The 138,582-nt window shown below is 39.0% G+C and overlaps 1 protein-coding gene across 7 annotated transcripts; it reads left to right on the forward strand.

Annotated features, from left to right (window-relative positions):
- Nucleotides 1-48,510: 48,510 nt before the first annotated feature.
- RAB3IP (RAB3A interacting protein) lies at nucleotides 48,511-105,194 on the forward strand. 7 transcript variants are annotated; one of them, XM_027542535.1, is made up of 11 exons: nucleotides 48,517-48,703; nucleotides 64,671-64,946; nucleotides 65,798-66,056; nucleotides 81,407-81,502; nucleotides 87,748-87,825; nucleotides 88,659-88,862; nucleotides 92,347-92,475; nucleotides 93,938-94,050; nucleotides 98,790-98,889; nucleotides 98,975-99,044; nucleotides 104,839-105,194. In XM_027542535.1, exons 2-11 carry the CDS (start codon nucleotides 64,696-64,698, stop codon nucleotides 104,919-104,921), a joined length of 1,383 nt encoding a protein of 460 aa, XP_027398336.1. In that variant the 5' UTR covers nucleotides 48,517-48,703; nucleotides 64,671-64,695; the 3' UTR covers nucleotides 104,922-105,194. The 7 variants fall into 7 exon arrangements, with proteins under 7 accessions (XP_027398341.1, XP_027398340.1, XP_027398336.1 ...); XM_027542536.1 differs by having other exon boundaries at nucleotides 48,517-48,694; XM_027542538.1 differs by lacking the exon at nucleotides 48,517-48,703 and adding an exon at nucleotides 49,130-49,258.
- The last annotated feature ends 33,388 nt before the right edge of the window (nucleotides 105,195-138,582 follow it).

Here is a 138,582-nt window from a genome sequence, read left to right on the forward strand (position 1 = left end):
GGGCAGACAAGAACGTAAACAGGATTTTCACTCATTTGAGGAATGTTGAGGACACTCTTCTATTAAAAACAAAACGCATGTATGTTTGAGAGTGATGTGTTTGTATATTTTAGAATAGCATAGACAATTATTACACATGATGGCATTCAGTAATGGAAACTGATAACACACTGATTCACTACATGTGTTATCCTTCCGTGAGGGCTTCCCTGGTAGCCCAGATGGTAAAGACTGCCTGCAATGCGGAAGACTCAGGCTCGATCCCTGGGTCGGGAAGATCCCTTGGAATAAGGGAATGGCTATCCACTCTGTATTCTTGCCTGGAGAATCCCATGGACAGAGGAGCCTGGAGGGCTACAGTCCATGGGGTTGCAAAGAATCGGACACAACTGAGTGACCGACACTTCCTTTCACTTCATCTGTCTGTGGTCCGCTAGAAACATGTTTTAATTATTCAAAATGCCTTCTCTCAGGTTGATTATGCTTCTATGCTTCCCTTCTGGAAAGACAGTGTTCATCAGCATTCTTTAAATCATGAAATACATAATTTCAGGGTCAATTCTTGGGAGTTTTCCAACCTTCTAAAGTAACATGTGCACTAAACACCGTGCCTTAAGCTTAAATCAGATGACTGAAAAAAAAAAACAAAACAAAACATGTGTTTTTGTGGAGAAAGATGTAGAAAAAAAGATGCTTATTTAAAAATTTTAAGTAAATACAATTGAAAATTTTCCTACAGTGTTCTAAAGTTTCATTTGCACTCGACTAGTTTCTTTAGCAAACTATAAGTATCTTAGAGCAAAAATAGAGTTGTGAATGTCTGATTTCTTGCCCCCATCCCTGTACATAGCTCCAGCACGGAGTCCAGTGCATACTGGATTTTGAATATGTATCTGTCGTCTGATTATCACCTTGTCACTCTGATACTACTGTTAGTACATTTGGGGGAGTTTGTGAACATTTTACAAGTACAGCTACACTGCCGCATATTTTATATTTGGATTGCTGTGAAAAGTGGTTGGATAGACCCGATGTTGCTTTCAAGGCTGATCATCGTAGAATTTGAGCAAATCTAAATCCAAGTGCTTACGAAATAGAAACATTGGAGCTATTTTTTTTTTTGAATCGCACTTTGGGGTGTCTTACTGGATATGTGGTGGCCCTGAAACGTGGCTTAATTCCTGGCAGTCATGACTGAATAACAGGGGAACTGGCCTCCTCTATGGACCACTGTTGGCTGGTCTCACTTTTAAGCAGGGGAAATAATCTTTCTAATCAGGCTGTTTTCAGGAATGACCAAGTAATGGTTGAGTTAGCATTCTAAATGCAAATTAGTCAGTAATGACTGGATTGAATGAACAAACTGCCATTGTTGAACTCTGAGTCTGGTGGCTGTTTCTAACAGGTACCGAGATGCCATTCAGAAATTAATTCATTAGACAGGACCAACTCCTACAGCAAATTTCAAACATCTGGCAAACCCCAAATTGCAAAGCTAACTATGCATATGACTTAAAAAAATTTTTTTGATGTGGACCATTTTTAAAGTCTTTGTTGAATTTTTTACAACATTGCTTCGGTTTTTTGGCCATGAGGCGTGTGGGATCTTAGCTTCCTAGCAAGGAATTGAACTCTCACCCCCTGCATTGGAAGGTGAAGTCTTAACTACTGGACTGCCAGGGAAGTCCCTGTATGAATTTTTCAAGAAACTTTAAAGTTTCTTGTTTAAACAGGCATACTATTTTTTCCCCTCTGGATTCTAAAGTTAACGTGTGTATTAAAAATAAAACGTAAAACAACATATAAAGAATAGAGTGGTACTCTATCATGCTTCCCTAGGGGGGTGGTAATCATTTAGTTATAAAGTTAATCTTTTTAGACTTCTGCAGAAGACACTTTAAATTCTCTAATAAATAGCAAACAATGTGGTAGACACTTAGGCGATGTCAGGGCTCTATGAAATAACCATACCAGCCATATTTTCTATTGACAGCAAGCATCAAGTTTTGCCATCCTGACCACTCTAATTTTCAGCAGTCCTGATAAATACATTTGTCTTTAATTCCAGTAAACCTCCAGTGACAGGACAATTCATAAAAAAGAATAACTGATCATTTCTAAGTGATGGAAATGCTGATATTCATCCATAGATGTCAAGATAAATCATCCTTTATTCCTTAAGGGAACAAAACCCAGCAAGTTTAGATAGACCATGCCACTTCCTAAAAGGGAACCAGCTACTCATTTTCACTGGTGTGAAAAATCTTTTATCAAATTTCTTTTGAGCACTAGGTTGAACATAGTCGTATGTATGTGAAACTTTGCATTCAGATATTAACCAAAGGCTAGAAACGGTTGTATTTTGTAATTTTTTATTCTGACTCTAAGATTTTTGAACATTATTAAATGGGGAATAAGGAATTGAATTAGTAAACATTTCTGAACAGGAAAAGGGCCTGACAAAAATTCTATGTTGTAAAAAGATGAGTCTATGAGATGAGAATGTGCTGCATTTGAGTGGGCAGGGACTAAGGAAGGGAATCAGTCTGAAAGTTATTATGGTTGTTCTAGCATTACCTGGGGTGGTGAGTGAGTGGAATGCAGAGGAAGGATGGTGAGAGAGAGCCCAGAGCAAACTACCACTGGAGGAGAAAGAAAGGAGGGAGCTGTGGGGAGGGAGAGGAGAAGGAGGAAGGAGAAGTCTGATATGACCCTTGCTTCATCCTTTGAGCCTGTTTGCACATGAAGAGAAGGCGATGGCACCCCACTCCAGTACTCTTGCCTGGAAAATCCCACGGACGGAGGAGCCTGGTAGGCTGCAGTCCATGGGGTTGCTAAGAGTCAGACATGACTGAGCGACTTCACTTTCACTTTTCACTTTCATGCATTGGAGAAGGAAATGGCAACCCACTCCAGTGTTCTTGCCTGAGAATCCCAGGGACGGGGGAGCCTGGTGGGCTGCCGTCTATGGGGTCACGCAGAGTCGGACACGACTGAAGCGACTTAGCAGTAGCAGCAGCACAAGAACAAATTTGTTCAGGTGACACAGTTCTTTGCAGGGTGCCATGTAATTTTGACAGGTTTTATTTGATCTTGCAAATAGAAACATTTTATCAGAAAAAAAATGGTTGCAAAGTAAAATCACAAGTAGGAATTCATGTGTTTGTAAAAATCAAGTTATTGAATTAAATATAATTGGCTGAGCTTCAGTTTCTGTTACTGCTTCTGGCACTTATTCACTTTGTTATGTGCTGGATCTCCCTAGAAAAAGATAGCAGCGCTAAAGTTGCAAGAAAAATTCATAAACTTTGAATTGAGAACAGTCAGACATTACTGTTTTTGTCAGCAGAATACCTGATTCAGTTGGTCTGAGAATCATTCACAGTGATATTTTTTCCCTAAAGGTAAATTTTTATTGGCTTAATGGAACTGTAAGTTTCTTGAGAACTTATGCCTTACTCTTTGTTGTTTTTTTTCTCTCTCCCTATTTATTGACTACCATGATGGATGCAATAGTTGTGTAACCAATAGCTGACTGGGATAAACCGTGTGTCTATCCAGATGTACGGAGCCTTCTGATACACGGTCTTGGAGTGAACTCTGTCAAAAATCAAACTAAAGTGGATTTGATTTGTTTTTCTTTTTCAATTACTTTTTTTCTCTTTATTCCAGGGAAGAAACAGTGAAAGACTATTGAGTTTTATTACAGATGAAGGTCTAAACTTGTAAGACTGGCTATTTGAGGAGTCATCATTACTTTCCTTACACGAGTAATTGCCAACTCAACAGAACAGAAATGCATTAGTTCACATTCTGAAGGTCACCTTTTTCTAATGGAAGGTACGGAAACTTTGTTCTATTTTAGGGATGAAAGCCTAGAGTCTAGAGAATTATTACTATAGTGCTTAAAGTGTATCCTGTACTCTATAATCAATGATATTTCTCAAATCAATGGTACCGCTTAGCTCAGGCACATTCCAGATGGCTAAAGAAAAAAATTGCAACATAGGGCCAATTAAAAATCAGTTTAATTTCATAAGAAAAGATATGCAAAGCCAAGTATAATGTTTATTCCAAACAGCTGTGAAATTCTGTTACTTCAGTACCTTAATGGTATAAGATGGCCATTCTGGAAATTATATTACAGTGTAGATAAGGGGAAGATATAGGGCTTCCTAGGTGGCACAGTGGTAAAGAATCCGCTTGGCAATGATGCTTCTCTTAAAGCAAGAGATGAGAGTTTGATCCCTGAGTTGGGATGATCCCTTGGAATAGGCAATGGCAACTCCAGTATTCTTGTCTGAAAAATCCCATGGACAGAAGAGCCTGATGGGCTGTAGTTCATGGGATTGCAAAGAGTCAGAGGCGACTGAGCACATACGCACAAAGGGAAGATACAGATAAATGGGAAAAAAATATGCCCGTAGATCCTAGAACAAGGATTGTTTCTGGATCTCTGAAATGGCAGATTGCATATTCTGAAGACATTTTTAGTTTCTTAACACTTACATACTAGCTCCCTAATAATGTTACTACTGAAAAGGGTCATGGGTTTGGAGTAATACAGTGAAGGAGAAACTCAAATTTTTGCTTCATAAAATTTTGTATTTTTAGAACCACATTCATATTTTCATATTTAATCATATGCAGTTAACATCTTACATGGTGCTTCTTCCAAGTTTATACATCCAGCCCAGATTTTCACCCAACTCCAGAGCTAGGCTTGATAATTTCCTAAATATCTTAAGCCCAACATGCTCCAAACTGAACTCCTGGTCTTTCCCCTAAAACATGCTCCTCCTGCCACCTTTCATCTCAGTTGGTGAAAATTCCTTTCTTCCAAAAGGTCAAAAGCCTTAGAGTTGTTCTCAGCAGCTTCCCTTTCTCTCATATCACAGTGCAATCTTTGAGCAAATCCTGTTGGCTCCACCTTCAAATCTACTCAGAATCTGTCACCTCACTGTCTCATCTCACATCGCTGTCTCAGCTCCTCCCACCTCATCAGAGCCCCCTCATCTTTCTCCCAGCTTATTCTAACAGGAGGTCTCCCCGCTTCTCTACTGCTCCCTCCAGTCTCCTCTGACAAGAAGGTGGTGTGGAAGGCAAGTCAGGTGTCTCATGCCATTCTGCTAAAGCCCTCCCTGGCTTCTTTCATCTCTTACAGTTAAAGCCCAAGTTCTTTCTTTTTTTTTTTTTTTTTAAATTTTTAATTTATTATTTACTTGTATACAGTAGTTCCTTGTTGGTTGTCTGTTTTAAATATAGCAGTGTATACATGTCAATCCCAAATACCCAATCTATCCTGTTCCCCCAGCACTTCCCCCCATAACCATAAGTTCATTTTCTAAGTCTGTGAGTCTATTTCTACTTTGTAAATGAGGTCATTTGCATCATTATTTTTAGATTCCCACATATAAGTGATATCATATGATATGTGTCTTTCTACATCAGACTTATTTCACTTAGTATGATAACCTCTAGATCCACCCATGTTGTTGCAAGTGGCATTTCATTCTTTTTAATGACTGAGTAATATTCCACCTTCAGATACACCAGCAACAAAACAGCAACAACAAACAACATTCCACTGTATATACGTACCTCATCTTCTTTATCCATTCATCTGTCAGTGGACATTTGTTTATTTATTTATATTTATTTATTTGTAGTTCCAGCTCACAGGATCTTCCATCTTCATTGTAGCATGTCAGATTTTTAGTTGAGGCATGAGAACTCTTAGTGGGGGCATGTGGAATCTAGTTCCCTGACTAGGGGTCGAACTTGGGCCCCCAGCATTGGGAGCACTGAGTCTTAGCCCTTGCACCACCAGGGAAGTCCCGTAATGAACATTTGGGTTGCTTCCATGTCTTGCCTACTATAAACAGTGTTTCAGTGAACATCGGGATGCATGTATCCTCTTGAACCCTGTCCTTAAATAGTCCTAGGTCTGTCACGGTTTGCTCCCATTTCTCCTGATCTCATTTCCTCTTACTGTCACCTCTCCTGTGGACCCTCTCCAGCCACACTAGCCTCCTCTCCTTCCTTGAACACATCAGGTCCCATCTTAAAGCCTTAGGGATGGCTCGTCTTTCTCCAGGTATCTGAGGGACTGTCACCCTCACCTTTCAAGTCTTTGCTCAAATATCTTCTCAGTGAGCTGACTGCCCTACTTCAAGTTGCCTGCTGACTCTGCACACCTCCCTCCCCTTGGCACACCTGATCCCCCTTCTTACCCTGCTCGATTTTTGCCTTTTATCCACCCCACTTATCTCCCTTGACTCTACCAGATAATTCACACATTTATTGTGTTTATTGCTTATCTACCCCTACTAAACTGGAGATTTCACGAGGGCACGAATGTCTCAGTTTTGTTTACTGAAGAAGACAAAGTGCCACCAGTAGTCCTATTTCATTTAATATTTTTTGAATGAATAAATTTTAAAAGAGGCTGGACAGGATTCCACTTTTTCTCACAATTGTAAATATCGTGAGATCAGTTTCCATGACTATTTTTTAAAATGTTTTAATTGAAGTATAATTAATTTACAGTGTTGTGTTAGTTTCTGATGTATAATCAAGTGGCTCAGTTTTATTTCCCACTATGTTTTATTATAGGATATTGAATATAGTTCCATGTGGTATACAGTATGGTTGTCTATTTTATATACAACCTGTTTTTACCTGCTAATCCCAAGCTCCTAATTTATCCTTCTCCCACTCCTTTTCCCCTTTGGTAACTATAAGTTTGTTTTCTATATCTATGAGCCTGTTTCTGTTTTGTAAATAAGTTCATTTGTATCATACTAGAGACTCCATATCTAAGTGATATCATGTGGTATTTGTCCTATTATTTCTGACTGACTTCACTTAATATGATAATCTCTAGGTCCATCCATGTTGTTTCAAATGGTATTATTTCATTCTTTTTAATGGATGAGTAATATTCCATTGAATATATATATACACCACATTTTCTTTATCGATTCATCTATCGATGGACATTTAGGTTGCTTCCATGTCTTGCCTACTCTAAATAACACTGCTTTGAACATTGGGGCGCATGTATTTTTTTAGTTTTTTAAAGAAACTCCATACTGCTTTTCATTAGTGGCTATGCCAATTTACATTCCCACAGAAGTGTAAGAGGGTTCCTTTTTGTTCACACCCTCTCCAGCATTTACTATCTGTTGATTTTTAAATGATGTCCATTCTGCTCAGTGTGCCTTCCCTCATGGCTCAGTGGTAAACAATCTGCCTGCCAAGGCAGGAACCACAAGAGACGCAGGTTCAATCCCTGCATTGGGAAGATCCCTTGGAGGAGAAAATGGCAACCCACTCCAGTATTCTTGCCTGGATAATCCCATGGACAGAGGAGCCTGGCAGGCTACAGTCCATGGGGTCACAGAGTCAGACACGACTGAGTAACCAAGCACACACGCACATTCTGCCTGGTTTGAGGTGATACCTCATTGTAGTTCAATTTCTATTTCTCTAGTAATTAGCAATGTTGAGCATCTTTTCATTTTCCTGTTGGCCATCTGTATGTCTTCTTTGTAGAAATATCTATTCAGTTCTTCTGCCCATTTTTTGATTAGTTAGTTTTTCTTGCTGTTATTCAGTTGTTCCAGCTGTTTGTATATTTTGGAAATTAAGCCCTGTAGGTTGCATCGTTCACAAATATTTTCTCCCAGTCCATAGGTTGCCATGATTCTTTGTTAATTGCTTTAGATCCAGTACCCAGAAAAGTGTCTGGCATCTAGTAGGCACTCAATAAATATTTGTGGAGTAAATAAGTGAACATATATTTTTTATTCAGATATTTAGATCATATTTTTTGTATGCATGGTTTTTATAGAATTTTTTAAAAAGACTGTTTTTCCTGCAGAGGTATACGTTTTACAGTACTCCAGAAAGCTAAAGTCAGATATCATTCAAGACCCCTGAGAACTGACTTTGCATTCTCTCTGTACTGTGGAATGCTACTTCTCTGCATTCCTGTCTCCTGAGTTTCTGTATCCTTAGCTAACTAATCACAGAGTAGGGGTGTCAATGGTGTCTTCCAGGCAACCCATCTGGAACAGTGCCTCTCAGCTTCTTTGTTTTAAACTGACCTCAAGGAGATACCACTGCACATTAAAGAGCTATAAGGGTAGAGGCAGCAATAAATTGATTCCTTTACTTCTTTTGACTACTTCATAGCATCATTTGGTCCAGGCATGGACTGAATGCTCACTTGGCTAGTGACAAATACATTGAACATCCCTTGCTGCTGCTGCTGCTGCTAAGTCGCTTCAGTCGTGTCCGACTCCATGCGACCCCAAAGACAGCAGCCCACCAGGCTCCCCCGTCCCTGGGATTCTCCAGGCAAGAACACTGGAGTGGGTTGCCATTTCCTTCTCCAATGCATGAAAGTGGAAAGTGAAAGTGAAGTCGCTTAGTCGTGTCTGACTCTTAGTGACCCCATGGACTGCAGCCCGCCAGGCTCCTCCGTCCCTGGGATTTTCCAGGCAGGAGTACTGGAGTGGGGTGCCATTGCCTTCTAATAACACTAAAATGAAAGGATGACTACAGTAAATGTTCTCTGATGATAATCTAGGTGGTGGTGATATCATTCTTGTGGCTCTTGAGGTTCTTGATCTTGAAGGCCTTTCTGGACTGGGAGGTATGATTCTTGGTAAAGATTAAACTGTAGAAGTCCCTCAGTAGAATTTTAATGACTAAATCCCAATGGCAGAGTAATAGTATATGAGAGATGTGGCTATTCAGATCCACTGTTAAAGTGGTATCTCAGAACTCATTCTGATATATTTCAATATTTTTGTGACTTGAAAATTGAAGTAAACTGAGAATTGAGTGTATCTTCTCTTTTAACTCCTTACCACTCCCACATACCCTGATAATTTTGGAATGATTCATGATTCTTCTAATCCTGTTTTTCACACAGTGTGAAAATCAAATTAAATTAAAAACACAAAAATGAGTTGCATAAAAGCATACTCAGGACTCAGCTTCTATTAGACCTCATGGAATTCTATAAAAATGTAAATCCTAACCTTAGGAAAATGAGATATGTTTGTGTGCTAACAAGACTATTTTCCCTTAGCATAGAATTATCTTATTATAAGATAAGATTGACTGGAAAATCACATGGACAGAGGAGCCTGGCAGGCTGCAGTCCATAGGGTTGCAAAGAGTTGGACATGACTGAGCAAATGAGCATGCACACAAGATTATCTTTAAAAAGTAACTTTTATACAAGTTTCCTTTCTCTCATGATAAACAGCTAGCTGAGTTTTTTCTTCCTCTTGAGCTTCAATCCTTGTATTTATCATTAAACTATTTAAGAGAAACAGTATTGTTCCTTGCTAACTTCATTCATGTCTAACAAAAATACATTCAAACTTACCTTTTGAGCCAGCAATCCCATTTCCACATGAAGTATGAAGAATTTACCCTAAAGAATGCCTCTAGTAATATGAAAATACATATGTACCAAGTTATTCAATGCAGAATTATTTTTATATGAAAAATGTTGGAAAAAACCTAAATGCCCATGTTTAGGCAACTGGTTGAATAAACTATGGTAATTCACAAAATTCACCTACTATGCAGGTGCAAAAGGAATATGAACAATCTTTGTGAATTGATATGGAGTGATTTCCAGCATTTACTGGGTGAAAAAAAAGCAACATATCTATAGAAAATTAAGCACCTGAAAAGATGCTTAACATCATTCGTCATTCAGATCAGATCAGATCAGATCAGTTGCTCAGTCATGTCCGACTCTTTGCGACCCCATGAATCGCAGCACGCCAGGCCTCCCTGTCCATCACCAACTCCCGGAGTTCACTGAGACTCACGTCCATCAAGTCAGTGATGCCATCCAGCCATTAGGAAAATGCAAATCAAAGCCACAGTGAGATACTACATTACACCCACTAGGGTGGGTGTAATTTAAAAACAAACACACACAATAACAAATGCTGGTGAGCATGTGGAGAACTTAGAACACTCATATGCTCTGGGGGGAGGTAAAGTGATGCAGCTACTGTGGAAAATATTTTAGTATTTCCTCAAAAAGTTAAAAATACCATATGATCCAGAAATTCTACTCCTAGACCTATATTCTGACATACTAAATATATATTAAAATACTTGTACATAAATATTCATAGCACCACTATTCACAATAACCAAAAGATGATAACAGCCCAAATGTCCTCAACTGATGGACAGATAAAGAAAATGTGGTATGTCTAAACAATGGAATATTATTCAGCCATAAAAAGAGATGAAATACTGATATATGCTACAATGTGGACGGGCATCAGAATGTTATGCTGTGTGAAAGAAGCCAGATACCAAAGTTCACACATATTGTGATTCCATGTATAGTAAATATTCAGAATAGGTAAATCTATAGTGATGGAAAACAGATTAGTCATTGCAGGGGCTAGAGGGAGGGGAAAATGAGGAGTAACTTTTCAATGGTATGGGGATTCCTTTCAGGGTGGTGGAAATGTTGTGGAATAAAAGAGAGATGGTGGTTTTATGACATGTGAATACACTAAACACCAGTGAATTTCACACTTTAAAATGATTTATTTCACCATTTCCTTCTCCAGAGGATCTTCCTGACTCAGAGATCAAACCCAGGTCTACCGCACTGTCGGCAGACACTTTACCGTCTGAGCCACCAGGGAAGCCCTTCATATTATGTGAATTGTACCTAAATAACAACAACAAAAAAAGAGTTGCTATAGTGTGCCTCCTTTCATGGAATACACAAGAAGAGGTAACAAAATATACATGTATTTGTTCATTTGTGCAAAAGAAACATAAGAAGAATTAAACCTAATGAGACTGTTTACTGAGGCATGAGGTAGGAGTCCAGTGGAAAGAGTGAGGAAGTGGGACTGGGATAGCAGGGGTGGGGGAGGGACATTTACCTGCTATTCTTTTTATGAATGGCTCTCACGCTTAGAACCAAAATACCCCCCAAATAAATAATTAAAATCAACCAGAATGTGGGGGGGAGCCCAAATTAGAATACAAAGAGTAACAAATAGATGCAATTGTATTATGAACGAATATCATGACCATATGAAAGAAGTTGGGGAAAAATTAACTAAATTTGAAAAACAATATTTTGACCATATGATGTCAGATTAAAGACACAACTGTGCACAAATATTAGACTCTAATTAGTAAAAAATTTTCCCTCAGTGGTATGGGTCAGGGGGCTTCCCCGGAAGCCCAGATAGTAAAGAATCTGCCTGCAATGCAAGAGGCTCAGATTCAATCTGTGGGTTGGGAATATCCCTGGAAGGAGGGCATGGCAACCCACTCCAGTATTCTTGTTGGGAGAATTCTATGGACAGAGGAGCCTGGCAGGCTGCAGTCCATGGGGTCACAAAGAGTCACACAGGACTGAACGACTAACACATACAATGGGTCAGGAATTATGAGACCATGTGTATACTAGGACCGGACAAATAATTAATGGGCTTCTTGCAGAAATGATTGATTCCAAGGAAAATATAAGTTGAGCCTGGAGCATCTTATGGTGTCCAAAGGCCAGGAAGTACTAAAAAATTATGAGGTATGTAAATATGATACAGGAAACAGTTTGAAGGAACTCCTGATAAGATTATGGCCTTCAGGGGCAGGATACGAACAGCCCATGGTATTCAAGCAGGAAATCCAGGTGAACAAATGGTCCATTCTTACTCCCTTTCTGCCTTCCAAGCTCATGCCAGGGCCTCCCATTGGCTGCACCCAACCCAGAAGCTAAAAGTCAAGGGAGCCCAGTGATGAGGTTTGAACATATCCAGCTCTGGGACCAAGAGCAAAGTGGAGAAGTTTGGAGAATGGGAGGAAAAAAGGAAAAGTATCTAACTCAAGATCAGCTAGTCTATCCCTTTCATTTTAGAGATAAGAAAAATAAGCCTCAATGAGGGAAAAGATTTATCCAAGGTCACAATAAAGGCAGTGTCATAGAGCCCAAATCCCTTTAGTCAGCATTCTGGAAGACCTAGGTTCTAGTTTTGACTTGGCCATTGCACTGAACTGCAGTTTCCATACCTATGAATACATGAGGTGGACTAAAGCAATGGCCTTCAAGCTGGGCTACACATACCCCTGAGCACACATGAGAGTTTCCAGGAGGTAAAGGGTCATGGATAGTTTTAAGTGAATCATTCTCCAGACTCAGTTTCCTGATGTATATTCTCTCCTAAAATTATCTGCTTCTCCTTTCATAACTTCTTACTTGACAGAAGAAAACTCTTCACACCCATCTCAAATATTACTATGGTGCATTACTCCAGAATGTGAAAATCTGGGGTCACCAAATGTAGGAAAGTTTTGAAAATACATAGCTTTTGAGGCAGATTCCTATGACAGCAAACCAGAGAGGTTCAATTAAGACACACTGAAGGGGCAGCCCTTACTTTTGGCAAATGTAAGCCCTTACTGCACATGGTCTTTCCAAGAAGGGTTTGAATCTCGTAAATGAATGTTTCACATTTGAAACATAAGGTTGAAAGTAGATCTTTGTCCACTAAAGAGGAAAGAAGATTCTAGTCTGACTCAGATGATGAGAAACTTGAGATCTTCCAGGAACTGGTCTTGCCACATACTGGACTGACTGGCTCAGCCACATGTAATAATAGCAATTGCATAAAAATATGCAATTACCTCTGCCTCTTGCACACGTCATCTTGCACACGTCTTATTCCTGTACGGAGCTCTTGTGTCTTACAGAAAAACCAGTTCACGGTGAGCTAGATGAAGATAGGATCTTCTAAGACCACGTCATTTCCTTTAAACCCTGCCTAAATTTGGACAGATTCCCTGGAGAAGGGCATGGCAATCCACTCCAGTAGTCTTGCTTGGAGAATCCCATGGATAGAGGCACCTGGTGGGTTACAGTCCATGGGGTCACATAGAGTTGGAGCACGCAAATATAGAGCATGCAAACTTGGACATAGTAATTGCCACGCAGCGTCAACCTTACAATTTATCTTACTCTGCTGTCTACTTGGCACGGATCAGTGATCTTTTTGATGCCATCGTTAAGGTTAACAATTTCCGACTTTCTATTAGTTGCTTATTGTGATTCTGTCTCTCTTACATTTCTCCAAATAAACCCTCCAATTCCAGAAAACACTGCTATTGTTAAGTTGATAATGTGCTCAGTATAAAAATTCAAATAATTCAGAGTGTATAAAAAGGAAGGACAAGAACATCCTAAGTTCTACTAATCAACAATATCTATTAATGTTTGGTTTTCCAGAATCATTCTATGTCTCGATACACATGCATTTTTTTATTTTTTGGCTGTACTTTTGGCTTGTGAGATCTTAGTTCCTTAGTTTAATGAAAGCGCCAAGTCCCAAAGTCTGGACCACCAAGGAATTCCCCACGCATGAGTATTATTTTTTATAAGCGAGACCACATGATATGTGCTGTGTGGTAATCAACTGTCTTACTGAACACTGGGCTGTAACATACATGCTGCATATCACACATGCTTTATGTAGGTGCTTGACCCCCTTTGTTGAAGTCTATTTAGATATAGCTTCCAGTTTTCACTTTCAAACAATGCTGTGATGAACACCTTTGGGCATATTTCTTTTCATATCTCTACAAGTTGCTCTTTGCATTAATAGTCTGTGTGTTTTGGATTGTAGACCCCTTTGAGAATCTAGTGAGAGCTATGCATCATCTCCCTTGCAAAATGCACATTCATATACCTAATTTTGACTTTGGTTTTGTGTGTGTGGTGCATAGACATGTCCTCTGAAGTCCATGCCTGGCCTTGTGAAGGCTCCATGGACCCCAAATTAAGAATACCTGCTGCTGCTGCTGTTGCTGCTAAGTTGCTTCAGTCATGTCCAACTCTGTGCGACCCCATAGACGGCAGCCCACCAGGCTCCCCTGTCCCTGGGATTCTCCAGGCAAGAATACTGGAGTGGGTTGCCATTTCCTTCTCCAATGCATGAAAGTGAAAAGTGAAAGTGAAGTCGCTCAGTTGTGTCCAACTCTTAGTGACCCCATGGACTGCAGCCTACCAGGCTCCTCTGCCCATGGGATTTTCCAGGCAAGAGTACTGGAGTGGGGTGCCATTGCCTTCTCCTAAGAATACCTACTTAAGGGTTAATTTTATGTGATCTGATAATTTATAATGTCACCAAACCTCCAGAATTGGACACAGACTGGAGAGTAAACCCAGTTAAAAGAGACAGAGGGACATACAAGCACTTTGCACAGTGTGTGATACATTAATATAAATAAACTTAAAAGCTATTAAAAATACACAATTGTGTAAAGTACTGTGCAAAGTACTTGTATGTCCCTCTGTCTCTTTTAACTGGGTTTACTCTCCAGTCTGTGTCCAATTCTGGAGGTTTGGTGACATTATAAATAATCAGATCACATAAATTTCCATTGACTTCCATATAGACTGAAGGGATTTTGAGCACAAAACAATGCATTCCACCTTATTTTGTAGGCTTTAAAAAGTTTCATAAATAATAATGTTTCGAAGGGGAAAATGATTCCTTTATTTAACAAATAGATATTGAGTAGCAGTCATGCACCAAGCCTGGTGCTAGGAGCTAGGAATACAAACATGAATAAGACTCCATCTCTGCCTTTAAGAAATGCACTGTCTAGATGGGGAGACAGACACATAGATAAGCCATTGTCAGGCAGGGAGCGATTATATTCTGTATATGCGTACATGCTCAGTCATGTCATACTCTTTGCAACTCCATCACTGTAGCCCACTAGGCTCCTCTGTCCATGGGATTTCCCAGGCAAGAATACTGGAGTGGGTAGCCATTTCCTTCTACAGGGGATCTCCCTGATCCAAGGATCAAACCTGCATCTCCTGCATTGCAGGCAGAATCTTTACCACTGAGCCACTGGGGAAGGCCCATTGTATATATACAAAAGTGTGAGATAGCACAGACCCAGGGAATTTTGGGGGTCAGTGTTCAGAGGGTCTTGTTAGAGAAAAGATTCATCCTTTCTGAAGTGTATTAGCAAACCTGATCCCTTTCCATGGCCCATTCTCCATCCCCACCCCTCTGAATCTTTTTCCCTTCTTTCTACCCAATATTTATTTCCCTTTTCAGGGAGGCTCAATACTAATCTGAAACTCAGGGAGTTCCAGGATGGCTGAAATGAATCTAGGAAGCTAAACTATACAAGAAATACTCAGTCACATCCAGGCTTCGATGATAACATCCACTTCTCCAAATCTGCAAACATAGATGTCCGAGTGATTAAACCACACTCCACAGATGAAAAGTGGGAGAAACCCCAGGTCAAGTTTATACCTATAGATAAGTTAATTGCTTGCAGTCCAGTAGAGTGTGTACATTGTAAACACAAAGCAACAGGCTACCTAAGAGGCTTATTTTTGTAATTTTCTCCGTACATTATATCTCTCAGCTCAGACTTAACAGTTCAGTACTCTTAGAAATAAACTATTTCGTTTATCTTCTCCACAGCCCAGGGATCTTTTCAACAGCCTGATTTTCTTTTGAGATAGGTGAAGTTTACCTGTCTGCTGGCTTTCATACCATTTTAGTTCTCTATCTGTGTCCATTCCCCTTGTTTTCCCCCATGTCTGTATTTTCCTTTTTTCCTCGCTGACTACCATCTCCTCTTTCTCTAGGCGTCTCACATGTGGATTGCCGCTCACTGGCAAATCCTTCAAGGTCTCCATATTTGCAGCCATCTCCAGTCCCTGCCTACTTGTCCCCTTGAGTCAGGCTGGAGTTCCTAGGACCCAATGGGAGGCCATCCCTTGGTAAGGTCTTCCCCTACATATGGGAAGTAGGAGAAAGAAGATAAGAGTAACTGTTTTCCTTAATGTTGTATTTCTTAAGGACAGTGCTCATAAAAATATTGACGTTATATTGACTTTCCCTAGGGTTTTGGTGTATGATTGTTCTCAGGATAAAGATTTATTTGTTAAAAAAAAAAGTGTTTAATTCAAAATGAAAGTGTATGATGATGCACAAAATATGCGTCTCATACATTTATTATTTACAAGTATGAGTCATAGGCATCAGAAACGAAGCATTTAAGCCTATTGAGAACAGAGATAAGTGGTATTTAAACAGCACAAAGGAGGAGACTGTCAGCATCTGAAAACATCCCTGTCAATCCTCTAAGGTTGCTGCTGCTGCTGCTAAGTTGCTTCAGTCATGTCCGACTCTGTGCAACCCCATAGACGGCAGCCCACCAGGCTTCCCTGTCCCTGGGATTCTCCAGGCAAGAACACTGGAGTGGGTTGCCATTTCCTTCTCCAATGAATGAAAGTGAAAAGTGAAAGTGAAGTCGCTCAGTCATGTCCAACTCTTAGTGACCCCATGGACTGCGGCCCACCAGGCTCCTCCATCCATGGGATTTTCCAGGCAAGAGTGCTGGAGTGGGGTGCCATTGCCTTCTCCACCTCTAAGGTTAGTGATGGTCTTTTTCTTCCATAATTTCACGGTAAAAAGAGAACTATTTAAAACTCTACAATATTTCTTGCCCACTCAATTCTGACAAAAAAAGCTTTATATGCTAGTGTCTAATGTTACTTAATTTTGTTTCTGATGCAAAATATAACTTACTTCCCTTAACTGTTTGTATTTTGCTGATGTGGAAACACATTGTGTTGTTTGTTTCCAAATCTGGTTCATCCCTACAGTCAGGGATCCTTTTAAGATTTGAATAGCACCTTACGTTTTGCTTTCATAATTTGTAAAAAGTCTGTTTTCTTATCAGTAAAAAGGGGATCACAGTAGAGTTGTCATGGGTCACAGGGTTATAATGAGTTTAAATGGGTTAATACGTATAATGACAGCAACAAGTATCATTATGCAAATATTTGCCATGTGCCAGGCAGACTTAAAGTGCTGTATATGTAATATGTCATTTACTCCTCCTTAAAACTCTGTGTGGCAATTACTGTTATCATCACCTCCCTATTTTTCATTTTTGTTTTTCAACATATGAGGAAATGGAGAGCACTGAGCATCTGAGTGATGTTCCCAGGCTGCAAGGTGGCAAATGGCAAAGCTGGGATTAAAACACAGACACGGATTTCCTAGCCTGCACTCTGACTCACTGTGCTGTACTACCTTTCATGTAAAACAGTGCCTAAGAGAATGAAGCTGAAGCAGGCAGGAATTTTTATAAAAATTGAAAACTTTGATGTAGAGCAAATGAGTACTTTTGTTACTGATGCTCACTGTAGCCTGGCTAAGGAATCTCTAATACATCATAACTGCTATTTTAGTAAATTTTTTGGGTCCTTTGCGTCCTCATTTTCCTGAATGCTTTTAAACATCTGACTTTAGGTTAAAGGCACTTTAATGGAAAGAACATGAGATTTTTCAATCAGAAAGGGTTTGACTCCTTACCAACTGTGTGATCTTGAGCTAGTTACATGTTTGTCTGAACCCCTGTTTTCATATCTGTAAAGATGACAATAACACCTGCTTCAGCTTCTACTACAGGAGACCTAAAGGATTAAACATTCAAGCACAGAGAAGGTCAGGAAACTAATAAGACTATGAATACAGAATACAATACACTGAGCAGGGTTAAGAACAGTGCCTTCATCACCTCCTTGGCTCAGAGATGTGTCAATTCTTGATGAGGATGGAAATTAATATCAACATCTCACTGAATTTCACAATTTTGTTGCTTAAATACTTATGTTTAAATTCTTCTCTGTATAAAATTGTATATTATTCTCATTCCATAATCCATGTAACAATTCTTTTTTTAAAAAAATTTTATTGAAGTATACTTTTGTTACAATGTTAGGTTAGTTTCAGGGATATAGCAAAGCGAATCAGTTATACATATAATAATTCTTAGTGGATCTTTGTTACTTTTATTGTCTGAACATAAAGAACTTTTTAAGGTATGCTATACATATTTCTAGTTTGCGATTTTAGTAAAAATTCTGGTGAGCAAATGACACAACCAAACAATTCATAGGATAGAATATACAATTAGTTAGCCAGGATATGAGAGAGAGCTAAGCCTCTCTAGAAATAAAAAAAAAATACAAAACAAAAAACATAGATCATGTTTTACGTATAAAATTATTCTGTGCTGCTAAGGGTCATAATCATTGTTGAATATGGATAAAAATTTGTAAACTGGATAAAAGCCTGTTGGACAGCTTTTGTAATATGTAACAAAAATCTTAAATATGTTCATATGTTTTAAGATAATTTCAGTTTCTAGAATCTAGCTTCAAGAAATGACATGAAGTACAGAGAAAACTTTTAGTATTAGGTGTTCATTATGGCATTATTTATAAGATGAAGTTCAATCACTCAGTCATGTCCAACTCTTTGTAACCCCAGGGACTGTAGCATGCCAGGCTTCCCTGTCTATCACCAATTCCTGGAGCTTGCTCTAACTCATGTTCATTGAGTCTGTGATGCCATCCAACTATCTGATCATCTGTCTTCCCCTTCCCCTCCTGGCTTCAATCTTTCCCAGCATCAGGGTCTTTTCAAATGAGTCAGTTCTTCGCATCAGGTGGCACTTCAGCTTCAGCATCTATTCTTCCGATGAATATTCAGGGTTGATTTCCTTCAGGATTGACTGGTTTTGATTTCCTTGCAGTCCAAGGGACTCTCAAGAGTCTTCTCCAACACTACAGTTCAAAAACATCAATTCTTCGGTGCTCAGCTTTCTTTATAGTCCCACTCTTACATCCATACATGACTACTGGAAAAACCATAGCTTTGACTAGATGGACCTTTGTTGGCAAAGTAATGTCTTTGCTTTTTAATATGCTGTTGAAGTTGGTCATTGCTTTTCTTCTAAGAAGCAAGCATCTTTTAATTTCATGGCTGCAGTCACCATCTGCAGTGAGTTTGGAGCCCAAGAAAATAAAGTCACTGTTTCCATTGTTTCCCCATCTACTTGCCATGAAGTAATGGGACCGGATGCCATGGTCTTTGTTTTCTGAATGGAGAAGTAGTTGAAAACTAGTTGAAAGAAGAAGTAGTTGTAAACAACCTAAATGCCAGACAATCTGGGAATAGGAGGAAACAAGATGTTCTCCACATAACAGATTACTTACGTAAAGTGATGATTATACGGGCTTCTCTGGTGGCTCAGACTTAAGGAATCTGCCTGCAATGCAGGAGACCTGGGTTTGTTCCCTTGGTCGGGAAGATCTCCTGGAGAAGGGAATGGCTACCCACTCCAGTATTCTAGCCTGGAGAATTCCATGGACAGAGGAATCTGGTGGGCTACAGTCCACAGGGTTGAAAAGAGTCAGATATGACTGAGTGACTCACACACACATGCTTATAAGTAATTTATAATGACATCAGAAATACAAGGAATAATGAGTGAAAGGCAGGGTACATTTTATATGTACTGTGATTATAACTAAGTAAAAAAGTTGTATAGATATAAATATTTGGAATTAAATATTCCAGAATGTAATAATAGTTACTTGAGAGGTGGTGACTGTAGGTGATTTGTTTTCCTGCTTTGAACTTGTCTATATTAAAATTTTTTCACAATGAATGTATGTTGCTTTACAATATTAAAACACAAAACAAATGCTGTATGAGTAAGGATTTTGTTGCTAGGGTGGATCTGATCCAGGACTAGGCTTTGACAAGGCAGACTCCTGGTAGATATGATCCATATGATGCTGCTCCACAGCATCTGTGTGGGATTTAAATATTCTGCTACAATGAACTGGACAGTACTGATTACTACCTAGCAGGAAGCTATTGTAGAAAATTTAAATTTTACAATCTTATGTAAGAAATGAGAAGGTGCATCGTGAAAGGAGTGTTTTTACATTGCCAAAGAATTCACAAGTTTCCTTAACATGGAAATCCCATGGACAGAGGAGTTATAAGCCATGGGGTTGCAAAGAGTCGGACATGACTGAGCATGCTCACACACTTAACTTGCTAGCTTTCTTATGCATCATATAGCATGCAACTTCTCAGGAATATTTTCTTTTTTGTGTGACATAAGATTCATTTGTAGGTACTGGTACCTTTATCAGAAGCAGACCAAGAAAGAAGAACAAACTTTAATTCAGTCTTTTTTTTTTTTTTTAAGTTTTCTCCTTTTATTGGGAGGTGATGAGTAGGGTCCTGTTTTACACAAGTGGTCCTGACATAATTATTAATCTGCTGTGTCCTTTTTTTCTCTCCAAATTGCTCTGGTCCATACCATAAGGTATATGGTCAGTCCAGCAATCTTGGATGTGGGGAGGAGGTAGGGAAGAATGGCAATGTCTGGATGCTGACGCTTGGAGTGGAGGGGTGTGGGGGAAGGGGCAGATGGTTCCTGGAGCCAGAAGCAGTACTCAAAGGGACAGAAAGAAGCCCAGTTGCCAATAAACACGGGCTGTATTACTTAGTCTAACTAGTCATATATCTGTTACTTGATACTGATTCTGACAGCATTACTTCTACCTGAAGGCAGAACGGAAAATCTGTCTAGTTGATTTAAGATAGCAAAGATATGTGCCTTAGAATTTTTTCCCATCACCCCACACTGGTGCCTAGCATTTCCACCATTAGAGCTGTGATGAAATGTTATCAAAATAATTCAAATTTTCATCTGGAGAGAACAGCACGGAGGACTGTGAAAGCAGTAGAGGTAAGGGGTTGGAGATACCCGAGCAACTCTGCTCTTCCCAGCTGAACGACCCTGGGCAAACAGTGCAGTCGCTCTGAGTCTCTCCAGGGTAGAAGGGGGAAATAAAACCTGCCCTGCCTATCTCTGGGGGTAACAGTGTGAACCAAAGGGTGACCATACATGAAAATGCTCTGTTAATACAAAAGCACTCTGCAAATATCAGAGACCCTTAGTATTATGAAGTTATTCAAATAAGGTAACACGTGAGTTTGAGCTAATAGCACAGCTGTGGAATGCAGTGAGCATATTTGTGGGAAAAGACACAATTCGGTAAATTTTGCTGGGTGGTTAGAAGGAGGAGAGAGAGAACTGAAGCAGGCTGGCTGATCGTTGGAACCATCTGGAGAATATTTTAGAAACAAAATGAAACAGCAATAGATTAGCAGGCTCTATCTCAAGACCTCCTGAGGTTCAGTTGACCAGACTCATCACCCTGAGTAGGTAGTTAAGGAGGCTGCAGTGTGGAAGCCGCGAAGCATGGTGCAAAACAGGCCAGACAGTGGGGAAGAAGACAACAGAACCTTGCTGCTTTGACAAGCTTTTTCAGAGCTAGCCTTGCTAGGACATTAAGGACTAAAACGAATTTCTGAAATTTTTGGTTACTGTCCCTCCCAACCCATCCCCTCCAATTCTAGAACATATACTCCATGTGGGTGGGGATTTTTGTCTCTTTGCCTCATTACTGAATCTCAAGCACTTAGAACATTTCCTGGCACATTGTACTAGGATAATAAAAATTGCATAAATGAATATCATTTGTCTGTGTCAACTGTTTTCCCCACCCATGTCTGTAATTTAAAGTTGGCTAAGTTTTGTTATTGCAATTTGGAAGCTACTAGAGGCAAGGGTTGACAGACTGAGTTTAGGTGAGGGCCTTGACCTGGATCATGAAATGATAACTCTCATTGGGGTAACAGCTGCTTCCACCACCCACCTTAACTCTTTGTTGGTGCCTGGTTACATTCTGTTGTCTTATCCTATTTGTACTCTTCAAATACTATGATTATCCTACCCCAAACAGAATTCTTTTACGAGCTGTTTTTAATTGGTTATATCTAGAAATATATGGAAACAGGAGTGTGATCTTTTAATTCTCACTGCGGTTTGCTTCTATCCTTTACTGTTATTTTTAAACTTTTTTCTTATATTGGAATATAACCAATTAGCGATGTTGAGATGGTTTCTGGTGGACAGCAAAAGGACTCAGCCATCCCTACACATGTATCCATTCTCCCCCAAGCTCCCTTCCCACCCGGCTGCCACGTGACACTGAGCGGAGCTCCACTGGACAGAGCACTGCACAGCACTTCTTGTTTACCCGTTTTAAATTTTGCTGCTGTCGTTCAGACAGTGCTATATGATATGATTTAAATCGTGCAGTTTTTGTTATTGTTAACTTTACTGATAGGCTTAAGCTTTTTGGATGAGAAGTGATTCAGATTTTATTTTGTGCACCTTACCTTCTCTTTATTTTATAGCCTCCCACTGGATGTGTAAAATGCCAATTACAGATTAAGATGAATGGGACCTGTTAGTTCAAGAAATGTTTGTTGACCTCCTACACTGTGTAGGTACCATGTTAAGAGCTGAGGACATGAAGGTAAATAAAACAAATATTAACTCTTATGACACCATGTATTTCATGGTGATATATATATATTATAGGTGTAAAGTCAGATACACACACAAATGCATACATACATAAACAATCCCCCAGAATGGTTTTAAGGCAACCAACAGAATACCCAATTTAAAGTTTCTTAAACAGTGAGCACATTTATTATCTCACAAACCAAGAATTTGGGGGGTAGGAGTCTTCACTGTTGCTTAATACACAGCCTTCATGATATCATAGCATTGGTCCTCTTTTCTGGACTTTTTTGGCTTGTCTTTCGTGTTCCCAAGGTGCCAAGTGAACAACCGTCACACAGTTAAAAAATTGTAAGAATATTGTAAACTGATTTTGCCTGAGAAATACAATAATATATTGCCTGCAAAGGAGTAAAGGGGGGAATCGTGTGCTAGGCTTGTTAACAGGGCATGACTTTATGGTATTAACTTATTGTTTAGATAAATATATAAAAGTAATACATGTTAAAAATGTAAGCAGCAACAGCTAACCACTGCTTAATCTGAAGTGTCTCCTTCTCACATGTCTTATGAATTTACAAGCAAAGCATTATTTCTCTGAAAGTCTGATACCTTCACTACAAATTTACATAGAGCCTTAATATCTAGTTTGCTTGTGGTTTTGGCCTGGGCCTTCTAGCCTGGAGAGGCAGAAGCAAGGGTTAACCTGTCTCCACTTTACTTGGAACGCACACTGAAGTTGGTGAAGGTGAGGAAACAACGGAAGTGGGGTAAGAAAGATGCAAAGCAATGTGATGTGATGTGTCACTGCTCTGGCCACATTTCACAACAGGCCTGGCAGAGACACAGCAGGTGAGCAGCAGATATGTCTGGAAGGCTGCAAGAAGCAATCACACTTCAGAGTGGTCCACTACACGGAGCAAGGGGAGAGGGCACTGTTCTGTTCACACGCCTCCTGGCTCTCACTTTCCATTGGCCGAATTTCACCTCACAGTGGGACTGTGCATGTGTGCATGCTAATTTTCTTTAGTTGTGTCTGACTCTGTGCAACCCTATGGACTGTGGCCCACCAGGCTCCTCTGTCCGTGGGATTCTCCAGGCAAGAATAATGGAGTGGGTTGCCATGCCCTCCTCCGGGGGATCTTCCCGAGCCAGGAATCAAACCCGTGTCTCTTATGTTCTCCTGCATTGGTAGGCAGGCTCTTTACCACTAGCGCCACCTGGGAAGCCCCCATACTAGGGGTAACTCTCCGTATTTTCAGCCCTTGGCAGCCACTCAAGAAGAAAATTCCTCTGTGTAACAGTCTGGCATTTCAAGTGATGACTTGATATCAATAGGATTCAGTGTCTGGGAAGCAAGAGCTATGCAGGCCCAAGGTTTCATTGAACCCCAGCCATCTCAGGGAGTTCAGTGAAGGCAATGGTCGTGGTCAAGGTGCAATAGAGGTGTTGAGTTTATCTTCAAAGAAAAGAGACAGTAAAGGAAATCTGAGAAGGTGCACAAAGATTGCATCTAATACACTTGCTTTACAAAATGGAAATGTTCCCAAAACAAAAAATTTGCAAAATTAGAATCATATACACATTGTTCTGATACTCGTTTTATTAAAAAAAAGATAGCCATTTTCCCTTTCAGGATTTTGAGATCAAACGCATTCTTTTAAGTAGATGCCTAAGTTCCAGAGAGTGGATATGTCAAGATTGATTTTGCCATTTCCTTATTTCCTTTGGACGGACATTCAAGCTGTCCCGGTTTTCCACATTACAGTAATTTCCCTTAAGGAACATGTACAGTCTTTCTGGAGGACAAGTCTAAAGTGCTAAAAATAATTTGAAAAGAAAGATCTTATTTGAAATCAGTCTCCACACTTGTCTGGAGCTTTACTGATCTGATCCTTGTGGCTGCATTATTTATGTTCCATTGCATTTTGCACAGGGCTTTGCTGTCCTGGGCTTATGTCCCTGACCGAAATCTGCTGGCTTTTCAAATGGAGGTCTGCAACACTGACAAGGCACAATTCTCTCCAGGAGACTCCTTGCCCTGAGCGGAGATCACTTTCCATTTTTGCATATGCCCGAAGCCTTTCCATTTGAGTTACCTTGTCAGTGAATAAGTGTCTTGAATAAATACAAAAATGAAATTCTATGTATTCTGACTTTGCCCAGCTTGGGTTTCCCTACCTCTGTAATTTAGGCAGATAGAACTAGTCAGGCAGTGGCCTAGGGGTGCAAACTTGAGCAGGATCCTGTGCATTTCCTGACACTGGTCGGGCACGGAGGTGGGGGGGTTGAAGTGTTCATTAATGAGAAAAGCATCACCTCATGGGAAATTTTACATATCCTACATCAAAAATTACCTCTATGTTTTAGAGGAAAACTCTTTTACCTTATGGTTGGTTTTTTTCCCCTTAATCTTGTTGATGCTTTGACATCTTGACAGGTTTGAAGGTAATGACCCCTATAGGAAGCAACAGGGACTCCATCTGCTTTTCCTCTTCTTGGGCAGCCTGTCTCCCTCCCTTTCCAGCTACTGCTACAGCCTCTGATCACTCTGGTACCCTTCCCCCACTTTCCCTAAAATGGTTAACTATGGCATTTCTGAAATCTGTAATTTTCTTGACTTAATAGATCCATTTTAAGAGTCAACTAACCCCATTAAAGCCTATTTATTGTATTACAGAATACAAAATATTCTTCCTTTTTCAGCTCTTTGGATTTCTTTCTCAGAAAATCTTAATAACAGACCTGCTGTAGAATAAAAATCAAAATATGCATGAACCTATGTAAAATACTTATCAGACCAAAAGGAAAGACAAAATTATTATTTTAAAATATTTATTATCTTTTTTATTGATGTATAGTTATTTACAATATGATATTAGTTTCTGGTATACAGCATAATGATTCAGTATTTTTATAGATTATATTCTATCAAAGGTTATTACACAGTAATGGCTATAATTCCTTGTGTTGTACAATATATCTTTGTGGTTTATCTATTTTATTCATGTAGTTTGTTTCTCTTAATCCCATACCCGTAATGTGCTTCTCCTCCCTTCCGTCTCCCCACTGGTAACCACTAGTTTGTTTTCTATATCTGTGAGCCTGTTTCTGTTTTGTCAAATACATTTGTTTGTATTATTTTTATTTTTTAGATTCTACATGTTAAGTGATATCACTTTCTCTGACTTATTTCACTAAAGCATAATGTTCTGTAGGTTCATCCACATTGCTACAAATGGCAGAATTTCATTCTTTTTTATGGCTGAGTACTACTCCATTATATATGTATAACACACCTTCTTTATCCATTCTGATGGACACTTGGGTTGATTCCATACCTTGGCTATTGTCAAATTGTGCTGCAATGAACACTGAAGTGTTCCATCTTTTCAAATTACTGTTTTCATTTTTTTTTTCCCAGATACACACTCAGGAGTAGAGTTGTTGGATCATATGGTAGTTCTACTTTAGTTTTGTCTTTTTTCTCTTAATATTTATTTATTTGGCTGCATCCAGTGTTAGCGGTGGCATGCAGGATCTTTTGTTGTAGCACATGGGCTTCTCTCTACCTGCAGTGTGCAGATTCAGTAGTTGTAAAACGTGGTCTTAATTGCCCTGTGTCATGTGGGATCTTAGTCCCCCACCCAGGGATCAAACCTGCTTTCCCTGTATTGGAAGGTGGGCCACCAAAGAAGTCCCTACTTTTAGTTTTTCAAGGAACATCCATCCTATTTTCCATAGTGGCTGCACTAATTTACATTCCTACCAACAGTGTACAAGGGTCCCTTTTCTCCACATCCTAGCCAACATTTGTTATTTGTAAACTTTTTGATGATAGCCATTCTTACAGGTGTGAACTAATGTCTCATTGTTGTTTTAATTAGTATTTCTCCCAGGGACGGGAAGCCTGGTGGGCTGATGTCTATGGGTCGCACAGAGTCAGACAGGACTGAAGCGACTTAGCAGCAGCAGCAGCAGCAACAGTTGGTGATGTTGAATATCTTTCCACATGTCTGTTAGCCTCTATATGTCTTCTTTGGAATATGTCTGTTCAAATTTTGACCATTTTTTGATGGGCTTTTTTTGAATTGTATAAACAGTTGTATGAACTGTTTTCATATTAATATTTTGGATATTAACCCCTTGTTGGTCATATCATTTGCAAATATTTTCTCCCATTCAGTAGGTTGTCTTTTCATTTTGTTGATGGTTTCCATTGATGTGCAAAAGCTTTTAAGTTTAATTAGGTCCCATTTGTTTATTTTTGCTTTTTTTTTTTTGTCTTAGGAGACAGATCCAAAAGAATATTATCATTTATGTCAAAGAGAGTTCTGCCTGTTTTCTTCTGGGAGTTTTATGGTTTTGGGTCTCACATTAGGTCTTTAATCCAGTTTTAGTTTATTTTTGTATACTGTGTGAGGAAATGTTGTTTTTAAATTTTTATTTATTTCTAGCTGTCCTGGGTCTTCGCTGCTTTGCATGGGCTTAGTCCAGCTGTGGTGAGTAGCTGCTCTTTGCTGCGGTGCCCGGGCTTCTCGCTGTGGCGGCTTCCCTTGCTGTGGAGCACAGGCTCCAGGCACACAGGCTTCAGTCGCTGCAGCAGAGCTGGTGCTCGCAAGCTCTAGAGTGTGGCCTCAGTAGTTGTGGTGCATGGGCTGAGTTGCTCTGCAGCATCTTCGTGGACCAGAGATCGAACCCATGTCTCCTGCATTGGCAAGCAGACTCTTATCAACTGCACTACCAAGGAAGGCCCCAAAATCTTCTAATCTCATTCGGTTACATGTAGGTGTCCAGTTTTCCCAGCAGTGCTTATTGAAGAGACTGTCTTTTTTTCCAGCGTATATTCTTGCTCTCTTTATTATTAATATATTAATTCAACTTAGCAAATGATTTATTTCTGGGCTCTGTTTTGTACCATTGACCTATGTGTCTGTTTTTGTGCCAGTACCATTCTGTTAGGATTACCGTGGCTTTGCAGTACAGTCTGAAGTCAGGAAGGGTGATACTTTCAGCTTTGTTCACTTTTTTCTCAAGATTTCTTTGGCAATTCAGGGTCTTTTGTGGTTCCATATAAACTTTACGATTATTTGTTCCAGTTCTGTGACCAAAGTCATGGGTATTTTGATAGGGATTGCATTAAATCTATAAATTACTTTGGGTAGTATGGCTATTTTAATGATATTAATTCTTTGAATCCAAGAGCATGGAATAGCTTTCCACGTCTTTGTATCCTCTTCAGTTTCCTTCATCAGGCTTTATAGTTTTCAGGATATAGCTCTTACACCTCCTTGGTTAAGTTTATTCCTAAGTATTTTATTCTTTTGAATGTAATTTTAAATGGGTTCTTTTTTGCTTTCTCTTTCTGATAGTTCATTTTTAGTGTATACAAAACAACAGATTTCTGTATACTAATATTGTATCCTGCAACTTTAATGAATTCATTTATTAGTTCTAACGTGAGTTTGAGTGAACTTCGGGAGATGGTGATGAACAGGGAGGCCTGGAGTGCTGCGATTCATGGGGTCTCAAAGAGTCGGACACGACTGAGTGACTGAACTAAACTGAACTGAATAGTTATTTGGTGGAGACTAGAATTTTCTATGTGTAGTATTATGTTACCTACATACAGGGACAGTTTTACTTAATTTGTTAACATACCCCTAGATTATTCCTCAGGACAAGACCAAAGATCATCCCCTGCAGATAATTAAGAACTAGGTGCAGACCTTTATAGGGCCCCAGTGGCTCAGCAGGTAAAGAATTCATTTGCAATGCAGGAGCCACAGGAGACATGGGTTTGAACCCTGGGTCGGGAAGATCCTCTAGAGGGAGAAATGGCAACCCACTCCAGTATTTTTGCCTGAAAAATCCCTTGAACAGAGGAGCCTTGCCGGCTGTAGTCCAAAGGGTTGCAAAGAGTTGCACGTGACTGAGGACACACCCCATGCAACTCTACAGAACAGAGGACAACATTTTAGCTGAAACCTGCCTGCTGACCAGAGAAGGGTGTTCTGAGCGGACTCAGCAAAGGAAAGAAAGTCAGGCCTAGAAGGGAAGGTGTCCATTTGAATCAAACTTCAACTGCCATCAGAGCAAGTCCTGTGATGGTCACAGATTGGAGGCTCTGTTTTTGGAAGGTTCAAGTACAGCACTGGGATTCCATGTGTCATTATGGCTACATCCCAGACATTGACATTAGGTCAAATTCCTGGCCAGCCATACTCTGGCAGCAAAGAGTTCCAAATTGAGGATCAAGTTCCTCTGGAACTCATTCCTATTGGTAGCAAAGCAGGAGATGCCCCAAAGATAATCTCCCACATTGTCTGAATTCCAGGAGATTGATTTGTTGAGCCCTAGTAGTCACGCTGACCCCAATGGAAGCCATAGCAGTGTCTCTACTCTCATGATTTTTTTGTATCTCTGTGGCATTGGCTGCTACTTCTGTTTCATTTCTCATTCTGTTTATTGGTGAGAGTGAAAGGGAAGTCACTCAGTTGTGTCCAACGCTTTGCGACCCCGTGGACTGTAGCCTGCCAGGCTCCTCCGTCCATGAGATTCTCCAGGCAAGAATACTGGAGTGGGTTGCCATTTCCTTCTCCTGGCTAAAGGTTTAATTTTGTTTATCTTTGAAAAAAAAAAAAAAACAGCTCTTAGTTTCATGGGTCTTTTCTATTGTTTTTTAGGTCTCTATTTCATTTATTTCTTCTCTGATGTTTATGATTTCCTTCCTTTTTCAGGCTTTGGGATTTGTTTATTCTTCTTTTTCTAATTCCTTCATGTGGTAGGTTAAGTTGTTTATCTGAAGTTTTTCTTATTTCTTGAGGAAGGTGTGTATTGCTATAAATCTCCCTCTTAGAACTGCTTTTACTGCATTCCATAGGCTTTGGAAAGTTGTGTATATTTTCATTTATTGCAAGGTGTTTTTTTATTCCTCTTTGATTTCTTTCATCAACCAACTGGTAGAATGTTGTTTGGTTTCCATATCTTTGTACTTTCCTTATTTTTCTTTCTGCAGTGGATTTAGTTTTATATTATGAAAAAAATGCTTGATATAATTTCTATCTTTTTAAATTTCCTGTGACTTATTTTGTGGCCTACTATGTGATGTATCCTGAAGAACATTCCAGGAGCACTGCTTAAATAAATGTGTATTCTGCTTGTTTTAGATGTAATGTCCTGTAGATATCTACTAAGTTCAACTGGTCTATTGTGTCATTTTAATACCCCTGTTGCCTTACTGATTTTCTGTCTGGATGATCTATTCCATTGGTATAAGTGGGGAGTTAAATTCCCCTACTAGCATTGTATAATAATCAACTTCTCCTTTTATATCTATTAATATTTACTTTATATATTTAAGGAATTTTCCAGGCCAGAATACTGGAATGGGTAGCCATTCCCTTTTCCAGGGGATCTTCCCAACCCAGGGATTGAACCAAGGTCACATTGCAGGAAGATTCTTCACCAGATGAGCCACCAGGGAAGCTCCTGTATTTGGTGCACATGTGTTAATAAGTGTAACATCCTCTTCTTGTGTGGATGTCTTTATCATTATATAATGGCCTTTTTTGTCCTTTGATATAGCTTTTGTTTTAAAGTCTATTTTGTGTGATATGAGTATTGTTACCCTGCTTTCTTTTCCCATCCTTTCACTTTCAGTCTGTAGGTGTCTTTATCTCTGAAGGGAGTATCCTGTAGGCAGCATATAGATGGGTCCTGGTTTGTTTGTTTTTTTTATTCAATCATCTATTCTGTCTTTTGATGGGACCAATTAGTCCATTGACATTTAAAATAATTATTGATAGTGATGTACTCTTGAGAAACCTATATGCAGGTCAGGAAACAACAGTTAGATCTGGACATGGAACAACAGACTGGTTCCAAATAGGAAAAGGAGTATGTCAAGACTGTATATTGTCACCCTGCTTATTTAACTTACATGCAGAGTACATCATGAGAAATGCTGGGCTGGAAGAAGCACAAGCTGGAAGCAAGATTGCTGGGAGAAATATCAATAACCTCAGATATGCAGATGATACCACCTATATGGCACAAAGTGAAGAGGAACTAAAAAGCCTCTTGATGAAGGTGAAAGAAGAGAGTGAAAAAGTTGGCCTAAAGCTCAACATTCAGAAAACTAAGATCATGGCATCTGGCCCATCACTTCATGGCAAATAGATGGGGAAACAGTGGAAACACTGGCTGACTTTATTTTTTGGGGCTCCAAAATCACTGCAGATGGTGATTGCAGCCATGAAATTAAAAGACGCTTACTTCTTGGAAGAATAGTTATGACCAACCTAGATAGCATACTCAAAAGCAGAGACATTACTTTACCAACAAAGGTCCGTCTAGTCAAGGCTATGGTTTTTCCAGTAGTCATGTATGGATGTGAGTGTTGGACTGTGAAGAAAGCTGAGCACCGAAGAATTGATGCTTTTGACCTGTGGTGTTGGAGAAGACTCTTGAGAGTCCCTTGGACTGCAAGGAGGTCCAACCAGTCCATTCTGAGGGAGATCAGTCCTGGGTGTTCTTTGGAAGGACTGATGCTAAAGCTGAAACTCCAATACTTTGACCACCTCATGTGAAGAGTTGACTCATTGGAAAAGACTCTGATGCTGGGAGGAACTAGGGGCAGGAGGAGAAGGGGACAACAGAGGATGAGATGGCTGGATGGCATCACTGACTCGATGGACATGAGTTTGGGTGAACTCTGGGAATTGGTGATGGACAGAGAGGCCTGGCATGCTGCAATTCATGGGGTCGCAAAGAGTTGGACACGACTGAGTGACTGAACTGAACTGAATTGAACTGATGTACTTATTTGCCACTTTATTACTTGTTTTCTAGTTGCTTTTGTAGTTCTTCTCTGTTTATTTCTTCTCTTTGTTTTTTTCTGTTGTGAATTGATGATTTTCTTTTGCAATATGCTTGAGTAATTTTCTTTTTGGTTTTTGTACATCTGTTGTAGGTTCTCACCACAAGTCTTCTATAATTCTTTAGAATAATGATGTTCATATTTTATGGGTAATGAGGAATTCATATGAGTGTGGCTTGAATTCTCTCCTGATGGTATTCAAAATTATCAATTTTTAAGGATAATATAAAAAGAATATTTCAAAATTAGTCAACTATTAATAAAAATGCACATATAGCCTATTAAAGCTAGGGATGACTCACTTTTGGCTAGGCTTACTCAAAGCCACATAATTATAATATGCTGGGTATTTCAAGACCCCAAGAGATAGACTAATTAAGCATTTGTATTGTTCATTTACTCTTTATAAAATATCATGCTAAGCAGTATTCAGATATTTCCCACACTGCTTCCTCAAGGTCAGATTCTACAATTATCTGAATCATCTGGGCCTTGAGCTAGCATTGCTGGCTCAAGCAATTGGTGACAGATGCCCATTCCCTGCAGCCAAAAGTGTCTGCCTGTCTGGCAAGATATATCTCACATGAGAATGATGTCAGAGTATTTCCAGTCCTGAAAAATATTTACCTAAAGCAAAACTCGTTGATTAATTTTGATTATGTCAGTGACAATGTCATTATGTATGCAACTGAACAATTCTTGAGATGTCAGACAGCATTTAATCAGTGTATCCTGAATTTCTACTCCATATTTGTGTTACTGATAGTTGTTATCAGCCTAGGTTTCAGCAGTTTGATTAAAAGGAGCCAGGGGGACAGAAATTTGGGACAATTTTGTGACACATACGCCACTTCTCAAATTATAATTGTGTCTTTTTTGATAGCACAGTTTCGTTTTGGGTCTGTGAAATTAAATCTCTTTTATAACCAAGCTGCATAGATAGGAGAGATACTTGGTAATTCAAACACATCTTGAGGTTTGCACACCAAAAGCAGTGGGAGAAAGTTAAAGTATGGTTCATATTCATTGAAACTTGTGTCTTCTGAAATTTGGACTTTATTTCTACCAAAATAGTTACAGCAACTCCTCAAATCTATAATTCCATTAAGCTCAGAGAAGTTGCCATGAGCTCAATTTACATGCTGCTTAGAGCCTGAGATCTTCACTTCCTGAAACAAAAGCCCTTCCTTTCCCTTGTGGTTTCAAGCTCAGTATATTCAGATGTTTCATCAGACCAACAAGAAAGCACAATCTCTTGGGCCCCTGAATATTGAGCAAGTTGGGCCTCTGAGAGTCCTTTCATTCCCCAAAGTCCTTGACCTCAAAACGTCTCTTTACCAGGTTCCCATAACCTAGCCTTCTGACTTCATTATAATAAACCCAAACTGCATACACTGCTTTGTCTTTGTCCAATCTGGTGATGGTTAAGAACACAGGCACAAAAAATGTTGACAAGCATGATAACTTCCATTCTTACACCAGGAAAAGAATCTTTGTTATATAGCTCCAGTCACAAATTTGCCTGACGAATGATGCAAGGAGCATCAGACTTCTCCTTTGTCATGAATTAGAATTGGAGCATCCCTACTCCCTCTTTCACTATAGGTACCCTACCTATAAAAAAGATCCATATTTATACCAAACTTCTCAAATGCCTTACTGGCAGAGATAGCCTTTGAAAATGTCTCTATTGTAATCAGGGTCACTTAGGTCATTTACTTTAGAGCATTCCAGTCCATATATTGGGCACATGGACTGTACATTCTAAATTTAAAATAAAATAAATACTTTTACATTCTTAAGTGTGTGTGTCACAGTGGTTTTCAAACTTTTTTTTTTTATTACATCTGGAAGTTCAATATGTAAAGGAAATAAAAGAGAAGCCAGCTGTACTAAAAGGGAGCTGAGACACAAAATTCTCAGGACTGTTGAAAGCCCATTTTGATGCATATCCAATTTTTCTGACTAGTCCATGGATAAATGAAGAGAAGATATATTCTTATTCACATATATTTATCAGTTCAGTTCAGTTCAGTCGCTCAGTCGTGTCCGACTCTTTGCAACCCCATGAATTGCAGCACGCCAGGCCTCCCTGTCCATCACCAACTCCCGGAGTTCACTCAGACTCACGTCCATCGAGTCAGTGATGCCATCCAGCCATCTCATCCTCTGTCGTCCCCTTCTCCTCTTGCCCCCAATCCCTCCCAGCATCAGAGTCTTTTCCAATGAGTCAACTCTTCGCATGACGTGGCCAAAGTATTGGAGTTTTAGCTTTAGCATCATTCCTTCCAAAGAAATCCCAGGGCTGATCTCCTTCAGAATGGACTAGTTGGAACTCCTTGCAGTCCAAGGGACTCTCAAGTCTTCTCCAACACCACAGTTCAAAGCATCAATTCTTTGGTGCTCAGCTTTCTTCACAGTCCAACTCTCGCATCCATACATGACCACTGGAAAAACCATAGTCTTGACTAGACGGACCTTTGTTGATAAAGTAATGTCTCTGCTTTTGAATATGCTATCTAGGTTGGTCATAACTTTCCTTCCAAGGAGTTAGTGTCTTTCAGTTTCATGGCTGCAGTCACCATCTGCAGTGATTTGGAGCCCCCCAAAATAAAGTCAGCCAGTGTTTCCACTGTTTCCCCATCTATTTGCCATGAAGTGATGGGACCAGATGCCATGATCTTTGTTTTCTGAATGTTGAGCTTTAAGCCAACTTTTTCACTCTCCTCTTTCACTTTCACCAGAGGCTTTTTAGTTCCTCTTCACTTTCTGCCATAAGGGTGGTGTCATCTGCATATCTGAGGTTATTGATATTTCTCCCCGCAGTCTTCATTCCAGCTTGCGCTTCTTCCAGTCCAGCATTTCTCATGATGTACTCTGCGTATAAGTTAAATAAGCAGGCTTCAGCAATACCAAGCAAAACCAATCCAGGCTTCAGCAATATGTGAACATATATTTATACCTTTATATAAAAAATATAAATACATATGTGTATATGTATGCATATAACCCACCTCATTAAATATGTTACTTAGGTCTTCTCTATCCTTACTCATTTTGCTGTTTTTCATGACATGATTAGTCATGGTTTCTGTTGATTTCTTCTTGAATTTCGGTAGTTCTTGCTTTATGAATTTGAATCTGGTAATGTTTACCTTATTTCTTTTTTCTTTCATCATCTGCTGGTTATTTTATTGCTGTTTTGTCAGGATTTTAAAAATATACTCTCTTCTGTGACCATAATTCTCACAATTTGCTTTAGACTTAATTCTACAGATAAATGGATTCAAGGATCACTGCCAGCTTTTAAATTCTTTTCTAAATTCATGGTTGGCTAAAGTTCATCCTCTACTAATGTCCTATAAAAGGGCCGATGAAAACCATATTGCTTGCATTTAAAAAAATCTTGTCTATTACATTTGTACTTGAATAAGTTTCTCTGGTATTGAATTCTTGGATATAAAATCCTTTGATTCAGATTTTGATTTTTCCCCCCAATAGATATCTTAATCATTTTTCTCTATCCAAAAGATTTTCATCAGCTTTGAAATCTATTAGCTTTACTAGATTATGTCTTAGACTATTCTATGTCATTTTTTTGTTTGTTTGTTTGGGGTACTATACGACCCTTCTCAGAGAAGGCAATGGCACCCCACTCCAGTACTCTTGCCTGGAAAATCCTATGGCGGAGGAGCCTGGTGGGCTGCAGTCCATGGGGTCGCTACAGTCGGACATGACTGAGCGACTTCACTTTCACTTTTCACTTTCATGCATTGGAGAAGGAAATGGCAACCCACTCCAGTGTTCTTGCCTGGAGAATCCCAGGGACGGGGGAGCCTGATGGGCTGCCGTTTATGGGGTTGCACAGAGTTGGACACGACTGAAGTACTTAGCAGCAGCAGCATGACCCTTCTATCTATGGATTTAGGTCTTCTTATATTTCTGGAAAGTCTTTCAAAATATTTATGTAAGCTTTCTTTTCTGTCTCAATATCTATATTATTTCTCCCCCTTTTTTTCTTATTTATGCATATATTGAATTTCTTTGGTCTCTCTGGCATCTACATAATTTTCTCTCTAATCTTTTTAAACAGTTCATTTATTTCTATTTCATTTTACCTGCTTTTCTCAAACTGGTATTCCATGACACTTTAAAAATATTTTATTTCTGTTGTTTTCTTTAATGAGAATTTATTCTCCTTTGTGCTATTTCCAAGCTTGCCTTCATTTTTGAGATAGTTTAATTTTGTTTCCTCCTACTTCTTTCAATTAATATTTGAATTCTTTTTGTGACTTTGCTTTATTTTCAAAAATCTCAAGTGAAGAGAGGAAAGTTGAGTTAATCATACTTGTTAGTGCTTGCCACATTAACATAGTTGACTCATACAAGGCCAGTCTTATTTATTTTTTCCTTTTTGTTCATATTCCTATCCCCTGTAGGCAATCATTCACACAAACCTATGTTAAATGCATAGCATTTAATGTGTTTTTGTTAAATGTGCATTGTTTATATGCATATACTTTTTAATGAACATACATGGTAATGATCATATATATTTTTCTTTTTTTCACTTAGCATCACGTTTTTAAGATCCATCCATGCTGCTTTGTTCTAACCAGTTAGATCTAATCTGTTGCTTAGATCTAACCAGTTGCTTCCAATGTGGCATATATCTGCATGCTATGCATTTAGTAGTTTTTACTTATTCACTCTCCTGGTGATCATTACCACAGTGCTTCCAACTCCCCCCCACCACAAATAACCCTGGCTGTCTTAACCCATTCGGGTCACTATAACAACATTCCATACACTGGGTAGCTTATAAACAACAGAAATTCCTTTCAAAGATCCTCTTCCAAGTTGCACCCTTAGCTTTTTAAATCTATAGCTATACATTTCTGTCTAGTCAAAGCTATGGTTGTTCCAGTAGTTATGTACGTATGTGAGAGCTGGGCATGAAGAAGGCTGAACACTGAAGAATTGATGTTTTTGAATTGTGGTGTTGGAGAAAACTCTGGAGTCCCTTGGACTGCAAGGAGATCAAACCAGTCAATCCTAAAGGAGATCCGTCCTGAATATTCATTGGAAGGACTGATGGTGAAGCTGAAACTCCAATACTTTGGCCACCTGATGCGAAAAACTGATCCACTGGAAAAGACCCTGATGCTGGGAAAGACTGAAGACAGGAAGAGAAGGGGACAACAGACGATAAGATGGTTGGATGGCATCACCGATTCAGGAGACATGAGTTTGAGCAAGTTCCGGAGTTGGTGATGGATAGGGAAGACTGGTGTGTTGAAATCCGTGGGGTCGCAAAGAGTCAGACACAACTGAGTGACTGAACCAAACTGATACATTTGGTTAAAAATATCTTTTGCTTAATGGCAGCATTTTTTTAATTTTAATTTTTAAAACTTTATTTTATATTGAAGTATAGCCAATTAACAATGTGATAGTTTCAGGTGGACAGCAGACTCGGAGAAATAAATATATATATATATATATATGTATCCATTCTCCGCCAAACTCCCCTCCTATCCAGGATGCCACATAACATTGAGCGGAATTCCATGTGTCTTTGTTGGTTATCCATTTTAAATACAGCCGTGTGTACAGGTCCATCCCAAACTCCCTAAATATCCCTTACCCCCATTTTTCACCACTGGCAACCATAAGTTCATTCTCTGTGAGTTTATTTGTGTTTTGTAAATAAATTCATTTGTATCATTTCTTTTTAGATTCCACATATTAGGGATGTCATACTATATTTCTCCTTCTCTGTCTGACTTATTTCACTCAATATGACAATCTCTAGGTCCATCCATTAATGGCAACATTTCTTTTAATGAGAATTTTAATTTGCCATTATGTCCCATTTCTTTCTCTTTTTTTCTTATAGTATCTTTGCATGCTGGTTCCTTTTTGATTGGCTACTCATCTCTGAAAGAAAAGTTTTCCAACACATGCAACCTACAAAAGATTTGTGCTGAGGGCAGCCCCGCTCAACCATGTTCAGCCCAGCAGGAATTCTCATGACACAAGGGTTATGTGGATGGGTTCCTTCAGCTTCTATGTCTAAGAGGAACTGGTGGTTGCAGGTCAGCTTACATTTCAGAATCCATCTTTTTCCATCTTGCCTCAGAAATAGAGTGCTTCCTGCATATATGGCATGTCTGAATTATTCCTCTTTCAACTGTCCCTTACCTACTTCTCTTTCACAATAAATCAGGCTGAGCGGAGACATTGCTGCCAATACACATCCTTTATTCTCTTGTTTCAAATGAAAGAGTCTTGGTTTTTCCCCTAAGTTAACAGTCCAAGTGTATTTTGTTGATGTTTTCTGAGGTCTGTAGCCATCTGACATTTTTTTAAATCAGTCTTCCTGCCCTTCACTGTACCTCCACATATATTGTAGTTCAGGGTTTCAGGCGTCTCCTGTTTTCAGTGGAAATGGATTTTGCATTCTTGTGTGTCATTATCTTTGCTACGGGATAATCTCTTAGAGTAGAAGAAATAGTAGAAGATGCTATATTTATTCTTCCATTTTAATTCTGGAAATTTCTCCATAGCACATTTTAAAAGTCACTGTTTTGTATACATATTATATTATCTCAACTAGATTGTAGGGCCCTTTTGGTATCCTTTTACTTTCCTCATAGCCTTCATTGTGGATTCTTAAAGTTTAGTATTGCAAGAATTGCTTTCAGTGTTTGTAAAAACTTTGGCAGTTAGTCTCAGTCCTCAAAGATTCTAAGTCATCAAGCCTGCACTAAACAAACACCTCAGGTGATTCTGATGCTGGTGGTTCAATAATCACACCTTGTAGATGGCTGCTCAACACTATTAGCTGACTGGTTTATAAAGGCATGGGCATTTACATGAGAACTCTTGATATGTGTAATAGAAAAGATATTGTTTTTATAAATAAGACTGGCTTAGATAACATATGTAGCAACAGAGAAGAACTGAGGAGGAATAGTTTCCTTGGAGAATGGAGAAACATTTTTATTTCTACCTCAAAAATGCTCTCTGATCCATTCAATTGAGTGGTATTTAGCACACTAATAATATGCAGTAAATATTGATGAATGGCAACATCAAAATAGGGCCTAGTTTAATAGAGAGATAGCCTCAATTCAGTTCAGTCGCTCAGTTGTGTCCGACTCTTTGCAACCCCATGAATTGCAGCACACCAGGCCTCCCTGTCCATCACCAATTCCGGGAGTTCACTCAGACTCACCTCCATCAAGTCGGTGATGCCATCCAGCCATCTCATCCTCTGTCGTCCCCTGTTCCTCCTGCCCCCAATCCCTCCCAGCATCAGAGTCTTTTCCAATGAGTCAACTCTTTGCATGAGATGGCCAAAGTATTGGAGTTTCAGCTTTAGCATCAGTCCCTCAGATCCCCCAAAAGTGACTCAAGGAATACAAGTTATCTACAATTTATGTGACCAACCATGCAAGAACTCCACTAGGGTCAACTTAACCATATGGTAAATTATTTGTTAATTTGTGGACGTGTTAGATACAGTGGACTTCTCTTCCTCCTCCCCCCCCACCTCCCAGTATTCTTTGTGGCAGACTGCTAGTTCTCTGGAGAAGGAAATGGCAACCCACTCCAGTGTTCTTGCCTGGAGAATCCCAGGGACGGGGGAGCCTGGTGGGCTGCCATCTATGGGGTCGCACAGAGTCGGACACGACTGAAGCGACTTAGCAGCAGCAGCAGCAGCAGCAGCAGCAGCAGCAGCAGCTAGTTCTCTATTTTTCCTGGGCAGATGACTTTCAATGTAAAGACTATACTTTCCATCCTTCCTTTACAGCCATATTTGGCCATGTGACCAAGTTCTCATGAAGTAATGAGTCCTTTTCTTTTCTTCATAGCGTGCCTCATTACTTAACATGTGGTTATGCATCTATTCCGGTACTGACTGTCTTCTCCACTAGAATGTAAGCAATAAAGGCCAGGTCACTGTCTTATTCTTAGTCATATTGCCAACATCTAAATCAGAATTTGGCATGTAAGGGACACTCAGTAAATAAGGGAATGAATGCTTAAAGAATTATTGCAAAGACACAGGGGTTATTAGATATTATAGGATACATAGCTTTCCAGAATTCCTATAATGAGGATGACTAATAGGCCTCATGGGAGGAGCTACCCCATGTCCAAGGTAAGAGAAACCCAAGTATGATGGTAGGCACTTAGAGAAGGCATCAGAGGGCAGACAGACTGAAACCACAATCACAGTAAACTAGCCAATCTGATCACACGGACCACAGCCTTGTCTAACTCAATGAAACTAAGCCATGCTGTGTGGGGCCACCCAAGATGGGCGGGTCATGGTGGAGAGGTCTGACAGAATGTGGTCCACTGCAGAAGGGAATGGCAAACCACTTCAGTATTCTTGCCTTGAGAACCCCATGAACAGTATGAAAAGGCAAAATGATAGGACACTGAAAGATGAACTCCCCAAGTTGGTAGGTGCCCAATATGCTACTGGAGATTAGTGAGAAATAACTCCAGAAAGAATGAAGGGATGGAGCCAAAGCAAAAACAATACCCAGCTGTGGATGTGACTGGTGAGAGAAGCAAGGTCTGATGCTGTAAAGAGCAATATTGCATAGGAACCTGGAATGTTAGGTCCATTATCAAGGCAAATTGGAAGTGGTCAAACAGGAGATGGCAAGGGTGAACATCGACATTAGGAATCAGTGAACTAAGATGGACTGGAATGGGTAAATTTAACTCAGATGACCATTATATCTACTACTGTGGGCAGGAATCCCTTAGAAGAAATGGAGTAGCCATCATAGTCAACAAAAGAGTCTGAAATGCAGTACTTGGATGCAATCTCAAAAACGACAGAATGATCTCTGTTCGTTTTCCAAGGCAAACCATTCAATATCATGGTAATCTAAGTCTATGCCCTGACCAGTAATGCAGAAGAAGCTGAAGCTGAACAGTTCTATGAAGACCTGCAAGAGCTTTTAGAACTAACACCCACAAAAGTTGTCCTTTTCATTATAGGAGACTGGTGTGCAAAAGTAGGAAGTCAAGAAACACCTGGAGTAACAGGCAAATTTGGCCTTGGAGTACAGAATGAAGCAGGGCAAAGGCTAATAGAGTTCTCCCAAGAGAATGCACTGGTCATAGCAAACACCCTCTTCCAACAACACAAGAGAAGACTCTACACATGGACATCACCAGATGGTCAACACTGAAATCAGATTGACTATATTCTTTGCAGCCAAAGATCAGACCAGATGAGATCAAATCAGATCAGTCACTCAGTCGTTTCCGACTCTTTGCGACCCCATGAATCACAGCATGCCAGGCCTCCCTGTCCATCACCAACTCCTGGAGTTCACTCAGACTCACATCCATCGAGTCAGTGATGCCATCCAGCCATCTCACCCTCTGTCATCCCCTTCTCCTCCTGCCCCCAATCCCTCCCAGCATCAGAGGCTTTTCCAATGAGTCAACTCTTTGCATGAGGTGGCCAAAGTACTGGAGTTTCAGCTTTAGCATGATTCCTTCCAAAGAAATCCCAGGGCTGATCTCCTTCAGAATGGACTGGTTGGATCTCCTTGCAGTCCAAGGGACTCTCAAGAGTCTTCTCCAACACCACAGTTCAAAAGCATCAATTCTTCGGCAGCCAAAGATAGAGAAGCTCTATACAGTTAGCAAAAACAAGACGGGGAGCTGACTGTGGCTCAGATCATGAACTCATTATTGCCAAATTCAAACTGAAATTGAAGAAAGTGGAGAAAACCACTAGACCATTCAGGTATGACCTAAATCAAATCCCTTATGACTACACAGTGGAAGTGAGAGATAGATTTAAGGGACTAGATCTGATAGACAAAGTGCCTGATGAACTATGGACAGAGGTTCGTGACATTGTACAGGAGACAGGAATCAAGACCATACTCAAGAAAAAGAAATGCAAAAAAGCAAAATGGCTGTCTGGGGAGGCCTTACAAATAGTTGTGAAAAGAAGGGAGGTGAAAAGCAAAGCGGAAAAGGAACGATATACCCATTTTAATGCAGAGTTCCAAAGAATAGCAAGGAGAGAAGAAAGCCTTCCTCAGCGATCAATACAAAGAAACAGAGGAAAACAATAGAATAGGAAAGACTAGAGATCTCTTCAAGAAAATTAGAGATACCAAGGGAACATTTCATGCAAAGATGGGCTCCATAAAGGACAGAAATGGTATGGACCTAACAGAAGCAGAAGATATTAAGAAGAGGTGGCAAGAATAAACAGAAGAACTGTACAAAAAAGAGCTTCATGACCCAGATAATCATGATGGTGTGATCACTCACCTAGAGCCAGACATCCTGGAATGTGAAGTCATGTGGGTTTTAGGAAGCATCACTATGAACAAAGCTAGTGGAGGTAATGGAATTCCAGTTGAGCTATTTCAAATCCTGAAATATGATGCTGTGAAAGTGCTGCACTCAATATGCCAGCAAATTTGGAAAACTTAGCAGTGGTCATAGGACTGGAAAAGGTCAGTTTTCATTCCAATCCCAAACAAAGGCAATGTCAAAGAATGCTCAAACTACCATACAATTGCACTCATTTCATACGCTCAGTTCAGTTCAGTTCAGTTGCTCAGTCGTGTCCAACTCTTTGCGACCCCATTAATCACAGCACGCCAGGCCTCCCTGTCCATCACCAACTCCTGGAGTTCACTCAAACTCACATCATTCGAGTCGATGATGCCATCCAGCCATCTCATCCTCTGTCGTCCCCTTCTCTTCCTGCCCCCAATCCCAATCCCTCCCAGCATCAGGGTCTTTTCCAGTGAGTCAACTATTCGCATGAGGTGGTCAAAGTATTGGAGTTTCAGCTATAGTCCTTCCAATGAACACCCAGGACTGGTCTCCTTTAGGATGGACTGGTTGGATCTCCTTGAAGTCCAAGGGACTCTCAAGAGTCTTCTCCAGCGCCACAGTTCAAAAGCATCAATTCTTTGGCGCTCAGCTTTCTTCAAACTCCAACTCTCACATCCATACATGACTACTGGAAAAACCATAGCCTTGACTAGACGGACCTTTGTTGGCAAAGTAATATCTCTGCTTTTGAATATGCTACCTAAGTTGGTCATAACTTTCCTTCAAGGAGTAAGTGTCTTTTAATTTCATGGCTGCTGTCACCATCTGCAGTGATTTTGGAGCCCCCCAAAATAAAGCCTGACACTGTTTCCACTATTTCCCCATCTATTTGCCATGAAGTGATGGGACCAGATGCCATGATCTTAGTTTTCTGAATGTTGAGCTTTAAGCCAACTTTTTCACTCTCCTCTTTTACCTTCATCAAGAGGCTTTTTAGTTCCTCTTCACTCTGCCATAAGGGTGGTGTCATCTGCATATCTGAGGTTATTGATATTTCTCCCACGCTAGTCATGCTTAAAATTCTCCAAGCCAGACTTCAGCAGTATGTGAACCGTGAGCTTCCAGATGTTCAAGCTGGTTTTAGAAAAGGCAGAGGAACCAGAGATCAAATTGCTAACATCCGCTGGATCATTGAAAAAGCAAGAGAGTTCCAGAGAAACATCTATTTCTGCTTTATTGACTATGCCAAAGCCTTTGACTGTGTGGATCACAATAAACTGTGGAAAATTTTTTAAGAGATGGGAGTACCAGACCACCTGACCTGCCTCCTGAGAAATCTGTATGCAGGTCAGGAAGCAACAGTTAGAACTGGACATGGAACAACAGACTGGTTCCAAATAGGAAAATGAGTATGTCAAGGCTGTGTATTTCACCCTGCTTATTTAACTTATATGCAGAGTACATCATGAGAAATGCTGGGCTGGATGAAGCACAAGCTGGAATCAAGATTGCCGGGAGAAATATCAATAACCTCAGATATGCAGATGACACCACCCTTATGGCAGAAAGTGAAGAGGAACTAAAGAGCCTCTTGATGAAAGTGAAAGAGGAGAGTGAAAAAGTTGGCCTAAAGCTCAATATTCAGAAAACTAAGATCATGGCATCTGGTCCCATTACTTCATGGCAAATAGATGGGGAAATAGTGGAAACAGTGGCTGACTTTATTTTTGGGGGCTCCAAAATCACTGCAGATGGTGACTGCAGCCATTAAATTAAGACGCTTACTCCTCGGAAGGAAAGTTATGAGCAACCTAGATAGCATATTCAAAAGCAGAGATACTACTTTGCCAACAAAGGTCCGTCTAGTTAAGGCTATGGTTTTTCCAGCAGTCATGTATGGATGTGAGAGTTGGACTATAAAGAAAGCTGAGCCCTGAAGAATTGATGCTTTTGAAATTTGGTGCTGAAGAAGACTCTTGAGAGTCCGTCCCTTGGACTGCAAGGAGATCCAATCAGTCTGTCCTAAAGGAGATCAGTCCTGGGTGTTCTTTGGAAGGACTGATGTTGAACCTGAAACTCCAATACTTTGGCCACCTGACGTGAAGAGCTGACTCATTTGAAAAGACCCTGATGCTAGGAAAGATTGAGGGCAGGAGGAGAAGGGGACAACAGAGGATGAGATGGTTTGATGGATTCACCAACTCGATGGACTTGGGTTTGGGTTGACTCCAGGAGTTGGTGATGGACCGGGAGGTCTGGCGTGTTTCAGTTCATGGGGTTGCAAAGTCAGACACGACTGAGCAAGTGAACTGAATAGGCCTCATAAAGGATAGTTTATTCTGCTTGGGGTACAGTTGAGTTTGTATAATCACTCTCCCTATGTATACTTATTTTCAAGTTTATATTGTCAAAGTGAAGGGTATTGACTGGGTTTATATCACTTAACAAAATGCTGTTGAAGGTTGACCTTCCTTGTATCCAATCAAAACACACAGGGCTGATTTTGGCTCAGGCAACTACACAGGTCCAGTATTAATGGTCAACACAGCATGGTTGGTTTCTCTTACTTGTATAATGGCATGAGTCACAGCAACCTTGTGCAGAAAGACTACCTACCCTCACAAGAATATGGTGAGTATCATCAGCACCCCCAGGCTTTCAAACTGAATATTATCCTTTCAAAACTGTTGCTTCATGGGAACTGGGAACATTACTTCATTAGTAATACATGTGTTTCAAATGTATTTGAAAGCTTTTTAGATGTCCTGTTTTGAAGTGTCAGAATGATACAATGAGTAGTAGACTAGTATTCCAAAAATATATAGACTAGTATTCCAAAGACCTGGGTTGAAGACCAGCATATATTAGCTCTGTGACTTTACATAAATCTCATATTTCTAAGTCTCCTTTTCCTCGTTTGTGAAAACAGGTGAGGAGGTGAGATGAATTAATATTCTCCTCCAGCTCCCATATTTTATGACTCAAATTACTTTCAGAGCTTTCATAGTATTGTGAACATTCCCAGCTGTATAGCACATCTTCTCTTTGAATGTAGATTTGGTTTTTTGGAACAGGTAAAACTTATTAGAGCCAGGTCTTTTAATACTATGTATGACAAAGGTAGATGGTACTCTTTTTAAGGCTTGGAATTATTATGCTTGCCTTTATTTCTGTATATTCATTTGCAAATGGCAGAAAACACAATACAAGTTGGCTTAAGCAAAGAGAAAATTACTGGCTCATATGACTGAAAAGTTCAGGGTCTCCAGCTTCAGTCACAGCTTGACCTAGGAAGTGAAATAATGTCATCAGGACCCACTCTCGCTTTTCTCATCTCTCAGTTCTGCCTTTTCCCCATTAGTTCCATTCTCAGGCATGTTCTCCATTGGGTGGCAAGATCACTGCTGGTAGCCCCAGGCTTACATTTAATGGTCTCAGCAATTCTCAGAGAGAGATTCACTTTTCCCCAAAATTTCCCAAAACTCTCAGAATTGACTTTTTATTAGCCCTGCTTGAGTCATTTGCTTATCATGAGCTAATCACAGAGATCAAGAAGATTCTCTGACTGGTAAAGCCTGGGTCACATACTCACCCTGAAAGTAGGGGTGGGGAATTCAGTTTTACATGGGTCACTTGGACTGAACATGGTGGAAGGGTACTTTCCCAAATAAAATCATTGTGCTGATCTCAAATAGGTAGAATGATTCTGAACTTTTGAGAAGGAGGAGGAGAGAGGGAGGGTGAGAGAGAGAGAGAGGACATCTACTCGATTGTTGCATTTGACAAATCATTCTTTGAAATTCATCCTTTCCCATTTTTACTGCAGTATAGGCACTTACTATCTCATAATGCTGCTGCTAAGTCACTTGAGTCGTGTCCGACTCTGTGTGACCCCATAGACAGCAGCCCACCAGGCTCCCCCGTCCCTGGGATTCTCCAGGCAAGAATACTGGAGTGGGTTGCCATTTTATTCTCCATAGTTTCTATCTATTTTCCTTGCCTCTCATCACCTCCCCCACCCCCACCAAGTACATTCCAGGCATTGCCACCACATTACTCTTCCTAAAGCAGTGGTTTGATCATTTCACTCTCCAGCTCAACATCTTTCAGAAATTCTCTTCTGATTACTGAACCAAATTCTATATTCCTCAGTCTGGCATTTAAGATCTTCGACAACTGGATTCTACATATTTCCAGGTTTATCTATCTACCTGCACCTGTCCTAGGTACAGTGTTCATCACATCACGTTTTCCTTACAATGCCTTTGCTCTATTTATATGTTCCCTCAACACCATTTCTCTCATCCTAAGTCTGATACGGAATGATGAACCAGATATTGCTAATTGTCTCCAATATCTGTTCCCTGTTTTTTTTTTTTTTTTTTATTACTAGAACCACTGATTTCTAGCTGGGCACATGCCCATTCAATAGAAACTGTATGTTTCAACATCACTTATAGTTGAGTGCTGACCAGTAAGGTGTAAGTACAGTGATGTACACAACTTCTGCAAGTGTTTTTAAGTAGAGGGGTGTTCTTTTTAGCCTCTGTTGCTTTTCCGCTGCTTGGAATAAGGAGGTGATGGGTGGAGCTTGAGCAGCCTACTTGATGGTAGAAGCTGAAGCTTCAGGATAGTGAAGCCATGTGATAGAAGAAGCCTGTGTCCATGTTGATCAGAGAGCCACCATATCAACTCTGCACTGTGCAAATCTACATGAGAGGAATACATTTTAAGTTTGTTATTTTGAATTTTTTCTCTTTATTTATTCTTTTTTTAATTTACTAGTTTTTAACTGCAACAGAAAGTAGTCTATCATTTCCTTGTCTAGCAAAATATTTACTTGTGGGCCAGTACTTGTATCACATAAAAATTTGCTTTCACAACTCATGTATAAAACAGTTGTCTCAAATGTATCTCTCATGCAATCAGTTATGGACAACTGTGTATCTTACATCCTTTTTCTGATGTTGGAATAGGCAACTGAAAAAATCAGAGAGCTGAGAGAAAGGGCTGATAAAAGTCTAAAAGGACTTAGACTCTAAACTGTATGATCCCCTACAAAAGAGTCATTTTAACATGTTACCTACTTATAAGGAAATGTTTTGAGAATTGGCTTTGGGTCCAGTTTACTTCTCAGTTACATAAATTGCCATCCACTAAACAAATATTTATTTATTGCTTCTCTATACCAGGTACATAAATAATCTGCAGTAAGAGGGAAGAGAAAGAGAGATAAGGCACAATGAGGGGACCTCCTAGCTTCTCCACAACATTTCAGTCCCAGTTTTCAGACTATTCCCAAGCCTTCTTTCATCCCTACCCATGGACTCAGAGAGCAATCTTTATATCCTTAAAGTAATTCCTCCCATTCTGCTTATACTTTGAATGGATTTATGTTATTGGCCACCAGAAAAATTTCTTAAATAACACATTTTCATGGAAAGACTACTTTCTGTTGCAGTTATTTATTTCACTTAGTTATTATTGACATATTTGTTTTCTTCACTATGTTTGAGTCCTTGGATGATGGAGATTGTGTGTAATGGTTTCTCTCTTCCCAAGTCTAGTAGTAGGTACACAGATTGAACACAATAAACATTTGATAAATGAATTACATGGTGTAAGGGAGAGTAGTGGAGTCAGGGAGAACAGACCTCCCTCATGAGGGAGATCATGTCTACTCCTAGTAAATAAGAGATGGGGTAGATTTAAGAATTGTTTCTGAATTAGAATAGGTAAGACTTGATAAATTGGAGATGGAGTACAAAAGAGTAAATAATGACTTTCGAGGTTTGTTTTTATTATAGGTGGATGATAACAGTAATAATGTTATTAATAGATAATATTCATTACACACTTGTCTAGCTCAATTGGTAAAGAATCCGCCTGCAATGCAGGAGACCCTGGTTCAATCCCTGGGTCGGGAAGATCCCCTGGAGAAGAAAATGGCAACCCACTCCAGTATTCTTGCCTGGAAAAATCCCATGGACAGAGGAGCCTGGCAGGCTACATTCCATGGAGTCTCAAGAGTCTGACACGACTTAGCTACTTAGACAAGTACACAATATTAGGCACTGTGTCATGAAGTACACTAAGTATTTTACATATATTAAGACATTTAATTTCTTAACGACTTATTGAGGTGGGTAGTCTGATTATCCCCATTTACTGGGGTTATTAGAGATCAATTAGCTCAAGGTCACTGACAACAGCTAGAAGATGCCAACCTCAAAGCTGATTCCTCAATCCTGATTCCTATAGCTATACCCATAACCTACTCTTCTTTTATGCCGCTAATCAATACACAGAATGGGGGTCCTACTCAATATACATATTGCATAAACTGCCTGTATCTCTTTGACTAAACATAGAGACGTATATTTGATGTGACGGCTTCTTTTTGATCAGATTTTCGGAAACATGGTTTGTAGTTTCATGTTTCCTCTCTGGAGGACCTAAAGTGGGGTGGAAGTTTGATAAAAGTTGACACGAAGGATGAGAGAAGGTAGGTACAGACACGACATTCTCGAATGCTCTAACAGTTGCTGGAATGCTAGGATCTAGGTTCTATCAGACTCCCCTTCCTTCCACCCATGCCCCCAGAGACTCACGCACGCCCACACACAAACACACTGACACACGTTGTAAGGTACATATGCGTGCCGAGTCTCAGGTTGGATACAGTGGTCCCCAACTCACATCGAAGGTTCATCTTCCGACTCCTGGAGAGCCCAACAAATTCGACGTGAACCGGCGACCATCTGTTAAGCCCAGGGCAACAAGGCTCAGCGCCAGTTCGCCCTGGTTCCCAAGGAAACCACCCGCGAAGACACCTGGGGCCCGCGCCCAACACCTGCGAAAGCCCCGCCTGGCGCCAGGGGGCGCGGGAGCGCGTCGGCCCCTCAGGCCCCACGCCCGCCCCGCCCCCTCCCCGCCCCGCCCCCTCCCCGCCCCTAACCCCGCCTTCCCTCCGCGGGGCCGTAGGGCTCCAGGCTCCGGTCCCGGCTCCCGGCGCAGGCGCAGTCCCGCGCTCCCTCGGCGGCTCCTCCAGCCGTGCATTCACCGCGTTAGAGTGTAGCGGCGTCGGCCAGCCGTCCTCCTCCGCCTCAGAGTGCTTCGGCGTTCGCTGTGTGCGGCTCTGCGAGCGCCCCTGAGCACGGGCCGCGGCGGTGGTAGGTTAGTCAGGTGAGCGCGGCGGCGGGAGGGAGAGGCCCAGGACGAGGAACACCGCCCCCCTCCGTGGCCGCGCGCCCGCCTCCCGCGAGCTGGCCTGGAGGGGCGGCCGCGGCAGGTGCAGGTGAGGGCGCGGCGCGCCGGGACCCGGTCCGGCTGTCCTGGCTCCGGCGAGCGCGCTCCTCTGGGCTCGCGGACGCGGGCGGTGGCGGAGGCTTGGCCCCTTGGGGGCATGTAGGCGCCCCTTGGGGCCGCTGGTGGGCGTCGGGCGGCGGCGGCTCCTCCCCCGTCCCTCGGGCGCGTTACTCATTAACTGCGCTGTCCTGAGCGCCCGAGGCGTGGAGCCAGACCCAGGTTACCTGTCGGTGGGGCGCGCGCGGCCGGAGCTGAGGGCCCGGCTTGCGGAGCGGGTTGTAAAGAGACTTCGCCAACAAGTCTGGAGGCCGGCGCCGCGCGGGAGCTGGACCCGGCGAGGCAGTAGGCATGGACCGAGGGTCTTAGGAGACGGCGAGCCGGGCGCGGCCCCAAGGCGTAGAGGTCACCCTTGGGAGGTTTCGGCGAAACCTGGTGGGCAAGAACCGGCGCCTTAGGAGATAGCTCAGTTCAGCCTGACTTTTGTTTCGGGGAGTTGAGGCGAGCTGTTCAGACATAATTGTAATTACACTACCCTTCCAGCGTGGATAGCTCGTTCTGATCGCCCAGGGAAAAGAGAGTTTAATGGACTCGGGAAGTGATGGTGTTAGATGAAATCTGCAGCACGTGAAGAGTTGCCAGTTATGGGATTTAAAAAAGAAAAAAAAGTCTGTAATGGCTAATGGGTAAAGTCTTGAAAATTAAGAGCGCTCAGGTAATGATGATTCCAAAGATGCAGTTTAGTTTCGCGGAAATGTAGCAAATTCCGAGGCTACCTGTTTCCCACTTCTGTTTACCCCTCCAGCTTCATTTCAGGGTCGGGGAAGAGACTTCCTTGTAAGCTTTTGCCGTGAAATGATTACATAATTGCAGCAGAGGCCAGTAAGAGGATTAGAACAAAACTGTTGTATTGTAAATCTGTTGCAAGACCCGGTTTCTGTTCATTATCCTTATTTTGTTGTTCATGCCATTTTAAGGGGAAAAAATGGTGAATGACATATGAAGGAGAAAGGAGGCAGAGTGGAGAAAACATTAAGAATAGATTTGTAACCAGTCAGAGTAAATATTTGATACTGTTAAAAGATTTCACCACTTTGATGCGGCCTTGTGTTGCCGCTTGCTGTTTTATTTACTAGTGTGGTGCGTTTTGATAGGACTTTTCATGTTTAGACAGATACGTACCCCAAGTATGGTTTGTATGATAGAATCCTATCCTTGTGGAATATGTAGAAATAAACTTAGCGGTTATATAATGTTACTACAATAGTATATTTCTTACTATTGCGGGGGGAGCTTTTCTGTCTTTTTGTTTTTGTTTTTCTATATCCACTATTTCGAGAACCAAAGGGCATACATAGACTGCAACTCTTCTGGTATATTTGGCAAAGAACTCATCGGTGGTATTGAATACTGCTAACTTTTCACCAGGATGAATATTTGATGTTCAGCTGCTTTGCGAATTTTCTGATAATTAGATCCAGTTGTAGGTTTTGAATTGGTGTAGTTAATGCTTTTTTAAATATTATTTTCCTCTAATTTTCACTGAACCCTCAACTTCTTCAGCACACATGGACACACTGTGTGTGGGTATGTGTCTGTGTGTGTGTGTGTCTGTGTGTGTGTGTGTTGACTGTCTTCAGTGCAGCCTGTTGAACTTCCCTGACCTGGGATGAACCCGTGCCCCCTGCTGTGGAAGTGTGGAATTGTAACCACTGGACCACCAGAGAAGTCCACTGCAAATAGTTTTTAAGATGGAAAGATTCTTAGAAATCTGCTCATCATCTTGGTTTTTAATATGGCAAAACAAGAACGTGCAGGTTACAGTAGTTTTACACGTATTATTGTAATTAGTATACCCTCCCCCCTCCCTTTCTGAGCAGGACTCATTGAACCAATTTTTATAAAAAATTATCTTTTTTAAGTTTTAGCTCGGTCGGTTAAATCATGTGTATGACCTTGAGGAAATCATTTAACCTCTGAGCTTATTTTCTCCGTTTGTAAATGGGGGTAGTGTTAGATTGAACAGTTTGGGGTTTGCCAGTATTCAGCTGTTTTCAATATGGCTCAGTCTAATATGAGCTTCATAATGGTGGGATGAGAATTAGGTGAGATGCTCCATGTAGGGCGTGGAGGAGGGGAACAGAGCTCAACAGTGTGACATGCACTGTGCTTGTTACTTCAAGTACCTTGACTCTCTAGTCCTTGGGGCATTCCTGGCGTATAGGTGGTGGTATTGCATTTTATAGATCATGAAATCGAGGGTCAGAGAGGTGAATAACTTGCCTCTAGTTACTTAGTTGTCTGTAGTCCTATAGCTGACTAATGGCAGAGCCAGGATTAAACACTGAGTGTGACTGCCCAAATGGAAATCCTACCAGCCTTGCTCTTTCCACTCCTGAACTGCACCTTCTGTAAAAAGAGCTTTGTGACTAAGAAGACTGGTTAAAAAATAAACAGGTTTTCTGATGATGTGATGCGAGCACTGCTGCTACTACTACAGAGTCTAGCCCTTAGGGGGTATCAGGTTCCGGTCTGAGCATTATGCCAACTCATTTACTCTCACATTGACCTAGGAGTTAGGTAATACTTTATCCATTTAATAGTTGAGAAGATTGAGGCACTGAGAGGTTATGGAGCTTGCTCAAGGTCACAAAAGCTAATTAATGAGGGGACTAGATTAGGAGTTGGGCAGTTTTTCTTTGATGTCCATGCTCTTAACCACTCTACTTCTTCCTGTGTGCATTATAATGCTGAAGAATTGGTTTTAATTTAGCTTTCATGAGATACTTAATATTGGTGTAATAAGTAATTCTTAGTGTATCACCAGAGATTTTTAAATTAGACATTTCATTGAGTGTCTACTTCGCAAGTCACAGTGGGGATTAAAGGAAAGACTGTAAGAAGTCTGGAAGGTAGACCATGTAATCATTGCCATATCTTTTTGTAAGTTTATCAAAATTTAGAAGGTACCTTCACATACATATGGTGTTGTAATTTTAATGAGTGTCAGGTAAGACAAAGTGCTTAAGTAGTTGGAGAGTAGGGAAGAAAGAAGGAGTAGTTGGTAGTGATATTTGTGTGTTGAGGGAAAGCTTTGAGGGTAATCTGAGGGAGTACACCCTTTCACACCAAACCTTTGCCCTGTAGAGTGCGAGTCAAGATGTAGTTCAATGAAGGGTGGTAAATTGGTTACTAAATTACTTAAATACATCTGATATCCTAAAAAGAAAATGTCTGAAGAAATTTAAAGACTCCTTTCTAGCTCTCCCTGATAGCTCAGTTGGTAAAGAATCTGCCTGCAATGCAGCAGACTTTGGTTTGATCCCTGGGTTGGGAAGATGCCCTGGCGAAGGGAAAGGCTGCCCATTCCAGGATTCTGGCCTGGAGAATTCCATGGACTGTATGGTCCATGGGGTCGCAAAGAATTGGACATGACTGAGTGACTTTCACTTCACTTGAAAATGAAAGTGAAGTTGCTCAGTTGTGTCCGACTGTCCAACTCTTTGCGACCCCGTGGTCGGCACTGTCCATGGCATTCTCCAGGCAAGAATACTGGAGTGGGTTGCCAGTTCCTTCTCCAGGGGATCTTCCTGACCCAAGGATCGAACCCAGGTCTCCCGCATTGCAGGCAGATGCTTTACCCTCTGAGCCACCAGGGAATCCCTTCACTTAGCTTTCACTTCACTTAGCTATTAATAGTTACTCTTTTTCTGTCCTACTGTCCTTACCTTTGCCACATAGTCCTTATGTATTTTTTTTTTTATATTTCCAGAGCACAGAGCACATGCCTCTATTTTGGTATCATTTAAATATTTACATCGTATTTGTAAATGTTTGTTGACAGTAAGGTCTCTTCTAGTGAACACATGCTTTGAGGGCAGGCCTTTAATGCATCTTACCCCAACATATAGCTTTAGTATTGGGCCTGGAACCTAGTAGGTACTGTGCTGTTTGGTGATGGATGGTTAGCGAAAAGGATGTTAAAATGAGTTGAAACTGTTCTAGCAGTAGAAATGGAAGTGAGTGTTCAGAGTAGGGATTGAAGGGCCTAAGGGAAGGAGAGGTTACTTACAAGAGGTAGCATTAATTTGCCATCTCTGTGTTTCCCTTCTGCTTTCCCTTTCAACTTAGAGCTAAATGAGGTAGTTTCATAAACTTCAGTTGTATATAGAAAAAAGTGAAAAAGTAATCTTGATTTATCTTAGGATATCAGCAACACAAAATTAAATAGTTTTAACCATAAGCGAAGATTACTTAGAGGAAGAAGAATGGAAATTATTGAAATAGTTCAAGTGTGAGAAGTTTGTTGCTTATAATTGACAACTGTTGTAAGTATAAGCATAATGGAATTTGGGTAAACTCTACATAATAAAGTTTATGACTTGACAATCTAGTGGAAGGAAACTCCATGCAAGAATGTGAGAGTAGCTTTGACGCATACAGAAGCATACTGATGATAGCCTGCATGTGTGTGCGCTCAGTCGTGTCCAACTCTTTCAACCCCATGGAATGTAGCCTTCCAGGCTCCTCTGTCTGTGGGATTTTCCAGGCAAGAGTACTGGAGTGGATTGCCATTTCCTCCTCCAAGGGATCTTCCCAACCCAGGGATTGAACCCATGTCTCCTGCATTGGCAGGCAGATTCTTTACCACTGAGCCACCTGGGAAGCCCCTTAGAGCCATTTAAGTAAGTGAATTGTCATTTGATGTGTCCAGATAATAGTTTTGAGTATTTGTTTGTGGGCATCTGATTGACAGATCAAGATGAAGTATAAAAGAACAACTAAAGTAGATTTGAAGAACAGTACGTAAATGTGGATTAATTAATTTCTTGTTGGGAAGAGAGTTAATTTGAACTCTGTACCTCAGAAAGACTTGTTTTTCCCTTCCTTTTTCTTTATCAAGGATAACTAAGGTTCCCTTCTGGTTTGTAAGGCAAACCCCTTTGTAGGCTCTTATTATTTACCCCCTCATTTATTCTTTTTTAAGTCTTTATAGATATCATTCATCTGTGTTGTGCTTTACCGTCTTCAGGACATTTTTACATTGACAGATAAGCCCCTTGATTTTCTTAAATATAGGCAGGGGCGATAATACCACCACCATTATAGCTGTTGAAACTGAAGCTCAGAGAAATTAAGTGACATACCCTAGTTAACACAGCCAGTTAATAACAGAATCTGAATTAGAAATGTTTTCTGAAGCTTGTTTGATCAAATGCTCAGTTTTCCCCAAACTTTAAAAACAGTTTCTCCAATCTTGCTATGGTACTTATTGTTTTATCTCCAATTTTTAAAGGTGGCCTGGAATCACTGTCTCTGCTCTTCACTGCTCTGCTATTTATTACTTCCCTAAATAATCTTATTGCTTATTTATCCAATCAACATATACTTCAGTGCCTATTGAATATTTAATTGACCTGTATTCTTACATATATAAAATAAAGAGGCTTCCACTTTTAAGAGAAGAAAACTTGGAAAACAATTGTTTTTTTATATTTTTGTTCCAAGAATTTGTAATACAGTGTCTGCCAATGCAGGAGACACGGGTTTGATCCTTGGCTCAGGAAGATCCCCTGGCGAAGAAATGGCAACCCACTCCAGTATTCTTGCCTGGAAAATTCCATGGACGGAGGAGCCTCGTAGGCTACAGTCCATGGGGTCGCTAAGAGCCGGACAGGACTGAGCGACTTCACTTTCCCTTTTCACTTTCATGCATTGGAGAAGGAAATAGCAACCCTCTCCAGTATTCTTGCCTGGAGAATTCCAGGGATGGTGGAACCTGGTGGGCTGCCGTCTATGGGGTTGCACAGAGTTGGACACGACTGAAGCAACTTAGCAGTAGCAGCAGCAAGTTCTGAGAATTTCTGAAAACCTTTAAGAATCTGCAATAATGAACATTTTGCAATATGTCAGATTGTACATTTAATCCTGTGGTATTAGTAAATGGAAATTAATTTGTGGTCTATTTTAATGAGTGGGAAGATTGTGTAGCTTGATTGACCATCTGACTAATTTTTCCTTTGAGTTAGTAATTAATTTCACACTTATAAACATAGACTGCTTCCTAAAATGTAAATGTGAATTGTTTTTTGTTACAACCAAATATTAGTTTGGAAAATCAGCTTTATAATTTTAGGGAAAGTTAATGAGAAAATTATTTTTTATACACCTCTTTGTTTTTTCTTCCTTTATATAGTATTTGAATAAATCTTAAAATTTTCTAATTATGGAGAATTTAAAACAAAATACATAGATGCAAATATAGGACGAACTTCAAATTTCCCATCATTTAGCCCATCAACTACTGTCAAGCCTGCCCCATCTACTCCCTGTACTAGTCCCTCTCCTGCATTATTTTGAGCAAATTCCAGGCATTGTATAATTTTATCTGTAAATATATCATTCAGATCAGATCAGATCAGTCGCTCAGTCGTGTCCGACTCTGCGACCCCATGAATCGCAGCACGCCAGGCCTCCCTGTCCATCACCAACTCCCGGAGTTCACTCAGACTCACGTTCATCGAGTCAGTGATGCCATCCAGCCATCTCATCCTCTGTCGTCCCCTTCTCCTCTTGCCCCCAATTCCTCCCAGCATCAGAGTCTTTTCCAATGAGTCAACTCTTCGAATGAGGTGGCCAAAGTACTGGAGTTTCAGCTTCAGCATCATTCCTTCCAAAGAAATCCCAGGGCTGATCTCCTTCAGAATGGACTGGTTGGATCTCCTTGCAGTCCAAGGGACTCTCAAGAGTCTTCTCCAACACCACAGTTAAAAAGCATCAGTTCTTCGGCGCTCAGCCTTCTTCACAGTCCAACTCTCACATCCATACATGACCACAGGAAAAACCATAGCCTTGACTAGACGAACCTTTGTTGGCAAAGTAATGTCTCTGCTTTTCAATATGTTATCTAGGTTGGTCATAACTTTCCTTCCAAGGAGTAAGCATTTTTTAACTTCATGGCTGCAGTCACCATCTGCAGTGATTTTGGAGCCCAGAAAAATAAAGTCTGACACTGTTTCCACTGTTTCCCCATCTATTTTCCATGAAGTGATGGGACCGGATGCCATGATCTTCGTTTTCTGAATATTGAGCTTTAAGCCAACTTTTTCACTCTCCACTTTCACCTTTATCAAGAGGCTTTTTAGTTCCTCTTCAGTTTCTGCCATAAGGGTGGTGTCATCTGCATATCTGAGGTTATTGATATTTCTCCCGGCAATCTTGATTCCAGCTTGTGCTTCTTCCAGCCCAGCGTTTCTCATAATGTACTCTGCATATAAGTTAAATAAACAGGGTGACAATATACAGCCTTGACGAACTCCTTTTCCTATTTGGAACCAGTCTGTTGTTCCATGTCCAGTTCTAACTGTTGCCTCCTGACCTGCATACAAATTTCTCAAGAGGCAGGTCAGGTGGTCTGGTATTCCGATCTCTTTTCAGAATTTTCCACAGTTTATTGTTATCCACACAGTTTCTAAAAGGTAAAGGCAGTTAGCTATAATACTGTTTCACACTTAAAAAAATTAACATTAAAATTTTTTTTAGGTAAGGATTACTAATTACAAACATCCACACTTTTTGATTATATCATAAGGCCATTATATTAAAATCAGGTTTCTGTTGATTTTATTTATATGCTATCCCTACCCTCCCACAACAAACTATAAGGGGCTGAATAAGTACTTATTTTAAATCCAAGCATAGCAGCAAAATAAGTAAGGAAATGATGAGAGCAAAGAGAATGTAGGGGAAAATAGAAAGGATGGCAGAGTAACAGCAAATGCTCATTTCAATAGCAGTGCATTAGAGAAACTTTAGTTTTTTCTTTCTGAAAGTAAAACAGTCATTCATAGATTAAGTAGGATTCTTCTGTTTGCATTGTTCTCTTCTTAAAATTGGCTGGGTAGATTGCCTTAGAGATCCTCTGTCTTCATCTAACCTTTGTCTTGAGTCTTACCCCTAACCTTTTAAGATGTAGTGGAGTCAGACGCAGGTGCTGAAGTCAGACACACCAGGCTTTGAATCTTCCCTCTGTTACTGACTGTTTCACCTTAACAAAATTAATTAACCTCTGTGATCCTCAGTTTCTGAATCCATAAAATAGAGGTAAGAACCATTTCAAAGGGATGCCAAGAGCAATAACTAGAATAATGTATATATGTATATGTCACAATAAACAATGTAATAATGTAATGCATATGTGTGTATACGTAGAAATATAATTGAAGCTATTCTGAATGTTTTCATATATAGATATTAAATATATATGCCTTCATCCCCTCATTTGCAATGTGTGACCTTCATACTCTCTTGCCTAGTCTGTTGTAGTAGCCTCTTAACTAATTGCCTTTAGTCTCTTGTCTCTAGTTAAAGTCCTTGGGAGTCATTTTTCTAATGACATCACAATTCATCTGTACTTTCTAAAATGTAGATCTGAGCACCTCTTCAGGATGAAACTCCAAGTAACATTTTCCATGTTAAGTGAAGCTTTTAATTATCTGTCTCATATCTGCTTCTCCAGCTTGATATTCTGTTCTTTTTTTTTTTTTTCTGGTTTCATTAGTGCCAAACCCTTATTCCTTGACTATGCTATATTATTTCCTTGCTTAGCTCATCTACAGACTCTTATTCAGCATTTAAAAATCTAACTTATATTTTTACTTCTCCTTGAAACATTGTCTTCCTCCTCCTCTCTCTTTAGGATTATCATTTAGTGGCCCATAATAGGCTATGCATCTTCTTTTTAGCCCATTTTCATATCTGTATTCTTAGAACTTAGTACCAGGATTTTCCCTGAGGAGTCGAAGCTGACAATCATCCTTCCATTCAACTGGAATAAAAATAATTGATAAAATGATCAATTATACTTAAACTAAAATAATATAGGTATAAAATACATTTAATAACTATAAACCATTAAGATTTTTCTAGGCATTCATTGAGTTGATACATGGGAAATTCTTAGTTAACTGACACATAGTTAACTTTCAGTAAGTATTGGCTGCTGTTTTTGCTGTGATAATGCTGACTTCTGGAAAGAAGAAATAAGATATAATAAATACTGTGAATCAGAAGCAAATTGTTTTGATCAACTTTTTAAATTGGAGATCAGCTTTATTACTTAAAACTGAGTGATAATAAGGCCACTCAAGCTGTTAGTAATTCACCCATAAAAATTGAATGCTATCATCCTTTTTACTCATTTGTAGTGATCTCTGACAAGTTTAGTTTATGAATTGGGATAACTGCACTTGAAATTGAGTTATTGAGTTAACTTACTACTCACTTTCATGCATTGGAGAAGGAAATGGCAACCCACTCCAGTGTTCTTGCCTGGAGAATCCCAGGGATGGGGGAGCCTGGTGGGCTGCCGTCTATGGGGTCACACAGAGTCGGACATGACTGAAGCGACTTAGCAGTAATGCTGAGAGTAGGGCTTCCTAGGTGGCACTGGTGGTCAAGAATCCAACCCGCCAATGTGGGGAGTCATGGGTTTGATCCCTGGGTTGAGAAGATCCCCTGGAGAAAGAAATGGAGCCTGGTGGGCTACCGTCACTCGGGGTTGCAGAGTCAGACTCGACTGAACAACTGAACACACACACACAATACAGAGAGTACTACTGCTTAAAAATAGCAGTTTATTTTATTCGTATGAGAACTTTGAATGCAAAACAAATCTTAATGCTTCCATTTGAAAGAGCAAAAGATTTTTAGATCATTGTGATTGGCAGCTCATTACCAGCTAAGTTACACATTTTATGGAAATTTCACATGCTTGAAAAAGGGACTACATTTAATCTTCAAATAATTTCCTTTTCAGGAGTGGCTGGAATTTAAACAGTGTTTTAATGTATCCCCCAGAATGAAAACATTGTACATAAAGGCAGTGCTCTGAGGTACTTTACTAAATGCTACTTGCATTTCTCTCTTAATTCTCAACCTGTGAGGAAGCAAACCAAGCTAGGTTTCCAGATGAGAGAAGATAGGCACACATTGGCCCAGTAATTTGATAGAAAAGGAAAAGTGTTAGTCGCTCAGTCGTGCCTGACTCTTTGGGAACCCATGAACTGTAGCCCATCAGGCTCCTCTGTCTATGGGATTTTATAGGCAAGGATACTGTAGTGGTTTGGCATTTCTTTCTCCAGGGGATCTTCCTGATCTAGGGATCGGACCTGGGTTTCCTGCACAGGATACAGGTTCTTTACTGACTGAACTACCAGGGTTCAAACCTGCCTCTCTTTGAGGTTTGGATCTTATGTTCCTAGTCTGTGCTCCAGTTTATGGAACATTTTCCACAAATGCTTTACTTTTACACCTTAGACATGCCTGAAAAGTCCTTCCAAGGGCTCTTTATCTTTCTCATTATTTCCTATTTCTTTGGGTTTACTTTTTTCTGGGAGTCTTTTCCTTCTGATTTATTTGGCCTTCTTGTGTGGTCTCTTAGTAGCCTTTGCTTATTCTTTGGCGTTTATCACACTGTGTCATTGCCTCTAATTGTCATTGTCTCCTACTATATTGATACTATTTGGGAGCAGAGATGATTTACCATCTTCTTTCTCCAGAGCCTGGCACATAGTAGACTCTCTGTGAAAACTCATTGAAAGAACAGTTGAATGTTTATAGGAAAAATAGAGTGGGTGTTGCAGGGATGTGAAGTGAACTGGCTCAGTTGTGTATGACTCTTTGCGACCCCATGGACTGTAGCCTACCAGGCTCCTCCGTCCATGGAATTTTCCAGGCAAGAATACTGGAGTGGGCTGCATTTCCTTCTCCAGGGGATCATCCCAACCCAGGGACTGAACCCGGGTCTCCGGCATTGCAGGCAGACACTTTACCGTCTGAGCCACCTAATGGATTTTAATTCAACTTAAGGAGAAACATTTTTACATGAACCGTCTAACAGTGGAAAAGGAAAGCAATTCTAGTGGTGATAAGTGTGGTGTGGTTAAGAGCTAGGACTCTGAAGTCCCAAAAGCCAGAGATTTTAATCCTGGTTGCCCTGAGCTGCAGCTTCCTCAGCTATACATGTACTGGCACTATACCTGCTATTAAGTAAATGCTCAGTAAATAGATGGCATCACCGACTTGATGAACATGAGTTTGAGCACCCTCTGGGAGTTGGTGAAGGACAGGGAAGCCTGGGGTGCTGCAGCCCATGGGGTCGCAAAAAGTCGGACGTGACTGAGCAACTGAACTGAACTGAAGGGAGAAACAGCTCTGAAATCCTGTGAAATTGGTACTGGTAGTTGGATGACTTAGCTCCCCATACCATCCTTCTCCCCTGGATTATTTTGAAGCAAATCTAAGGAATTTTATTTCTTCTGTTTTTCTGTAGTATCCCTAAAGGATAAGTTTTTTTCACATAACCATCATACCATTATTATCTCTAAAAACTGACAATAATTCATAATAATATCAGTAATATCCAGTGTTCAGGTTCCATTGATTTTTTTTTCATAATGTTTTTATAGTTGGTTAATTCAGATAATTCAAACAAGGTCCCCATATTATATCTCTTTATGTCTTAAGTCTCTTTATAAATTCCCACCCCCCCATTTTTATTTATGGAAAAAACCAGGTGATTTATCCAGTAGAGTTTCCCAAAGTCTGGGTTTTGCTGTTTTTGTCCTTATGGTGCTATTATTAATATGTTGTTTTACCCTCTGTTGGGCTTCCCAGGTGGCGCAGTGGTAAAGGTGTGCCAATGCAGGAGACACGGGAGACTCAGGTTTGATCCCTGTCTTGGGAAGATCCCTGGCGTAGGAAATGGCAGCCCACTCCAGTACTCTTGTCTGGAAAATTCCATGGACAGAAGAGCCTGGTGGACTGCAGTCCCTGGCATTGCAGAGAGTCGGACATGACTGAGCCCGCACACACTGTGCTCTGTATTTCCTACAAACTGATAATCACCTAGAGAGTTAATTGAATTGAGGTCATTTTCTTTTTATTAGGGGAGGGGGTCAAGAATACTTCATGAATGGTGGTAGTGTTCTTCTCTTTTTTACCACATAATTCTCATAACTTATGATTTTCTCCCTTTTTGTGATATTAAGTCATCAGTGAGTTCAAGTACTGTCATTTTGATCCATTAATTATAAAGTCCCCCAGATTTTACCTTAGGGCTTTAATAGTTGTTGATAATTGTTGTCTAGACTCATTGTTTCATTAAGAATACAAAGTTATTAAGTGGGACTTTTTGAAAAGAAGAACTTTTCCTCATAAACTCTTAGTTCTCTGATATATTGGAAAGTCAGGATAAATACTGGATTCTTTATTTTACCAGTTTTCAAAATAGTGTTTTGGTTACATGGTACTGATCAAAAGGAGTCAGTGAGATTTATTTTTGTTTGCTTTATTTTTAGTATAATCATGAAACCTTGAGCTTAAAACTGGGTTTTTTTGTTTGTTTGTTTTTAACAGAGATTGTCCTTTTTGATGTTCAGGTTGTCCCATCTTTGGTTAGTGGGAGTCCTTTGATACCTCTCCAGTAGTCTTTGATAGCTTTCTTGCTTCCTGGTAAAACAAGATGTTCCAAGATCCTTTTGTATATTACTGCCCCGGGCCTGGGATCAGCCATTCCTCAGAGTTGCCACTGTTCTTTTTTTTGGTAGGATATAATACTGCTTTGGGCATAAGAGGTGCGCATTGCTCCTGAGTTGGTTACTGCTCTTATACCTTTTCAGCAGATAAAGGTAGGCATTTTTATAAATAGAAGAGATTTTCCTGGTATTTCTGATTCAAATTTAGGACTTCAGAGTTTTAAATTCCTTGATTTTGTATTTGTGTCTCTTTTCTCATATGCTGAAAATTTTAGTTATGAATGATATTGTTTAATCTTATACAATAGTTTCAGAATAGCAGTATCAACATTACTAATACGATTACTGAAAATAGTGTATTATTTTTTAAATTTCCTTTTGTTCTTAGAATATATGCCACTGGGGATATACAGTTTTATTACTGTGTTTTAAAGTCATTTGAAATAGTTCTTCTCAATGTTGTAAAGTACCAAATGGAGCTAGATTCATCTTCTATTTTAAAGATTTAAAAAAAAATCTAATTTTGCCTTATGTACATGGTTCCAAGTTCAAATTCATATCTATAAAGTAGGGTACATTTGGAAAAGTCTAGGTTTTATGCCTGTCTCCTCTTCCTGTTCTTGCCCTTTTCCTAAACATAACTTTTTTTAAAATTAATTTTTGGTGTATCCTTCTATTTCTAAAATATAAGTACATAGAAATATATATAATTATATACATATAAATTTGTACGTTCCCCTTTCTTATATAAAAGGTAGCTTATTATATACTGCTTGTTTTTCAGTGTCAGTGTATTCTCAGGTTTCCCTCATAGCAGTATGTGGGTATTGCTCATTTATTTTTATAGCTATATAGTGCTTCCTGATGAGGATGTGCCTCTGTTGGTTCAGTCAGTCAGTCTTTTGCTAGTGCTGTTGGCCTTATGAATATATCTTTTCTTTTTTATTTTGCCCATTTATATTTGGGATAAAGCCCTGTCAAGTGGGCATGCTGGGTCATAGATTCAATGACTGTCATTTTGTGGATATTGTCAAATTTTCCTCCATAGGGTTTGTGCCATTTTACATTTCCAGAAATGCAAATACTTTCCCACGATGATTCAGTGAACCTCTCAGGTATATAGAGGTGAATTAGGAGTATATGAGATCAAAGAAAAAGTATCATGGTTCCTGATAAAATGTCAGTGTTTAATGAAAACCTTATTTCTCATGTTGAGTGAATTGATTGATAAACTATATTCACTTGAATATGAAATATTCAGGTTTAGATGTTTGCTTTTGTGTTTGTGTGTGTATTATGAACAATGAATGAAAAATATTATTTTAGGGAAAGGTAATAAATTAAAATTGAATGTTAAATACTTTAAATTCCTTGTTGATATGATCTTCCTTTTGGCATAGTGAATATTTTGGGTAAAAAAAGCAAAGTTTAGTTTCATTTTAAGGACTGAAATTACTGTTTACTACAATAAAGAAAACATTCATTGGATTTGAAATTTGGTATATGCAGATTTAATAGTTAGGGTTTTGATTGTCCATATACAGTTGTCCCTGAGTACCTACCCACAGGGCATTGGTTTCAAGACTCACTCCCACCCCATATCAGAATTCCCGGATGCTCAAGTCCCTTATATAAAATGACACAGTATCAGCATGTATCCTATGCACATCCTCCCGTATACTTAAAATCATCATTTATAATCCTATAGTAACTGCTGCTGCTATTGCTGCTGCTGGTAAGTTACTTCAGTCGTGTCTGACTCTGTGCGACCCCATAGATGGCAGCCCACCAGGCTCCCCCGTCCCTGGGATTCTCCAGGCAAGAACACTGGAGTGGGTTGCCATTTCCTTCTCCAGTGCATGAAAGTGAAAAGTGAAAGTGAAGTCACTTCAGTCGTGTCTTACTCTGTGCGACCCCATAGATGGCAGCCCACCAGGCTCCTCCGTCCATGGGATTTTCTAGGCAAGAGTACTGGAGTGGGGTGCCATTGCCTTCTCCTTACTTGTCTTATTTTTTTAACACTTTTTAATTAAGAATATGAGAGAGTAAAATTTTTCAGTTTAATATATTTTTTTGTATTTTATAATGAAATAATGTGCTGTAGTAATGCTGTGTTTGGGATTTTTTCGAAGTTTGGGGAAAGTGTTAGTCATGATTATCAAAGTACTGTTGTAAAAAAGAAACAATTGAGAAGAGAGATTGAGTTGACATAGAAGACCTTGATTTTCAGAATAACAAGTTCAGAGTTTATTCTTTAGACAGTGGGAAATCAATAACAGTTTATAAGATTTCTTTATATTTTTTAAGTGAAAAACTTGAGTGGTATACTTTTTAGTTTTCATATAAATTTTGTTTTATAGTTGTATAGTTTATGAAATATTTTTTACTTATGGAGAAACTGAAGCATGCATATTACTGTTAATGGCTGACTGATAACATATTTATTGAGTTGTACTCTGTGCCAGATGCATAGTACATTACTAAATACTTTATGTGGGTTTTCTCCCTCAATCCTCACTGCAGCCTGATGAAGGGAGTATTATTATCCCCATTCTCATCCCGTTAGAGGGAAAATTTAAGGCTTAGAGAAATGTAATGCATTATTCTTGGTTGGATCCTGGGCCTATTGAAAACATTATTAGGATAATCAGTGAACTTTGATTGGGGCCTGTTGTTTAGATGGTAATAGTGATCAGTGTTAATAACATCCTGATTTTGGTGATGTGTTACGTAGGATATACATACTGAGATGTTAAGGGGTAATGGGTATCATGCATAAAATCTATTCTCAAATGGTTCTAAAATGTTAACAGTTTCATAATGTGGGTGAAATATATATATATCTCTGCAACTTTTTGTAAGTCTGAAATTATTTCAAAATAAAAGAAGAGAAAACATTGAGTCATCCAGTCACATGTGACTTTCTTTGAAGCAGAACAGAATAGTTCATTGAACCTAGTCTCTCTGAGTGTGTGTATCTGTCTGTCTTTACTGCCTCTTCTTTTTTTAACCAAAGACACATATGATAGCAAAGTTAATATCAAGCAAATTTTTATTCATTCCTCATTGTTACTTATTAATTACTTACTGTAACAGTGTTATCCATCACTTTCAAGTTTATTTTGAATCAGATCATTTGCCTTTTATAGTATTTATCCTCTGAGGTCACTTATTAAATTTTAAATGAATGTAGTTTTTTTCTGTTTAAGTTTATATTTTATAATGGACTGTTAAACACATTCTATAAATGTACATCTTACTTTAATTTTAAATGTCACTATCTCAAAATAATTTTCTGTTTTTAAATGTAGGTTGTTCTATGATGAGGCTTTTGCTATGGCTAATGACCCCTTGGAAGGCTTCCATGAAGTGAACCTCGCTTCACCTACTTCTCCAGACCTTCTTGCTGTGTATGAACCGGGAACTCAAGAGCAGACTACCTCACCTAGTGTCATCTACCGGCCACATCCTTCAGCTTTGTGCTCCACCCCGATCCAGGCTAATGCCTTAGATGTTTCTGACCTTCCTACACAACCTGTGTATTCCTCCCCCAGACGTTTAAATTGTGCGGAAATATCCAGTGGCAGGTAGGAGAGAATCAAGATGCTTGTTTTAGAGCATTGTATTAAACAAATGAATTTTGCTTGGTTAACTTATTTTAAGTTTTATTATTTTAGAAAATTTGAATAATATAATGTTGTTTATGAAGAGCAATACATATTAATGATCAAGAGCAGGAGTCGCAGACTTTTTATGTAAAGGGCCAAATAGCAAATATTTCAGGCTTTGTGGGCTACACAGTCTCTGTTTGTACTGCTGGACGTGACTATTAAAGTGTGAAAGTAGTCATAAAAGTGAAGTCACTCAGTCGTGTCTGACTCTTTGCAACCCTGTGGACTATAGCCTGCCAGGCTCCTCCATCCATGGGATTCTCCAGGCAAGAATACTGGAGTGGGTTGCCATTTCCTTCTCCAAAAATAGTCATAAGCAGTATGTAAATGGATAAGCGCCAGTAAAACTTTGTATATGAACCTTGAATTTTGGTTCAAGAAATTATATAATTTTCTCGAGCCACAAAATATTATTATTTTGATTATTTTCAACCATTTGAAAATGTAAAAATCATTTTTGGCTTGTGGGCCTTCAGGGAACAGGTGGCAGGCTGGATTTATTCTACATTTAGTTTGCAGACCCCTGTTCTAGAGTATCACTATCCAATAGAACTTTCTGGCATGATGTAAATATTCTCTGTGCTATTTAAGATGATAGCCATTAGCCATATATGGCTATGAAGGACTTGAGATGTTGCTTTGGCTCTGGACATACTATTAATTAGTTTTGGTGGTGAACAAATTGGATAATGCAGTTATAGGCATGTGTGTGTATGCCAGTTAATACTTGAGCACATGCTGATGTTTGTTTGAACTCTCCTTTACAGCATCCATGGTACAGATCCAGCACCTTGTTCTACCTCTGGAGTCACAGCTGGGATACTTAAATTAACTACAAGAAAGGACAACTGTAGTGCAGAGAGGGAGTTTTTACAGGGTGCTACTATAACAGAAGCTTGTGATGGCAGTGATGATATTTTTGGGTTGAGTACTGATAGTCTGTCCCGCTTACGAAGCCCATCTGTTTTGGAAGTTAGAGAAAAGGGCTATGAAAGATTAAAAGAAGAACTTGCAAAAGCTCAGAGGGTAAGCAAAAATATATTTTATTCTTCTATATGTTACATTCAAAATGAATATCTGTCCATGGGGGCAACTCAAGTGAAATCATTATAGTTCTACACTTTTCTTTTGCATATGCGCAGTCTCAGTTGCTGTTGGGCAGCATTTAGGAATCTTTGAATTGGTCTCAATAGTAAAGAAGCTCATCCAAGAATACGAATGGAAGAAAAGAGACTCTAATTCTTTTTTTTCCCTTTCCTTCTCTTGCATTTTCTGTAGTGCAGATTTGGGGAGTTACGTTCTGTGTGTGGTTTTTTTTCCTCTCTACACGTGGTTGATTTTGTGATTATTTACTTGAAGCCATTAGGTCCAAGTCACTACATTTTGAGGAATAGTTTTAGTTATAATGCTGTGCTATTCAGCTGAATTTGAATGTTTTCTGTATCTTAACTTGGAGATTTGTCTATTTTCATAATTTGTTCTATTTCTCACATGCTCATCTTTTAAATTTCTGATATTCCCGAATTTGTGACTAAATTTCTTTCTTTTTCTGAGGCTGTAATTAAACTTTAAAGAGACATTTGTAGCACTAAGTATTTATACATTAGAGAAAAGGAAAAGTTTCAAATCAACAATCTAGTCTCCCACTTCAAAAAACTAGAAAAAGATGAGCAAAATAAAACCAGAAGCAGGCAGAAGGAAGAAAATAATAAAAAGCAGAAACAATGAAATTGGTAACATAAAAAGTAGAGAAAATGAACAAAACAAAGTGCTGGTTCTTTAAAAAGATCAGTAAAGTTGACAAGCCTCTAACAAGACCGAAAAAAACAAGAATAGAAGACACAATAGCAGGAATGAAATAGGGGATATCACTACAGACCCTGCAGACATTAAAAGTATAGTAAAGGAATAATACAAACAGCTCTATGTATATAAATTTCACACTAAGGTGAAATGGACCAGTTCACATTCAGAAAGTTGAGAAGATAGGGAAATCATTCTCTAACATAATTTCCACATATTATGACATTTTACAAATATATATTCCCATTTTCTCCCCCAACAGACTTGTTTCTCAGGAGTATAACACTGATTTGGTATCCCTGGTGCCTAGATAATAAGGTACAATGCCTGGTGTGTATATGTTTCTATAAATGCTTCAATGGATGGCTGATGGTTAAACAGCCATAAAGAGATGTTAAAACATTTTTGGTTGAATATATCAGAAAGAAAAATCAATATTCTTTTAAACTTTTCCCCAAAGGTAGGGGGTGTGGTGAGATGTAGTCATATTTGGCCTATGTCCTCTGGCTCAGACTCTCTTGTCTTAGCACAGAATATTAAGTGAAGTCACAATTTATATAGAAGTGAACTACTGGACATACATATCCATGTTTGAGAATACATTGTGGTTACTTATTCATCAGGATATATTGCTAATTTCTTAGCTCAGGTTGAAAATTTGTTTTGAAATTTTTAGTTTGTTTTATTTAGAAGTACTGTTGACATAATTGAAATGATAATGATGTGTGAACACATGCAAATGGTGAATTCTGTTATGAAGAATACAAGATAGTATTGATACTTACTTAGAGCTTAAGACTTGTAAAGGACTGTTGAATATGAAAATATTTCCTGGATTATAGCAACATGTGAATCAAATTATGTCAGTAGTCATTCTTTTTATTTTGATGATTATTTTAAGAGTGGCTAGACAGTTCCCATTTTTCCATTCTTTTACTTTTAACCAATTTTTGTCTCCCTGTTTAAAGTGGGTTTTCTTGTAGGCAGCACATCATTAGATCTTTTTTTTAATCCTTTCTAATAATCTCTGCCTTTTAATTGGTGTGCTTATGTTAGACTATTTACATTTAATTTGATATAGTTTGGTTTAAATCTGCCAACTTACTGTTTGTTTTCTGTTTGTCTCTTATGTTTATTTCCCCCCTTTCCCTTTTATGCCTTTTGGATTAATTCTATATAGTTTTGTGATTTCATCTTTGCTCTGTTGGTTTATCAGTTATATGTCGTCTTTCTGCTAATTTCATGATTGCTTTAGGGTTTATTATATGCATCTTTCATCAGTCTCTACTTTCTAGTGATATTATACTACTTCATATATAAGAACTTACAAAAATATATTTGACCCTTGGACAATGTGGACTTAGGGGTACTAACCCCTGTGGTTGAAAATCTGCATATGAATTTCCAGTCAGCCCTTTGTATATATAGTTCCACACCCTTGGAGTCAGTCAGTCATGGATTGTGTGGTACTGTAGGATGTATTTATTGAAAAAAAAATCCACATGTAAATGGACATGTGCAGTTCAAACCCATGTTGCTCAGAGGTCAAGTGTACTTTTATTTCCCCCTTTCAGTTTTTATGCTGTGATTACCATGTATTTTACTTCTTCGTATATTTTAAATTTCAGGATACATTTAGCTTATTTTTTCATTAAACAACTGGTTATTTTAAAGGGATTTAAAAATCCGTATGCATGCTATGCATGCTAAGTCACTTTAGTTGTGTCTGACTCTCTGTGACCCTATGGACTGAAGCCCTCCAGGCTCGTCTGTCCATGAGATTCTCCAGGCAAGAATACTGGAGTGGGTTGCCGTGCCTTTCTCCAGGGCATCTTCCCAACTCAGGGATCGAACCTGTGTCTCTCTTGTCTACCTGCATTTGCAGGTGGACTAGTGCCACCTGGGAAGCCTGTTTAAATTGTCAGAATCCTTATATTTCCCATGTAGTTACCATTTCTAGTGCTTTTCATTCCTTTATGTGGATCCAGATTTCCATCTCGTAACATTTTCCTTCTACTTGAAAGGGATCCTAAGATTTTTTGTTGTATGCTGCTGATAAATTTTTTTTAAGCTATTGTGTATCTTGAAAGATCTTTTTTTCATCTTTGTTTTTGAATGTATTTTCACCAGCTAAAGCATTTCAGGTTGATAATTTTTTTCTATCAGTATCATTATTTTGAAGGTGTTGCTCCATTGTGGTCTAGCTTGCACTGTTTCTCATGAAAAGTCAACTGTTATCCTTACTTTTGTTTCTCTCTCCTGTGATGTGATAGTTCTCTCAATCATTGGCTGCAAATGATTTGATTATGGTGTGCCCTGTTGTAGTCCTTTTCAGGTTTCTTGAGCTTGGAATTTGTTGATCTTCTTAAGTGGGTAGGTTGCTTTTTTTTTCATAGAAATTGGGAAATTTGGCCATTACTTCTTCAAAAGCATTTGCATACCTCCTCTATCTCTCCTCTCCTTTGGGACTCCTGTTACATGCACATTAAGTTCAGTTCAGTAGCTCAGTCGTGTCTGACTCTTTGCGACCCCATGAATCGCAGAACGCCAGGCCTTCCTGTCCATCACCAACTCCTGGAGTTCACCCAAACTCATGTCCATCAAGTCGATGATGCCATCCAGCCATCTAATCCTCTGTTGTCCCCTTTTCCTCCTGCCCCCAATCCCTCCCAGCATCAGAGTCTTTTCCAATGAGTCAACTCTTGGCATGAGGTAGCCAAAGTATTGGCGTTTCAGCTTCAGCATCAGTCCTTCCAATGAACACCCAGGACTGGTCTCCTTTAGGATGGACTGGTTGGATCTCCTTGCAGTCCAAGGGACTCTCAAGAGTCTTCTCCAACACCACAGTTCAAAAGCATCAATTCTTCGGCACTCAGCTTTCTTCACAGTCCAACTCTCACATCCATACATGACCACAGGAAAAACCATATCCTTGACTAGACAGACCTTTGTTGGCAAAGTAATGTCTCTGCTTTTGAATATGCTATCTAGGTTGGTCATAACTTTCCTTCCAAGAAGTAAGCGTCTTTTAATTTCATGGCTGCAGTCACCATTTGCAGTGATTTTGGAGCCCAAAAGAATAAAGTCTGATACTGTTTCCATTGTTTCCCCATCTATTTCCCATGAAGTGATGGAACCAGATGCCATGATCTTCATTTTCTGAATATTGAGCTTTAAGCCAACTTTTTCACTCTCCACTTTCACTTTCATCAAGAGGCTTTTTAGTTCCTCTTCACTTTCTGCCATAAGGGTGGTGTCATCGGCATATCTGAGGTTATTGATATTTCTCCTGGCAGTCTTGATTCCAGCTTGTGCTTCTTCCAGCCCAGTGTTTCTCATGATGTACTCTGCATATAAGTTAAATAAGCAGGGTGACAATATACAGCCTTGACGTACTCCTGTTTGTATTTGGAACTAGTCTGTTGTTCCACATCCAGTTTTAACTGTTGCTTCCTGACCTGCATATAGGTTTCTCAAGAGGCAGGTCAGGTGGTCTGGTATTCCCATCTCTTTCAGAATTTTCCACAGTTTATTGTGATCCACACAGTCAAAGGCTTTGGCATAGTCCATAAAGCAGACGTAGATGTTTTTCTGGAACTCTCTTGCTTTTTCGATGATCCAGCGGATGTTGGCAATTTGATCTCTGGTTCCTCTACCTTTTCTAAAACTAGCTTGAACATCTGGAAGTTCACGGTTCATATATTACTGAAGCCTGGCTTGGAGAATTTTGAGCATTACTTTACTAGCGTGTTAGATTAATGCAATTGTGCAGTAGTTTGAGCATTCTTTGGGATTGGAATACAAACTGACCTTTTCCAGTCCTGTGGCCACTGCTGAGTTTTCCAAATTTGCTGGCATATTGAATGCAGCATTTTCCCAGCATCATCTTTCAGGATTTGGAATAGCTCAACTGGAATTCCATCACCTCCACTAGCTTTGTTCATGGTGATGCTTTCTAAGGCCTACTTGACTTCACATTCCAGGATGTCTGGCTCTAGGTGAGTGATGACACCAATGTGATTGTCTTGGTCGTGAAGATCTTTTTTGTACAGTTCTTCTGTGTATTCTTGCCACCTCTTCTTAATATCTTCTGCCTCTGTTAGGTCCATACCATTTCTGTCCTTTATCAAGCCCATCTTTGCATGAAATGTTCCCTTGGTATCTCTCATTTTCTTGAAGAGATCTCTAGTCTTTCCCATTCTGTTTTCCTCTATTTCTTTACATTGATCGCTGAAGAAGGCTTTCTTATCCCTTCTTGCTATTCTTTGGAACTCTGCATTCAGATTCTTTCCTTTCTCCTTTGCTTTTTGTTTCTCTTCTTTTCACAGCTATCTGTAAGGCCTCCCCAGACAGCCATTTTGCTTTTTTGCATTTCTTTTCCATGGAGATGGTCTTGATCCCTGTCTCCTGTACAATGTCATGAACCTCCGTCGATAGTTCATCAGGCACTCTGTCTATCAGATCTAGTCCCTTAAATCTATTTCTCACTTCCACTGTATAATCATAAGGGATTTGATTTAGGTCATATCTGAATGGTCTAGTGGTTTTCCCCTCTTTCTTCAATTTAAGTCTGAATTTGTCAATAACGAGTTCATGATCTGAGCCACAGTCAGCTCCTGGTCTTGTTTTTGCTGACTGTATAGAGCTTCTCCATCTTTGGCTGCAAAGAATATAATCAGTCTGATTTCGGTGTTGACCATCTGGTGATGTCCATGTGTAGAGTCTTCTCTTGTGTTGTTGGAAGAGGGTGTTTGCTATGACCAGTGTGTTCTCTTGGCAAAACTCTTTTAGCCTTTGCCCTGCTTCATTCCATATTCCAAGGCCAGATTTGCCTGTTACTCCAGGTGTTTCTTGACTTCCTACTTTTGCATTCCAGTGTCCTATGATGAAAAGGACATCTTTTTTGGGTGTTAGTTCTAAAAGGTCTTGTAGATCTTCGTAGAACCGTTCAACTTCAGCTTCTTCAGCATTACTGGTTGGGGCATAGGCTTGGATCATTGTGATATTGAACAATTTGCCTTGGAAACAAACAGAAAACATTCTGTCCTTTTTTGAGATTGCATCCAAGTACTGCATTTCAGACTGCTTTGTTGACCATGATGGCTACTCCATTTCTTCTGAGGGATTCCTGCCTGCAGTAGTAGATATAATGGTCATCTGAGTTAAATTCAGCCATCCAGTCCATTTTAGTTCACTGATTCCTAGAATATTGACGTTCACTCTTGCCATCTCCTGTTTGACCACTTCCAATTTGCCTTAATTTATGGATCTAACATTCCAGGTTCCTATGCTATATTGCTCTTTATAGCATCGGATCTTGCTTCTATCACCAGTCACATCCTCCGCTAGGTATTGTCTTTGCTTTGGCTCCATCCCTTCATTCTTTCTGCAGTTATTTCTCCACTGATCTCCAGTAGCATATTGGGCACCTACCGACCTGGGGAGTTCCTCTTTCAGTGTCCTATCAGTTTGCCTTTTCATACATGCACATTAGACTGCTTCTGGTGCTCTATTCATTCATTTTTTTAATCTTTTTTTTTTTCTCTATATATAATTGTGGATGATTTCTATTGCTGTCTTCAGTATCACTATTTTTTTTTTCTCACCTGTAGTATCTAATATGTTAATTCTATATAGTATATTATTATTATTTTTATCACAGACGTGGTAGTCTTCATCACTGAAAGTTTGATTGGGTCTTTTAAGTATTTTACTTAATGTGCTTTGTCTTAGCTTCTTAAACATATGAAATAGAGTTTAATAACATGTAATCCATATCTACTAATGCTTTTATCTCTTCAGGTGATAAGCTGGAACGACTGATAGGCTTTGCTTTATTATTTCACATTTCTGGAGGATCACTTTTTTTTGCCTACATCAAGTATCTTAAATATCATTTCATATGTTTTTTCCAGTTTTTTAGTTGTATCATTCAGGGTGGTAATATGATCCCAGTTATTCTATCTTGATTGAGAGTGAAAGTTCTATTTGTTTGTTTGTATTGATTGCTCTGCCCCATCCCAGTTAACCCCAACATGGATGTATACACTTACACTTCAGTAATTTTGAGCTTCACAAGGATTGGGATTACATGTGTTTTTGCTTATATCTTGAGCACATAAAATGTTCTCAACACATTCTGTTGATTAAATGAATATATGCATGCATTACACTGTTGTGTAAGTAGACACATACAGAATATATTAGTTAGGGATGGAGAAGGAAATGGCAACCCACTCCAGTGTTCTTGCCTGGAGAATCCCAGGTATTGGGGAGCGTGGTGGGCTGCCGTCTATGGGGTCGCACAGAGTCGGACACGACTAAAGTGACTTAGTAGTAGCAGCAGCAGCTCTTTGTGAGGTACCTCTAAATTTTAGTGACTTACCGTGGTAGAAGTTCATTTTTATTCACTTAACACTTTTAAGCAGATGTTCATAGTTCATAGGAAGTTCTTTGTGAAATAATTCAGGAATCTGTGTTTCTTCTATCTTGGATCTTTGTGATCTTTTAGGGTTTTATTATATGTATCTAACCAGTGAGATGAAAGGTAAAGAAGAGTTGCACACCTGCTTCTAAAAAACTTCAACTTAGAATTGATAAACGTAACTTTTACTCTTATTTCTTTGGTGTGAGCCAGTTTCATGCCGACACTTAAATGTGTGATGGACTGGGAAATGTAGTCATTGGTGGGGCAACAGCTTACCAGCACAAACCCGTACTGTACACAGGGAGGCCAAACGTGTGGTGGTTGAGTTTCAAGTGCAGAGATGCACTGGAGATAGTGATGTAGTCCTTCACTTCTTGTGATGTAGGCCAGTCTTTTCTTCTGGCCTTCTACAGATCATTGCTGAAGAACAGCTCTTGGTGGAATCCTGAGGCAGAAGTTGGGTTTTAGTACATGTTTTTTAAAACTTAGATTCCTGGAGTGGACCCCAGATTCTGTTGAAAAAGAATTATTGTATTGAGGCTGGAGTATATGCATGTTCAATAAACTATCCTATTGATTCTGTTTTTTTTTTTTTTTTCCATTTTCAGTTGAAGTATAGTTGATTCACAGTGTTGTATTAATTTCTGGTATACATAGTCTTTCTTTGATTCTTATATTCACTAAGGTGTGAGACCTACTGGTATAAGGTCTTGCTTTCAACTTTTAATTAGTCTTCCTTAAAAGAAAATGAAAATGACTTAGAAAATAAAATCCAGTGGAATATTATAGCTTGCAGTCAGAGAAAGTCATTCGAAACACATACTTCTACAAATCCATGTTTGGCATGGCCCTACTAACTGTGACCAGGGTTGTTTATAAACATTTGCTGTGTTCTTTAATGAACAAACATTTCTTGAGTAACCAGTGTACTTAAAAGTTTATTAGGCCCTGTAGAGGAAAAAATAAATTAGACTTTACTAGTAAAGATGTTTACTAGTTGGGGAAAAAAGACATGTATATGTGGTAATGTTTCATTGATTCTGAATTGTATGTTTTCCTCATTTTAACATCTGTGAAATCAATATGAGTTTTAAAATTGCTCCCAGCTAGGCAACAGTCATGACAGTTGTCATTGTTTGCTTGTGCTTATAGCTGTTCATGTTGTTATTAAATCAGTGGAGTTTATGCGAGTTGAGGGCTGTATTTGTTACTGTGAATTACTGGGTTAAAAATCTTAAAAGGATCTCACTATGATATGACATCAAAACAAAGAGAAAGGTACAAAAGAGAATGACATATGATAAAAATTTGTGTCTCCATCAGTTTAAAAGACTTCTTCCTGTAAAGTACAAAATGAAAATTCTAACTGAAAAAAAAAAATGCCTCATCAGATTATAGTTTCATTGCCAGCATTTTTTCTCTCTTGATGTATAAAATGTTTATCTTAAGAACAGCATTAAATTTGATGGCGTATACTTACAGAGTCCTGATTTTCTGTTTTAAATGTCTCTCAAGTTTATTTTCTGTAATACTGCTACTCTAAGTTTGTGTCTGTTGCCTAAAATATTGCAGTAATTAACTGTTTTCCCTGTTTTAATTTTTTTTTTTAAGCTAGCACACTGTTCAAGTTACTGTTTGGAATTGCAATCTGATTGTCACTATCCTGTTTAAAATCCTTCAATTCCCATCGCCCTTGAGATGATATTCTCTTTTCTTTAAAGTTCCACTTTCTTAGCCAAGGTTTTTCAGGACTCACCATAAACCTAATTTTCTGACATTATCTAACTATGGCATCCACCTTTCCCTGTCTTTAGCTACTATAGCTTACGCTGTTTTAGTCTTTACATTTGGCAAGCTCCTACTTTTTCTAGTATGTGCGTATCACTATAATAGTCCTTATCAGGACTTTTCCTTGTGAATCTGTTCCTTGTGAATCCGTTTAAATATTTGTTTCCTGTTTCCTTTTCCTTGTGAATCTATTTAAATATTTGCCACTGTTAGTAGGTTATGGCTTTGTGAAAAGCATGAAGCAGGCCTCCTTCCTTTTCTCTTTCCAGATCCTTGATGAATACCTAGTGAATTGTTAACACAAAATTAGTGTTTGTTGAAGGAGTTAATTTCATATAGCTGTATTACAGTATAAGGTACTGATAATGAAAAGTACAAGTGACATTTTAAAAAGTATTCACATGAAATACAAACTTGAGTTCATACAGGTAGATTGAGTTGGATCTAGAAGCGTAAAGAGTCAAACGTTTATGGCAGTCCAGGTGGATGAGATCAAATAGGGAAATGAAACAGGAACAAATCAGAACAGTTTAACTCGAGTTTTAGAGTGTGGATCAAGGGTAATAACTCTGAGAAGGGACAGTGAGCACATGTTGTAGAGGGTCTTTAGTATCAGGGTGAGGTTTACTGTGGTAGATGGTAGGGAACGATTCAAGAATTTGCCTTTGTGAATGATATATGTATTGCTCTAAGGATTGGAAACTTCTCAAAGAACAGTGTCTGTCTTGGTGTTGGTATCCTGAAGGGTTACCATAATACCTATATAGTAGGAAATGTTGAATGGATTGACTCAGTTTCACATATAGTTATAAAATTGTGAAATTTTAGAGTTCAGAAGGACCTGGTATTAAATTTATGCATTTACAGATTTATAAACTCAGGGAGAATTGGCATCTTTATGATGACTTCCTGCTTTCTATTCAATAACATAATATGTCTTTCTTCCTATTTATTTAGATCTACTTTTGTATTTGAGAGTATTGTAAAGTTTTCATTTTGTGTTGTAGTCTTTAGCATTATGAAGTTTCTTTTATCTTCTTTAATGACTTCTGCCCTGTGTCTGATATCAGTATTGAGGTCTCTGTTTTGTTTTTATTTGTATTATATTTTTTAGTACACTTCTACTCAGCCTTCTATTTTTAATCTGAATTACTTATTTTAGGTGTATCTCTTGTATAGAGACTAGAGATGGATTTTTCTCTTTTAGCCAGTCTGAAAATCATTTTCTTTTAATAAGTGAGTTATACATATATATGTTTATTGGAAAAAAAATGCTGTGTTTGGGCTTGTTTCTGTCACATAGCTTTCACATGTCTACTGTGTGTGTATACAAGGCTTTCCACTATGTGTACTGTTTTCTTTGTGTTCTCTTCCTTTTTTTATTTTTTCCATTTTTGTATTTTGGAAGGTTTGATTTCTGTTCTAGTTGTTATCTTTAATCAAAGAATTTCTCTTAGCCTTTCTTTAGATACTGACTTTATTCCCTACTATAAGCAACACTAAAATTATCTAGTAACTGTTTCTTTCCTTTGCCTCTATCATTTAATTCTAGTTTAATTTCTATGGGGTTAAATATGTTCAGATTTATACTAATTGATTTATGAGCTTCAAGTTGTATCCCTTTATTCCCAATTAATATTTAAGAAGTTAGTGAATTTGATTTCTTCTTTCTCCTATTTTGCCGGGGTTTTTTGTGTGTGTGTTTTTACATTTCTAAGGCTTATAACATTTATGTAACTTTTCTCAACTTTATCTCCATTTAAAAAAAACAGACTTTTTAAAGATCAATTTTAGGTTCATAGGAGAATTGAGAGGAAAGTACAGAGCTGCTCTAAGTTCCCTTTCCTCACATATGCATAGCCTCTCCCATTATGAACATCTTGCCCCAGAATGGTACATTCATTAAAATTGGTGAACCTAAATTGACATGTGATTATCCCCCATTTACATTAGTGTTTACATTAGGATTCACTTTTGGTGTTGTACTTTCTATAGGTTTTGACTAAAATATAATGATGTATATCTGTCATTATAGTATATGAATAGTTTCACTGTCCTAAAAATCAAATTCACTAAGTCATGTCTGACTCTTGCAACCCCATGGACTATAGCCTGTCAGGTTACTCTGTGGGATTCTCTAGGCAAGAATACTGGAGTGGGTTGCCATTTCCTTCTCCAGGGAATCTTCCCAACGCAGAAATCAAACCCGGGTCTTCTGCATTGCAAAAATCCTCTGCTGCTGCTGCTAAGTCGCTTCAGTCGTGTCCAACTCTGTGTGACCCCATAGATGGCAGCCCACGAGGCTCCCCCATTCCTGGGATTCTCCAGGCAAGAACACTGGAGTGGGTTGCTATTTCCTTCTCCAATGCAGGAAAGTGAAAAGTGAAAGGGAAGCCGTTCAGTTGCGTCTGACTCTTAGCGAACCCATGGACGGCAGCCCACCAGGCTCCTCCATCCATGGGATTTTCTAGGGAAGAGTACTGGAGTGGGGTGCCTTTGCCTTCTCCGAAAATCCTCTAGGTTCTACCTATTCATCCCTCCCTACTTCTTAGTCCTTGGCAGCCCGCTGATCTTTTTACCATCTCCACAGTTTTCCCTTTTCAGAATGTCATATAGTTGGAATCATACAGCATGCAGCCTTTTAAGATTAGATTATTTTATTTAGTCATGTACTTCTTTTCCTCCATATCTGTTCATGGCTTGATAGCTCATTTCCATTTAATGCTGAGTAATGGTTTGTTGTTTGGATATTGGTTCAGTACAGTTCAGTTCAGTCACTCAGTCGTGTCTGACTCTTTGCGACCTCATGAATCGCAGCACGCCAGGCCTCCCTGTCCATCACCAACTCCTGGAGTTCACTCAGACTCACATCCATTGAGTCAGTGATGCCATCCAGCCATCTCATCCTCTGTCGTCCCCTTCTCCTCCTGCCCCTAATCCCTCCCAGCATCAAAGTCTTTTCCAGTGAGTCAGCTCTTCGCATGAGGTGGCCAAAGTACTGGAGTTTCAGTTTTAGCATCATTCCTTCCAAAGAAATCCCAGGGCTGATCTCCTTTAGAATGGACTGGTTGGAACTCCTTGCAGTCCAAGGGACTCTCAAGAGTCTTCTCCAACACCACAGTTCAAAAGCATCTATTCTTCGGTGCTCAGCCTTCTTCACAGTCCAACTCTCACATCCATACATGACCACAGGAAAAACCATAGCCTTGACTAGACGGACTTTTGTTGGCAAAGTCATGTCTCTGCTTTTGAATATGCTATCTAGGTTGGTCATAACTTTCCTTCCAAGGAGTAAGCGTCTTTCAGTTTCATGGCTGCTGTCACCATCTGCAGTGATTTTGGAGCCCCAAAAAATAAAGTCTGCCACTGTTTCCCCATCTATTTAACATGAAGTGATGGGACCGGATGCCATGATCTTAGTTTTTTGAATGCTGAGCTTTAAGCCAACTTTTTCACTCTCCACTTTCACTTTCATCAAGAGGCTTTTTAGTTCCTCTTCACTTTCTGCCATAAGGGTGGTGTCATCTGCATATCTGAGGTTATTGATATACCACAGTTTAATTATTCATCCACCTAACTGAAGCATATTTGGTTGCTTCCAAGTTTGGCAGTTATGAATGTATAAACATCTGTGTGCAGGCTTTTGTGTGGCTATGTTTTCAGTTCCTTTGGGTAAATACCAAGGAGTATGATTACTGGATCATGTGGTAAGAATATGTTTGGTTTTGCAAAAAAATTGCTGAAAGTCTTCCAGAGTGGCTGTACCATTTTGTATTCCCACAAGCAATGCATGAGAATTCCCGTTCTCTCCCATCCTTGTCAGTATATATTGTTGTAGTTCTGCTTTTTGGTCCTTCTACTAGGTGTATGGTGGAATCATGTTGTTGCTGTAGTCTGCATTTCCCTGATGACATACAATATGGAACATCTTTTCCTGTGTTCATTTGACATCTCTATAACTTTGGCAAGGTGTCTTTGCAGATCTTTTGCACGCTTTTCAATCAAATTGTTTTCTTACTGTTGAGTTTTAAGAATTCTTTGTATATTTTGGTTAACAGTCCTTTATCAGATGTCTTCTGCAAATATTTTCTCCCAGTCTGTGGCTTGTCTTTTCATTTTTATGTATCCTCATCTTTTATTTGTAGTTCTACAGTTAAATACATTTGTTTCTCATCCCCTGTCTTTAATGTTAAAGCTTCTCCTTTTTTTTCTTGATTATATGAAACTCATTCACTGCTTGATTACTCTGGAAAGCTCATGGGAGATATAGTTTCTAAAGTGTGACAGGTTTATAACTTTTAGTCTTTGGTCTTACATTTGAAGGATACTTTGACTGGATATGAAATTCTCAACTCACATTTTTTTTCCCTTGAGAATGTTAAAAATGTGACTCCATTGTTTTTAGCATAAAATGCTGTTGAAATTTGATACCTATCTGATTTTCTTTACCTGTAGCTGACTTGGCTTTATGTTTAACTTTTTTATAATGGTAACTTCACATATCTTTTTTTTGTCTTTCATGTTTAAATGAATTGGATTTCCCAAGGGGTTTGTGCCCCCACATTAGGTACTTCAATCCCTGGTATCTGCAGTGGACAGATAAGCCCCAAAACATTTGGCTTTGAAAATCAATGGGGCATATGTCCAAGAGACCCAAAAGCTCTAGGGAATTGAGATTCCAATCTGAAAGACTCACACGCAGACTCACCCTAAGACCCAGCACAAAAGCAGCAGTTTGAAAATTACTTAGAGCATAGGTGAGGGAGATTCACTTGTAATCTTAAAACCTCCACCAGAAGGGTAGGCGGATATTGGGACTCTGTGGGAATGGAAGCACTTCTGGTGCTCCCTTCCACATAACTGCTGATTCTGTGGTCTGGGCAGTGTAACCACATTTTCTCAGGGTCTAAGATTTGTGAGGATTCACTTTTACTTAGTTTTGTTGAAGACGTAGTCATTGGTTTCTTCTGATATCCCAGTTGGTGTATTTGGTTTTTAGGAGTTGTTGTTCAGTCACCAAGTCATGTCCAACTCTTCGTGACCCCATGGACTGCAGCACACCAGGCTTCTCTGTCCCTCACCATCTCTTGGAGTTTGCCCAAGTTCATGTGTATTGAATCGGTGATGCCATCCCACCGTCTCATCCTCTCTTGCCCTCTTCTTCTGCCTTCAGTCTTTCCCAGCATCAGGGTCTTTGCCAGTGAGTCAGCTGTTTGCATCAGGTGGCCAAAGTATTGGAATTCCAGCTTCAGCACCAGTCCTTCCAAAGAGTATTCAGGGTTTATTTCCCTTAAGATTAACTGATTTGATCTCCTTGCTGTGCAAGGGACTTTCAAGAGTCTTCTCCAGCACCGCAGTTCGAAAGCATTCATTCTTTGGTGCTCTGCCTTTTTTATGGTGCAGCTGTCACATCTGTACATGACTACTGGAAAGACCATAGCCTTAACTCTATGAACCTTTGTTGGTGACGTGATGTCTTTGCTTTTTAACACACTGTGTAGGTTTGTTATAGCTGTCATGCCAAGAAGCAGTCATCTTCTAATTTCATGACTGCAGTCACCATTGCAGTGATTTTAGGAGTTGGTGGAGAATTTAGAAACTATGCTGCCACCACAATTACAGCACAACTAACTCATTATTTTATTAGTGTATCTGTGGCCAATATATAGGGAGCTTGGATTTTTTTTTAATCTCATAAGTTTGAAAGATAAATTTACATACAAAATTTTTTTTAAATGGCATATTTTAACATCTTAATAAAGGAATTTTTTAGCATCTATTTATTACCTGTTGAGGAGTTATGTATAAATACAGGATTTTTGTCATTAATATTCTTCTTGATTTTAAATGTAATATATATTGCTTGCCTCTGGTTGCAGTGATGAATGGGTATAGTCTCCTAATGGACATTTTTAGACTAACTGCAGTATGGTACATGAAATTATCTATAGGTAAACAATTGTTAAGGTAAACATGAAACAACTTCACTAAACATTAATTGAAATGAACCTGAGTTAATTGAAGAAATTCCTTGCTTGATGGAAACAAATATGTTCAGAGCAAAGTTAAGGGAAAAAAATGAAGTTCTTTAATTGTTTATTTTCACAGGTAATGAATAATTATACTTAATCTTTGGATATTTTATGAAAATTTAATATGTGAGTTAGAATGATTTGTAATTTTAGATTTGCCTGGTTGTTTCCACATAGCAAGTGCTAAATAAAAACTTCCAGTGTGAATGTTGTAGGAGGGGGCAGTATTAATATTTTATAATTTTATTAGTAAAGATTATATAGTCTTCTGAGTCTAACATCAAACTTTGGAAATTAAAAAAAATAAAATGATCAATTTCTCATAGGAACTGAAGTTAAAAGATGAAGAGTGTGAGAGGCTTTCTAAAGTACGAGATCAACTTGGACAGGAGTTGGAGGAACTCACAGCTAGTCTATTTGAGGTTGGTCTATTTATGTCTTGGTCAAGAGCAATGTCTTAATTTTTATATATTGATAGAATTATTATTTGAGGGAATCTTGAAAAAGATATGCTGAGCTTCCATGCGTATTTGTAAGTCCTCTAAAAAAATATTTAAGAAATGTAGAGGCTACAACTTAAAATGATGTAAAAAACTATGGGCTACTAGAATCGCGTGGTTTAAAAATGTGAATGAAAAGAGAGGAGGTAAATTTTAATTTTGATTTTACAAACTATTTAGGGGCTGCTTTCAAGTAACTTTATATGATTCCATAACACAGGTGGAAAACCTTTGAGGTAGTTTTCTGAAAGGGGATGATTTGAGGAACATTATCTCCAGCCTGCCACAGGATCAGAATGTCTCCCTGATTCAAGCAGTGTCTCTCAGTAGGAGTGCCACTGACATTGTAGGACATTAGCATCCTTGCTGTATTAATCAGGGTTTTCCAGGAAACAGAACCAATAGGATGCATGTCTATACATACATATGTCTATATATGTGTAGAAAGAGGCTTATGTAAGGAGGTTGGCAAGTCCAAAACCTGGAGGATGAGTTGGTAGACTAGAGACCCTGGTGTAGTTCCAGTCTCAGTCCAGAGGCCAGAGAACCAGGAGAGCTGATGATGTAGTTCTAGTTTCTAGTTCAAAGGCTGTTAGGCTTGAGACCCAGGAAGAGCTGGTGTTTAAACTTGAGTCTGAAAGCAGAAAGAATTCTCTCTTACTTTTGGGGGATGAGCCTTTTTGTTCTAACAGGCCTTCAGCTGATTGGATGAGCAGCACCCACATTGTGGAGGGCAATCTGCTTTACTCACTTTACCAATTCACATATTAGCTCATCCAGAAGCATCTTCACAGAAACATCCAGAACATCTACCTTAAATGCCTGGGCACCTGGGGCCCAGTCAGGTTGACACACAGAATTAACTGTAACACTTGATGGTGTTTCCAGTATTCTAGTAATACTCCCTCATCATTTTGACAACTTTTAAGTATCCTTGTGGAGGGTGGGGAGAGGATATTATTTTCTAGGTTAAGAACCACTACCTAGCGCACTTCCTTTAGGTTATAAGATCTTTAGCCTTCAGAGGCTCCTTATCAAAAACATTGATGTGTTACTAGAATGGCTAGTGTCATTATCACTTTACCAATATTTTCTTTTTTCCCCTGAAAATTTGTTCTTAAAATTTTTAATGTAAAAATGGATTTTAGGGGAAACGTTTCTTCACCCTTGTTATGTTTGTATATGCAGAATCTTTTTTAGTTTTAGGTATGCATATTTGCTTGCATAGTTGTAATCCTAATATATTTTGTACTTTAAATAACATCTTTTCATGTTACTGCATAGTCAGTGTAATGAAAATCATAATCTATCCAGTGTATATTCCACAGTTGTTATTGTTATAAGTAATATTGCAGAGGATGTTTTCAGAAGTGTGGGCTTTCCATGCCCCCCTCTGCTCACACCCCTTTGCTCTCTCACCTGTCTTTCTTTCATGAATGTTTAAAAACTTTTTTTTTTTGTTTAGTTAGCTAGTTATCAGAGATAATAGGAAGATAAATTTAAGCTTAGAAATAGTGGGAAATTAAAGATCTGGAGAGCTTTCTTGGTGACTTAGATGGCAAGGAATCCGCCTGCATTTCCAGAGACCCAAATTTGATCCCTTGGTCAGAAAGATTCTCTGGAGAAGGGAATGGCAACCCACTCCAGTGTTCTTGCCTGGGAAATCCCTTGGACAGAGAAGCCTAGTGGGCTACAGTCCATGGGGTCTCAGTCAGACATGACTGAGCTACTAACATACAAAGATCTGGAACAGGAGTTATGTAATGTTACATTTTTATATGTAGAAGGAGTGTACAGAAACATAAGGCGTTTCTTTCAGTACTGTCTGGTTAGAAGAAAATTTTATAATATAGTGTTAGTAGATAAGAAAGCAAATACATTATGCTGCTTATGTTAATATTGGTTTCCTACCAGCCTGCCCTTAATTTTAGCCCCCACTTAGTTCCCCCCAGCTGCATGTACATGTCATTTTGTTAGATGAAGTAGGAGAACAAATAGAAACTTTTCCCTGTCTCTAGCAGGATGTGAAGTACCAGAAGTGCAGTTTGTGCAATGAATGAAAAAGTTATCTAAAAAGCATAATTTTGGGGTCCCTAATTTATCTCTGACCTAACAGTGACTAATAACCTTAACTGTGTGTACTTTCTGGGAAAGAAACTACGCTGATTAAAGATGATTTCAGTAATGAAGAAAATTGTATTCAAACCAACTGCTTACTGAGTTTAGAAAAAAAGTAGAGTAAGTTTTTCTGTGGTCTCAGTTTTGCCTTCATGATCTCAGTTTACCATTGTTTTATGAAAAAATGTTTTTGCTTACATTTTATGTATATGTGTAAATAGTTTTTTTTTTTAAGAATTGAAGATTATTCTGAATAAACTCAATTTATATAATTTTGGTAAGCTTGTAAACTCAGATTAGGAATTTATATATGATGAATGATCTTGAATATAATTATACTTTTGTATTTAGCAAAAAATACAAGATTATAAAGTTGTATATATATGTGTGTGTGTATATATTTTTTCTTATAGTATTATGGATTGTCAGGTAATGCAAAATATAAAGTGAAGTCAGTTGAAAGAATGCTTTACAAAGTAGTCTACATTTAACATGGAAAAAAAAGATATATAGTCTTAAGGTGGTTTTATGTTTTTTCAGCCAATTTTAGTAAATGTCTATGATATGCTTAGTTTCTCTCAACAATGCTGTAAGCACATATAGTACAAATTATTTTGTCTGTGAAGAAAATCATAAGTAGAGTTAAGAAGAATGCTGGGACTCAAATTCATGACCTTGATCTTACTTTTAAGTATGGTGAAAGTCATAAATGGCACTTCCTTTTCTTTCAAGCCACAGAGACAAATTTGAGCATGAACCTTTGTTATGATGAAGATATTGAGAATTCCCTATGCACTAGGCACTGTTCTAAGACATATGTACTTAAATTATGCACATATACTAACACACATCATAATGTTACATACATATAAAACACAAAAGTGTTTATAAAAAGTGAAATAATAAAAATACTTAAATTTTTTATAATACAGAAGTATTCTCATTAAAAAACATTGTATATGTGTATATTTATTTTGTGAGAGCGTTGTGATTGACTCTGTTATCTTGTTTTTGAAAACTTGTTTTAAATTTATGATCCAGATGATAGTGATAGTGAAGTCGCTCAGTTGTGTCTGACTCTCTACAACCCTTTGGACTATAGCCTGCCAGGCTCCTCTGTCCATGGGATTTTCCAGGCAAGAAGAGTACTGGAGTGGGTTGCCATTTCCTTTTCCAATGATGATGTGGTCTAAATTCCATTTTTAAAATTTAGATTTAATGTTACTCATAACTCACAGATATATATACTCATCTGAAAGGAACAAGTACATCTTTTCCTGTAATAAGTCATGATAATGAATTTTCAGTCCCATTGCTAGTTATGTGAAAGTTTTCCTGTAACATTCTCTAGTGAGTTTTTGTCTTTAATGCCAACAAATTGTTTTTGAAAACTAATCAGAAGATGGTGAATAAACACTATTTTTAAAAAAGAAAAAAAAAGATCAACTTAATTTGAACCACTGCTAACCAGAGAGGAAAAAAATTCTGTCTTCCGTGTTTGTAAATATACGGACATGAATGTTTGTATAGATCACAGGTGTGCAAACTATAGCCTGCAGGCCAAAACTGGCCTATATCTACTTTTGTGCAACCTAACAAGCCAAGGTTGGTTTTTACATTTTCAAATGGTAAGAGGAGGAAAAAGAATCGAAAGAGGAATATTTTGTGACGTATGAAAACTCTATGAAACTCATATTTCAGTGCCCATGAATTTTTATTGGAATGGCTATATTCATTGATTGTTTTATTGTCTGTGGCTGCCTTCACACTATAGCAGCAGAGTTGAGTAGTTACAACACAGACCATACAACTTAGAAGCCTGAACTACTTACTATCTGGCCTTTCTAGAAAGTTTACGGACTTTCCTGTGTAGATGATACTTAAATAATTTTTCAGTTTCAGAATGACAGTGATAGAAAAGTTTTCAAGCTCATGTATCTTTTTATGTCTTTCGTCAATTTTTAAAGTCCTATGAATTATCATTTTAGATACTCCTCTTGCCTCATTCTAGCTCTTTTCTCTTTCCTTTTTACACTCCAGTTACATTTATTTTATACCTTTCCAGTATATCCCTTATATCTCTAAGGGGACAAATCACTCCAAGTTTCAGCTCACTTTCCTCAGTTTACTTCTTCTGGATCTTGGTCCTCTGGTTCTTCATTATTTTGTTGCACTCTAATGCCTTCAAGAACATTTTTAAAAAATTTGTCCAGCTTTTAAAAACTGTTCTCTGTAGGAAGTTTGTTCTAAGAAGTTGCATGGTCCGCCATTAATGAAAGCAGAATCCAATTCTAAACATTAAACAAATATTCTCTCCATAGCACATGTTACTTCTGGATTCATAGTTAAAATGTCACTTATCTTGAAGGATCAGATTAGATATACTTATTATTTGAGAACTACCTGTCAAGTAGTATTTTAATGACAGTTACTTGTTAAAATTCAACACTTACTCAGCACATCTGAAATACTTGTTATTTTTAAAAGAAAAATGCTTGTCTCATTATTAAATTTGATAGCTCCTACAGGCTTTGACACAAGATAGCCAGCATAATGGTGCATGGGATATTCTCACAGTTAATCTCGTTATAAGCATTGATAGTAAAGCTTTTCTTATTTAAAACAATATCTGTACATTTATTATAATACAAGGGCACATACAAGGTGCAATGTCATTACATACTCTAAAAGCAAATGAACAAATGGGAGTGCCACCGTGGAATTCTGATGTGGAGAACTTCCACTCTCCCCTGAGCAGTCCTAGTGAGGGTTCTCTTGTCAAACTGTTAAGCAGCTTTGAAGCTGATTTCTTTCCTTCTGCCTTCCATCGCTCTCTTCCGGGTGAACAGTAAATTGAAGTTCTAAGATCTATGCTCTTACATCCTGGGCGATTATTGCAAGCACCCTGTGTACTGTTCCAGTCCACCCTTATATTTTATAGGGATTATTCCATACAGCAGAGTAAGCTTTTTAAAATACAAATAACATAATGTCATTCTCTTTCTTAAAAGGCCATAAGGCTTCATAATGGATTTAGAATAAAATCCAGAATTTGTACTCATATTTTATTTGATTATTAGAATGTCTTCAGAGTGTAAGCTCCTTAAGAGTTATCAGCACCTGGAACGGTAGCTGAGGAAGAGATGTTATGAATAAGTGTTTGATGAATAAATGTTATATGAATAAAGGGGAATTAAATATCTAGAGTTTCATATGCTGCTGCTGCTAAATCGCTTTAGTCGTGTCCGACTCTGTGCGACTCCATGGACGGCAGCCCATCAGGTTCCCCCGTCCCTGGGATTCTCCAGGCAAGAACACTGGAGTGGGTTGCCATTTCCTCCAAAGCATGAAAGTGAAAAGTGAAAGTGAAGTCCCTCAGTCATGTCCGACTCTTAGCGACCCCATGGACTGCAGCCTACCAGGCTCCTCCGTCCGTGGGATTTTCCGGGTGACAGTACTCGAGTGGGGTGCCATTGCCTTCTCCGAGAGTTTCATATATTTGGTACTAAAAAATTAAGATCTTATGAAAGGATAAACTCAACCTTTTTCAATTGCTCTGCACAAAATCAAGATTTAATATCGATTTGTGAGTATTTTTATTGGAAGCTCTAAGGCTTCTCAGCTGTTACTCCTATAAACTACAGCATTACCGATGTGTTAATATTTTTGCTTGTTTCTCCTGTATGTCTTTGCTGTGCATAGTAATATGAATACAAATTATAAAAACCTAATTGCAAAGAAGTTGGGTTTGACATGTGGATCATGACTTTTCCTTCTTTAACATTTGCAGTCTTTACACAAGTATTAATTAAAATGATCAAACTAACCTTGCCTGCCTCTATGGTAATAAAAGAAGGTACCTATTCTTTATTCCTAATAATTGATTTGCCTGATGACAGTTGCTGCTTCAGCTGTTGACATTGAATACTTAATTTTAGGCAAAATTTTGTTAGTGTATCTTTGTTTCAATCATAGACACCCGTTGAAGGATTTTTGAAAACAAATGCTAAATACTTTATTTCCAAAATATGAGATGTTAACTTTTTCAGGAAGCTCATAAGATGGTGAGAGAAGCAAATGTCAAGCAGGCAACAGCAGAAAAACAGCTAAAAGAAGCACAAGGAAAAGTAAGTTTTTGCTGCTTTTAATAGGATACAGAAACTAGTAATTACAGTTTGAAAAATACCTTGACATGTATTGGGTTTGCTCTGATTATAAAAGTACTGCTTACTTTAGAAGATTTTTAAAACTACAAGACACTATAAAGAAGAAAATAGCTACTACATAGATATAATTAATAGTGAACATTTAGTGTACATTTATATTAGAAGCAAATGATTTAAAGCTTTGTGAATCACACATGTTATCAAAAGGATTATATAATTACATTTTAAAGTCAATTATTTTTTAATTCACTAAAAAAGCCACTGAAATGTTACTAGATTTTACTATTTTAGAAATGAACTGCACCTAATCATAAGCTATTTTTAAATATGAAGATTCTGAAAATTTGCATCCGTTCAGTAGCTCAGTCGTGTCCGACTCTTTGTGACCCCATGGACGGCAGCACGCCAGGCTTCCCTGTCTATCACCAGCTCATGGAGCGTGCTCAAACTCATGTCCATTGAGTTGGTGATGTCTACAGCCATACCACCCTGAACGCACCCGATCTCATCGGAAAATCCACATAGTGAAATGTTAAACATTTTGATAATTTAAAAATTTTCATCTGACATTGTGAATAGCAGCTGAATCCAGACTGTATGGGAACATCAAAAGACTGATTAAAGATAAAAAGCCCTCCCAAAAAACCCATTTAGTTTACTTTCCTTTTATTACTCCACAGGAAATACACATTAAACTTATGTTTCATCTCTGAAAGTTACCAAATTGTTAACATTTAGCTGCATCTGTCATAAAACATATTCAGTATATGTGACTGTGTTGATTTCTTTTCAAGATTGATGTACTCCAAGCTGAAGTAGCTGCATTGAAGACACTTGTATTGTCCAGTTCTCCAACATCACCTACACAAGAGCCTCTGCCAGGTGGAAAGGCACATTTTAAAAAGGGGCATACCAGAAATAAAAGTACAAGCAGTGCTATGAGTGGCAGTCACCAGGACCTCAGTGTGATACAGCCAATTGTAAAAGACTGCAAAGAGGTAACTCGTCCAGGACTGTCCCCTCTGACTCTGTTGATACTTAGTAATTCTCATCACTGAGGTGTTGGTTATGATTTTTGCCAGCAAAACTTTTAATACAAAATATTCAGTATTAAGATGGGGGAGGCTTTGTCTAGAGCTGGCTGCTTTCAGGGATTCTTCAGTTCCCCTCTCTACCTGGCTGACCTTGGAGTACCTGCTGGAAACTTGGTAAGTTTCTTAATCTCGATATTTCATTTAGGGAGCAAACTGTTGTGTGTTGTATAAAGGAGAGTGGGTGACTTTAATGATCTGGCTAGTCAAAATGTATTGCTTGCATGCTCCAGCAAAATATGAACATAAGAAATATATGAAAATATTAGGTGATTTTCTTGAAGAACAGTGCGTTATTTTTACTTAAATTCTGGGAGAAACAATTTTATATCAGTAAGGTAGTCCTGGAGTTAATTCATATAATTAAGCAACAAAAAATAGAACTGATGGTAAGCTTATAATTTTATAAGGTATGTTATGAGGATAGCTGGGATAATGTGCTAATATTTTGAGCTGTTTTGAGTAAAAATTGTGTAATTGTAAAATAGTTTTTACTTACATGTGATAAGAAAGCATGTCCAAAGGGATTGATCACTAATTAACAAGCAGCCTTCTCCCATTTTTTTTCTTGAAAGTTGTATTTTACATTGTTGAATTCAAGTCTCTCATTAATCTTGAAGAAGCTTTGCTTATTTAGATTTTTACATAGAAGCCAGGAGTTTATTGAATTTGAATAACCAGGGTTGTTGCTCATTTTAATTGAATTGTATATTATTTAGTTATTCATAAGAAAAAAAGATGCTGGTGGGAGAGAAGTTCAATACTTGGTTAAATCTGAATGTGATGAAATTAAAATTCACACTGGTTTCTGTTAAATATTTAAGAAACGTTTTTAGTCATAACTTTAATTCTGATTTCTTTCAGTATTGATAGCATTTTTAATTGCTTGGTACAACTTGTATTTTTGCTGTGGTGTCTCAGTGTGTGTAATTATGTACCCTTTTCTCCCTGTTTTTTACACTAAGAACATTTAGATGTTTCTCATGGAACGTTTTAAAGTTTGTATTTATGAAATTCCTTAAAATATGCATATAGGCGGCATATAACATTTTGCTTTCTGGCTATATCTTGTATTGTAATATTTTCTGTAAAACTTGTCAAAATGTTCTATTAGACAAAGGAAACACATAAATTTGAACTGTGTAAATCTTAGATATAACAGTTGGACAGAAAATGGAATATGTCCATGTTTCTATAGAAAATGTGATGGGGCATTCAGTCATGACTTTACAGTGTATCTTCTGAAAGCACTGAGAACACGTGCATGCATGCACACAGTTAGGTGAGACTTTGAGATCAAGTCACTCTAATGTGAACTTTTACTGGCTTCTTGCTTGGTAACCTTGGTCAAGTTATTTTCTCTCTCTAAACTCTAGTTTTCTTATCTATAAATGGAGATTATAATATTTATCTTGCCCAGCTTTGAGGATTAAATGTTTGTGAAGTGCTTATTACTATAGTTCCTGACAGAGTCAGCTCTTAATAAGTAGTTTAAATTATTGCCTTTCAACTAGAATCTTTTCTCAGAACACTACTTACCCACTTTGGGTTTTATATCCATCAAAGGGTAGACTTTACAAAGAAAATTAATTTGAAAATGTATTACTTATCTGCTAATAATTTTATCCTTTTGCCTTTAGCTTTGATTCAAGGAATTTATGGATTGGATGAAAAAAATTCACATTGAGATTGCTATTATACACCTTAGAGGGAAGTCTCTAGGAAAGCTGGGGTACAGCCAGTCTTTGGTTACTTTCACATTAGACTACACACAATCTGAGCTGTCCTGGAGGCTGTAGGTTTGGTTGCTTTCACACAGACTACACGCACATCTGAGCTGTCCTGGAGGCCGCAGGTTTGGTTACTTTCACATAGACGACACGCACATCTGAGCTGTCCTGGAGGCCGCAGGTGCAGTCAGTGTTTCATTCACAGGGCGGCTAGTGCCTCTGGACAGGAGTGGCTTAGAGTTGCGGGCGGCTGAGGGACACTGCTCTGTGTTTGGGTGGCTGGGGGCTGGGTGGACCTTTATATGCTGATGTGCAGTATTGAGCTGGGCTGGGGGAATCCAAAGAGAAGAATACTTGGGAAAAATTATTAAATTGGAAGGAAAGAGAAGAGACAACTGGAAGAGTGAATAGGAAGACCGGTGCCAGCTAGATTATTGGTAATTCAGATGGGAGATACTAGATGTTGAAATGGCAAAAAAAATCTAAATGAATGTTGTGTATTTGAGATAGTCAATTTAGGAGGCTGTGTGTGTGTGCTGCTTTTAGTTTTGCAGCTTATAGAGTAAAAATTTTGAAAATTCTGGAAATGCCTTAAATAGCTGAACAGGTGGTGTCACTTTTGACCCCAAAATAGATTTCACAATTTGGTCAGCCTCTGTTTAAACACTTGTTTTAATTAACTTGGCTCCAAATTGTTTGTTTTCAGAAAACTTTTGTATTCAGAACAGTGTGCACCTGTGTCTTAAGAAGAACTCCAACATTAGTGTTACACTCTTTTTGGTGGATAGGTAATGGTAGTGATCTTTGACACCGTAGTGATTACATTGAAAAGCACCCCCTAGTTATTTGGGAGTTTGGATTGTTTTTTAAAAAGAATGAAATATTGCCATTTGTAGCAACGTAAATGGACCTAGAGAGTATCATACTCACTGAAGATGTCAGAAAGAAAAACACAGATATGATCACTTATATGTGAAATCCTAAAAAAGGTACAAATGAATTTATTTACAAAACAGAAACAGACTCACAGACATAGAAGGGATCTTATGGTTGCCAAAGGGGAAAGGCTGAGAGAGGGATAAGTTAGAAGGATGAGATTAACAGATATACACCACTGTATATAAAATAAGCCAAGAATTTACTGTATAGTACAGGGAACCATGGGCTTCTCTGGTGGCTCAGTGGGGAAGATCTTGCCTGCCAGTGCAGGAGAGGCAGGTTCAATCCCTGGGTGGGGAAGATCGCCTGGAGAAGGAAATGGCAATCCACTCCAGTATTCTTGCCTGGGAAAATCTCATGGACAGAGGAACCTGGCGAGCTACACTCCAGGGGGTTACTAAAGGGTTGGACATGACTTAGCAGCTAAAACAACAACAGGGAACTATATTCAATACCTTATAATAATCTATAATGGAAAGAATTTGAAAAAAAATGTTTAATTGAATCACTTTGCTATACACCCGAAACAAACAATATTGTAAATCAGCTATACTTCAATTAAAAAATTGCTATCCTGTATTATAACTAATCAAGAATGGTTCAATTGTTATTTTAAATAAAGAGTATTTGTTTTTTGGTAATATATTAATTAGGTTTTGGTTTTATAAAGTGATTTTTTGTTTGTACTTTTTAAAAAGTTATTTTATGTTTTCTTTTGTCAGGCTGACTTATCCCTGTATAATGAATTCAGATCTTGGAAGGATGAACCCACAATGGATAGAACCTGTCCTTTCTTAGACAAAATCTATCAGGAAGATATCTTTCCTTGTTTAACCTTCTCAAAAAGTGAGGTAATTTAAAAAAAAACTTTAATAGAAATGCATTAGAGTTGTTCCTATACCTTTTACTTAGACATGTTACATATTTTACTATCTCTTACACAGATAATTTATAAAATGTCATGTTTTACCATTTTCTCCATTCCATATTAGGATCATAATAATTTCTTGGCATTCACTTACTGAGCCTCCTTCCTTATTTGAGCAGAGGATCACTCACACTGCAGTGTGTTTTGCACTGGAGTGAAGTATTAAGTATGTTAAGGGGGTAGGGCTTATTTCTTAACTTTTAGTCCAAGAGTCAGTGTAAAGGAATTTCTGTATACTTCAGGCTGTTTGTTTGGTTTATCCATATGTGATTTTAAAACTCCTGTTTAGTTCCTTCATCATTAAAATGGGGGAAAAAATGCCTTCCTTGCCCGTGTCTCAGGTTTGTTAAGACAAAACGAAGTCAATTAAGTAGATAGAAAAACTTCCCTGGTGGCTCAGACGGTAAAGCATTTGCCTGCAATGTAGGAGACCCAGGTTCTACCCCTGGGTTGGGAAGATCCCTTAGAAAAGGGAAGGCTACGCACTCCAGTATTCTTGCCTGGAGAACTCCATGGACAGAGGAGCCTGGTGGGCTACAGTCCATGGAGCTTCAAAGAGTCAGGCATGACTGTGTGACTAACACTTTGACACTTTCAAGTAGACAGAAAACCTTAAAACACTATGCAAATGTAAGGTCATAACTTCAATTTGTTCTTACATGTGGAAGGTTTGTCTACAAATATCCAGTCAATAAATGTTTTAAGAAAGTTAATCCTACGAGTCTTCAGAGAATTTAATTACAACACTACTTGTAAGGAGAAGAGGAAGAATAAAATGCTTTTGATATATAGCTGTTAGTCATTATGGCTCTGGCCCTAATTTTAGGTGGATTGCTACGTATAAGTAATCTTGCCAGAATAAAGTAGTTTGCCCATTTCATCAATTGTTTATCAGTTACTACCGTCTCCATCTGGGCATTTAATATTTGATAATTCATTTAATTCTTTTGTGTACTCTTGTGCACATAAATACAATTGGTGTATTTATGTGATCATTAAATATATAGTTCTGTTTAATATATATTGCTCTAATATGATGACCAGTATTAAAAAATAATGCATAAATTTAGTAAAATCAAGCATTAAGATATTCATTTTGAAGTGACTTTAATAGTGGATGTGATAAGGGGTGATCTGGAATTAATGTCTTTAATTTCCTTCCAGAAAATGAGAAAAGTTATTTAGCTGTAACTGAATCACTTTTCATAACAATATCAGAGTTATAAAAGAATTCAAACCAAGCTTGTGTGGTTTCTTTCTTTTTCATTAGCTAAGGCAAATCTAGGGGAACTTGGGGAAAAATAATTTTTAAACATCAGTTTACTGTGAACTAGAATTTTTACATTTTCCTGTCAGCATCTAATATTTTTCTGTGTTCTTTGAAGTTGGCTTCAGCTGTTCTGGAGGCTGTGGAGAACAACACTTTAAGCATTGAACCAGTGGGATTACAACCTGTTCGATTCGTGAAAGCATCTGCAGTTGAATGCGGAGGACCAAAGTATGTTTTCACAATCATGTCTTGTGGAAGAATACTGAGTTTTAAAAATTTTATGTGTTGTAGTTATTCTAATTTTTTCTGGTTTTAAATATGGTTAAATCTCTCGTCAGTTTTCTGTTTAGAGTCTGTGCAGTCCAGAGACCAACCCGCAGGCAGTGTGGGGATTTCAGATGTATCGTCAGTGGAGAGCTCTTTAATTACAGACCTGTACGTGGGATCCAGGTAGATCAGGTGTCAGAAACTTTTTTTGTAAACCACATATTGTAATCTATTACCTGATTATGAAATCTCTTTAATGGGTCATAAGCGGATTTTTTTTGTTGTTGTACTTTTCATGTTCTGGGCTTTTTGTATAAAATATTTCTTCTTGAAATTTGCTTCAAAAATAATTTGAAAAGACAGTGAATTAGACCAGGTATTACCAAGCATGAAAACAGGGTACCAAAAGACTTGGCTAGTACTTTTCTTCAGTAGTCTCATTGTAAAGCTTTCTCACTTTGGTAAAGAAACATTTCTGTCTTCATGTGTAAGAAATATTTGACAGTTGTGTACCTTCACGGGTGACCACATTTCATAGCAGAACAAGCCTTTTTCCAACCAGTTCTGGGAGAAAAAGATTGAAACCAGCAGTACCCAAAACCTTTGGGACAGCTGTTTAAAAGGTGACTTTGAAAGATTTAGGGGAAGCTGCTTAGTTGGTTAAAAACTAGATCAGTATAAGGGGACTGAAGAGCCTAGGAGAGCTCATGTGCGTGCATGCTAAGTCACTCAGTTGTGTCCCAGTCTCTGCCACCCCATGGACCATATAGCCTGCCAAGCTCCTCTGTCCATGAGATTCTCCAGGCAAGAATACTGGAGTGTGTTGTCATAGCCTCATCCAGGGGATCTTCCCCACCCAGGGATCGAACCCACATCTCTTATGTCTCCTGCAGGTTCTTTACCACTAGGAGGCCCAAGAGAGCTCCTAGCTAGCAACAGTTGAATCCTGTCAGGCAGGCTATTTGAAGGCAGAAGAGGAAACAGCTGGTTGAGATTAACTGCTAGGTCTGTTAAAACCAGTTGTGGGAGTTGTGTCGTTCTTCCTGTTTCCTGTTATGCACATTGCACTCTCAGCAGGATCAGTCAGTGCTGGTATTTGGGTAACTTATTTTTTTAGTCCTGTGTTTGTTCGTGAGCCGCAAGTCTGTCTACCTAGAGTTGTGTCCTGTTTTACACTCCCATGCAACCCACTCTTGCCTGGAAAATCCCATGGATGGAGGAGCCTGGTGGGCTGCAGTCCATGAGGTCGCTAATAGTTGGACACGACTGAAGCGACTTAGCAGCAGCAGCCACACTTGTAGTATGGTGGCCTCTGAATTTTGGGGAAGAGATTTACATTCCTAAATTCTACTCATCAACAAACTCCTATCGTTAATGATAGCAGTTTTTGTAGTTCTAAGTTTTGTGTTATACCTTATTTTACAAATAGCAGTTTTTATTGTAGGATTTTAAATTTATGGTTGCATTGTATCTATCCCACATATTAAATGTGCAGTATCATCAAATGAAGTCTCAGTTACAGTATATTTTTACAATATTTTAGTAAAATAATTATACTGAATGAAAGTGAAAGTCACTCAATCATGTCCACCTGTTTGTGACCCCATGGACTATACAGTCCATGGAATTCTCCAGGCCAGGATACTCTAGTGGGTAGCCTTTCCCTTCTCCAGGGGATCTTTCCAACCCAGGGATCAAATCCAGGTCTGCATTGCAGGTGGATTCTTTACCAGATGAGCCACAAGGGAAGCCCAAGAATTCTGGAGTGGGTAGCCTGTCCCTTCTCCCGCGGATCTTCCCAACCCAGGAATCAAAGGGGGTCTCCTGCATTGCAGGTGGATTCTTTACCAACTGAGCTATTTAGGGAACAATTAAGGGTATTGTTGTGCTTGTGGAAATGGGGCCAGAAGCCAAGATGTTTGCAGTGCATATTGTGTGGAGAAAACCAAAGGAAAATGTTGTCTTTTTTTTTTTTTTTTTGAATGAAACGTGAAGTATGGCCCCGGCTAAGGCTCTTGTGGATGAGATTGTCAAGACAGTCACTAAGTGAATGGCATAGTGCTCTGGGAATTTTGTGGAAGGCAAAGTCATTCCACTGGTGGTGATCAGAACTGTTATTAGAGGGGCTTTGGTTTGATCTGGGTTTTAGAAGTATGGATGGAATTTGGATAACAAAGACTGAAGAAGGAAACAAGGTAACTGCGTTCAGTGGATGATGAGTGTACGGGGAGGAAAGATGTGTAAAGAAAGGAGTTAGAGGTGACTGGATGGGTGATGTGAACTTTTGGAAGTTAATAGGGCTCTGGTTTACAAGCTGATAGATGCAGACTTAGACACGTTGACATTCTTGAGTGAAAATGGCAAGCAAGGATTTGAAATCTTGGGACTAGAGCTATTGAGATACTGAGATATGTTTTTTTTTTTTTTTAAATCGGAATTAGAGGTCAGAAGACTTAGCGTTGAATTCTAGCTCAAATAAAAATATATTAGCTTCAGAAATGAAATAAACACTTTATTATTTTAAAAGTTGATACTTAAAACCATTTTACCTGAGTCATTTGAAAGTTAGAAAAATAGTGGACAAACAGATATATGTCTGCTTCCAGAAGAGCGGTGTAAAGGTGATTTTTATCAGTTTGATGGTTACTTTTTTCTCTTGTGTAAATTATGCTTAAAATAGTATAGTTCTAAGGACTTTTAACACTTGTGCCTTAAATTTCTTGATCGTCCATCCTCAAGCTAGTAGTAGTGCTTTTAAATATTATTATAGATCATTAAAGACATTTTCTAATAAAGGAACAGTGAGGTGAAATCTCTTTGAAAAGGTAAGAATTCTTCTGTGATTCGAATGGCCAGAATTATTCTTTTTTAAGTAACCATTTGTTGTGTGTTTGCTTAATATGGAGCCACATTCATTTCATATTTCTCGTAAGTATAGCTGAAAATTCAACGTCTAGTTAATACATTTTTCTTTATGACTTATAATGTCCTATAAAATGCTATTGGCCACTTTATTTTACTTTAGAGCTACACTAAGTTTGCATTGACAAGAAGTGGTAGCTGTCTTTAGTCAAGCTTCTAATTTAGCAGGGTGATAGCTGGGCTTCTGTGAGTCCAACCTGATCTTGTTGAGCAAGTAGAGTGACAGGTGGCCTTCACTTAACCAGCAACCACTGAATGTCTGCTCTCTGCCAGGTGGATACTTATTGTCAGGCATTTAAAGATGAATACAGTACATTCCCTGCTCTCAAGAGGCTTTCACCCTATTGTAGCCTGAAAACCCTCATACATGTTGTAGTATGCAAAGAAGAAGGTCTGTATGTCTAAATGTAGTATGTACTCTTTGTGTAATTATAATTGTTAAGATGCAGTGTATTTGTAAGATATCTTATTCCTTTGTATTTCTCAGGCCTAGGTGCCATGTTAAATGCATATACACCAACCCAACACACCAAAAAGTATCCCATCTGGAAACTGTTGTCCTGCAGGGTATCAGTAGCATGTTTTGAGACTTGAACAGTTACTTTTAAGTTTTTTTCAACTAAGACAGAAGTTGAGATCAGATCAGTCGCTCAGTCGTGTCCGACTCTTTGCGACCCCATGAATCGCAGCACGCCAGGCCTCCCTGTCCATCACCAACTCCCGGAGTTCACTCAGACTCACATCCATTGAGTCAGTGATGCCATCCAGCCATCTCATCCTCTGTTGTCCCCTTCTCCTCCTGCCCCCAATCCCTCCCAGCATCAGAGTCTTTTCCAATGAGTCAACTCTTCACATGAGGTGGCCAAAGTACTGGAGTTTCAGCTTTAGCATCATTCCTTCCAAAGAAATCCCAGGGCTGATCTCCTTCAGAATGGACTGGTTGGATCTCCTTGCAGTCCAAGGGACTCTCAAGAGTCTTCTCCAACACCACAGTTCAAAAGCATCAATTCTTCGGCACTCAGCCTTCTTCACAGTCCAACTCTCACATCCATACATGACCACAGGAAAAACCATAGCCTTGACTAGACAAACCTTTGTTGGCAAAATAATGTCTCTGCTTTTGAATATGCTATCTAGGTTGGTCATAACTTTCCTTCCAAGGAGTAAGCGTCTTTTCATTTCATGGCTGCAGTTGAAGTCCCAGTGGAAAGCTGTGACCTGCCCTGCAGCTGATTACTTATTTGTAACTTTGTTCCTGGTTAGGACATATATTAGAGAAGGAAAAGGCAACCCACTCCAATACTCTTGCCTGGAAAATCCCATGGATGGAGGAGCTGGTAGGCTACAGTCCAAGGGATCTCAAAGAGTCGGATATGACTGAGCGACTTCATTTCACTTACTTCATACTTTATCACCGAAGAAGGAAATGGCAACCCACTCCAGTATTCTTGCCTGGAGAATCCCATGGACAGGGGATCCTGGCGGGCCATGGTCCATGGGGTCGCAGAGAGTTGGACATGACTGAAGTGACTGAGCAAGGACATATATTAAAACATCTGGCTTTTATTTCTAGAACCATACTGAATGCTATGCCTGTAAATTTCTACTAGAATGTAAGCCCTAGAGGGTAGGGCTTTTGTCTTGGTCATCTTCACAGAGTGCCTGATAAAGGGTAGGTTGTCAAATATTTGTTGTCTGAATGAGTGTGTAACTTGTTCAGAAGGTAGGGGCAAAATGCTTTTAATTTTTTAAAACTAAAATTTATCCTTATTTTACAGAAAATGTGCTCTCACAGGTCAGAGCAAGTCCTGTAAACACAGAATTAAACTAGGGGACTCAAGTAACTACTACTACATTTCTCCTTTTTGCAGATACAGGGTAAGTAATGTAACCGTGAATTTTAATAAAGCTCTCTTTGACATGAAACATTTGACTGTTTAACATTCTTTTCTTTTTGGCCCAGATCACTTCTGTCTGTAACTTTTTCACATACATTCGGTACATTCAGCAGGGACTTGTGAAACAGCAAGATGGTGAGTGTCAATTCATTATAAAATATTTGCATGAAAGTTAAGTAAAAAGTATAGGACATAATAGTAATGCTCAAATAAACATTATTGGTACATGTATATTGAATCTCTTTTATAGGTCTAATGTGTGAAGAATTTGGGAATAAAAGCATCTTTTAAAACATGTTGTATTTAATCCTTAGATTTGCCGCATTTTACTCTAATCTTGAGTTTGAAGCAGGATCAGTTTTAACGTTTAAGGAATATATGATAAACCAGATGGTAAATGTGAGAGGAGCATAAAGCCCATTGAAAATACTCCTTAAGAAAACTGAGTGAAGTAAGCCAGAAAGAAAAACACCAATACAGTATACTAACACATATATATGGAATTTAGAAAGATGGTAACAATAACCCTGTATACGAGACAGCAAAAGAGACACTGATGTATAGAACAGTCTTATGGACTCTGTGGGAGAGGGAGAGGGTGGGAAGATTTGGGAGAATGGCATTGAAACGTGTGTACTATCATGTATGAAACGAGATGCCAGTCCAGGTTCGATGCACGATACTGGATGCTTGGGGCTGGTGCACTGGGACGACCCAGAGGGATGGTATGGGGAGGGAGGAGGGTTCAGGATGGGGAACACATGTATACCTGTGGCGGATTCATTTCGATATTTGGCAAAACTAATACAATATTGTAAAGTTTAAAAAAAAAAGAAAACTGAACAAGCTCTAAATGTGATCAGGCTTATTTTAATTAGTGGAGCCCACAAGGCACTAAGCTTTTTCTGTATTTTCTCCTTTCACGTATGAGTTAATAAAGTAGTTGTGAGGGTAATTCCAAATGGAGTAAAGATCACTGTCTTCTAAATCAACAGAAACGTGTAGATGATATATCCAGAGAGCTAACCTAGTGCCAGGGTGGCAGCATTTTTAATTGTAGTCTTTCATGATCAGTTATGGTTTTATAGTCGGATGTCTTAAATACCAGCCATAGAAACTAACATGACCTGACAGCTCCAAAATATATATATTTTTAATACATATGGTTGTTTTAAAACAGAAATAGCAGATACTGAGCTAGGGACAAGTCCATGCCAATTTTGTATTTGAAGTTGTGGAGAATTTTCTTGTTTATCTTTTTCTAGACCCTGAAAATTTTCTTATACTGAAAAACTGGTAAAAGCCTACTGTGTTTTAGTGATGTAAACCAGTGAATGTTAACCCTTTGGAAGAATTAGTTGTGTTGGTAAAAACTTAAGTTTAGCATTTTCAAACTCTGGTATATAAAACAGTCATTTGTTTATAATCCCATGTAATTAGGGTTTTTTTGGGTTTTTTTTGGTAATTAGGTTTTAATGCCTAAAAGAATAGGGGTGAAATCTGTCTCTAATCAATATTGAATTTAAAAAGGCTGCAGAGCATACAAGCAGTCTTTAAACTGTACAGTACTTTTTATGACTGATAAAAATGCGAAGTCAAGTGGGCCTTAGGGAAGCATCACTATGAACAAAGCTAGTGGAAGTGATGGAATTCTAAGGAATTTCAGATCCTTAAAAATGATGCTATTAAAGCGCTGCACTCAATATGCCAGCAAATTTGGAAAACTCAGCAGTGGCCACAGGACTGGAAAAGGTCAGTCTTCATTCCAATCCCAAAGAAAGGCAATGCCAAAGAATGCTCAAACTACCACACAATTGCACTCATCTCACATGCTAACAAAATTCTCCAAGCTAGGCTTCAACAGTGCATGAACCATGAACTTCCAGATGTTCCAGCTGTATTTAGAAAAGGCAGAGGAACCAGAGATCAAATTGCCAGCATCCGCTGGATCATCGAGAAAGCAAGAGAGTTCGAGAAAAACAGCTACTTCTGCTTTATTGACTATGCCAAAATCTTTGACTGTGTGAATCACAACAAACTGTGGAAAATTCTTCATGAGATGGGAATACCAGACCATCTTAACTGCCTCCTGAGAAATCTGTATGCAGGTCAAGAAGCAACAGTTAGAACTGGATGTGGAACAATAGACTTGCTTCCAAATTGGAAAAGGCGTACATCAAGGCTGTGTATGGTCACCCTGCTTATTTAACTTACATGCAGAGTACATCATGAGAAACGCTGGGCTGGAAGAAGCACAAGCTGGAATCAGGCTGGAGTCAAGACTGCCAGGAGAAATATCAATAAACCTCAGACATGCAGATGATACCACCCTTATGGCAGAAAGCAAAGAACTAAAGAGCCTCTTGTTGAAGGTGAAAGAGGAGAGTGAAAAATTTGGCTTAAAATTCAACATTCAAAAAACTAATATCATGGCATCCAGTCCCATCACTTCATGGCATATAGATGGGGAAACAATGGAAACAGTGACAGACTTTATTTTTGGGGGCTCCAAAATCACTCCGGATGGTGACTGCAGCCATAAATTTAAAAGGCGCTTGCTCCTTGGAAGAAAAGCTATGACCAAGCTTGCTGCTAAGACGCTTCAGTCGTGTCCGACTCTGTGTGACCCCATAGACGGCAGCCCACCAGGCTCCGCTGTTCCTGGGATTTTCCAGGCAAGAACACTGGAGTGGGTTGTCATTTCCTTTTCCAATGCATGAAAGTGAAAAATGGAAGTGAAGTCGCTCAGTCGTGTCCGACTCTTAGTGACCCCATGGACTGCAGCCTACCAGGCTCCTCCGTCCATGGGATTTTCCAGGCAAGAGTACTGGAGTGGGGTGCCATTGCCTTCTCCGACCAAGCTATGACAGCATATTAAAAAGCAGAGACATTACTTTGCTGACAAAGGTCCATCTAGTCAAAGCTATGGTTTTTCCAGTAGTTAATGTATGGATGTGAGGGTTGGAGTATAAAGAAAGCTGAGTTTGGGTCATTTATTTTTCTGGAATTGAGCTGTAGAAGTTGCTTAAAAATTTTTGAGATTAGTTGTTTGTCAGTTGTTTCATTTGCTATTATTTTCTCCCATTCTGAAGGCTGTCTTTTCACCTTGCTTATAGTTTCCTTTGTTGTGCAGAAGCTTTTAAGATTAATTAGGTCCCATTTGTTTATTTTTGCTTTTATTTCCAGTATTCTGGGAGATGGGTCATAGAGGATCCTGCTGTGATGTATGTCAGAGAGTGTTTTGCCTATGTTCTCCTCTAGGAGTTTTATAGTTTCTGGTATTCCGTTTAGATCTTTAATCCATTTTATTTTTGTGCATGGTGTTAGAAAGTGGTCTAGTTTCATTCTTTTACAAGTAGTTGACCAGTTTTCCCAGTACCACTTGTTAAAGAGATTGTCTTTAATCAAAGAACCTAATAGACATTTCTCCAAAGAAGACATACAGATGGCTAACAAACAGATGAAAAGATGCTCAACATCACTCATTATCAGAGAAATGCAAATCAAAACCACTATGAGGTACCATTTCATGCCAGTCAGAATGGCTGCCATCCAAAAGTCTACAAGCAATAAATGCTGGAGATGGTGTGGAGAAAAGGGAACCCTCTTACACTGTTGGTGGGAATGCAAACTAGTACAGCCACTATGGAGAACAGTGTGGAGATTCCTTAAAAAACTGGAAATAGAACTGCCTTATGATCCAGCAGTCCCACTGCTGGGCATACATACTGAGGAAACCAGAATTGAAAGAGACACGTGTACCCCAATGTTCATCGCAGCACTGTTTATAATAGCCAGGACATGATGTCCATCAACAGATGAATGGATAAGAAAGCTGTGGTACATATACACAATGGAGTATTACTCAGCCATTAAATAGAATACATTTGAATCAGTTCTAATGAGGTGGATGAAACTGGAGCCTATTTTACAGAGTGAAGTAAGCCAGAAAGAAAAACACCAATACAGTATACTAATGCATATATATGGAATTTAGAAAGATGGTAACAATAACCCTGTGTACGAGACAGCAAAAGAGACACAGATGTATAGAACAGTCTTATGGACTCTGTGGGAGAGGGAGAGGGTGGGATGATTTGGGAGAATGGCGTTGAAATACGTATAATATCATGTATGAAATGAGTTGCCAGTCCAGGTTCAATGCACGATACTGGATGCTTGGGGCTGGTGCACTGGGACGACCCAGAGGGATGGTATGGGGAGGGAGGAGGGTTCAGGATGGAGAACACATGTATACCTGTGGCGGATTCATTTCGATATTTGGCAAAACCAATACAGTATTGTAAAGTTTAAAAATAAAGTAAAATTAAAAAAAAAAAAGAAAGCTGAGCGCTGAAGAATTGATGCTTTTGAACTGTGGTGTTGGAGAAGACTCTTGAGAGTCCCTTGGACTGCAAGGAGATCCAAGCAGTCAATCCTAAAGGAAATCAGTCCTGAATATTCATTGGAAGGACTGATGTTGAAGCTGAAACTCCAATACTTTGGCCACCTGATGTAAGAACTGACTCATTAGAAGACCCTGATGCTGGGCAAGATTGAAGGCAGGAGGAGAAGGGGACGACAGAGGATGAGCTGGTTGGATGGCATCACTGATTCAATGGACATGAGTCTGAGCAAGCTCCAGGAGTTGGTGATGGACAGGGAATCCTGGCGTGCTCCAGTCCATGGGCTCGCAGAGAGTTGGACACAACTGAGTGACTGAACTGACTTTTTCTGACTTTAATAAAATGGAAATCTTTTTTAATATCTGGTGGTAGGTAATACTATTTAAGCTTAAGAACAGGTGATTTGTGCCAAATTGTCAAGCATATTTTTTCTCCTGGTTAAAAAAGAGTTTTTGTAGGGACAAATGAAAAGTACTCTACTCTATGGGAAGAAAGGGTCATAAGTGGTAGGGATTGATAGTGATGAAAGTGATGTCTTCTCTGGCTTCTCTTACTCTTATTTCACAGTATTTGGTACACATTATATACTGAGTGGGTTTGTAGTAAATTATTATTGATTTTACATTCTGTTTATTATCTGTGCCTTGTGCTGAAAAGGATTTAAGGCAGCTAAATGTAAAGCAGGGTTTCTCAGTCTTGGTACTATTACTCTTTTAAGCTGGATAATTCTTTATTGAGAGAGGCTGTCCTGTGAATTGTAGGATGTTTTAGTAGCATCCCTGGGCTTTACTCACTAGACACGAATAATGAAAAACATTTCCAGACATTGCCATATGCACACTGGGGGGCAGAATCTCCCTGGTTAAGAACCACTGATCTGAATCAGTCTAATCTGATAATATGTCAGAGGGAGACCTTTTATAATCTAAAACAGAGCCAACTTTTCCCCACTTAATAGAGGGGACTTACAGAAGCAGAGATAATAGAAATTTACAGCTTATCCTCTGGATTTATTTTTATTTCTAAGTGAGCTGTACACAGAACCTTTCCTTGTCATTACAAAGAATGTTACTAAAGTTCTTTGGACTGTCTCGTGTTTTCCTTTTTTCCTATTTACTGTGTTAGTTGTAATGAAAAGTGAAAAATGGCCAAGATATAGCAAACTAAGCAAGAAGATCCATAAGTGAGATGATAACTCTTGCACAATTGAGCATTGAGAATAGTTACTCAAGAAGGCAGCAACATTGCCAGTTACACAGGACACTGAAATGTCTACCATGGTAGTCATTGATAATATCTAACAAATTGTGATGGAAAAAGCAGTAAATATATTCATTAATAAAACTGGAATGCTCAGAAGTACATGGAAAAGTTAGTGTGAAACAGTGATAGGATGTTAAGCACTAGGTACATCATTAGAAGTGTCCAGTTGGCATTTCAACTAATCCTAAATTTTCATTGAAACAAAAAATAATTAAGATGATATTTTATGATTTATGTGTCCCTCTTTTCTGTTTGTGTAGTTGACCAAATGTTTTGGGAAGTTATGCAGTTGAGAAAAGAGATGTCATTGGCAAAGCTGGGCTATTTCAAAGAGGAACTCTAATGTTCTGCCTGGGACCATCCATGAACCTCCCTGAAGACCTGGAAAATGGCTGAATATTTTTACGGTTACTTGATATTTATTTCCAAGCAGCGGGTCCAAGACTTTTTCCCTCTTTTGCAGATTATACTAAGAAGTACTGTGATTTCTTTTTAAACTGACCTATGCTGTGTTTGCTTATTCTTTAGTTGAACACACTATAAAGAATTACAGGTGTACTAGTGATTGTAATTTATAGTTGCAAAAAATAGCTAAATAAATAAACGTTAAATTGAGTGTGTTTTTGCTTTCTCTTCTAGCTCTGACATGGTGCGTAGGGTCATTTGAATTTGAACTGTAATTTTCAAACTGTGCAGCAGCCTATGAAGGACAAGGAAGAAGGCTAAGTGGACAGGATCACCTTCCTCCCCCCACACCCAGTAGAATGACTATTTTTGTCTGTTTTTATATGTTAGGATTAAAAGAAAAGACTTTACTTAAAGAAAGACTTCTTCTGAAAAGAAAGTTATCTGTTTTAATCATTTGGTTCTAATTTAAAGAATCCCATTGTTGTGGTGATTAATTTAAATATATCAGATAGAAGACAGTCACATTTTATCCTAGAGATGCATTCTTTTGGCATCTTGATGTGATGCATCTGTACTTTATATTCGTTGAGCGCTGAGTAATCACTGAAAGGACATAAAGATAATATGATGTGTCCTCCAGGGAGTTGTAAGGGATGTGGATTGAAAGAGTGATACCTGCAAAGGATCGACTGATCATAGAACCTCTTGATTTATAAATTTCAAATTATAAAACAAATTGCATGGAGAAACTAAGAGTAAATAGTTTCATGATGCATGCATGCATGCTAAGTCACGTTAGTCGTGTCTGACTCCTTGTGACTCCATGGACCATAGTCTACCAGGCTCCTCTGTCCATGGAGTTCTCCAGGCAAGGATACTGGAGTTTCCTTGCCCTCCTCCAGGGGGTGCTCCTGACCCAAGGATCAAACGTGCGTCTCTTACATCTCCTGCATACAGTAAGTACAGAAAAGCAAAAAGAAATAAGAAACTACTTTAGTGTCTCCGTCTAGTGAAAGCCACTCCATATTTTTGAAGAATAGGTTTTCAGATATTTTCTACCTACATATATACATTTCTGAAACAAAAAGTAGACTTTTTTTTTACTTAAATATTCTACAAAGCTTAATCACTGTAAGGTTTTGATTTTAGGATGTTCAGTTCAGTTCAGTCACTCAGTTGTGTCCGACTCTTTGCAACCCCATGAATCGCAGCACGCCAGGCTTCCCTGTCCATCACCAACTCCTGGAGTCCACTCAGACTCATGTCCATCGAGTCAGTGATGCCATCCAGCCATCTCATCCTCTGTCGTCCCCTTCTCCTGCCCCCAATCCCTCCCAGCATCAGAGTCTTTTCCATTGAGTCAACTCTTCGCATGAGGTGGCCAAAGTACTGGAGTTAGCATAGTTTAATTAATTGTGTTTGGAGATTACTGTTCCCAGCTCAAGAATATGAAATTGAAAATGAAATTTGAAACTAGAATTTGATAACTTGAGTTATAACTAGAGTAACTTGATAGTTACTCTAATGTGAGGACATAATAAACATGCTCTCAGACTTTCAAAGCTTCAGAAGATTTTTCCACCCAAAGATGCAAATTAAAAACACTTTTGAAGAAAATACTAAAAAGAGAAACAAATCCAGGAGATGCTTGAGATTTGAGAGGAAACGTGATAGCTTATTGATAACTTAAAAAGAATTAAAAAACAAAGGTAAAGAAAAACATTACATTTCAAGTATATTCATAACAATTTAGAACTGAAATTCTTTACAGTATCAACACAGTTGGAATGGGAGGAGACTAGAGAATATGGGGATATATTAAAATTCTCATCTTATTAGATGAAAGATGGAGATATCAGTTAAAAGTGAAAGGCCAAAAAAAGACCAAGTAGAGAACCAAACAGTATGATATGGAGATAAAAGGTAAGATGAGATAAACTCACTAGTAAAAAGATAATCAAATTGGATTAAAATACATGATACTAAACAAAACATAAGGACATGGAAAAGTTAGAATAAAAGGAGAAAACGTAATCAGGAAAATACTAAAAGAAAGCTAGTGTGATTATACAGCAAAACAGATGTCATTAAAACAAAAGCATTATTATAAATAGAGGTTCTAGATAAAGCTAAAAATTTAGTGCACTGAGAAGACTTAATGAGAAAATAGAAATGATAGAAATTTAAAAATACTAAGAGCTAACTAATAATATCAGAACCTACAATGATGCAGAGAAAGGCTTCAAGGAAAAGTTTATAATGAGTTAGGCGTCCTGTTAAAGAAACTATACAAGAACAGGATTAAAGAGATAAGAGCAGAAATAGAATGCAGTAGAGGGTCATCAAAGCCATTGAGTCTTTGAAAAGATGAACAAAACAGACAAATTTCTAGCAAGTTATCCTGAAGAAAAAATAGAAAATGCCAAATAACCCATATTGGGAATGAAAAGGTATATGTCACTACAGACATTAAAAGTGGAAATATTAAGTAGGTATTGGAAGCTGTTGTTATTTTAGTCGCTGACTCATGTCTGACTCTTCGAAACCCCAAGAACTGTAGCTCACCAGGCTCCTCTGTCCATGGGATTTCCCAGGCAAGAACACTGGAGTGGGTTGCCATTTCCTTCTCCAATACATGAAAGTGAAAAGTGAAAGTGAAGTCACTCAGTCGTGCCTGACTCTTAGTGACCCCATGGACAACAGCCTACCAGGCTCCATCCATGGGATTTTCCAGGCAAGAGTACTGGAGTGGGGTGCCATTGCCTTCTCTGCTCCTGTGTTGCAGACAGGTTCTTTACTACTGAGCCACCGGGGAAGCCTATACTGGATATACAAGTCTAAATTCAGTGGTAAGGTTAGATCTGGAGATAAGTTTGGGTGTAGTTAGCCATGAGAGCTTTGGGGATACTTGGGAGTCAGAGAAATATGGCGCTGAGCCCTGAATTACTTTGACAGGGAGAGGAAAAACCTGGAAGACGACTGACTACAGAGGAGCTAATTGGAATAAAAGGCTAAGGAGAGGGAAGATTAGGGTGCTGATCAATGACTTATATTCATGAGAGTGTTTCTACCCAAAATTTAATTGCCCTGATTACCAATTCTGAAAAAAGATTTTTTTGATAAGTAAGGTCAGAGCTGGGGAGAGAGCTTAGCCCAGTGAAGAGAACTCTGGGTTGGGAGTTGCTCAGAAGACCTACATTCTGGTCCAGGCTCGAGTCCGCAAAAACTGGAAAGTTAGGCAGGTGGCCACTCCTCCCCGGCCTCCTCTGTAAAGCTGGATCAGGTGTTCTCCATGGTTTCTCCCAGCTCTAACAGCCCACAGCCTTTAACTAAACATCTACACTGAAAGAATAAAGATTTTGTTCAGTCCTGAAAGGAACTTGCAACCACCTACTTACCCATTTCCACCAGCACCACCTTGTGACTCCTGTGTGTTTTTGTTTCATGCACCCAGAGTCTAAAATGGGTCTGATCTTGTTCAGCTTTTATTTTCAAAGATTTTCTTCATTGGATTTTTCCCTACATAGATTCCACCCCCCCCCATATGATACAACGTTTAAAACAAAGAGAGCTGATTCATTTTTCTGTACAGTAGAAACTAACACAACATTGTAAAGCAACTATACTCCAATAAAAATTAATTTAAAAAACAAGAATCCAAAGCAGTATGAATTTGTTTGTGCTAGAAAATGATTTTTTATTTTCCTCATGGGATGCCATACATCTTAATAGCTGGTTTTCTTGTCTTTGTTGTGTGGACAAAGACCCAGTGTAGTGTCTATAATTGTGTGTAGAACTTCTAGAAAGAGAATTGCTCCACACGTTTGTTCATTCACACATCTCTGAGAGTCTTGTATGTATCAGAAGCTGCTGTAGGTGTTGCAGGTACAGCAATGAGCAAGACAGACAAGGTCTCATTTCTCATGGAGCTCTCAGTAGTGAGAAATGGACAAAAAGACAAATGTTCAAAGATTGGACACGTCCTCTATAATTAAAATGGCATAATGGCTAGAGGGAATGGATGACCACTTCATATTGGGTGGTGTGGAAAGGCCACATTTAGGACTTGGCATTTTTAGGCCAGGCTCTGAGGAGATCCAGTCTTGAGACGGGAAGAGAATAGGGAGAGTATTTTAAAGCTGGTGTTAACCCCTGAGGAAGAAATGAAAAAACAGCAAGGAGAGCTAGTGTAAGAGAAAAGTGGAGAAGTGGGCACTCAGACCATGCAGATCTTTGTAAGTCGTGGTTGGAAAGTCAGAGTTTTCTGTGACAGCTGGTCAGGCTCTAGCTGGCCCTTTTTCAACTCAGCTTTTAAATACTGGAATCCTCAGATTTTTGTGCTGGGTCCCTTTCTCCTTATCTGAGTGTTCTTTAGATCATCTCATTTAGGCTCATGGTTTTAAAAACTTTATATAACCATTGCTCATAACTGCATCTCCAGCTCTGGCATTATCCCTTTCCTTGCTCCAGACTCTTGTATCCATTTGCCTACTCAGCCACTCCACTTGGATTTCAAATGGGCGTCTCAAATCTAACATGGCTGAACACTCCCAGCTGCTTAAGCAACAATCTAGGTCTTCTTGATTTCTCCTTTTCTGTCACCACTACCTCAATCCAATCCATTAGCAAGTCCCATCAAGTCTCAGAAACATATCTTGGCACCATCCATTCTTCAATGTTCACTTTTCCACTCTGTCCAAGCCATCATCATCTTTAACCTGAATTTCTGCAATAATCTCTTGGTATCCTGGCTTCCACTCCTGGCCCTCTATAATTCCTGACAGCAGCTTACATGATCACTTTAAAAACAAAAATCAAAATGTCCTTTCATGGCTTCTTAGAAAAATAAAACCAAACTCAATAGGAAATCATCAAGTTTCCACAGTGGTTATTGTTAACAGAGAAAAAACAATAAAAATCAGGTTGGAAAACAATTCACGAATCTTTTTAAAATGAAAAAAAAAAAATAGAGAAGAGGACCAAGCTTGTCAAAGAATAAAAACACTTGCCAAAGGCATCGGTCCCAGAAGTACAAGCCCACAAACACTCTGACTTCAAGAGGAGGACTGGTATGAATACAAGAACTCTGGAGCTATGGGCCTCAGGGACAGCCTTTTAAAAAGTACTTATTTGGGGTTTCTCTGGTGGCTCAGTAATAAAGGACCCACCTGCCAGTGCAGGAGATGTGAGAGACGAGGGTTCGATCCGTAAGTCAGGAAGATCCCCTGGAGAAGGAATGGCAACCCATTCCAGATCCTTGCCTGGGAAATCCCATGGACAGAGGAACCTGATGGGCTTCAGTCCATGAGGCCTCAAAGAGTCAGCTGAGCACAGCACAACAACACGTGCTGCCACTCAAGAAAGTGGACTTAGGGTTCCCTCCTTAGGCTCCCTCCTTCCCCATCTCATCCCTCTAGGTTGTCACAGAGCACCAGGGTGAGCTTCCCGTGTTACACAGCACCTTCCCACCAGCTAGCTGTTTTACATATGGTAATGCATATATTTCAATACTCTCTCTCAATTAGTCCCACCTCCGCTGTGTACATGTCTGTTCTCTATGTCTGTCTCTATTTCTGCCCCTGCAAAGAGGTTCATCAGTACCATTTTTCTAGATTCCATGTATACGTTAATATACGATATTTGTTTTTCTCTTTCTGACTTACTTCGCTCTGTATAACAGGCTCTGGGTTCATCCACCAAGGACAGTCTTAAGAGAGACAGTTTCCCATCACTACATGCCCAGATTTAACCACAGCAGCTCAGGTCTGATCATTTATCTACTAGTGTTCTTACAAAATGTTAATACCAAACAAATCCAAGGGACAGCTCCATTAGATTGGTACTCGAGATAATCCATCAAATGTGTGCAAGATGGGATGCCTAGTAGAATTGGAAAATCTTAGACCATTGGAAAAGTAAAGCTCAGAATTGAGGCAAAATATAGGTAATATTTATTATTCACTGTGAGGGAGAAACTTCCACTTGAATTCCAGTTGCCAGCAGTTGTATTGTGGTCAGCTGTCTGCTCATTAATCAATACAGATATATTTTCTAGCCCTTCCAGCATCTTTCTTCTTAATTCTTTTGAGGCTTTCCTCAAACCCTGTTGATTATAATTTAGCCTCCAACCCAGACGTTGCCACCTGAGGCTGCATTGTGCTTTCACACATGTGCTGTTTGTCTTTGACAGTGTTTTGGTTTATTGTTTTGTTTCTAAACAGATTATTTGCAACATTTACAAATGTGATTTACAACTGCGTTTCCAGCTCCTCTTTTCAAGTTGACTGTTTCAAGAACCCTAAGAGCACATTCTTGAGTGGCAGCACATGAAGGAGGTTGAGTGACTCCACCTGCTGGCAGCTCCACCCTGAGGGTGTGTCTTCTCTGGTTTGCTCTCTGCCCCACCACCCATAACTGTCTTCTGGACACCACGGCTAAGGGTCAGTTGTCGGTTATCAATATGCTTGCATGGTTGTTTTTGCTTATTTTGACCCATTTTACTCACTTATCTGCCTGGTCCTATAATTGAGCTTGGGACTCCAAGTCTAACCTTTGTCTCTCAGCTTGTTAAATGAAACCTGATTTGTTTCCTATCACTCATTACTCTTTGCTGACTATGTCAAGTCTCTGGGTGAACTGTTGCATAGAATCCTGAATCATCATTTGGTAGAGGATGCAGTGTGCTGACTTAATTTCCAATGGCGTTCAGAAAACCTGGCTGGGAGCTTGCTTTGGAGTCTAGATTTAGCCATAGGCTACATGTTTTAGGTGGTTCCCTGGTGGCTGAGATGGTAAAGAATCCACCTGCAATGTGGGAGACCTGGGTTCATTCCCAGGGTTGGGAAGATCCCCTGGAGGAGGGCATGCAACCCCCTCCAGTATACTTGCCTGGAGAATCCCCACGGACAGAGGAGCCTGGCCTATTACAGTCCATGGAGTTGCAAAGAGTCAGACACGACTGAGTGAACTAATTACAGCACACAGCACAGTGGTAAAGAACCCGCCCGCCAATGCAGGAGATGTAAGAAACAAGGGCTTGTTCCCTGGGTTGGGAAGATCCTCTGGAGAAGGGAATGGCAACCCACTCCAGTACTCTTGCCTGGAGAATTCCACGGACCGAGGAGCCTGGCAGGCTATAGTCCATGGGATTACAACTTAGCATGCACGCACACGTTTTAGACATTTTAATTCTTACTGCACCTAAAGGTAAAGAAATCCTTTTGAGAAATCACATCTGATTTCTCCCTTACTCCCCACATCCAATCAACAGCCATCTCTTCTTGGTTCTCTAGCATCTTGAGGCTTTGTTACTGCCTATCTGGATTCTGCAGTAGCATCTCAGCTGCTATAAATTTAGTTACTGCCCCAATCAGCACACTCTAACACAGCTTCTTTCTAAATTAGATTTAACTATATCATGTACCACACACTATCCAAATATAAAACATCAATAGATATACTTAGAATGAATATGCATAGAATCAAATTCAGATTTAGCCAAACATTCAAAATCTACCCAAACCCTTCTTCAGCCTACTTTCCATTTTTTTTCTTTTCTCACTCTACCACGCATCCACTGTGACTCCAGCCTCAGTTCATGGGCTTTCTCCCCTCCAAGTCACTGCTCAAGTGTTTAAAGACATATCCATTGTTTAAGTCTCTTCAAATCCTAGCTCTTTATGACACTTTTACAAGTCCCTTCAGATGAAATTAATCTGTCCTGCCTCTGTTCTCTTGGGATGTTTTCCCCTGCTCTTATCAGACTCTGCCTTGAATTACAGTTCCTTGTATTTTTCTCATGCCCTGCATTTGAGCCTAGGGAGGCAGGGACCATAATTTACGCATCTTTTTATTTTTTGCCCCTAACAGAGAGTTTAGCACAAGTTTTCTATTTGTTTCAAATAGAAAATCTATTTCTTGAAGAAGTTGATGACTTGTCCTTAAAGATATGTCCTTAAGATATCCTTAAAGATACAAGATTCTAGGCCTCACTTTCTTTCTCCAGGATAAAATTAATTCTTTTCTTTTAACAGTTTATATGTGTGAAGTTTGAAAATACTTATTAAGAATCATACTCATCACCCATACCAATTCTTACAAAAATGAAATAATATGACAAATTCAAAATGTGGGACATTCTATCAGACAATACACCAGGACTGTTAAACAAGTGTCAGTCTTATAAAAACCAACCAATAAAAATGACAAAGAGAGTGTTCTATATTTTAAGAAATGCATAACCAAAGGTAATGTATAACCTTCCTTGGATTCTCGATAAGACAAAAAATCATAAAAGATAGTTTTGGCACAATCATGGGAATTATATACAAAGCATTAGTATTAAAATAATATGGCACTTCTTGGGTACAATAATAATAGTAACAATAATATCATGATTTATGTGGGAAAATATCCTTATTTGTTAGGAGACATATACAGAGTTATTTCTGAATGAAATAATGATGTCAGCAACTTATTTTCAAATGGCTCAGCCAGAAAAAGGATATGTGTGTATATGTATATATATGTATGTGTGTGTGTGTATATATATATACACACAAGAGAGATATATAGCAAGATATATATATATATATAGAGAGAGAGAGAGAGAGAGAGAGAGAAAGAGAGAGAGAGAGAGCAAGAGAGAGAGAGAAAACAAAAGTGGGAAAAATGTTGTTGTTGTTTGGCTGCTCAGTCATGTCTGACTCTTTGCGACCCCATGGACTGCAGCACGCCAGCTTCCCTGTCCTTCACTATTTCCTTGAGTTTGCTCAAACTCATGTCCATTGAAACGGTGATAACATCCAATCAGTTCATCCTCTGTCATCCCCTTCTCCTCCTGCCTTCAATCTTTCCCAGCATCAGGGTCTTTTCCAATGAGTTGGCTCTTTGCATCAGGTGGCCGAAGTATTGGAGCTTCAGCTTTAGCATCACTCCTTCCAATGTGTCTTCAGGACAGATTTCCTTTCGGATTGACTGGTTTGAACTCCATGCTGTTCAAAGGACTCTCAAGAGTCTTCTCCAACACCACAGTTCAAAAGCATAAATTCTTTGGTGCTCAGCTTTCTTTGTGGTCCAACTCTCACATTGATACATGACTACTGGAAAAATCATAGCTTTCACTAGACAAACCTTTGTTGGCAAAGTGATGTCTCTATTTTTTAATATGTGTCTAAGTTTGTCATAGCTTTTCTTCCAAGGAGCAAACATCTTTTAATTTCATGGCTGCAATCACAATCTGCAGTGATTTTGGAGCCCAAGAAAATAAAGTCTGTCACTGTTTCCATTGTTTTCCCATCTATTTGCCATGAAGTGATGGGACTGGATGCCATGATCTTTGTTTTTTGAATGTTCAGTTTTAAGCCAGCTTTTTCAGTCTCCTCTTTCACCTTCATCAAGAGGCTCTTTAGTTCCTCTTTGCTTTTTGCCATAAGGGAGATGTCATCTGCATAACTGAGGTTATTGATATTTCTCCCTGCAGTCTTGATTCCAGCTTATACTTCATCCAGCCTGGCATTTCACATGATGTATCCTGCATATAAGTTAAATAACCAGGATGACAATATACAGCCTTCAGTTCAGTCGCTTAGTCATGTCTGACTCTTTGCGACCCCACGGATTGCAGCATGTGAGGCCTCCCTGTCCATCATCAACTCCTGGCATTTACTCAAACACATGTCCATTGAGTTGGTGATGCCATCCAACCATCTCATCCTCTGGCATCTCCTTCTCCTACCGCCTTCAATCTTTCCCAACTTCAGGGTCTTTTCTAAAGAGTCAGTTCTTTGCATCAGGTGGCCAAAATATTGGAGTTTCAGCTTCAATATCAGTCATTCCTGTGAATATTTGAGATTGATCTCCTTTAGGATGAACTGGTTGCATCTCCTTGCAGGCTAAGGGACTCTCAAGAGTCTTCTCCAACACTACAGTTCAAGAGTGTCAATTCTTCGGCACTCAGCTTTCTTTATAGTCCAACTCTCACATCCATACATGACTACTGGAAAAACCATAGCTTTGACTGAACGGACCTTTGTTGGCAAAGTAATGTCTGTGCTTTTATTTTGCTGTCTAGGTTGGTCATAACTTTTCTTCCAAGGAGTAAACGTCTTTTAACTTCATAACTGCAGTCTCCATCTGCAGTGATTTTGGAGCCCCCCAAAATACAGTCTGTCACTGTTTCCACTATTTCCCAGTCTATTTGCCATGAAGTTATGGGATACAATGCCATGATCTTAGTTTTCTGAATGTTGAACTTTAAGCCAACTTTTTCATTCTCCTCTTTCACTTTCATCAAGAGGCTCTTTGTTCTTCGCTTTCTGCCATAAGTGTGGTGTCATCTGCATATCTGTGGTTATTGATATTTCTCCTGGAAATCTTGATTCCAGCTTGTGCTTCATCCAGCCTAGCATTTTGCATGCTGTACTCTGCATATAAATTAAATAAGCAGGGTGACAATATATAGCCTTGACGTATTCCTTTCCCTGTTTGGAAGCAGTCTATGGTCCAAAGTCCAGTTCTAACTGTTGCTTCCTGACCTGCAATAAATTTCTCAATAGGCAGGTCAGGTGGTCTGGTTTTCCTATCTCTTTCAGGGTTTTCCTATCTCTTTCAGAATTTTCCACGGTTTGTGGTGATCCACACAGTCAGAGGCTTTGGCATAGTCAATAAAGCAGAAATAGATGGTTTTCTGGAACTCTCTTGCTTTTTTGATAATCCAGTGGATATTGGCAATTTGATCTCTGGTTCCTCTGCCTTTTCTAAAACCAGCTTGAACATCTGGAAATTCACGGTTCATGTATTGCTGAAGCCTGGCTTGAAGAATTTTGAGCATTACTTTACTAGTGTGTGAGAAGAGTGCAACTGTGCAGTAGTTTGAGCATTCTTTGGCATTGCCTTTCTTGGGGATTGGAATGAAAACTGACCTTTTCCAGTCCTGTGGCCACTGCTGAGTTTTCCAAATTTGCTGGCATATTGAGTGCAACACTTTCACAGCATCATCTTTCAGGATTTGAAATAGCTCAACTGGAATTCCATCACCTCCACTGGTTTTGTTTGTAGTGATGTTTCCAAAGGCCCGCTTGACTTCACATTCCAGGATGTCTGGCTCTAAGTTAGTGATCATACCATCGTGATTATCTGGGTCATGAAGATCTTTTTTGTATAGTTCTTCTGTGTATTCTTGCTACCTCTTCTTAATATCTTCTGCTTCTGTTAAATTCATACTATTTCTGTCCTTTATTGTGCCCATCTTTGCATGAAATGTTCCCTTGGTATCTCTCATTTTCTTGAAGAGATCTCTAATCTTTCCCATTCTGTTGTTTTCCTCTATTTCTTTGCACTGATCACTGAGGATGGCTTTCTTATTTCTCCTTGTTATTCTCTGGAACTTTGCATTCAAATGGGTATATCTTTCCTTTTCTCCTTTGGTTTTCACTTCTCTTCTTTTCGCAGCTATTTGTAAGGCCTCCTCAGACAGCCATTTTGCTTTTTTGCATTTTTGGGGGATGGTCTTGATCCCTGTCTCCTGTGCAATGTCATGAATCTCCGTCCATAGTTCATCAGGCACTCTGTCTATCAGATCTAGTCTCTTAAATCTATTTCTCATTTCCACTGTATAATCATAAGGGATTTGATTTAGGTCATACCTGAATGGTCTAGTGGTTTTCCCTACTTTCTTCAATTTATGTCTGAATTTGGCAATAAGGAGTTCATGATCCAAGCCATAGTCAGCTCACAGTGTTATTTTTGCTGACTGTATAGAGCTTCTCCATCGTTGGCTGCAAAGAATGTAATCAATCTGATTTTGCTATTTACCATCTGGTGATGTCCATGTGTAGAGTCTTCTTTTGTGTTGCTGGAAGAGGGTGTTTGCTATGACCAGTGGGTTCTCTTGGCAAAACTCTATGTGCCTTTGCCCTGCTTCATTCTGTACTCCAAGGCCAAATTTGCCTGTTACTCCAGGTGTTTCTTGACTTCTTACTTTTGCATTCCAGTCCCCTATAATGAAAAGGACATCTTTTTGGGGTGTTAGTTCTAGAAGGTCTTGCAGGTCTTCATAAAAATTTTCAGCTTCAGCTTCTTCAGAATTACTGGTCGAGGCATAAACTTGGATTACCATGATACTGAATGGTTTGCTTTGAAAATGAACAGAGATCATTCTGTCATTTTTGAGATTGCATCCAAGTACTGCATTTCGGACTCTTTGGTTGACTATGATGGCTAGTCCATTTCTTCTAAGGGATTCTTGCCCACAGTAGTAGATATAATGGTCATCTGAGTTAACTTCACCCATTCCAGTCCATTTTAGTTTGCTGATTCCTAGAATGTTGACGTTCACTCTTGCCATCTCCTGTTTGACCACTTCCAATTTGCCTTGATTCATGGACCTGACATTCCAGGTTCCTATGCAATATTGCTCTTTACAGCATCAGCCCTTGCTTCTATCACCAGTCACATCCACAACTGAGTATTGGTTTTGCTTTGGCTCCATCCCTTCATTCTTTCTGGAGTTATTTCTCCACTGATCTCCAGTAGCATATTGGGCACCTACCGACCTGGGGAGTTCCTCTTTCAGTATCCTATCATTTTGCCTTTTCATACAGTTCATGGGGTTCTCTAAGGCAAGAATACTGAAGTGGTTTGCCCTTCCCTTCTCCAGTGGACCACATTTTGTCAGAACTCTCCACCATGACCTATTCATCTTGGGTGGCCCTACATGGCATGGCTCTTAGTTTCATTGAGTTAGACAAGGCTGTGGTCCATGTGATCAGATTGGTTAGTTTTCTATATACAGCCTTAAGGTACTCCTTTTCCAATTTGGAACCAGTCCATTTTTCAATGTCTGGTTCTAACTGTTGCTTCTTGACCTGCATACAGATTTCTCAGGAGGCAGGTAAGGTGGTCTGGTATTCCCATCTCTTTAAGAATTTTCCAGTTTGTTGTGATCCACACAGTCAAAGGCTTTGGCATAGTCAATAAAGCAGAAATAGATGCTTTTCTGAATTCCCTTGATTTTTTTTCTATGATCCAACAGATGTTGGCAGTTTGATCTCTGGTTCCTCTGCCTTTTCTAAATCCAGCTTGTATATCTGGAAGTTCTTGGTTCACATACTGTTGAAGTCTGCTTGAAGGATTTTGAGCATTATCTTGCTAGCATGTGAAATGAGTGCAAATTGTGCAGTAGTTTGAACATTCTTTGCCATTGCCCTTCTTTGGGATTAGAATGAAAACTGACCTTTTCCAGTCCTGTGGCCATTGGTGTGTTTTTCAAATTTTTTGGCATATTGAGTACAACACTTTAACAGAATCATCTTTTAGATTTGAAATAGTAATGCTTCCTAAGGCTCACTTGATTTCACACTTTAGGATGTCTGGCTCTAGGTGAGTGATCACACCATTGTGGTTTCCAGGTCATTAAGAGTTTTTTCTTCTGTAGTTCTGTGTATTCTTATCACTTCTTATTAATATCTTCTGCTTCTGTTAGGTGTATTATTTCTGTCCTTTTACCCATCTTTGCATGAAATGTTCCCTTGGTATCTCTAATTTTCTTGAATCGATCTCTAGTCTTTCCCATTCTATTGTTTTCCTCTGTTTCTTTGCATTGTTCACTTAAGAAGTCTTTCTTAAGTGAACAATAAGGGAAAATATTAGTAATTACTAAATCTAGCTGAAGAATATAGGGTACTTCATTGTACTATTCTTTCAGTTTTTCTATAGGTTAAAAACTTTCACGTGTACCCCAACGTTCATCGCAGCACTGTTTATAATAGCCAGGACATGGAAGCAACCTAGATGCCCATCAGCAGATGAATGGATAAGAAAGCTATGGTACATATACACAATGGAGTATTACTCAGCCATTAAAAAGAATACATTTGAATCAGTTCTAATGAGATGGATGAAACTGGAACCTATTATACAGAGTGAAGTAAGCCAGAAAGAAAAACACCAATACAGTATACTAATGCATATATATGGAATTTAGAAAGATGGTAACAATAACCCTGTATACAAGACAGCAAAAGAGACACCGATGTATAGATCAGTCTTATGGACTCTGTGGGAGAGGGAGAGGGTGGGGAGATTTGGGAGAACAGCATTGAAACATGTATAATATCATGTATGAAACGAGTCGCCAGTTCAGGTTTGATGCACGATACTGGATGCTTGGGGCTGGTGCACTGGGACGACCCAGAGGGAGGGTAGGGGAGGGAGGTGGGAGGAGGGTTCACGATGGGGAACGTGGGTATACCTGTGGTGGATTCATTTTGATATTTGGCAAAACTAATACAATATTGTAAAGTTTAAAAAAAAATTAAAAAAAATAAAAACTTTCAAAATAAACTTAGGGAAAAAGGAAGAAGCCGAAAGACCTGATTTAATTTCCTAACTATATTCTTTTTTTATATAATAATAAGTTAATAGCTAAGAAATGAAAACAAAACAGTTATTTGGGTATAACTTTATATTTAGGAATAAAACCAGCTAACAGTCAGTCATGTACTTAGCTGTAAGAATTACAAAATCAGAAATAAAGTTCTATTGCTCATTAGAGGGACTTCTCATATTTTATGGCTTATACTTTCTAAGGACATACACTGGAGGAAATGGACTAGGTGTGTATTAAGGAGTTTAATTTTGCACTATGGGTAGATATGGAAATATTTAACAAACCCTAACTTTTCTTTTTCACAAGTCTTCATGTCTATGAAAGTGATTATATTGATTTGTCCCCTTTCTCTAGGTAAAAAGAAAAAATCAACTGTATCTTTGCTTAGTTGTAGCTAAATTGCTCTGGTTGATAGAAGCAGAGATATAAATATATTGGTGTAAAAGGACACATAGGAGATAAGACTATGTATTTATTGCCCATTTATGTAATTACATGTGTCACTGAGGACAAAGGTCTTTAAAACAAAGACAAAAGGCAGAGTAGAAGCAGTTCCCGACAGTAAGATAGATGGACTTGCTACCACTTCCCTCTTCATGAATTTTCCTTCTGCGTGCTTGCATATCCTTCTGGCTTTATAATCACATTTGAAAACTTGACCATCTTTTTGGGCACAGTTCAATGGCTGAAGAGATGCTTCACTCCAATAAAAAGAAAATGAAAAAATTTCAAGAGCATTCATAGGCTTCAAGCCAAGAGGAGAGCACTTCATTCCTGAGATCTGGTAGTTGTTCCACGAGGAAGTAACAACCAAGACCACAGTACCATGGATGTGGTAGGCGAAAACGAGGCCCTGCAACAGTTCTTTGAAGGTAAGAGGCCTGTTTTCAACACCTGAGAGATGACATTGCTTACAATCACTGTTTCACCTTTTTGGAATTCACTTAATCTTGGCTTTCAAAGAAATGTAATTGTACTAACGGTTCTAAAGTCAGAAGTTCAGGTTTGTTTGTTGTGTTTGTAGCAAAAAATCAGTGGTGTAGATAGTGATTTTTGAAAATTCAGGATTTCCATCTTATAGCTTGGTTATTAAAAGAATCAAGATGTCAGCATTCCTATGTTACTAGAATGTGTCCCTGTCCTATGCTAGATTTTTTTCCAATCCCTATGTTTCATAAAGCTAGAAAGATACTTACTACTTACTTCTAAATAAGATACTACTTTTCTTCTAAAATTATTGAATATAGCACAACAAAAAATGTAAAAGTTTACTAAGACAATTTTTCCCTTGGTATAATTAAATACAAAACAGCCTAACAGCAAAGAAGCACCTCTTTCCCCATTCCCATCTGTGTTTTTCACAACACTTAAAAAATATGTAACTATTGAATGATGGCTTGTTTTTGAGGGTAAGTATCTTTCTCCCCAAGGGGAGGCTTACTATACGACATGGTTTCACAGATTTTCTGTTTTCTAAAAACCTGAAATGGCGGTAGCACTTCTCATATTTAGTTGGGTTGATATTCTCATGATGGGTCCACTGAAAATGTCAGCAAGGCCTTGCCTTCTTGTGGCATGTTTTAGGGAGCCACTGGCAGGCTGCACACTAGTGCAGCTAGAGTTCCTTTTCAGTTAGCCATGCTCAGACTTCCATGGAACAGGAAATGTGGCCAGAGCGTTTGCACATTTCCAGGTATTTCCCAGGAGAGAGTATGAGAATAATTGAGGGCAGACCTGCTCGCTCACAGAATCCCAAGGGCAGTTAGCAGCATATTGAGAAAGTGCTTTTGTCATTTCTTGTGATTAGTAAAGTGCCTGACAAATACTAGACGTTTAAAGGTTGAATGACCATATTGTGTCAAACACTAAAGAGTGTTTCTACCAAAGAAACAGTGAGATTCTAGGTCACTATCAGAAGGCACAGTTCAGTAGGTCCAATGGCTTGAATTTTGCCAGATTGGGCAAGAAAATGTAGGACCTAGAGAAGTATTGTGTTATTTTAGATCTATAATCTATCTCGTTATATTCTATCTCCGGCAGTGTCCAAGCCAATGTGTCCACTTGGGTCACACAGTAGGTACAATAGTGTGGCTCAATTGTTGTCACCTGATTTTATATCCTATGCAACTTTCATTTGAATAGAGGAGAAAGCTCCGAGCTACAGTTATATCTGCTTTATTTTAGAGAAACCATTCATTTTATAAAAGCACAAAACCTACCTAGTTTTATTCCAGAGCTGGAGAAGACCTGAAAAGTTCATCTGGTCTACCTGTTTTTTGGTAGTGCTGTCATACCTATAGGGTCACTATGTTGTCCTTGTTCATGCTATTTTCTGAAGTCTTTGGGGATATAGTTTCCACAAATCCTCTCTCTAGCTGGTTACAAAAATCTTATTATTATTATTGTATCTTTCTTAGCCCAAACTAAACTTGGGCTGCTTTTGGAGACTTTTTAACTGGGGAGGAGTAATTTCTCCATGGAAAGAGAATAAAATGGTCAGTGTTTTCTTACATTATATTTGAATGAATAGATTGAAAAGATGGTAAACTTTGAAATAAAAAAATAGAAGTAGTAATTTAAGTGATTCCCCTCCCCTTGAAAATCACAAGGCTGGTTGTCAATTTTTTATGACCTATTCAGCAAATATCTATCACTGACTGTGTGCCAAGTCCAACAATCACCTCTTTGAAAGCCTGTAGGGCTTTGAAGAATTTCCCTTAGATTATGATTTCCTTTCTCAAATATTCCTTAGAATGAGGACAGCAAAATTGGATATGCTATTCTCATGAGGAGGGCCAGTTATATGTTGTTCTCCTGTTTATATATCACCTTCCAATTAAGTGCTGCTGCTGCTGCTGCTAAGTTGTTTCAGTCGTGTCCCACTCTGTGTGACCCCAGAGACGGCAGCCCACCAGGCTCCCCTGTCTTTGGGATTCTCCAGGCAAGAACACTGGAGTGGGTTGCCATTTCCTTCTCCAGTGCATGAAAGTGAAAAGTGAAAGTGAAGTTGCTCAGTCGTGTCTTGACTCTTAGCGACCCCATGGACTGCAGCCCACCAGGCTTCTCCATCCATGTGCAGTCTCATATAAAAAACCAAGGTCTGAAAAACAAGAAAAGTTTTCTTAATTTGTTACCCACCTGAAAGCTAATTTTTCGTTTCCTCAAACTCTTCATTCTAATAAACTGAATCCTAAATAATATATTTTTCCTTATGAACACTTTTGTATTAAAGAGTATCTGGACTGACAATATCATTGTGAATTAAATGACCTTGAACGTCAGAGTTCATGCTGATTATGCTAAATCTTTACTGTGTGTCTCAGGGAAATGACAAGAACAAAGAGTGATTCTAGGCAACTGGCAAGCCTCATTTTATTGCCTGCCAATGATGCAATAAGTAGTCTCATCAATTAAAGCAGAAGAGGTGGATCACGTTCTCCAGGGATCCCAACATCCACTGGAAGCTCAGATATTATGTGAAATATTTGTTTTTTTAATAAAGCTGATATCACTGCAAGAGAAAAGTTGTCAGAGGAGAGGCACATTATTTTATGTATAACAACTAAAAATTGATTACAACTTAAATTAGTGGTGAATTAGTTAAATATATTATAGTTCTTTTATATAATGGAATATTTTATAGTTAGTAAAAATGATGATGATAAGGAAAATGTTAATGATGTAAAGAAGAAACATGGGTTAAAAATTGGTATATTATAATTATATATATATATATATATATATATATATATATATATTTCTAGGACAGAGTTTATTTAAATTGACCTGAAAAGAGTTACTGTATATACACATATGCATGCACATATACTATATACACACACACGCATATGTACATGGTAACAACTGGATGATTACACTACAAGCATTAGAGTAGTTATCTCTTAGCAGTAGGACTATTGAGATTTTTAGTTTCTTCTTTATTATCTCAGTGCTTCAAACTTGGAATGTACTATGTCATAGGTTATCTTAAATAAAGGGCATTGGATTTAATTCTGCAAAACTCTTCTGTTAGAGTCTCTTTTTTGCATAAAGAAAAATTGTAAAAGACATTGACATGGATGAAAAAAAGATTACTGGGTATCTTCCACAGAAAACTATGCCTGCGTCATGTCCTCTGGGCTATCAAATTCTATGGGATTTTCACCTTTTACTGTTTTAGAGCTATTCTGAAACTCTGTAAGTTGTAGATGATTGATATCAATGCAATGAATTTTGTCTATAGATATGTAAATCAATTATCTCCTTTTGGGGATCAATAGTTTCAGTAGAGTTTCAGTGGAGTAGGAAATGGCAACTTGCTCCAATACTCTTGCCTGGGAAATCCCATGGATAGAGGAGCCTGGCGGGCTACAGTCCACGGGGTTGTAAAAGTAGTCAGACACGACTGAGCGACTAAACAACAACAGCTTCAGTAAAACCCAAGTTTCCAATTATTATTAAATTCATTCCATAGCATAGCTAGACTTAGATTATCTATTTGCTTATCTATCTATATACCTATATAGATCGATCTACCTATCCATCTATCTATCTTTGTTCATCTTTCTAGATACCTAGATCTAGATCTGCTGTTTGAATATTCCTTGAAACAGTTCTAACATCTTAATTTCCTTAATTAAGTAAACAAAAATCTTTGACATGTGTTCATCTTTTATTTGTATAAGTCATGATTTTATCTTTAAAAATATATATCCTTTAACACTTGCCAAGTTTTAAGTTAGTTAACTTAGATTTTGTTTTATCTTAAATTCAAACCAGATTAATAATGTTTACTGAACATTTACTAGGCATCTTAACCCTTATGGCAGAAAGTGAAGAGGAACTAAAAAGCCTCTTGATGAAAGTGAAAGAGGAGAGTGAAAAAGTTGGCTTAAAGCTCAACATTCAGAAAACTAAGATCATGGCATCTGGTCCCATCACTTCACGGGAAATAGATGGGGAAACAGTGGAAACAGTGGCAGACTTTATTTTTCTGGGCTCCAAAATCACTGCAGATGGTGATTGCAGCCATATTATTAAAAAACTCTTACTCCTTGGAAGGAAATTTATGACCAACCTAGACAGCATATTTAAAAGCAGAGACATTACTTTGCCAACAAAGGTCCATCTAGTCAAGGCTATGGTTTTTCCAGTAGTCATGTATGCATGTTAGAGTTGGACTGTGAAGAAAGCTGAGTGCCGAAGAATTGATGCTTTTGAGCTGTGGTGTTGGAGAAGACTCTTGAGAGTCCTTTGGACTGCAAGGAGATCCAACCAGTCCATCCTAAAGGAAATCAGTCCTGAGATTTCAACTCTAATATTTTGGCCACCTCGTGTGAAGAGTTGACTTACTGGAAAAGACCCTGATGCTGGGAGGGATTGGGGGCAGGAGGAGAAGGGGATGACAGAGGATGAGATGGCTGGATGGCATCACCGACTTGATGGACATGAGTTTGGGTGAACTCCGGGAGTTGGTGATGGACAGGGAGGCCTGGCATGCTGCGATTCATGGGGTCACAAAGAGTCGGACACAACGGAGCGACTGAACTGAACTGAACTGAAGTACTATTCCATTCACTTTACACCATTATCTCATTTAATTCTTACAACCTCCTGGGTAAAAAATGAATATGACATAAAGTATGTTATATCCCATCCCTCAGTTTATTTCACTCATTTTGATAGCTGTGACCTTACATTCTAAATTTGTTTCCCTATGGGTATTTCTTTTGGACTACTATGATATCAAGATTCATCTTTTATTTCCCATGGGAATCATTTTAAACTAGCTTTTAGTTTATAAAAGCTAATTTGAGAATTACTTTTCATGGAAATGAAGAAAAAGAAAATTATTCTAAACTAGCTTTTAGTTTATAAAAGCTAGTTTGAGAATATTTTATAGTTCATTAATTTAATCTTTAAGAAGAAATTTTCTAAGTTGGTGAGAAGCTATTTAGCTCATCCTCTTCATAGGGTCTGGAAGTAGGTTCTCAAATGCTTGTTGGCTTATCATGAAATAAAGAGGAGATTCCTGCCCTGACTGAGCAGAAATGGGAAAACTACATACAGTTGTCCTTCAGTATCCAGTCCCTCTGATACCAAAATCCACAAATGCTCAAGTCTCTTATATAAAATGGCAATAGTATTTGCATATTAACTTACGTACATCATACTTTAAATACTCTATAGATTATTTATAATACCTGGTACAAGGTAAATACTATGTGAATAGTTGCTAGAATGTGGCAAAATCAAGTTTTGCTTTGTGGAACTTTCTGGGATCTTTTTTTCCAAATATTTTCCATCCTTGGTTGGTTGAAATCTGCAAATGTGTGACTCACAGACATGGAGGGCCGAGTCTCCTAAGAGTGAATCACATGGAAAAGCAGAAGATGGAAACTAGCTGAAGAAACTCCTACTCACCTATTGAAGTTTGAGGGTTGAAAGGTATCTCCTAGAACCAGAAGCTGTGCACGTGCAGGAAGCACTGAACAGCTCCTGAGATCTAAGAGGAAGAACAGACCCTGTAGGAAGCTGCTGTCAAACAAGCGTCCATATATTTCCTGCCCTCCTCTCTCTGCTTAAGATTTAAATTTCTAATTACCTATTATTAAAGTAGGGTGGTAGTGATTTAGGCAAAAACATCTACTACCCATGAGTTGTACAGGAATATTATGGAGGTGCTAAGTTTTCTTGGAAGTGAAGAAAATGCTGAAAACTCTGGAGCAGAAAAGCAGTGACTCAAGGGACTGACCCCAGATAGAACATCTAGAAAGGCGTCTAGAAAGGCATCAAAGTCATCAAGTCTCCAAGGCATTGGGAGAATTGTTGAGACAAGAGAAATGTAGCTTGGAAAAGTGCCTATATGGTGTCAGCATACAGTAGACAGAAATACTTATAGAATAAATGGATGAAGATTATTCTACTCAGGAGTTTAAACTCTAGGTTCAGAGCATCTGGTAAGTTCAGATATGAGAAGAAGAAAAACTAGCATATGGTAAAGAATCTGCTTGCAATGCAGGAGATGCAGGTTTGATCCCTGAATTGGGAAGATCCCCTGGAGAAGGGAATGGCAACCCACTGCAGTATTCTTGCCTAGAAAATCCCATCTACAAAGGAGCCTGGTGGGTGACTGTCCATGGGGTCTCAAAGAGTCAGGCCCAACTGAGTGACTAACACACACACAGCATAAAGGTTCAGTGAATAAAACAGAGGCAGATTATACAAAATGCTGCCGGTTGGTGGAAAGCCTCAGATTCCATTATTACCAAAGGTAAAGTCATAAATGTCTCAAATGATTCCTGTATATTACTTCTCCAAAAGTGAAACCAACTCTGATTGGTTGATGTTTCTGAATTCCTGTGGTTGGAATCAGAAGCTCTGAGCAACTGAATTCAGTGTAGAGGGCTGGCCCTGACAGAGAGTCTTGTGGGTAAAGGGTGTCTTTGACCAGTCTCTCAATCTTTGTCTTTCATTCACTTTAGGACCACCACTTTCTCACCTCTCACAAACTAGCATCCTTATTCCCTCTTCCTTCTGTCCCAATAAAACCTGAGCTTTCACAGAAGGTACAAATGGTGAAAGATCTGATGCCACCTGACATCTCTAAAGCGTTTTGTTTCCAATGTACTTTCATAGAACACATTTGTTTTGATCAAATGAATCAAAAAGATTACCTTCTCTAAGGGTAGGTTTGGTTGATCTCTAATGGTGGAATTTTAGACATCATGTTGCATCCTAGTATTTCTGAAATTATCCCACAGAGATAGGAGCTCCTTGTTTATTGATGAGATTGCCTCTGTTTCTGTTCGGAAACAGTATAGACTTTTCAGGAGACTGGGAACAAGAACACATCAAGGACAAGAAGAACCACCCAGATAATGCAAGCAGCTTATAATTATCTGAACACTTCTATCTGATGCTGGAAGGTGGTTAGAAACTATGTTACCTTATCATGAAGCATCCAGAACAAAGAGGTATGGGCTTGCTGCCATTAAGAAAAAAAAATCCTTTATTCTTTCATTCTGGGATCCCCAAGGTGAAGGCGATTTTATTAGAATTTAAAATGTGCTGTAACTAGGTCAGAGCTAACTTCTGTCACCGCACACATCCTACATTTGAGACCTGCCAGCGTTATTAGCAACTCTAGGGAATCCTGGAACAAAATTACTCAGACAAATGCTTCTGAGCAGAGACTCCACCACTTTCTTTGGTGTTATTGATGTCAAACTTCTCAACTTGGGAGTTAGAAGTCACCTTCTGGAAGACTCCACAATTTCTTGGGAGCTAAACATTGAATACATGGACAGTTGTGGGAAAAACAGATAACCTAAAATAAGAAATAGTTATCACTGTTAATCACACCATTTAGTGATAACAGGTCTTCACATTTTGGTGTTGATCTTGTGGTGTGTTTATTAGGATCATACTATTTATACTCTTTATTTTTCATTTTTTTAAAGTCATCTCAACTTAAAAAAAATTTGCTGAGTCAGTTCTTAGCTGAGGCGTTCAATCTTTACTGAGGCATGCGAGGTCTTTAGCTGTGGTATGTGAACGCTTGGTTGTGGCGTGTGGGAACTAGTTTTCTGACCAGGGATTGAACCCAGGCCCCCTGCATTGGGAACTCAGAGTCTTAGCCATTGGATCAGCAGGGAAGTCCCCTAAATTAACATTTTAAAGTTTCAGTTTTCTCCGTCTGTGAAATGGGGATAACAACACCTACCTCTTGGGGTTGTGAGCATTAATGATAAAATATTGAAATGATGAGGTAAATGATAGTTATTGATTTTTAATTATAGCATTTACAAGTGTGAAGGAACAAAATTGTTCTATTTATTTTGAAATGAGAACGAGTAAAAGCTACATACATTTTTTTCAAAGGAATACTTCTGTCCCCATGGAGTTATTACAACTTTTACATGTTCACATTAATTCTAGAGCCTTTATAATCATAAAATCCATTTATAGCCTTTAGTTGCCAAGCAACAAAGGACAAAGTACTGAGTAGTTCCTTTTATTGCAAAAGGTTCAGCTTTTCCATGTTGATCTTGAAATCGACATTTTTTAGAAAAAATAAAAGAACAGAATAATGAAACTTAATACCATATTTGTGTTTTGTGGGCTTTCCTTGATTGGGGATAGAATCAAAGCTAAAAGGAATAAATTGTTATTATTGTCTGTTCTTGAATGGTCTAAAGCATTTATGCTAACTTCATAATAAATTTGTAAGAAATTCTGAAGTTGGGGCACTGCAAATTCACTTTAAGGAGAGAACTTTTTTCATTTTACTTCTGTTCTGTGATGTTCTCCCTGTAAGAAAACTGGTTCTTTGATCTATCAGTTGTCTTTTGGAAAAGGCTGGGGCACTTTAAAATACGTATGAAAAATGTTTTCTGCTGACTTTGGTAACCACTGACCTCAAATAGGTTACTCAGCCATGGATTGGCAGGGTTTGGGAAGCTGGCTTTGAGCTTCCCATAACAAAATTGTATTCTGTACTTCTTTGAAAGGTTTCAAAGTTTTAGTTACTTCTATTGTTTGTACATGTAGATAATCTTGATGAAAGTGAAAGAGGAGAGTGAAAAAGTTGGCCTAAATCTCAACATTCAGAAAACGAAGATCATGGCATCTGGTCCCATCACTTCATGGGAAATAGTTGGGGAAAAAGTGGAAACAGTGGCAGACTTTATTTTTCTGGGCTCCAAAATCACTGTAGATGGTGATTGCAGCCATGAAATTGAAAGATGCTTACTCCTTGGAAGGAAAGTTATGACCAACCTAGATAGCGTATTCAAAAGCAGAGATATTACTTTGCCAACAAAGGTCCGTCTAGTCAAGGCTATGGTTTTTCCAGTGGTCATGTATGGGTGTGAGAGTTGGACTGTGAAGAAAGCTGAGCACCGAAGAATTGATGCTTTTGAACTGTGGTGTTGGAGAAGACTCTTGAGAGTCCCTTGGACTGCAAGGAGATCCAACCAGTCCATTCTAAAGGAGACCAGTCCTGGGTGTTCTTTGGAAGGACTGATGCTGAAGCTGAAACTCCAATACTTTGGCCACCTCATGCGAAGAGTTGACTCATTGGAAAAGACTCTGATGCTGGGAGGGATTGGGGGCAGGAGGAACAGGGGACGACAGAGAATGAGATGGCTGGATGGCATCACCGACTCGATGGACATGAGTTTGAGTGAACTCCAGGAGTTGGTGATGGACAGGGAGGCCTGGCGTGCTGCGATTCATGGGTCTCAAAGAGCTGGACATGACTGAGTGAACTGAACTGAACTGAATTAGTAAGTAAAGGTTAGAAATCCAAAGTGAATTTAAAAAATATAATATCCTGTAAAATACCCTAGTAAAATTCATATTTTTAAAAGCTTATAAAAGCATGTATGGAAATAGCTTTTTAAATCTGCATGGTTATTTGTCTCATTATGCATATTAAAAGAGTGAAAAAGCATTATTGAGAATGTTACTCCTCTTGCTCCATATGCATTCTGTGTGTGAGACTCTATAGAGGCAAAATGTGGACACAAAGATCCTCTTTTTCCTTCCCTGGTGGATTAGAGAATCTTGTTGCTTTGAAACAGATCTGTCCAGTTACAAAAATCCTGTGTTTGGGGGTGGAGATGAGGAACAGAGAAGGGATAGGAAGGGAAAGAATATTCATTATGTGTCAAACACTAGTAGTATTAAAGAAAAAAAATTCAGTGCCTCTTGTTAAAGCATGGTTTTGTTGCTGTTTAGTCTCTAAGTCATGTCTGACTCTTTCGCACTCTCATAGACTGTAGACTGCTGGGCTCCTCTGTCCATGGATTTCCCAGGTAAGAATACTGGAGTGGGTTGCTATTTCTTTCTCCAGGGGATTTTCCCAAACCAGGGATCAAACCCTTGTCTCCTGCATTGGCAGACAGATTCTTTACCAGTGAGCCAGCTGGGAAGCACAAGCATAATAAAGGAGGACTTTATTCAAGAGAAGGGCTGTTATAGCAAGTAATAACCACTGGGGTGGAATTTTGCAGTGAGGGAAGGAGACTGAGCTCAACTCCCAATACCACAAGTGGGAATTTATAGTCAGGGAGCAGGGTAAGGGGGGAGATTGTTCATAAACTGACCTAAGGAGATTCTTCCTGAAAGTAGGCTGGGCGGTCAGATGGTGACCTAGGGGATGGGGGAGGATGAGGGGCTGGGTTGACATCGAGGGTGATCAGATCTGAAGGACAAGGGATTCTGGTTAAACTGATTTATCAGGATTCTTGCTAAAACTGCAAAATGAAGAGAGAAACATGGAAATAGACCTCACTGAAAAAAGTTCAGGGGAGCCTGACTACAGTCTGTTCGTAGTGGGATTATATATGTTATCACTTTTAGTTTGCAAGTGACACTCTAAGGTGGTAAAACCCATCTTCTTTTTTAGACAAGGAAACAGACCCAAAGAGGTTCAAGAACTGGAGTTAAACCCAAGTCTGACTGGCTTGTGATTTTCCAAAGCTCCTGCTTTTCTTACCTCCAGGTTACATGGGGCTCCCTCCTTCTGGAATACCCTCCCCCTTCTCATTCACCTGGCTAACGGCAGTTAGTTCACCCTCGGGGTCCCTGCTTCAATATCCACCTGTCAGGCTCCCGTGTATTCCAGGGCACTTTGCATTTCACCCGTCAAAGCCTGGGTTACCTTTTTCTGTGTCTATCTCCTGTGGACTCCTGGTAGTAAGGAACTATGTCTCCTTCATTCCTAGAGCCTCGGCAGCTGGGGGCTGGCACAGTAGTGGGCATTTGACCATATTTGCCAAATCCATAAATCAACAAATCTGAGCCTGATCTCTCTTCAAGATCCTAAGTCTTCTGGATTTCTCTCTTTTATTTCTTGCATTGAAGAGGACGTGAGTCTGTCCTACACCTGGCTAAAGACTCGGTCCTCAGCCCGTGCTCTGCTGGGCTGTCCCCTTTGTCTGGGTTGGCAGGAAGGAAGGCTTCGCTGACACAGGCAGGAACACTGAAAGCCACGGGACAAGCAGCTTCCTGGTCACATTTTCCTGAATCTGTGCAGTGTAGGCCCAGGGGGCATTGATTTGTAGATGAGTCAACCCTCCTGTTGACTGTGGGTTAGCTCTGCTTCCTTTGGGGTGTCTTCCTCCTCATCCTTCTCCTTCTTCTTCCTTCTGCTTTCCCTTCCTCCTCTATTTTGACCCTCGGTAGAATTAGACTTTCTATTAGAAAAAACCAGGAATTCCAGGTGGCACAGTTGGTTAAGAATCCACCTGCCAATTCAGGAGATGCAAGAGACACAAGTTCTATCCCTGGGCCAGGAAGATTCCCTGGAGGAGGAAATGGCAACCCACTGCAGTATTCTTGCCTGGAAAATTCCATGGACATAGGAGCCTGGCAGGCTACAGGCCACGGGGTTGCAAAGAATTGGACATGACCAACACATGCACGCATAGAATAAACCACAGCAATAATTCTTCAAATCTTGGACATAAAACAGAGTCCTTGTTGTATTCCTATACTACTTAAAAGAAATGTGATTGGTTTCTGTTTCCCAAATTTGTCTTCCACAGTTAAAGTAATATGGTTAACATGCTGATTGTGTTTTATTTCTCTTCTTTTGTTTTATTTTTCCTGTATGTATTAACATTAGTATGTGCTGTTGAAGAGAAAATGGACACAGCATAAAAGTTTAATACTCATGCTGAATGGCTGGAAGGCTTCTGGAAAAACAGATCCCCAGGCTGCCAGAAAGGCCAGAGGATCTTGCTTAATTTATATTTCAAATAATTAATTTTAAAGGAGAAGAAGTATGAGCTTGATAATCAGCTAGTGAAGACACTGAAATACTGTCATGAAAACTGAGTAAACAGACCAGTTCCCTCTCCTACCTTGAATCCTGTGAATTGTTAGATGATTCTACCAGAGGCTGTGCCACAAGGACAGATCTCCAAAGGTACTGAGCCAATCAGCCATCATTTATTATTTACACTGAACAACGCTGAGTTTGTGAAAAAAGCAATTCAGGACACAGTCACGTGGCATTGTAACACTGTTAATGCTGAAAGAACTATATTTCTAAGGTGTAAACAGCAGACACTCTACCTTTTTTCCTCCTAACAGAAGCTTAATGTGTTCAGACAAAGGAGAGTCCTTGAGCCCAGGAAGGGTAGGCATTAATGCAGGTGATGGAAACCAGCTATCCTAATTTCATTTGCCTCCTCCCTCTTCTCTTCCCTCAACATTCAGTGGCCACAACTCTTCCTTCTAACAACCTTTTTATAAAGGGTGAATCCCTGTGTTTTCTGAAGTACTTAACTGTATGAATTATAACTTGATGTGTCCTTTAAATTTTTACTAGGAGTGTTCTTGTTTTTATTAGCTTTTGAGTGGTTTATCCCATACTCATTCATTATTTCACATGATTTTGCAGAAACCAAGTTTATTCAGGAACATGTATGTTATATTATAGTAGAAAACACTGCAATAAGAACCCCTGCCATAAAAAAAAAGAACCCCTGCAATGACAACTGTGTTATTGCAACTTGAGCAAGTTACTTAAGTTTCCTGAGACTATTTGCTCTTCTGAAAAACAGGAATAATACTTGTACCTATCTGGCAGAATAAAATTATTGTTTGGAATGAGTGAGAAAGTAAATGTAAAATTCTTTGCATGGTATGGGTACATAAAACGTGCTCAGCAAATTTACCAAGTTTATTATTATTTTATTATTTATATATGTTATTATTCATATTTTTCTCCATTGAGCATCTCATATGTGGCTTGACTTATGATTCTTTCTCACTTTATTGGCTCTCATTCAGACATCCTAATTTGTGGGCATTCCTCTTAAGGTATGGGGCTCAGGTCATTAATACTGGACCTGTGCCTACAGGAACAGGGACTTACTCTCCCAGTTCTGTCCTCAATGATTTCAGGAGGAAATTTGTTTCTTTGTTTTCCCAATACTTCTTCATGATGACAAGACTAAATTGATGTTTCTATCATCCATTTACTCAAAATTCAGGTTTCCCCATCTCATATTTACATAATGGAGAAAATCAATGGAAAGCTGAATGCTTAACCTACTAAATTTCATCTTGTCAGAGTCAGCCATCAGTCCAGTTGCTGAGATTTGACCTGAATTTTTTTTTAATTTAAATTAATTAATTTATTTTAATTGGAGGCTAATTACAATATTGTGGTGGTTTTTGCCATACATTGACATGAATCAGCCATGGGTGTACATGTATCCCCCATGTCCTAAATCCCGCTTCCACCTCCCTCCACATCCCATCCCTCTGGGTTGTCCCAGTGCACTGGCTTTGAGTGCCATTTCAGGCATCTAACTTGGACTGGCGATCTGTTTCACCTATGGTAATATGCATGTTTCAATGTTATTCCCCCAAATCATTCCACCCTCACCTTCTCCAACAGAGTCCAAAAGTCTGTTCTTTATATCTGTGTCTCTTTTGCTGTCTCGTATATAGGGTCATCATTACCATCTTTCTAAATTCCGTATATATGCATTAATATACTGTATTGGTGTTTTTCTTTCTGGCTTACTTCACTCTGTATAACAGGCTCCAGTTTCATCCACCTCATTAGAACTGACTCAAATGCATTCTTTTTAATAGCTGCGTAATATTCCATTGTGTATATGTGACACAACTTTCGTATCCATTTGTCTGCCAATGGACATCTAGGTTGCTTCCATGTCCTGGCTGTTGTAAACAGTGCTGCGATGAATATTGAGGTACACATGTCTGTTTAAATTCTGGTTTTCTTGGTGTGTATGCCCAGCAGTGGGATTGCTAGGTTGTATGGCAGCTCTGTTTCCAGTTTTTTAAGGAATCTCCACACTGGTCTCCATAGTGGCTATACTAGTTGGCATTCCCACCAACAGTGTAAGAGGGTTCCCTTTTCTCCACATCCTCTCCAGAATTTATTGCTTGTAGACTTTTGGATAGCAGCCATTCTGACCGGCAAGAGATGGTACCTCATTGTGGTTTTGATTTGCATTTCTCTGATAATGAGTGATGTTGAGCACCTTTTCATGTGTTTGTTAGCCACCTATATGTCTTCTTTGGAGAAATGTCTGTTTAGTTCTTTGGCCCATTTTTTGATTGGGTCGTTTATTTTTCTGGTATTGAGCTGCAAGAGCTGCTTGTATAATTTTGAGATTAATTTTTTGTCAGTTGCCTCATTTGCTATTATTTTCTCCCATTCTGAAGGCTGTCTTTTCACCTTGCTTATAGTTTCCTTTGTTTTGCAAAAGCTTTTAAGTTTAATTAGGTCCCATTTGTTTATTTTTGCTTGTATTTCCGTCACTCTGGGAGGTGGATCATAGAGGATCTTGCTGTGATTTATGTCAGAGAGTTCTGCCTATGTTTTCTTCTAGGTGTTTTATAGTTTCTGGTCATACATTTAGATCTTTAATCCATTTTGAGTTTATTTTTGTGTATGGTATTAGAAGTGTTCTAGTTTCATTCTTTTACAGGTGGTTGACCAGTTTTCCCAGAACCACTTGTTAAAGAGATTGTCTTTTCTCCATTGTATATTTTTGCCTCCTTTGTCAAAGCTAAGGTGTCCACAAGTGCATGGATTCATCTCTGGGGTTTCTGTTTTGTTACACTGATCTATATTTCTGTCTTTGTGCCAGTACCATACTGTCTTGATGACTGTAGCTTTGTAGTATAGTCTGACTGACTTTTTAAAAATTGGAGTATAGTTGATTTACAATGATGTGTCAGTTTCTGCTGTACAACAAAGTGAATCAGTTGTACATATACATATATCCACTCTTTTTAAATTCTATTTCCATATAGGTCATTAGAGTACTGAAGAGAAGTCCCTGTAATATACAGTAGATTCTTATTAGTTACCTATTTTATATATAGAATTGTGTATATCAGATCAGATCAGTCGCTCAGTCGTGTCTGACTCTTTGCGACCCCATGAATCACAGCACACCAGGCCTCCCTGTCCATCACCAACTCCCGGAGTTTACTAGACTCACGTCCATCGAGTCAGTGATGCCATCCAGCATCTCATCCTCTGTCGTCCCCTTTTCCTCTTGCCCCTAATCCCTCCCAGCATCAGAGTCTTTTCCAATGAGTCAACTCTTTGCGTGAGGTGGCCAAAGTACTGGAGTTTCAGCTTTAGCATCATTCCTTCCAAAGAAATCCCAGGGCTGATCTCCTTCAGAATGGATTGGTTGGATCTCCTTGCAGTCCAAGGGACTCTCAAGAGTCTTCTCCAACACCACAGTCAAAAGCATTAATTCTTCAGCACTCAGCCTTCTTCACAGCCCAACTCTCACATCCATACATGACCACTGGAAAAACCATAGCCTTGACTAGATGAACCTTTGTTGGCAAAGTAATGTCTCTGCTTTTGAATATGCTATCTAGGTTGGTCATAACTTTCCTTCCAAGGAGTAAGCGTCTTTCAATTTCATGGCTGCAGTCACCATCTGCAGTGATTTTGGAGCTCAGAAAAATAAAGTCTGCCACTGTTTCCAGTTTCCCCATCTATTTCCCATGAAGTGATGGGACCGGATGCCGTGATCTTCGTTTTCGGAATGTTGAGCTTGAAGCCAACTTTTTCACTCTCTACTTTCACCTTCATCAAGAGGCTTTTTAGTTCCTCTTCACTTTCTGCCATAAGGGTGGTGTCATCTGCATGTCTGAGGTTATTGATATTTCTCCTGGCAATCTTGATTCCAGCTTGTGTTTCTTCCAGTCCAGCATTTCTCATGATGTACTCTGCATATAAGTTAAATAAACAGGGTGACAATGTACAGCCTTGACGAACTCCTTGTCCTATTTGGAACCAGTCTGTTGTTCCATGTCCAGTTCTAACTGTTGCTTCCTGACCTGCATACAAATTTCTCAAGAGGCAGATCAGGTGGTCTGGTATTCCCATCTCTTTCAGAATTTTCCACAGTTTATTGTGATCCACACAGTCGAAAGCTTTGGCATAGTGAATAAAGCAGAAATAGATGCTTTTCTGGAACTCTCTTGCTTCTTCCATGATCCAGTGGATGTTGGCAGTTTGATCTCTGGTTCCTCTGCCTTTTCTAAAACCAGCTTGAACATCAGGAAGTTCATGGTTCACCTATTGCTGAAGCCTGGCTTGAAGAATTTTGAGCATTACTTTACTAGCGTGTGAGATGAGTGCAATTGTGCGGTAGTTTGAGCATTCTTTGGCATTGCCTTTCTTTGGGATTGGAATGAAAACTGACCTTTTCCAGTCCTGTGGCCACTGCTGAATTTTCCAAATTTGCAGGCATATTGAGTGCAGCACTTTCACAGCATCATCTTTCAGGATTTGGAATAGCTCAACTGGAATTCCATCACCTCCACTAGCTTTGTTCGTAGTGATGCTTTCTAAGGCCCACTTGACTTCACATTCCAGGATGTCTGGCTCTAGGTCAGTGATCACACCATCGTGATTATCTGGGTCGTGAAGCTCTTTTTTTGTACAGTTCTTCTGTGTATTCTTGCCATCTCTTCTTAATATCTTCTGCTTCTGTTAGGTCCATACCATTTCTGTCCTTTATCGAGCTCATCTTTGCATGAAATGTTCCTTTGGTATCTCTGCAAGAGATCCCTAGTCTTTCCCATTCTATTGTTTTCCTCTATTTCTTTGCACTGATTGCTGAAGAAGGCTTTCTTATCTCTTCTTGCTATTCTTTGGAACTCTGCATTCAGATGTTTATATCCTTCCTTTTCTCCTTTGCTTTTCACTTCTCTTCTTTTCACAGCTATTTGTAAGGCCTCCCCAGACAGCCATTTTGCTTTTTTGCATTTCTTTTCCATAGGAATGGTCTTGATCCCTGTCTCCTGTACAATGTCATGAACCTCATTCCATAGTTCATCAGGCACTCTATCTATCAGATCTAGTCCCTTAAATCTATTTCTCACTTCCACTGTATAATCATAAGGGATTTAATTTAGGTCATACCTGAATGGTCTAGTGGTTTTCCCTACTTTCTTCAATTTAAGTCTGAATTTGGCAATGAGGAGTTCATGATCTGAACCACAGTCAGCTCCTGGCCTTTTTTTTGCTGACTGTATAGAGCTTCTACATCTTTGGCTGCAAAGAATATAATCAATCTGGTTTCAATGTCGACCATCTGGTGATGTCCATGTATAGAGTCTTCTCTTGTGTTGTTGGAAGAGGGTGTTTGCTATGAACAGTGTGTTCTCTTGGCAAAGCTCTATTAGCCTTCACCCTGCTTCATTCCGTATTCCAAGGCCAAATTTGCCTGTTACTCCAGGTGTTTCTTGACTTCCAACTTTTGCATTCCAGTCCCCTATAATGAAAAGGACATCTTTTTTGTGTGTTAGTTCTAAAAGGTCTTGGAGGTCTTCATAGAACCGTTCAACTTCAGCTTCTACAGCGTTACTGGTTGGGGCATTGACTTGGATTACTGTGATATTGAATGGTTTGCCTTGGAAACGAACACAGATCATTCTGTTGTTTTTGAGATTGCATCCAAGTACTGCATTTCGGACTCTTTTGTTGACTATGATGGCCATTCCATTTCTTCTGAGGGATTCCTGCCCACAGTAGTAGAATTGTGTATATAAATCTCCCAATTTATCCATCCTCTCACGTTCCCCCTTGGTACCCATAAGTTTGTTTTCTACTTCTGTGACTCTATTATTTCTGTTTTGTAAATAAGTCCATTTGTACCTTGGAGATCCAACCAGTCAATCTTAAAGGAAATCAGTCCTGAATATTCATTGGAAGGACTGATGCTGAAGCTGAAACTCCAGTACTTTGACCACCTGATGCAAAGAACCGACTCTTAGGAAAAGACCCTGATGCTGAGAAAGATTGAAGGCGGGAGGAGAAGGGAAAGACAGAGGATGAGATGGTTGGATGGCATCATTGACGTGATGGACATGAGTTTGAGTAGGCTCTGGGAGTTGGTGATGGATAGGGAAGCCTGGTGTGCTGCAGTCCATGGGGTCACAAAGAGTTGGACACTACTGAGCGACTGAACTGAACTGAACCATTTGTACCATTAAAAAAAATTCCACATATAAGCAATATCATATAATATTTATCTTTTTCTGTCTTACTTCCCTTGTGGTTCAGCAGGTAAAGAATCTGCCTGTAATGCAGGAGACCTGGGTTCAATCCTTGGGTTGGGAAATCCTTGGAGAAGGGAAAGGCTACCCACTCCATTATTCTGGCCTGGAGAATTCCATG

The sequence above is a fragment of the Bos indicus x Bos taurus genome, chromosome 5, assembly GCF_003369695.1.
Source record: "Bos indicus x Bos taurus breed Angus x Brahman F1 hybrid chromosome 5, Bos_hybrid_MaternalHap_v2.0, whole genome shotgun sequence".
NCBI lineage: Eukaryota > Metazoa > Chordata > Mammalia > Artiodactyla > Bovidae > Bos > Bos indicus x Bos taurus.

Coding starts and splice junctions, on each gene's coding strand:
- RAB3IP (XM_027542535.1), top strand. CDS start 64,696: ATGGCTAATGACCCCTTGGAAGGCTTCCATGAAGTGAACCTCGCTTCA. Junction 87,826..88,658: donor TAAAAGAAGCACAAGGAAAA/GTAAGTTTTTGC, acceptor TTTCTTTTCAAG/ATTGATGTACTCCAAGCTGA. Junction 99,045..104,838: donor ACTTGTGAAACAGCAAGATG/GTGAGTGTCAAT, acceptor CTGTTTGTGTAG/TTGACCAAATGTTTTGGGAA.